Genomic DNA, 144,179 nt, shown 5'->3' on the forward strand with positions numbered 1-144,179 from the left:
ATAACTTTGACATCATTGTAGGAACAAAAATAGAATTTACACTACGTTCTTTTTATCCTTGAAAATATAGTTTAGGTTCAATTTCCATCCCTAAAATATGTATTTCACTATTTTGTACCAAATAAAATATTAATAATAAAACTAGGTGGAAGGATCAATAAAGAGATTTCTATAATTTTCAATGGACCAAAATGGGGATATACCCTTTTCACGCAAAACATGTCGCAAAATGGCCCTATTCTGAAACTATTTAGGAAAATGCCATTGTTTTATACTTTCAATGAAAAACTCGATTTTTAGAAAATCAAGTTATAGGCAATCAAACTTAAAAAAAAAAAAAAAACATGGAACTCGAGTTCCATATAGTTTTTTTTTCAAGTAACTCGATTTTCGCCAATCGAGTTTTTCATTGAAACTTGATTTTCGCCAAATCAAGTTTTTCATTGAAACTTGATTTTCTAAAAATCGAGTTTCAAAACAGGGGCATTTTGCGACTTGTTTTGGGCAAAATAGATAGAAACCCATTTTCTCCATTTTCAATGACAAAATTAGAAATTTTAAAATCGTGGGACAACCACCGCACACCTTTGGTGCGATGATCACTTCACAAGTATAAGTGCTTGTGCGGTGTAGGGCGCAAGGGCCGAGGTTCAAGTCTCCAGTAAAGAGCTTCACACATATATACACTTAGATTAGGTTAGAGTAGAAATTCTATCTTGTATAAAAAAAAAATTGTGGGACAAAAATAAAAGGCCAAAATACAACACTTTTGGACTCTAAAGTTTATTAAGTAAGCGCTTTTAGTTTCTCAAGTTTCAAGTGAACTTTATTAGTCCTTTAAATTTCAAACAATTAGTGTGATTGATCGTTCAGTTAATTGTCAAGTTGTTAGTCTCTATTGAGGGCTCTTTTTTCGTCCCACGTGTCACTACTTCATTGGCAACCCATGCCACATCAAAATATTATTGATTTTTTTGGTAAATCTCTATAAAGCCCAAAATAAGCTTATATCTCATGGACTGGGCCTGCATGGCCCACAAGATCCTCACTTCAAGAAGCAAATTCATGGTTCACATTTCCTTTTCATTAATTGGGATCATAACTCATGACATCATCAACATCAACATATGAATTGGGCTTAAGCAATGAATCAAAATTCACGGCCCATATTACCTCTCTTACACTCATGGCAAGCAGCTTCTTTAACAAGAGCCAATATTTACACAAAATGACAACAAAACCCAAGGCATGTCATCTCATCTTCGACTTATGATCCAAGCTCATGAGTCTCTTTGGGGAAATTTTGGGAGTCATGGTTTGGAGGGCCCAGAGATATGTTCAGTAAAGTTCCAGTGGTTTAAAGTTAATAAAAGAAGCATGTTGCTTGGGGTGTCTTCTCCAACTCCCTGAACTCTGATGAGTGCGTGTGTAGCGGGTAACATATGGTAAGCATCTCTTATCATAGAGCACTTAAAATGATAAAATTCCTAATTGCACTTTTCCTGCATCTTAATATTCATCATGTGACAAATACTCAATATCTCCAGCCATCTAATTGCTGGGAAAATAACTGTTCATTCAATCCCCAGTTGTTGCTATACAAATTTGGAAACTTTATTATATTATTCTACATAAATCTTATTACTACTTTCAGCTAAAATCCAACCCAAACAAATGACCTAATTTGATTGGCTATCTTTAATCTCCAACTATATGCAAAATATTCATGATATCTCTCAATATCCAGCTGCTGTCTACCACAATCAGAACATATATTTCTTTGCCAACTGCTAGAACAAAACATTAGATACTCTTTTTGCTCACTAAGATTATGTCACAACACAATGAGACCTTGATTAAATCTCTAAAACTATTAACGAATCCTTCTATTACTTACTAGAAATGTATTGTAATGGAACCTTGCACCAAAAACACAAACACCCAAAAAAGAAAACATTTCTAGCAGAACCCTAACAGTGTATTCAGCACTTGACACCTAGCTGGAAGTGATATCATTAGCCATTTAATATTAAAATCCCAACTGCTAGCTGCTATACCCAAAATAGCAAGATACCCTTGAAAGAAATCTTACCATTTTCAACCAAATCCATAAAGTAAATGCTGAATGTCCTTTCCAGCAATCTGAAATCACCCAGCTGACCTCATTTGCTTCTGCCCAAAGCAACAGTTAACTTATGAGAGCTGTGACAGCTGTCTTATGACAATTGGGACAGTTTTTCCTAACAACTAGGACAGCTTTTTCAGAACAAATGTAACAGTTGACCCAGTAGCCTGAGCATTACTGATTTTTTCCACATTTGGCTAAAACCAAAACCAACTAAAGTAACTATCCTTTCCTTAACAAAATACCTTCCTTTTCTACTGCTCTTTCCCCAGTAGCTCTTACCCAAAACAACAAGAACACCTTAAAGCTAAACATACCATTTTTTGCCCAAATCTTAAGATGGATTTTCTGAAGATTCATTGCTAGTTGGAACAGATCTTAGTTGAGATTCTTTGCTAAAATACCTCCCTATTCTCAGCTAAATAGGACCCCTTATCAACACCTCAAGGGGGGGACACAAATGGAGAAGAGCAACTCTTTCACAAACCTCTCTATTTTCTCTCCCTTTAATTATCTTCTTAAGCTCTTAAAGAAGTTTTGAGTTTTTAGTTTCAAAATCAGGAACTAAACTCTTCAGCTCTTAGCTCATAAACAACCTTCATAAGCCTTCATACACACACCAGCAGAAAATCCCAGCAGAAATACCTAGTAGCCCTGCTAAACACTTTCTCTCTCACTGCCCATACTACCAAATAACTCACCACTTACTACATAGACTCTCTCTAAGCTACCTATACTCTCTCTAATAGCACACCCCTAGCTCTCAAATACTCTCTTACTCCCCACTTATGAGCTCTTTATAAGCTCTTGTCCATCCCAGTAGCAAATCCCAGCAGTTTTGCTAAACACACTATAACACCGTTACTCTCTTATACTCATTATCTCACTCTCTATATTCAAAAAATACGTTTATCTAACTAATCCTATCCCCAGATACTTATACACATCTTCATACTCTTCTTTTACAAAATTTTTTCTCTTGGAAAACAATCTTTACAACTTCAATGATTATAATATCATATTTTTACTATCTTTAATTACCATATCTCTCATGTTGGGTTCTAAGACCTTTAGGTTTAAATGTATTAGAATACTAATTTGTAACGTTGACAAACCATGATCAAAACGTTTTAATCTTGTTTAGACAGCTCAAAGTATGTGTCTTATATGTAAAGTTGGAATCGAGTTGCTACAGAATTTACTGTGCAATTCTGCCTAGCTCGATCGATCGAGAATTAGACTCGACCGATCGAAAGTCGTGCAGATTATTTTTCTGCAGATTTTTCCAACTCAGCCCAAGCCCATTAAAGATTAGGGTATCAGATCTACTTCTCCCACTATATAAAGGAAACCCTAAGCACGTTTTTAAAGGCTTCTATGAGAGAGAAGAGTGTGCATCTTTTTGTCTCTAGGGTTTGTACCCAAAAGTTCTCTAGAGTCTTTTTGTTTATGCTGTATGTGTGAATCTCTTGTGAGATTTAGAAGTGTTTGCCTTCACATATACTTAGGGTTATCAAGAATCAAGATTATGTCAAGAACTTGATGATCATTCAGTTGCTGCATTAAGAGCTTAAAGATATACAAGCGGGAGTGCTTGTGCTTGCTGGAGAATCTAAGAAAGAAGGAATCCGTGGTCTCGGAGGTTGCACGTGGTCGTGTCAGTAAGTTTTCTATTGGTAGGTAGCAATAAGATGTTAGTTGTCTAAGTCGCTATTGTACAAACTTTGATTCTTTCATAGTGGATTTAGTTTTACCTTAAGGATAGCTAGGATAAATCCTCCTCAGGTTTTTTACTGGTTTGGTTTTCTTGGGTTATTATATCATTGTGTTCTTTATATTTCTGCTGCTTTGTATGATATGATATATTAGTGTTAACCTATGTTTGCATAATTTATCTAAGTTAATAACTTGGCTAAATAACTAGGTTAATTTGTGGTTTTAAGGGGTCTAAAAACTTAACATCTCATACTTCCATATACCATACATATTACAAATACTACATTCCACAAAATACTCATATCTCTAAACATCTTTTTCTCCACTTCTCTTACACAATCCCATATACATTTACTGCACCATTACATATAATACACTACACTCATCTAAACTCCAATTTTATACTCTTTCACTCTGAAGTTCTATTGTTTTGTTGCTCATAAACACATATCAATACTCTTCTTTATCTCTCTTATAAAATTCCTTCTCATAGGAGGCATGAACATTTATTACTAAAGCCCTTCTCCTAGAAGGCATCAAGATCTCATATCAAAGCCCTTCTCATGGAAGGTACAAATTCATCTTACATAAAGCCCTTCTCTTAGAAGGCACAAATACTCCATACAAAAGTCATTCTCATGGAAGACAACACTATTCATAACTTCACAATAACTAAAAGAGCATTCTTAAAGGGAAAACTCATTTAAGTGCATGATAAGAGGGGCAAGCTAAACTAGCCTTTACATACAGTTGGACATACTCTCTCTCCCTCCAGTTGCACCAATTTTCCCTCCTTAATCTTGAAATTATCATGGCAAACTGCCTCTCTACCGCTGGGGTCACTCTGCTGGGATATCATCAATTTACAGAAGCTGTCTAGCTGAGTTACAAACCATACAAAGATAAGTGATTTTGCTTCCTTATCTTTAAATTTACGTTAATGAGTACATGATTACTTCACATTTAAATACATATTACTTTATTCCAACTACTATTACAACTATTAACTAAGGCTTACACTCATTTAAATGCATTATAAGAGGGGCAAGCTTAACTAGCCTCTACCACTGGCATTCTGCTAGAATCCTATCAGCTCACTGATGCTACATAGTTTGGTTACAAACCATACGAAGATAAATGACTTTGCTTCCATATCTTTAAATTTACATCATTGAGTACATGATTACTTTACTTCTAAATAAATAGTACTTTATTTTAACTACTATTACAACTAATAATCAAACCTATTATATCTACCACATATTACATATTTATTCAACCATTATCATGATTCTTAGATTTTAGCTTTGATGGTTTTGTAGGCTTAAAAGTACACAGGTAGCCGTTGAACCACGTGGCCCAATGTTGAGCTCCGGGACGTAACTCCCTAAACAAACTCGGGTCTAGCAAGGTCACCTCTCCAAAGGACCACACGTGGCCGAGCAATCGAAAAAGGCCCCCGAACAGTCTCAATGTCTACTATCTACGTGACTAACAAAGCATTGATGTAACACATTTCAAGTCTCAATTTCTATCATGCTACTTGACTAATGGTGAATGATCTAACATATTTTTAATTGATGTGGTATCTTTTTAAATGATGTGATCATTTTATATTATAAAACAAAAACAAAAAACTCATTTTTACATCCATGATTCGATAGATGACTTCATATAAAATCCCATGTGACAAATATTAGCTCCAAATTAGTGTGGAAGATCTTAGTCCAATCCACTACGTAGTGATTTATAAAACTATATGTGTGTATTATTTAAACAAATTACATAACTCATTAAAATAGTCATGTGACTAAAACTATACATGGATTGTCTTTTCCATTTCCACATAATGGATTATTATTATTATTTTTTTTATAGAAACAAACAAACAAAACAAACACACACACACACAAGGGAGAGGGAAAGGGGTTCTAACACAAAGGCATACCACAACTCCACATAATGGATTAGAGAAAGATAGTTTCAAACCGGTGTAAAGCTATACTTTTTCCATTACAAATCTCTCTCTCTCTCTCTCTCTCTCTCTCTCTCTCTCTCTCTCTCTCATTATAGTGTCTTTTCCAATTTGAGCTCATATATTTGTAGTTTTAAATGTTTAATTTGTTTCATACATTGGCATCTTCAATTTGATGATGTCGGCCCCATCACCCAAATATGTACCTTTTCCAGCAATGTATACCAAGGTTTCTTCTTGTTTTATTCCCAAAGTAAAAACCATTAGAGAGAAACCTTCCCAACAAGCATTTCGCTATAGTAAAAAGAAGTTTAAAATCTAGTACAAAAATTTTGTTCTTAAACTCTATAATCATAATAGATAAACTTACTACAAAAACCTTCTACAACTTTAAAATTTCTGAACTCTTCTACTATATGAACTTTCTATGAATGACGCATCCACGGTATATCATGGCCGAAACCTTTGACCGACATCAAAGAACCTTTTGAAGATTTGTACTCCACATCAACACTACTAGGATGAAAGCTCTGTGGTTTTGACAAATGTCCAACACTCTTTTATCTTGGTGTATGAACAATAAACCTTTCAGGGATATTCAATGGGAGGGGTAGAAAGGCTTTAGGAATGTTTAGTTCTATTCTTTCATAGCTCTATGGCCGTCTCTTCTCTAAGTTAGGGTTAAAACTATGTTTAAATATATGTAAGGTTTGGTGTTAAAGTGGCTGCAAAAGCCCTTGGAAAAGTACAGGTCTATGCTTTCCACAAAGGCTTGATTAACCCAATTGTCTGACAAACTCCTCTAAAAGTCCATCTTAATGAGCTTGGTTGACCCAACTCCTCAGAATCAGCACTTCAAACTTTTAGCTAGATGTTTCTCCAAAAAAAAAAAAAAAACTTTTCGCTAGATATTTTTTTCTTGAAAACCCAAATAACAGAAATACATATAAAACTTGTTGCATTTGCATTTGAAACTTTGACATGAAATTTTCCAGCACTAAATGACCCAACTCCTCAGAATCAGCACTTCAAACTTTTAGCTAGATGTTTCTCCAAAAAAAAAAAAAACTTTTCGCTAGATATTTTTTTCTTGAAAACCCAAATAACAGAAATACATATAAAACTTGTTGCATTTGCATTTGAAACTTTGACATGAAATTTTCCAGCACTAAATGATCCTAACGGATTCTAAGGAACCTGAACGGATGTGGTGTGTGTGAGTGGTAAAAATTAAAAAGTGCAAAGGTTCTTGTGGAGCTTCATATGTTTGGGTCATTTGGGATGTGTAAGTCTTCCCAATGCGATATTAGAAAGTTTCTAATGTAATTGCATTAAGATGCCTCTTCTATTCCTAGGGAGGCCTTATAATTTTAGTGCTTTTAGGGGTTAGGTTAGGGGTCGTACATCCACTGCCTCCAAAGAGATATATTTCCCTTGTTAAATTTTGACATGATGGGTATTAGAGCATTTTCAGCAGATTATCTAAATTTTTGTAGCGTTTGAACAATGAGCAGTGATATTTAACTTTTACTTATCTACTTTTTCAAATACACTTTCCAACAGATTCTCTATCTTTTTTTCCATCTAATTTAAATATTATTTTTTCATTTATTCTTTATTCATTCTTTATTCTTTTTTTAATAACTACACATATTCTAACATTTTTTTATTCAATAGCTGATTATTATAATAGCTAAAAATGTTTGAAGTGTGAACTGGAAACGCTACAATATTCTCTACTTGTAGAGAAGCACTGTAACAATTCTAATTTAAAAAATGGAGATGGAGACGTTGTTGGAGTGAGTTTTTAGGGTGTTTTCTCTCTAAAATTGGCTTTAAAGAAGCCATTGGAGATGCTCTAAAAGGAAAGAAGCCATTGGCTTTATCTATCTGGTTGTTTGTGTTTTGTATACTTATCTACCAAAAAAATAAAGGGAAAGAAATCCTAAGAATCAACGTGTGCTGAATTTGGTTTGGGCCATTTGGCTAGCATGGAGAAAATTCATCAATATGACATCAAATCTGTTGGCACTAAGAGTGTTAAGTGTTAACCAGTGGCCCACGAAACAGAAAAATGGATAAAGTCTATAGAACATAACATCGGCAAGTTTGTTCTGATTATAGCCTAGAATAGAGTGCAAGTATGTCACAAAAAATACCAAAAACTAATGCGCATACAAGTCACATGTTAGGTGCAGTACATTTGGAAGAACTCCTACCACCAAAGTCCTGCCTTTTGGTGTTTTTGTAGGGGGCTGAATTGTCGTGCTAATATATTAGTTAGGAGTCGAGATAAACCATCCTACCTAAACATACATATACATATATAAATCTTAATATTTAGATAATAGAGTAGCTTGGTCATAATACTTTTTTGTAACTAAATATTTAATTTTTTTTAATAACTATACATAAAATAAAAGAGTTTTTTAAAATTTTGGAAGGGTCAGGGCCCCAAGCCTAGTCGTAGCTCTACCCCTAGTCATGTTCTAAGTTATGTTGTAGTGTTTTGGTCATTTGTCTCACTGTCATAGCATTGTCTTGTCTTTGTATCTCTGTTTTCCTTTTCAATAAAATCCATAGTTCACACCCAAAAAAAAAGTAATAAGGAAAACTTTTATTGCACACGCTTACTTGGTACTCAAGTTTTTTGAACTAAAATCATGATTTTGAAGTCAATTTTTGTGCAAAAGTGGTGAGGACATATACTATATGTGTAAGTGAGTGTATGAAGTAGACATTGCTATTAATTTAATTACGTATGCACAATGCAAAATTGTAAATCAGTAGATTCACTAAGTTTGAAATAAAGCTATTATTTTTACACACAAAAAAAAAAAAAAACAAAAAAAGGTGCCAGCTGGCCTTTTTCAGCTTAATAAGTCTAACTAAACAGGGCCTAGATAAGATTTCATTCCTCACGCTTTTGTACACGTTTCCTTTCATATCCTCTAGTTTTCTTCTTTATCTTTTAAATAAAAAATTTAGACTCATTTTTTCTTTCTTTTTTGGTACAACACAGATAGCCAGTTTCCAACAACACCTACCATTCGATCGAGTCCACATACCCAACGGTGGCTAGTTTAGCTGATTGTCGTTGAGTAAATCTGTAGGATTTGAGGTGACACATGGTTTATAATTCATTGTCAAGTTTTAATTGACACCTTCTAACTAGTTTTTCTAAAGAAAACATTCATAGTTTAAATTCTCTCATCTTTAACTATAAAATTATAAATAATAAAAAATATTATCTCCTTAAAAGATGATATATGTAACTGCCATAAAGAGGGAAACAATTATGTTCTTCAAGAGAAGTATTAGAATTGTTATGATTAATTTACCTAATTATTTTTGTCCTTATACTCAAATGTCTATAAATTTTTTACTGAAAGTACTATAGATAAAGACAAAAATTTGATAAAATAATACAGTAAGACTTATAAATAGTATTAAAAAGTACAATGACACTTATGAATAATAGCAAAAATAGGTTAAATAGTAAAATAAACTAGCATTTAATTTTTTCTAAACACACTAAATACTCTTAATTTTACTTAAAATTAAGAGAATTCATTTTACAATTAAGATTAATGTGGCAGTAGATATATTTTTAGATTTGTAATATTTAATCTAAAATATAAAATGAATTTATTCAAAATAGGTAGGATCCTAACATTTTGTCGGTACAAACTGTTTTCTACATTCTTCTGGTACAAAGGCCTATCCTTTCACTTTCAGATGGAGTGAAGCCAGTTCTTAGGGGCTGAGGCTGATGGGAGAACAAATGAATTGTATAAGCCCCTGTACTCTTCCTTAAAGACAAATGGCCATAGGAAGCGATGAACTCATCAGACAGCTGCCAGCTACCTTGCACGTCCTTATTCACTAATGCTAGACTGATGCCAGCTAGCCTTGCACGTCCTTATTCACTAATGCTAGACGTCCTTATTCACTAATGCTAGACTGAAGACCGTCATGCTTTGCTTGATCTCCTGCGCCTGCTAGGACAAGATGGATCTGCTTTACACATACCTGATTACTTCATACCTATCCAGTCGAAGTTACTGCAAGTCCAAAGGCTAAATTATCCTACTATTTCCTACACAATCAATGGAAATATCCAATTTCGAATTCTCTATTGGAAAATAAGGACAAAGTAAGCAAAAGAATAAGACATGGACTATTCAGTACTACTTTTCGTTATCCTATGGGATCGTTGAATATCACTTTTTCATTATGCTATATATGGAATATTCTTGGCGTTTAGAATAGAGTTAAGCCACAAATCTGATCAAATCCTACTGAAATCTGTTTTACAAAAAAAAAAAAAAAAAAAAAAGTTTTGCGATAAATTTGGTTGTAACTTATGAGGTTACATTCCATTTCATGTCTATTTTATTGATAAATTTACTATTGAATTTAATTATATATTTTTCCTATATTTCCTATCTTTTCAAAGTTTCAAAAAATGAAAATTAATAATTATATCATCAATCAAATATTTAAGTTTTAAGTTTTTATAGTTTAAAATTATACATAAAAAATAAGTCTATAAATCAGATAATAAACAAAATTCGATTGACATGAAATTTTACATGTGCATTAAAAATATAAAGAATATACAATTTAAGTTTTAAAATATTAAAATTTTAAAATATGTAATAATATTAGTTTTTTAAGTGAAAGTTGAAACTTTAGACTACAACTAAATTTGTAGTCTTTTAGTCACTGTTATCTAGAACTATACTTCCATACCCCAAAGTTTTGAAGTGTACCAACTTCTTCTTTTAGTCACTGTTATCTAGAACTCTACTCTCAACTCTTTTGGATAGCTCCTCAAAAAAAAAAAAAAAAAAAACCTCTTTTTGTATAGTAGGAAAAGCCAAACAACTGGAGAGAAAAAACCAAGCTTTGTGACCTTGAGTTTATTTGGCAGCTATGGAAGAAATAAGCTTAACAAATCTGGGGGGCTCTCTTCCGGTACCTTGTGTTCAAGAGCTAGCGAAGGAGGCACTAACTACAGTGCCACCAAGATATGTACGGCTGGATCAAGACCCTCCTTTTGTATCTGACACCTCTTCTTTACCCCAAGTTCCAGTCATCGACATGCAAAGGTTAACTTCCAAGGATTTCATGGACAAGGAGCTGGAGAAGTTGCATCATGCTTGCAAACACTGGGGTTTCTTTCAGGTCTCTCTCTCTCTCTCTCTCTCTGTTTGGGTTAATCCTTCTATAATATACCTCAAAAGTGAAACTATGATGGGATTAATCCTTCTATAATATTTTAGGGCTTTACCCGAGAACTAAAATGAGATTTTTTATTTATTTATTCATAATTATGTATTAATTAAATTAATATTTATTCAATATTTTTATATTATCTATATAATAATAATAATAGGTAAAATTGAGAGAAAATTCAATTAGATTTTAAATTGAAATTCAATTAGAGTTTAATTTTGCGCTACATGTCTTATTTAATTTAAATTTTTGTGCTAAGTAAGTTAATTCAATGTAAAAATTAAATTTTAATTAGAGTTTAATTTTACAACATATGTCCCATTTAATCTAAATTTTTAAATTTTTGCACCAAAGGAGTTAATTTAGTGTAAAAAATAAGGAGTTTAATATAAGTAAATCATAAAAAAAAATATAATTTTTGAATGCTTTTATATTAATAAGCTTTTTTTTATAGAACTAAAAACAATTCAAGTTTATAAGTTATCTAGATAAAAAATTAGGAGTTCAATATAAATAAATCATAAAAAACATAATTTTTTAATGCTTTTATATTAATGAACTTTTTTTTATAAAACTAAAAACAATTCAAGTTTATAAGTCATATATATATATATATGTGTGTGTGTGTGTGTGTGTGTCCCATCTAATAAAAAAAATTAATTTTTGTGCCAAATTAGTTAATTTAATGTAGAAAATCAAGAGTCCAATATATATATATATATATATATATATATATATATATATATATATATATATAACATAATCATATATCTAAATAGAGAAAGAGATAGTTTGAATGATTTTATATTTATGAGTTTTTTTTTGTGTAACTAAAAAAATATATATATATATATATATATTAATAGGTAAAGTTTAGCGAAAATCCAATTAGATTATACAATTGAAGTCCAATTTTGCATCATGTGTCTTAAGTTATTTATTTAGAGGGTTTTATTTCTCTTACTTTTTAATATGCAAATTGACTAATTAAATTTTTGTATTCAAGTTCTTCTAACATCTCATTTTCAATCGATAATATAGCTAATTTACTTAATCTTTCTTGAGACATTTTCGATCTTAGATATGATTTTGTTAATCTTAATTTTGAAAAACGTCTTTCGGTAGAAGCAACTGTAGCTGATATTGTTAGTAAAATTCAATAACTAATGCATATATATGGAAATGAATCCAACATTTTTATATAATTTAGTATGTCAACTAGAGTATATTTTTTTATTTGTAAAATTTCTTTTAAACCCTTTAACTTTGGAAATAAATCTAAACCATTAATATCATAATAAACAACATGTTTGAGAAAAGATTCAAGATTAATATTTCTTTTTTTTTCTTTTTTTAATTTTTTCATATGTAGATACATATTTTCTAGTAGACATTTCTAATCAAACAATATATTTATAATGATTGAAATAAAAAATAACTTCAAGTGTAGAGCAATAAACTTGATATATATAAAAAGTACTATTGTAATTTCACCGAATGATAACAAGTATCTAGCAATCTCAACTTGTATAAATAAATACATATTCATTATATTACCTATAACAAAAAAAAAAAAAAAAAAAACATATATAAAAACGCAAGATTAAAATTAAAATTTTTTTTAAAAAAATCCAAAGCCAACTAGAAGTACAAGTGTACAACTCCACCCACAGCCACACAAGTCTTATTAGATAAGACTCACCTCCAAAAAAACAAGATAGATCCTACTACGGGTCTGTTTGAGATCCGTTTATTTTACCGAAACTAAAAACTTTTTTCTGATAATATTGTAGATGAATGTAAAAATTAGCTGAAATAGTACAGTGAGACCCATAAATAGAATCAAAAAGTGCAATAAGACTCATAAATACTATCAAAAAGTACAGTAGAACTCATGAACAGTAGAAAAAAAGTTAAATAGTAAAATAAGCTGACAAATTTTATCATTCCAAACACACTATAACCAAAAAATAAAAAATAAACGCAAGAATTTAAAACTTAAACTTCAAGGCCCAGCGTACAACTCCACCCACAGCCACACAAGTCTTATTAGATAAGACTCACCCACAAAAGAAAGTCACCTAAAACAAGTGGGCTAGATATATAAATGGGTATCATCACATGAAATGCAAACCAACACGGACTTGGCTCACCTCGTCAAAATTAAAGACGTCATAATCATTTCTACTGTACTTAACCAAATATAAATAAAAATTCTAAGATTAAATTTACTAATCATAACTAGCAAACAATTTCCTCCCTCAATTGTTCTGTGCGTGTGCCACTTTTGCATGATAGTAATAAGAATTATTTCCAATATTCATATAGAATAGAAAAACTCTATTTATACAAAATTCATTTTCAATTAAGCCTTAAGAATAAATAAAGTAATAAATTAAATCCCAATTTATTTTTTTTACAAAATAGAATTCTAGCTTAAACTAAGTGTATATGTGTGTGAAATTCTCTCCTGGAGACTTGAACTCTGGCCCTTGCCCCCCCTCACACCCTATAAGTATTTATACTTATAGAGTGACTATCGCACCAAAGGGTGCGTGGTGGTAATCCCAACTCATTTAAATGGTATGACATTGTCTTTGTCATTTAATATAAGCTGATGGTTTAGTTTCTAATTAATCCTGAAACTATAGGTTTAATTTTTTACTTTTTAAAATTATTGATTTTAAACTCTATGAGAACCTTAATTTATTACACCTCCTAAATTATAGAATTTAAAAAAAAAAAAAAAAAGTAATTTTACCAAAGTAAGAAGAGTATTTCAATTTTCAATATCATTTCTTCGTATCTCCTTAATATTCGGCTTTAACTAAAGATTGATTGATTGTAGTTAATAAACCATGGGGTGAACATTTCACTGTTGGAGAATGTGAAGTCAGGCATTCAAGAATTCTTTAATCTTCCGATTGAAGAGAAGAAGATGTTTTCGCAACAAACTGGAGATATAGAGGGTTTTGGGCAAGTCTTTGTTGTGTCTGAGGAGCAGAAGCTCGATTGGGCAGACTTGTTTTACATGATCACACTTCCTGTCCATTTGAGGAAGCCTCATTTGTTTCCCAAGCTCCCTCTTCCATTCAGGTTCTCTCTCTCTCTCAATTACGTATGCAATATATATATATATATATATATATATAAAAGATAGAATTGATAAATTCACACTATTAATAATCAACTTTATTCTAAGACTAGAATATTAACAACCAACTAAATACTAACACAATATGAGATACTTGTACCAAATAACAAATTAACTTTATACCAACATTAGAATATTGTGATATGATCTGTTGTGATTAGTACATAATAATAACAGTGCTAGTGAGGAGTTCATGTTAAATTAAAACAAATCATGGAAGCGGTTGTGAAAGATGTTTGGTTTCTATCATTACCGTTCTTTTATAGTCCTTTTTTAATACAGCAACAACTACGGGCGAGCAATAGTACGGTAATTATAGATACTTTGAGAGTGCAATGAATTTGTACTCCTCCTCAAATATTATTAAGTGCTGCTAATTAAAATCATGACATGACAAACTTTTCATATGAGCAGAGGGAGTTGTACTCTCAGAATATTCCATAAATTTTTGCAGTAGTCTTTGTATACAGCAACTAATTATAGGATCTATCCATAAATCAAATCAATTTGTTGTTACTTTGGAGAGGTACTCCAATTTTGGTTAACCTTCTACTAAGGATTGAGCCATACGTTCTTTGAATATAGAGATACCTTAGAAGCTTACTCTCTTGACTTGAAAGCTCTTGCCATGAAAATCCTTGACCTCATGGCAAAAGCTCTCAAAATGGAAACCGTGGATATGATGGTGTTGTTTGAAGAAGGGCATCAAGCGATGAGGTTGAACTATTATCCTCCATGTCCCCAACCAGAGCTTGCTATTGGCCTCAATTCTCACTCTGATGCCGTTGGTCTAACAATCCTTCTACAAGTCAATGAAATGGAAGGTCTCCAGATTAGACAAAATGGGATGTGGATTCCCGTGAAACCTCCCCACAATGCTTTTGTTGTCAACATCGGAGATATTTTGGAGGTACCTATATGGCATAACATTGTCTTTGTGCAATTGACTTGTCGTAATCAACTTTCATATCTTGTCAAAAACCAAATCAAGGGACGTTACCCCCTTCGAATATCTTGAATTCTTTTTTTGAGTATAAATAATGTTATTAATGCGTACAAAGTATATGCACAAAGGTTATGCACATATAGAGCTAATCCTCACCAATGATTTTAAGGAAAATAAATAAATAAATGTCAGGAGTTTGCATCTAATGCATCGAATAGATATGTTTTCTATTTCATATATCACCGTAAGTCTACATGTTATAAGATAGAGAATACATATCTAATATATAATATATTAAATATAAGGAGGATTCATCAAACACATATATATAAGGAGGACAATAATTCACAGAGCTTCTGTATTTAATCATGGGAGCTCAAACTAGCTAATTGTGGTTTGCCAGATTGTGACGAACGGTATATACCGTAGCATCGAACATCGAGCAACAGTTAATTCAGAACGTGAAAGACTCTCTATAGCTACATTTTACAGCCCAAAGCTGGATGGGGATATGGGACCGGCACCAAGCCTTGTTAAGCCAGAGAGACCTGCATTATTCAAAAGAATAGGGGTTGCAGATTACTTCAAGGGATTTTTTTCCCGTGAACTCCGTGGCAAATCGTACGTGGATGCCATGAGGATCTAACAGGAGGAAGATAAAAGTATTTGAACATATTACACATGTATTAATTTGTATATGATTACCCTTTAAGACATTATAAGGAAATAAATGTTACAGGAGTGACTGGAATAGGGGTTGCAGATTACTTCAAGGGATTTTTTTCCCGTGAACTCCGTGGCAAATCGTACGTGGATGCCATGAGGATCTAACAGGAGGAAGATAAAAGTATTTGAACATATTACACATGTATTAATTTGTATATGATTACCCTTTAAGACATTATAAGGAAATAAATGTTACAGGAGTGACTGGAAAACGTCATTATCTTTATGTGAGTGCAAACTAGTACTAGTGTTAATAATCACTATTATATTCAGGCCAACTTGTGATGAATGAATTGCGATCACTATTTTTTACTGTATATTAGTTGGCAAATTGTGATAAGTACACAATCATTTTAATATCGAATTATTAGTGATATCCCTTTTATTATATATGATGGGTATGATGGGTTAAAAATTTATTGGCTTCAATTAATTAACCAACTACCCAAATTGATTAATTAGATCAAATTATATGCAAATTAAATCAGAACACAAAAAATTACTAATCTAAATTAGAGTGTAGCGGAAATTAAATTTGAAATGGTAAATTGTTTATGAATGAGAAAAACCTTTGTTTGAAAAAGCCCCACTAGGTAAATTTCAAGGCATCATTTCCGAAGAATCTATTAATTAAGAAACAAATAGTTACAAGTATAAGAAATCTTATTCTATTTGCTTATTCCAAAATACCAACTTACAGTTGAACATTTTCTCTAATCTTCGATTAGATTTGTTCATGTAGAGACTTCTCTTTGCATGGATTCGAGTGAATGACTAACAGCATAGTAACTTGATTGTTGCTGTTTGATGCAAAGTTCTTCAATCCATGCTTGTAGATCTTAAAGTAGCTTGGTACAAAACCCTAAGACACAAAAGAAGTCGCAACAACTCTTATGAAGCGTGTATCTCAATATGTGCTTTTCTAGGTCCCCGTATATCTCTGCATGAATGATAACAGTAGTAAAAGATAGCTTTTATATGCTCTAGAAACCTACACCATGAAACCCTAGAAAGACCTTGTCATCATGGGTTGAAAACATATCTCATATTTCAAAATTATTGAATCTTGGTAGATCGAGAAGTATTGAGATAGGTATTGGGATTCATTGAAGCTCGATAGATTGAAGGTGTCAAGTTAAGTATCGAGACTATCGATTTTAGATTTTCTTGTATTGATTCTTGAGTAATCTTCATATCTTCAATAATACCACTTGTTATGATATTTTTAACACCACTTAAACGCTACCCAATTATAAGAAAAATGTGTTTTGTTATAAAATATATTAAATACATAAATATATTACCCTAACAATATATCAGTCACAATCTATCATACTATCACTTCAACCATTGTGAAAAGAACAACTTGTCATATTTATTATGTATCTAGATTTATTGTAAGCCATTACATTTGGGTACAAAGGAAGGAGAACGGAGACAAAATGGTACCCAAATCAGATTCTGTAGCCAATACGAATTCTATCATATATGTTGATTATGGGGCATGCCGCATACAGTAGTTAAATCGCATGTATTAATATACCGTCCGTTTTTACCCTAATCAAGACCATTGTCTTTTTTTTTTTTTTGAATAAACATCTTTATTTCACAAAAGGAAGCCACAAAGGGTACAACAAAGAACTCATGGGCCTTTGCTCATCTCTTTCCAAAGCTAAAACCACTAACAAGGACAGATCAGAGATGGAGACAGGCCCAGAGTTTTACAAAAAGCAGCCTAAAGGGCTAACAAATGGAGCCTAACAAATGAGCTAAGGAATTGCTCTCTCTTTTCACAAAAGAAAAAGAAACATCATCAAACAGCTTACAAAAAGCTAAAATATTCTGCAATATTACATCAATAGTCCATTGAGAGGATGTCTTTTTGTCTTTAAGAGGAGCAATAACATTCCAAGCATCACCTTCTATTATCACTCTTTTGAGCCCAGCTTCAACTGCTTGATTTACCGCTGCATAGGCCGTTTTAGCTTCACCCCACAAGGGGCTTCCTGGGTCCAAAATGTCATTCCAAGCCAAAAATAAAAAAAACTCTGCCATGATTGTCTTTGCCCACCACCGCAATTGATGTTTTGTTCTCTCCTATTGCAGCATCAAAATTTAATTTCACCCAACCAATTGGAGGGGTCCAACTAGACTCATTCAATTTTATTTTTTCCCACAATCTTCTCCCCAAGCTGCTTTTTGTTCGTTGAAAGAGTTCTGGATTTTCCTGGCTAGTTCTACAGCCGAACCAATATCTTCGCCCAATCTCGCCTTATTCCTCAACATCCAAATCCTGTCACACGCAATTGAGGCATATAATTGGAAATGTTGGGATTCCTCTTCCCTTATTCCAAATTTTTCTTTGGGGTCAATGATACATTTTACCCACTCTATAATATCAATATGTGATAAATTAGACATATTTAAAGGCCATAGAGACATAAGCCGTACCTGAGAGGTCCACGGACACTAGAGGAAAATATGTTCAATTGCCTCAACTGCCTCAACTGCATTCTTGTGTAAGAAGCACTCAGTAGATGGATAAGAAATCTTTTTTCCTGCTCTGCACCTACAGGAAGCAGCCTCCAAGCAATCTTCCATAGGAAATTCTTGAATCTGGCATGGACCTTAAGTTTCTATAGACTTTTCCATTCTTTAATACCAAGAGGACTTGGGCCAGCTAACTGGGGTTGGATGATTGACATATAAGCTAACTTGACTTAGAAAGAGCTTGATTTTGATAAACACCAAAAAATCTGGTCATTTTGTTAGGGATAGGGAAGATTGATCTTAAAGATCTTCATCTCTGTCTCCGTACCAAATAAATTGAATAGCTTACCACGATTCCATTGTCTTGAGTCATGGTCAATGAGACTAGCCACATAAACATCACTGCTACTTATGCCACTGGAGCTGGTGGGGAATAAATCTTGGGATTTCAGAAACCCATGGGTCTTCTCATATACGCGTACCCCAACCATTCCCAATCTTATGGCAAAGCCCATTGCTAAGGACATCTCTGCATTTGAATATACTCATAGCTGCCCAAGAAGCAAGTTATGGGCATTGCATCTTCATAAAATTTCTATGCTTCACATATTTCTTCCGAAAGAATTGAACCCATTTTTTCCTAGAAGTACTTGCCATCTCCCAAGATAGTTTAGTTACTAAAGCTTTATTCAAATCATCTGTTTTCCTAATACCGATACTACCAGCCCATTTAGGGAGGCATATTGAGTCTCAACTTCTTAAAAACAACCCGTGTTTCTTTTCATCTATTCCCCACCAGAAATTTCTATTAATACTATCAAGTTTCATACAGATAGCGTTTGGCAAAAGGAAGGAAGACATGTGGTAAGAAGGAATGGATGAAGATATTGACCTGATAAGAGGCCTTCTCGTTGCTTGAGATAACGTTTTCATTTTCCATCCTTGAAGACAGCTATTAACCTTACCAATAACCTCTTGAAGCGCCATCCTTTTCTCCTTGCCCAAGACTAGAGGGAGCCCAAGATATTTTTCCTTCTTGTTTGAGGCATTTATCCCTAACATATTTGCCAGCTGACTTTTAAGAACATGATAACAGACTTTGACAAGTTCATCTTTTGGCCCGACCATGCTGAGAATGAATCAATACACTCCATATGATGCCATCTGCATCAATCTCCCTTGCATGGGCAAATATAAATAGATCATCAGCAAATTTTAAATGAGTATTTGGTTCACTATCTTGAGATAATTTGACCCCCTTGATCCTGTCATTATGACCTACCCTTCCAATCATTCTAGATAAGACCTTGACTGCTAGAACAAATAAGAAAGGGGATAGAGGGTCCCTTTGCCTAAGGCCTCTTTTAGATTTGAAGCACCCATAAGGAACTCCATTGATGAGAATAGAGAAAGAGAGGATTGTAATGCATTGAAGCACCCACCGAATCCAAATTTTTAGGCGCGAGATACATGGATGTCTATGGCAACAAACGATTTTGTCCTGAAAAGTGGTATCTATGGAGAATAAAATAGGTGTCGCCAAATACTAATAATAGGAGATAAAATGCTAATATAGTCGTTCAATATGTAAAAACTTTGGTACCATTGGTGACGAAATATGTTTTTGTCACCCATTTGTGAAATATCAAAGTACGTGGGTTGAAATTGTTAGGCGCGATCAGCAGTAATATATATATATATATATATATATATATATATATATATATATATATATATATATATTATTCATCACCAAAGGAAAACAAATCATCACTATAAAGCCTATAATAGTAAATATTTAAAAAAAAAAAAAAACAAAGTAATCTAAACCCTAATTTTTCACCATTAGATATCACTCTCTCTCTCTCCCCTCACTCCTTATGCCTCTCATGGTCTCTCACCCCTCACGCCTCTTAGATCGGTAAGCTCTCTCTCTCTCTGTCTCTCTCTCTCTCTTCGACAACAAAAAACTTTCTCAATTGAGTTAACTGAAACTTAATAATAGTTTAAACTTTTGAGAAAATCAATATCAAACTATTTTATTATAATATTCAAGTTAGAAGTCCCCAGCTCAAAAGTTGTCTCCATCTTTTTTTGTATTTAAAAAAATTCTCACGTGTTGGCCCCACTTAATAAAGAGAGTTCAAGCCCACATGTAAAGTAGGGAGAATAGCATGGTTGTAATATCAAATATGTAACCATTAGAGCTTAATTTTTTGGTATCATTGGTAATTTATTTGATATTGAAAAATAAAATAAAAAAGTGAAGAGCAATTTTACATAGTAAACTACGGTTTCAAGGTCATGCTTTGATGTTGCTCAAAAGGGTCACGCTTTGTCCTTATATGTGCAGTTAAATATAGTTTGCAGGTTTTTTTTTTCTTTTCTTAGTTTATGTTTAGTTTTCCACAAACATAAAATCTTAATTAAATTAAAGCTTATCTCACAAATATTTTACTTGTGAATCTAAAAGCAAAGCCAAGGTCTAAGGGTGGAGAAATCATGGTGAGTCCCACACTATTGTGAGAGGAGGAGGGACTCCTCCTATATGAGTGAATAATTTCAATCAAGGGTAAGAGGTGTAATTATTATCACCATTAGTGAAAATACAAATTGTTATGGGGAGTCTTTGATCATCATTATAATTACTTTTATTATTATTATTTTCTAGTTGTAACATTCCATAATATTTTAACCTTTTTCTTTTTATAAATCACTTGCTTATTTGTGCGATTTTAGAACCAAGTTTTTGTTATATTTTGTTTATTGCTATCAACACATTTATTCAGAGATCCTTTTTGAAATTCAGTTCATTTATCTTTTTCTTTATATAATTTATATAGTTTTATTAGAAAAAATAAAATAATCATGTCTAGAAAAAAAAAATCACGTCTAAAAAAAAAAAAAGGAATGAGAACAAAGAAAAACTTAACAACGGTACTGAAGCCTAGGAAAGCAAATGAAAAAAAAAAAAAAAACCAAAAACCTATTAAAATTGGAATATTAAAAAAAAAAAAAGTTCTAAAGTAGCCCATGTGTACTTGCACGTGAGCTTTTTTGTCCTTCACCTATTAAATTTCCCCCACCGAGTTTTCTCCTTATTTTTGGAGAGAAAACTTTTTGGTGAGCCCACGTGAGCCTCACCATCACTTTCCTCTCTCTCTCTTTCAACCAAATACCTTTCAAAAAGTTTTCTCTCCTCATTTTTTTCTCCCTTTTTTTTCCATCTTTCCTAAAATTCACTCTATCAAACACACCCTAAAGTTCTTGTGCTAGTAGGGAGAGAGAGAGAGTTTGGTCTATATTTTTAGTGTGCAAAGGAGCTCAGAGATTAGAGTTATATTCACATGCATTGGCCAATTTTTAGGGCTTAATTAATACTCCTAGAAGATTATTATTAGCCCAAAATTTTCTTCTATTATTATTATTTTTTAGAAGTACTTTTCTTGCATTTATAAACTCTTGTCACTGCGCACCCTTGGTGCGATGGTCACTCCACAAGTATAAATGTTTGTGGGGTATGAGGGGCAAGGGTTAGGGTTCAAGTCTCTAGGAGGGAGCTTCACACACATATACACTTAGATCAGGCTAGGGTGAAAATTCTATCTGTTAGGTTTTAAGTACTTAGGAACTAATGTATTAGAACTAATATGTATTGTTGGCAAACTATGAACAAAACAGGTGTCTAGTTGTGTTTTAGACTTGCTTAAAGTATGTGATTTATGTAAAGTTGGAATCGAGTTAACTACAGAAGTTACTGTGTATTTCTGCCTGACTCGATCGATCGAGAATTAGACTCGACCGATCGAAAGTCGTACAGAATGTTTTTCTGCTGATTTTTCCAACTCAGCCCTAAGCCCATATGACGTGTAGGGTTTTATGTTTTTCCCTAGGTATAAAAGACAAACCCTAATCACGTTTTTGAGGTTGCTCATATTGCTGTTTATGTGAATCTCTTGTGGGATCAGAGAGGTGCTTGCCTTCACACAAGCTTGGGATTATCAAAAAGGAGATTTTTTAAGAGCTTGATGATTGTTCAGTTGCTGCCATAAGAGCTTAAAGATACACAAGCGGGTGTGCTTGTACTTGCTGGAAAATCCAAGAAAGAAGGAGTCCGTGGTTTCGGAGTTTGCACGTGGTCGTGTCAGTAAGTTCTACTAGTGGGTAGCAATAGGATGTTAGTGGTCTAAATCGCTATTGTACACATCGATTCTTTCATAGTGGATTCAAGTTTACCTTGAGGATAGATAGGTTAAATCCTCCCTAGGTTTTTTACCGGTTTGGTTTTCTTGGGTAATCATATCATTGTGTTGTTTAGTTTTCCGCTGCTTTGCATAATATGATTATATGATTGTTTTAACCTAGAACTGAATAATAAACCTAAGTTAATCACTTGGTTAATTAATTAGATTAAACAATCTAGTTTTAAAGGGGTCTAAATTTTAACACTATCTTGTATATATATATAAAGTACTATATATATCTATAATATTTTCATAATAAATCCTAATGATAAGTTGTTATTGATTCTAATTTGAACCTATCACTAATTTTTTTTTTTTTTTGCCCATCAATAACAACTATTAACAACTGGTCACTTAAAATTTATTGTGAAAATATTTTAAAAATGACCTAGACATTATACTCATCTTGTTTTCTTAAGGTAATACACGGGATTTCTTCTTAACAAAATGGTAATGACCATTATTATTTGAGAACTTTTTTTAAAGTTTCTATAACTAGGGCCTAAAGCCCTGGCTTAAGTGGCGTAATGGTTGGGCTGACTGAGAATTTGGGGCCTGGCGATTGCCTAACTTTTTTTTTTTCGATAACACCTTTTCAACTCTTAATTTATTTATTTTTTTATAAGAACCTTTTCAACTCTTGGTATAAGTTGAAAGTTCACGTTTCTCCATGTAGGAGCTAAGATATTTTTCTTTTTTCTTTTTACTTTTTATTTATTTTTTTGAGAAGAGGAGATATTTATCTGGTAAGTGGTAACACGTGTAGATTATTTTAAAAATCTATTTATTATCTTGCGCACTCTTGATACAGTGATCACTTCACAAGTATAAATATTTGTAGGGTGTGAGAGGCAAAAGGTCAGGGTTCAAGTCTTCAAGAAGAAATTTCACACATATATACACTTAGATTAAATTAGAGTAAAAATTATATTTATATATATATATATATATATATATATATATATATATATATATATATATATATATATATATATATATATATAGATATATATATCAGTTTGTTATTAGTTATGACTCTCTTCCCTCGGTGGAATTATTACTCAACAATAAATGAAAATAAAAATGTCAAAATAAAATAAAATATTTACACAGCTGATGTTGTGAATGATTATTAATAAGTGACATAAGTGGTTGGGCTCAAATGAAAACTAGTAAGAATTTGTTACCTTAACAATTTGTAAAAGTATTGTAAAATATTTTATAATGGTAGCACTACTCAATTCAAATATGTAGTTAACAGTATCATGTATATAGGACAAAACATAATTTTCAGGCTTGATTGAAATTTCTACAAAACGTGGCGGATTGTTGATTTCTTATACCTTGAAGGTGCTGAGATCATTTATTTCAAACGAAAGGTAATCAATGCAAGTTGATCGAGTTCGTGTGCTGTTCCAGAGTCAAGGGGTAAATTACATGTCGAATAGGGGGTATAACACCTTTCCAGACTTGGGAAGTTCCAGAAGATTTTGCCGGTTGAACGAGTTCGTGTGCTGCTCTGTTGTGTTCCCTTTTTAGATGATAAATTTTCCAGCTATTGAAGGAGATAAGAAGATCCTGAATTTCGCCAAAGATGTGATCGTTGAATAGTTATGCAGTATCGCCGCGTTCAGAATAGAATTAGGCTGCAATCTTATCAACTTCAACTGAAATCAGTCCACTGAATGTACATAATCATTTTCATATAGAGATTACGAGTAAGAGTAAAACATTAATTCCATATGACTTTAAAGGTTTAAAATTTAAAACATATGCCTCAGCAAAAAAAAAAAAAAAAATTAAAAACAAGTGAAGAACAACTATCCACATGTTCAAAATATTGAGTTAAAAAAGAGATTAAATTCTGTAAGAGTGTGTTGTAAAACTCATGTTTTACTCTTCCAATCTCAACATATCATATCATCTTATCACATATTTAAGAATAAGCACAACTACACCTAATCAATTCTAATACTCATATATAAATCTAACAGAATTGAAAGTTGATTGAGATGTTATTAGATATGATAAGATGTATTAAATTTTAAATAAAATGCTAATATGACAATTTGTAATTGGATGGTATAAAACATAGGTTTTACACCCCATCCTTAACAAATTTGGACTCATTAAATAATAGTTTTACAAGATTGTCATAAGAGCAATAATGTTAATTATATGGTTATATGGCATTAAATGTTGAATTAGTGAGAAACAGGTAACTAAATTGAGGATTTTAAAATGGATAAATAAAAATAGAATGAGATATATGAAATGAAAAAAACAAAAAAAAAATGTTTACATTGTCTGATTCTTATGAAAAGATGACAGAGAGTTTACTTGAGATAGTTTTTTCTAAAGGGAGAAAAAAATAAGGAAAATGTTTGGTAACAAACTTGGTTGTAACCTAATGCTACAACTCCATTCAATATCTTCTTATTGGATGTGAATTTTCTTTTTCTATCTTTCATACTTGTAAAATTTTCATAAGATAAAAAATTAATAACAATGTTATCTGATGATGCCAAAAAATTGTTAGTAAGTCACACGGTCCTCACGTACTTGATACTAGACCTGCACAACACAGAAAAAGAAGAAGACCTTACAAAGAGTACCAGTGTGGTACTGGGCAAATACCCTCTGAAGGTTAAGTTAGAGAACTCTTCACAACTCTAGAATGCTAGAACTTGGGGAAATTATGTATACCTTTGTGAGAAAGGGTTTTGGGGGTTATATAGTAGTGTAGATTTTACCTTAATTTCTTGAAGAGGAAGGCATTTCCTTATAGGGAGAACTCTTCATCAAATTTCCGGATTTTTCGGGATGGTCTTCCTTGTAGATGACCCTCAATTATGGTTGGGTGTAGGGTGCAAGGCTTTTTTATATCAAGATTCTTGATGAGCACTTTAGCCACAAAGGAGCCACTTGAGTACTGTGCATCCCCCCTCTATTGGGTTCGTCCACCTAAGGTCCGTCCCCTTTGTTGGGTTCGTCCATATTGAGGTTCGACTAACTGAGGTTCGCATCCTCTGGAGCCATCTACCTAAGGAAATGTGTTCATTAGTCTTATCATGTCGTCAACTTTGTATGTCTAAAAATACCCTTATTAGTTGCCCCATCAGCACATGTGTCCGTCAGTTTCAACCTAAACGAACTCATGGGATGACAAATTCTTGCAGCCATTGTCTCTTTCCTCGAGAGTTACACTTTAATTGATGGGGTAGTTGAGGGTATACGCAGTGCATTTTGAATGGCGCTGAGGTCGTCGAAGAAAATGTACCCGCTGTTTAGCCTTAGGATTTTTACTTTTAAGAAAGTAGTTTCGTATATGCTAAGCTCTTTTGAGAACAATGGCTTTTTGTAAGGATAACGACTGTCGCTTATTGGTTTTTTGAGCTTTCCTTGCTTCCGTCACCCTTATATATTTGTGTTTGACCTCCTTCTTTTGCGTCATGAAAAATTCCTAAGTGCTTTAATCCATCCTTCTTGCAGACTTAGTAATAATTTAGGTACATCTCATTATACATCTTTCTTATGTCCACCTTGCAAATTTGTTAATAACTAGATGTACTACATTGTATATCTTTCACCCGTCCACCCCGTGGACTTAGTCAACGTATCCGTCATGGACATAGATTTGGATGCTTTTTGACACATCTATTCATTTTGTGGACTTAGTTCATATATCCGTCCATCTTGTGGACTTATAACATGAGTTGGCATCTGTCCACTTTGTGTTAATGAGCAAGTAAATAGTCTTAAAGAGAAAGTGGCCCCAATAAGCTGTCTTGACATTGACATGTTAAAATGATGTCATTGCTTTGGCGAGTTTCTATTCTACTTTAGTTATATATCCGTCCATCTTGTGAACTTATAACATGAGTTGGCATCCGTCCACTTTGTGGATTTTATAAATTATTTATACTAGTTTGTAATTGTCCATTTTATGGGCATAGTAAATTTTGGATACTAGTTTGTATCCATCCATTCTATGGACTAAGTAAATTTTGGATACTAATTTGTGTCGGTCTATTCTATGGACTTAGTAAAGTTTGAATAATAGTTTGTATCCGTCCATTCTATGTAAGAGGACTTAAATTTTTACCAAGGCACTTGCGAAGGGCTTAGTTCGTCCGTCCTCCAGTAGGTAGGAAGACTTAGATCTTTTACCAAGGCACTTGTGAGTGGCTTAGTTCATTTGTCCACCCGTAGGTAGGACTATTGACCAAGGTACTTGTGGGTGGCTAGTTTTGTCCATCCACCCTTAGGTAGAAGGACTTAGATTTTCAACCAAGGCACTTGGGAGTGTCTTAGTTCGTTTGTCCACCCGTAGGTAGGACTATTGACCAAGGCACTCGTGGGTGGCTAGTTTTGTCCGGCCACCCCTTAGGTAAAAGGACTTAAATTTTTGACAAGGCACTCAGGAGTGTCTCAGTTCATCCTTCCTCCCATAGATAGGAAGACTTAGACTTTTGACCAAGACACTCGTGAATGGCTTAGTTCATCCTTTCACTAGTAGGTAGGACTTCAATTTTTTTACCAAGACACTTGCAAGTGGCTTGGTTCATTTGTCCTTCCAAAGGTAGAAAGAATTAGCTTTTTTACCAAGGCACTCGTAAGTGGCTTGGTTCGTCTATCCACCCGTGGGTAGGAGACTTATATTTTTACAAAGGTACCCATGGGTGGCTTGGTTCGTCCTTTTGAGGACTTGATGCATTTTAGGAATGAACCCATCCACGTAGTACTTAGTAACTTGTCTGTTGTACTTAATAACCTGTAGGCGTGAACCCGTCCACTTTGGACTTAATTCGTTCTTTTTGAGGATTTAGTATCAGACTCATCCATTTATGGACTAAGTAATGAATTTTTCCACTTTAGGACTTGGTAATGAACTCGTCCATTAGCGGACTTGGTAATGAACTCGTCCATTTGTGGACTTGGTAATGAACTCGTCCACTTGTGGAGTTGGTAATGAATTTGTCCACTTAAGGACTTCGTAATGAACTCATCCACTTGGTAATGAACTCGTCCATTTGTGGACTTGGTAATGAACTCGTCCACTTGTGGACTTGGTAATGAATTCGTCCACTTAAGCACTTCGTAATGAACTCATCCACTTGTGAACTTGGTAATGAATTTGTCCACTTAAGGACTTTGTAATGAACTCGTCCACTTGTGGACTTCGTAATGAACTCATCCACTTAAGGACTTCGTAATGAACTCGTCCACTTGTGGACTTCGTAATGAACTTGTCCACTTGTGGACTTCGTAATGAATTCGTCCGCTTAAGGATTTCGTAATGAACTCGTCCACTTGTGGACTTGGTAATGAATTTGTCCACTTAAGGACTTCGTAATGTATTCGTCCATTTGTAGACTTCATTTTTAAACACCTTTTGGGATGGCCAGTCCATTTGTGGACGTAGTAATGAATCTGTCCACTTGTGTGCGTAATAATGAACTTATCTACTTGTGGACTTAGCGAACTCGTCCACTTTTGGACTTTAATATTTTCTGAGCATCCATTGGGATGATCTGTCCTCTTTTGGATGTAGTAATGAACTCATCCACTTGTGGACTTAGCGAACTCGTCCACTTTAATAATTTCTGAGCATCCCTTGGGATGATCCGTCCACTTGTGGATGTAGTAATGAACTTGTCCACTTGCAGACTTAACGAACTCATCCACTTGTGGACTTAGTAATTCTTAGGCATCCCTTGGAATAAGCTCATCCACTTGTGAACGTAGTTTCGTTGAAACGTACACATACACATGTCGTATATGAAAAACTCTTCTTATCGTGATGAATAAGTGCATAAGTAAAAAATTGTTATTAGAAGAATAAAAAGATGCCCTTTGCTTTTGAATTTCACCATATCAAGGTACGCTCTCTTATTCTTAAATTTTGAAATTTACATAGTACATGTTATCAATTGCGAATGAAGTACCTATGTTTTGTATGAGATACAAACTATGTTTTTCCAACATCTTATCCCTCTAAAACCTCGTCTCCTTCTTGAAGATGCTTTTTACACAGTGGAACAGGTTTCGTCAATTGTCAAAAAGAAAGATATAGACGATTGTGATGAGTTTGCTCCTGCTTCTATCAGAGAGGCTGTGTTTCATGATTTGGCTAAGGTATTATTTCCCATCACCCTTTCTTACTTTGTTAATTTTTTATATATTGTTGACTAACTCTAGCTTTTGCATTTTCTAGGTAATAGTAATGATGAAGACCATGGAGCTGCGTTGTGTCGACAATGAAGACCAGGCTGTCAAGTATAAGAAGCATGCTAAGATCAAGAGAATAATGTTGCTCTTGAGGCTAAGGTCAAGAAGTTGGAAGGCATTAATGCAAATCAGGTTGACCACCTTCTTCAGGTTAAAGGGTCTAATATGCAACTTCTAAGGAGGTGGAAGAATTGAAGGTAAAGTTGATACATTCTAAGGTTGACGCGATTGCTAAGCACATGTCTTCCAACGAATATCTTCAAGAGATGGGAATGAATTATGTCCAAGGATTTGAAAATTTCGAAACTTAAGCTTCAGCTGCTCCCCCTGATCTTGATTTTTCTAAGTTTGCAATTACTATTGAGGAGGATTCTATGGCGACTGTGACCAGTGACAGGGCAGAGCAAGGAGTGGATAGTGCTGTTATGGAAAAGCAAGATGAAGAGATGGACTCCAAGACTTGAGTTCTCTTCTTTCTTATGTATCTTTTATTTTCTCATTCACTATTTAAGTTTAGGACAATGGGTCTTTGGTTTTTGGACGATATAACCTTTTGTTGAATGTATGAACTTTTAATCTGTCTCTTCTCCTTCTGGATTGACTTTGGTAATCGTTGAAGTGACTACTCTTTTTAAATGTTTAGTATTACTTACTCGTCTAAGGTTGGGGTGACATGTTAATGCCTCGTCACCTTTTAGTACTCCCCTTCAAGTCGTGGAGTATGTGGTGACTGAGCATTGGTACTTTGTCACCTTTTCGATCTTCCACTTAAGCTTGTGGAGTATGTGGTGACTAAATTTTTTTGCCTCGTCATTTTTTTTTGGTCGTCCACTTTGGGTCATGGACTTGTTGAGGTGACTAAGTGTTGGTACCTCAACATTTTTTTTTGGTCGTCCACTTTAGGTTGTGGACTGGTTGAGGTGACTAAGTTTTGGTACCTCATCATTTTTTTTTTGGGTCATCCACTTTGGGCCGTGTACTTGTTGAAGTGACTGAGTTTTGGTGCCTTGTCACCTTTTTGGTCGTCTACTTGTAGGCAACTTAGTATGGTGACCGTCCACCCGTAGGCGACTGTGGTCATACGTCCACCGGTAAACGACTTAGTGTAGTGATCATCTACCCATAGGGGACTTTTGGTTATGCGTCCACCCATAGGTGACTTAGTGTAGTGATTGTCCACTCGTAGGTGACTTTGGCCGTGCGTCTACCCGTAGGTAACTTAGCATAGTGACCGTCCACCCATAGGCGACTTTGGTCATACGTCCACCTTGAGAGGTGATATTCAATTTAAGAAGTGAGGGCCACCTTGAGAAGTGGGGTTCACCTTGAAAGGTGATGCTTAGCTTGGGAGGTGATATTTTGAGCCAATGTGTTGTACAAATATTCCTCATCTGTTGCCCCCCCTTCCATGTTTGCCTTCGCTACTTAAGCTGATCATCTATAGACAATATCTCAGATTGTTCGTCACCTTGGCAACTTGGATGATCGGTACTTAAGCTGATCTTTCACCACCTTGGAGACATTGTAGAAAGGTAGGCGGTCTTGGTCGTTCACTTTTTTTTTTATCGCAAGTAGAGAAAATACTTCTATTCAAATGGTAAAGCTCGTAGGAAAAATAAGTCAAGTCTCAAACAAACGAATAACTTTAAACTATATGTTGCATCAAAATGTGAAACTTATAAATAATGTATGAAAATGAAATGTATGCAGAGTAAATGTAAACATAGTTGCAAGAAGTGTACTTCTTCAAGCGTTAGGCATTCTAAGGGTAAGGTAGCTTTTGCCCATCAAGTGTCTCTTGTAGGATGGTTGTTGTCCAAAGAGTCATCTCCCAGTTCCTTAGTTGGTCCAACCATCAATCTTTGGTCTTCAATGTTAATGGTGGGCAACTATTTATCCACGTTGGGCATAGCCATATAGCACTCTCATGTATCAACGTGAGCTCCTCTGGCTTATCCTATACTGTACTCCATAGGGACCTTAACCAAGATGTGGTATGTTGAGGTTGTAGCTCTTAATGCGTGGAGGGTTGGTCTTCCGCCTTGCTAGGTTGCTCCAATTCTCGTGAATGTTGTATCCCAAGTCCATTTCTAACAAATCATTGCAACTTCCCTTGACCTACAAGGATCTCTGTTTGTTGTTTCAGATCATAACACTCCTTTGTGTCATGTCCATGATCATGGTGGTAATGTCAATATTTGTGCTTTGATCTTTTGCTTTGATCCCCTTTTATCCTCCTTGGCCATTCCAACATAGGGTCGTCTTTGATAAGTGCAAGTATATGGTCGATGGGAGCGTTTAGTAGGGTGAAACGAATGGGTCGGCTGGTAGAGTGTCTAGGTCTCTTGCCTTCTCTTTGGCCAATCATTCGTCATCCTATAGTATTGTAGTCATCAGTCCTACTACTTTTCTATTTGCTCTTCCCTTCTGTAATATTTCTAAGGGATGGATAGTGATTATGACCACTTCTACGCTGATCATGCAATAAGACTTGATGTTCTTGCGACTATTTAATTTGCACTTCCAACACTTGGTTTTGTTGCATAAGGGCTATATTTTGTTGAGTAAATCACTCAATCGCAGCCGAGAGTGTCTGCAGTTGCCATTCTACAGCAATGGGGGGATTTCTAGTTTCTTGGTTGATTGATGCCATCGATCCAGTTTGGACCGTACGACCTTTTGTCTGAAGGATAAAGCAATGACTGATTACTCATATTTCCCACAGATAGCACCAACTGATGATGCCAAAAAATTGTCAGTAAGTCGCACGGTCCTCATGTACTCGATACCAGACCTGTACAGTATAGAAAAAGAAGAAGACCTTACAAAGAGTACCGGTGTGGTATCGGTCAAATACCCTCTGAAGGTTAAGTTAGAGAACTCTTCACAACTCTAGAGTGCCAGAGCTGGGGGGAAATTATGCGTACCTTTGTGAGAGAGGGTTTTAGGGGTTATATAGTGGTGTAGATTTGACCTTAATTTCTTGAGGAGGAAGGCCTTTCCTTATGGGGAGAACTCTTCATCAAATTTCTAGATTTTTAGGGATGGTTTTCCTTGTAGATGACCCTCAATTATGGTTGGGCGTAGGGTGCAAGGCTTTTCCATATAAGGATTCTTGATGAGCACTTCCAACCACGTGGGAGCCACATGAGTACCATGCGTTCCCCTCTATTAGGTTCGTCCGCCTGGGGTCTGTCCCCTTTGTTGGGTCTGTCCATATTGAGGTTCGCCTAACTGAGATTCGCTTCCTCTAGATCCATCTGTCCACGGAAATGTGTTCGTCAGTCTTATCATGTCGTTAGCTTTGTCAGTCTAAAAATACCCTTATCATTATCAATCAAATATTTAAATTTGAAATTTTTGTAATTTAAAATTATGCATAAAAAATAATTTTATAGGTCGAATAGCAAAAAATATCAAATTGGTATGAAAAAATAATTAAAATTTTGGCAACAAACTTGATTATAGTCTAAGGCTACAATTCCATTCTATATATTCTTATTGGATGTGAATTTTCTTCTTATATCTTTCATTTTCCAAATTTCCATAAGATAAAAAGTTCATAGTTATGTCATCAATCAAATGTTTTAATTTTAAATTTTTATCATTTAAAATTATATATAAAAAATAAGTTTATAGGTCGAATAGTAAAAAATATTTGATTGATATCAAATTTTACACGTATATTAAGAACATAAAGAACATACAACCCAATGGTTCGATTTCAAAATATGTATTCATGTTAATTTTTTGACTGGAAGTTATAGCCTTATACTATAACCAAGTTTGTAAAAAAATTTGTCCAAAAATAAACAAATAATTAATTGACTAATTAAAAAAAAATGTGATTTGATTTAAGTTGAGAAATTAAAAATTATTAAATAAATGTTGTAGGGTCATTGGGCCCAAGAATATGTGTGGGGTGGCCTAAGAGTATTCTTCGGGCTAAAGGCCTATTCCGAGAACACTGAACGGTTTGAGGGTATGTGAATGTTAACTCATAAAGGCAATACTAAATGAAAAAGAGATAATGTCTGAGTAAGTATGTCCAAGAAGTTGTCCGAGGAAGGTTATGACCTCGGCTATGAGAAGCCGAGGTAGGTGAAGGGTTGGTTAACATCCACAGGCTATGTTCTAGGAATATCTATAGGTAATGGTAGACACGGTAAATGTGGAGGATAAGAAGAAGGGCGGTGGAATATCTAAGATAAAGTTGTTACCATCGCCCCTACATTGAATGCTCTGCAACTGATATTCTAGCCGCATTAATGAGGAAGTGAGACCTGAACATCAAGGTGGAACTTTGCTCCTATCTCCAAAGACTTCAGGGGAGGTGGATGGGACAAGTATCTAAACCAGCAATCTAACTATGACGTGGAGGATGAAAAGGAAAGGAAGTAGGGAGTACAAAAGAAAGAAAGGACCTTAAGCAAAGGGGATGGGAAAAAAGGAGAAAGAATACATTGTAGACCTCACTATCCATACTTGTAATCTATCTTAGGAAGAAGGAATATAAGTCATCCTCGGCTTGTGTTCGAGGAGAAAATTTCTTTCATATTCATATAAACAGTTCCTTATATGTACCATGGTGATCAAAGCCCATCATTTTTTGTTATCTAAATATTATTAGGACCAAGATTTCAAGCTCACTCTCTACAAATTTTATTGTAAAAAGGCCTTTCAGGTCCATCCCTTTCTAACTGTGGGTTCGGGCTCGAATTATTTCCTTACAATTGGCACCATCTATGGGAAATTTTGTGTTTGAAGAGGTTTAATATTATGGTAGGCTCAACCACAACACCGTACGAAGTCTGTGCAGTCTCAGCATGAGGATCATTCCTTGCATCTTGAGCACGAAGAAGACTGGGAGGGTAGTGTACATACTATGCACACTAGTGGAAGTAAGAGTCATTCACGGGGAGGAAGCATAGTTCCTCAGGAGGAAAATGCTAAGGCCATGCAGAAGGAAATTGACCACCTAAAGAAGAAGTTATGTCGCGAGAGGTGAAGGCGAACTCCTTCTTTCTCCAATCCCTCTTTTGAGGGCTCGGGGGATGACAATTACAGGCAGAGGTCAAGAACTCCCCCAAATGAGTCTTTCTCTAACGAGGAAGATAACCTGCATAGGCAAAAGGGTAAAAATTCTTCTTCCAGGGGCTTGGGAAACGATGCTATGGGTAGGGCATTACATCAAATCTCCAAATCACCATTCACACGTAAGTTGGAAGAAGGGAGGCTTCCTCGGCGCTTCACACAACCAGCATTCACCATTTATAATGGCCGAACAAATCTGTGGAGCATGTTAGTCATTTCAGTCAGAGGATGGCAGTTCATTCCAAAAATGAAACTTTGATATGCAAGATCTTCCCCCCAGCCTAGGACCTGTGGCGATGAGGTGGTTTAATGGCTTGAGGGCAGGTTCTATCAATTCTTTCAAGGAGCTTACTAGAGCATTTGGCTCTTGCTTCATCACATGCAATAGGGTTCCTCGGCCCTTGGATTCATTATTGTCCATGGCCATGAGAGAAGGGAAAACCCTAAGAACATACTCAGACAGATACTAGGAGATGTTCAATGAGATTGATGGGAACTTTGATGATGTGGCGATAAGGATCTTTAAGGTCGGCCTATCTACAGAGCCCGACTTGAGGAAATATTTGACCAAAAAACCTGTCAGGAGCGTACGTCGGCTCATGGATTTCATTGATGAATATAGAAGAGTGGAGGAAGATTAGTAACAAGGGAAGGGAAAGGCAAAGGTTATCCCTCAGGAGATGAGGGATTTCAGGTCGGATATATACAACAATAACAGGCTTGGGAGAGATTTTGCTAGGCAAGTTGGTCCTACCGCCCCACAGGTGGTAAATACCATTTTTAAGGAACCAGTGCAACAGCTATTAGAGAAAATTAGGCATGAAGCATACTTCAAGTGGCCCAATAAGATGGCGGGAGACCTCTTGAGGTGCAACCAAAATCTCCATTGCCATTATCACCAGGAGAAGGGTTATACCACTGAGGATTGTTGGACTCTGTGGAACCATTTAGAGTAATTAGTTAAGGAGGGAAGATTAAAGCAATTCTTGTATCGGCCTGCTAAGCAGGGAAACCACTCAGGGGCGGTGAACCAGGATAGCACTTCATCAAGGCCTTTTTTGGGTACGATCAATGTTATTTTTGTTGCACTTGGAAGGACTGGCTCTCATCCTTCTAGGGTGATGTCTGTGGCTCAGACCCTGGCCGAGGATTTTAGGGATCAGCCAAAGAGGATTAAAGCGAATACCCTACCAATTTTAGGTTTCTCAGAAGAGGACAAAATCGGGACTATTCAACCACATGATGATGCTTTGGTGGTTACTCTGAGGATAGGGGGCTACGATGTGAGGAGGGTGATGGTTGATCAAGGTAGTGGTGAAGATATCATATACCCTGACCTGTTCAAAGGGTTAAACTTAAAGTTCGAAGATCTTACCACTTATGATTCACCCTTAATAAGCTTTGAGGGGAAGGCTGTCGTACCAAAGGGGCAAATTAGGTTGCCTGTACAATCAGGCCCAGAGGTGGTAAACATGGATTTCATTGTGGTAGACACCTATTCTCCCTACACGGCCATTGTGGCAAGACCTTGGTTGCATGCTCTAGGTGTCGTGTCCTCAATCTTGCATGTCAAGATCAAATTTCCCCTGGGGATCAAAATGCTTGGAAGTCAATCTGTGGCTAGACAGTGCATGATGGCTGCAATTCTGCATCAGCCTGGACCGAAGTCCTCGGCCTCAGCTGATGGAAAGCTATAGCAATCAATGTCTCTAGCCACAACTAGGGTACCATTAGTAAAAGAACCTGCGTGTGATGAATTGGATAAGGTTCTTATAAACGACGACCCTAAGAAATTCTTTTAGGTAAGAGTTCAATTGCCACCTGAGGAGAAGGCGGAGCTAGTTATGTTTTTAAAGAAGAATGTGGATGTATTTGTATGGAATGCTTACGAAGCCCCTAGGGTTGATCCGAGTTTCATTTGTCATCATTTGAATGTCAATCCAACTGTAGCACCAAGGAGGCGACCACCTCGGTGCTCCTCTAAAGAGCATTCAAAAGCTATTAAGGAGGAGGTGCTCAAAGTCAAGAAGCTAGGTGCTATCAAAGAGGTGTTTTATCCCGAATGGTTGGCTCATACAGTTGTAGTAAAGAAGAAGAATGGGAAGTGGAGAGTATGCGTGGACTTCACGGATTTGAACAAGGCTTGTCCTAAAGATTCTTTCCTGGTGCCTCAGATAAATCAGTTGGTGGATGCTATTGTTGGGCATCCTCGGATGAGTTTTTTGGATGCTTTCCAACGTTATCACCAAATACCTTTGACTTTCGAGGACCAAGAGAGGACTGCATTTGTGACTCCTACGGGAACTTACCATTATAAGGTAATGCCTTTTGGTTTGAAGAATGCTAGAGCTACCTGTCAAAGGATGATGACAAGGATGTTTGAGCCACAGCTGGGAAAGACTATTGAAGTATATGTGGACGACATGGTGGTGAAAAGCAAAGCGATTTCGACGCATAAGGAAGATCTTGACGATACTTTTCAGACGCTAAGAAGGTACAAATTGTGACTTAATGCTTCTAAATGTTCTTATGGTGTCGAAATCCCAAAGAGGTTCAGAGGTTGACAGGGATGATTGTTGCCCTTAACCGGTTTATTTCTCGATCCGCAGACAGGTGTAAACCTTTCTTCCACTTGTTGAACAAGTGGAAGGAATTTAAGTGGATCGAGGAGTGTGCTTCGGCTATCCAACAACTTAAGGATTATTTTTCACAACCGCCCATTATGTCTTGGCCAGAAATTGATGAAGTTCTTTTTGCATATATTGCGGTGGCTAACCATGCTGTTAGCTTGGTTCTTATACGATATGATAATAATGTATAGAGGTCGGTTTATTACATAAGCAAGTCTCTGCATGAGGCTGAGGTGCATTATTTATCGTTGGAGAAAGCAATCCTGGCAGTGGTGCACACTACACGTAGGCTTCCCCATTACTTTAAATCTCATACAGTTGTTGTTCTAACTCAACTCCCTCTTAAGTCTATACTTAGGAGTGCTAACTACACGGGAAGAATTGCCAAATAGGGTACCATCCTGGGGCTTTTGATATCAAATATATGTCTCGCACCTTTATAAAGGGACAAGTCATTGCTGATCTAGTGACAGAGTTTACTGAGCCTTCATTAGAAGAGAATGTTAAGGGATCAGACATGGATGAAAAATCAATTGGCATGATCTCATGCAAAGAACCTTTGTTGTGGAAAGTGTATGTCGACGGAGCAGCAAATCAAAGAGACTTTGGTGTGGGGTTAGTTTTGGTGTCCTCTGAGGGAATTACTTTTGACAAATCCCTAAGATTGAGGTTCTCAGCCACTAATAATGAGGCAGAATATGAAGCTCTACTGGCCGGAATGAACATGGTTCATAAAATGGGAGGAAAAATGGTACAAATGTTCTCGAATTCACAATTGGTAGTAGGCTAAGTGGAAGGGAAGTTAGAGGCAAGAGATCCAAGAATGCAAAGATACCTAACCCAGGTCAGGTATATACAATCCAAATTTGAGTCTTTTTCCTTATTACATGTATCCAGGTATGGGAATACCCATGCTGACTCTTTGGCCACACTCGCAACATCCTTGGCGCGAAGCCTACCACGGGTCATCCTTGTTGAAGACTTGTGGAAACCCACTGGGACGAGTAGTGATGCCATTCGAGTTCATCAAATTAAGGTGGGACTTAGTTGGATGGATCCAATAGTGACATTCCTCAAAGATGATATCTTGCCCAAAGAAAAGTCTGAAGAGATAAAGTACGCAGGAAAGAACCTCGGTTCGGGCTATCCGAGGACCAGAAATTGTATAAGCACTCTATTTCAGGACCATATTTGCTATGTATACACCCAGAAGCAATGAAGTTACTTTTAGAAGAGTTGCATGAAGGAATTTGTGGTAGTCACACAGGAGGGAGGTCTTTAGCTCATAGAGATCTTACCCAGGGGTATTGGTGGTCCAATATAAAGCGAGCGGCACAGGATTATGCAAAAAAATGCGACCAATATTAGAGGTTCGCTGCCAACATCCATCAATAAGGGAGTGTCCTTAATCCTCTGTCTAGTCCATGACCTTTTGCTCAATGGGGCTTGGACATTGTGGGCATTTCCCAAAAGCAGCAGGGAATACGAGGTGGCTGCTCGTTGAAACAGATTATTTCACTAAATGGGTTGAAGTTGAGCCATTGTCGAACATCAGGGATATGGAGGCAAAGAAGTTTGTTTGGAAAAACATCGTCACTAGGTTTGGAATCCCTCATACTCTCATTTCGGATAACGACCTACAATTTGATAGTAAGGCCTTTAAACGATATTGTTGTGATCTAGGCATCACGAATAGATATTCAACTCCAGCTTATCCTCAAAGGAATGGGCAAGCCAAAGTAGTCAATAAAGTGATAGTTAATAGGCTCAAAAAAAGGTTAGATGATACTAAGGGAAGATGGGTGGTAGAATTGCCATATGTCTTGTGGACATATCGAACTACTCCATGAAGGTCCATAGGAGAAACACCCTTCTCTATGACTTATGGAGCCGAGGCTGTAATACCTTTAGAAATTGGGTTCCCAACACTAAGGACAAGCTTTTTCACTCCAGGCAGTAATGACAATCTATTGGAGAAAATCCTAGACTTAGTCGAAGAATGGCGGGAGAATGTCATGGTTCAGCTAGCTTATTATCAACACAAACTCAAGCAGGGGTATGATTCTCATATAAAGCTACAGCCACTAACACCTGGAGACTTGGTACTAAGGAAAGTTTTGGGCACTACAAAGAGCCCAGCATAGGAAAAACTAGGGCCCAACTAGGAAGGACCTTATCGTATTACCTCAGTCGCGGGCATAGGGGCTTATAATCTTAAAGATCTAGATGAGTCCCTGGAATGTAAATAACCTACGAAGGTACTATTATTAAATGAAAGGCACTTCTGCCATTTTTATTTTTATTGACACTGTATTGCGTTGATTATCATCTTTTTCTAAATATCAAACTGAAACTTGGTCTTGCCTGGATTCTCGGACCACATACCTCATCTAAATTGATGTTTTATTAAGTGTTGAACAGAACCTTAGTTATTTCTGGTCCTCAGATCATCTACTTTGGGGAAAACACTTCAGTTCATTTTTCTAAATATCAAATTGAAGCTTGGTCATGCTTGGATCCTCGGACCACATACCTCGTCTAAATTGATGTTTCATTAAGTGTTAAACAGAACCTTAGTTATGTCTGGTCCTCGGATCATCTATTTTGGGGAAATTAACACTTTATTTCATTTTTCTAAATATCAAACTGAAGCTTGGTCATGCTTGGATCCTCAGACCACATACCTCGTCTAAATTGATGTTTCATTAAGTGTTGAACAGAACCTTAGTTATGTCTAATCCTCGGATCATCTACTTTGGAGAAATTAACACTTCGATTCATTTTTCTAAATATCAAACTGAAAATTGGTCATGCCTGGCTCCTCGGACCACATACCTCATCTAAATTGATATTTTATTAAGGAAATTAACACTTCTTGTTATCTGTGTATCTCATGTATGTTGATATTCTATTGGGCGTTGGTTAAAATTTAATTATGATTGATCCTCAGCCTATTTATGTTTAAACTTAAATCCAGGCCTAAGTTTGCGCTTCTGCTCATAAAACTTGAAGACTCCCAGGTATAGTGATAAATGGATAGAAGCCCATGAGTATCACTTAACGAATTTGCAAGTATATTGAACATATTTATTGCCTAAATTCATTCCAGATTGCTTCCTTATAATTGTTAATTAAATTATGAAAGGAAACAGACTATTGTTCTAAGTGTGGTAAACAAGCATCAAGTAATATGAATAAGATAACAAAGCAACATCAAGTAAAAGAAATAAACTTGCTTTTTCATTGATCAAAATTTCTTTGGAGGTACAATTATTTTCAAGTCATCAAAATTACATAAAATACGGGTAAAACGGAAAATAGGGAAGAGGAGAGCAGTCATTGCTTCAACTTTATCTTCAAAGGGCCTTTAGGATCTTTTGGAAGCTAAGGTTGGGCCGAAGAGTCAGAAGCAGTCCCTTTGTCTTTTGGATCTTCCTTAAGGATCATGGGAATGGTTGCTAGGACAAGCTCTAGTGCCTGGTCAAACCCCTTTTCTTTGGAAGATTCTTTAGGAGCTTCAGGAGGCTGGATACCTTCATGTGCCACTCCTACTGGTTCAGTATGTTCTTTGGGGGCTTTAAGTTGCTTAACTTCCTTGGAATGGCCTTTAGTAGAGGCAGGGTCTTCGGCTGTATTACTTTGCTCAACGTCTGGCCTTTGACTAACATTGTCATCATTGGCACTGAGTGGAGCAGAGACTTAGATAGCTAGGGGATAGTAGACGTTCTCTATCTCCCAGAGGGCAAAAGAGGCATCAACCCCAACTCGGCTGAGTGCCTCATTCCGCACTTGGAGGCAGTAGTCTCTACATAATTCCGAGAATTGTGATTTGAGGTCTTCCGTTGTCTCAGCCACACCGACCTCGTATCCGGCTTGCTCAGCCTTATCCACTGCCTCTTCTTTGGCCCTTACAGCTTCTTCTTTTTCTTTGTTGGCCTCCTCCCTAGCCTTATCAGATTCCTTCAGGTTTTTCTTTAAATCCTCTATTTGTTTCTTCGCCACTGCTTTTTCCTCGTCAGCCTGGTAGAGTTGCAAACGTTGGGTCTCGACCTGTTTCTCGGTCATCTTTAATGCAACCTCAGTACTTTTCCAGTCACTTTCTGCCTTGGTCAGTTGAGTGGTGACCTCTTGCAGCTTTTTCTCTGATACCTTAAGGGTTTTCTGAGTGTTGTGCCTTATCTCCTTACTCCTTAAGGCTTTGTAGGAACCAATAGCAATCTCTTTAGCCCTATGAGCAGATTGTAGATATTTTCAACACCTAGTATAAGTTTAAAGCTCAGGGTTCTCTATTCAGGAGCTAAGACTTTAAGCTCTTTCTCTTTGGGTTTTGTTGGAGCTATGGAACGGGAAATAACAAGCCTAAGGAGCTCTACCCTAGTTCCTTGTGTCCAAGAGCTGGCAAAGGAAACATCAAGCACAGTCCCACCACATTATATGCATTTCCCTTATGAGCCTCCCATCAAATCCGACACTTCTTTACCCCAAGTCCCAGTCATCGACATGCAAAGGTTATTTTCCACAAAATTTAGGGACTCAGAGTTGGATGAGTTACACCATGCAAGCAAGGAATGGGGTTACTTCCAGGTCATCCTCTCTTTGATAAGAATATTTAGGAGTGAAAAAATTGTACCTGTTTACATTCTATGTGTAGTAGTTACTTATAGAATATGAAGAATCCCGATTAAAATAATTGGTGGTTAAGGGCATGTGAAAAAATTGTACTTGTTTACATTCTATGTGTAGTAGTTACTTATAGAATCTGAAGAATCCTGATCAAAATAATTGGTGGTTAAGGGAGAGAGAGAGAGAGAGATAATTTGGTGAAGAAACATGACAAAGTTTCCTTCAATCATTTCAATGGCGGAGCCATTAAGAGCACTAGCATTTGGGGATGCAAAAAAAAAAAAAAAAAAAAAAAACCTATCCTGCATCCTCAAACACCACTTTATCTATTTTACCAACTCATTTCACAAGTTACCCTACATCTCTGTTCTTATTTTTACATACAACCTAATAAAATAATATTAAAAAAATTCATTTTTCTCTCTCCTCTCCCATCTCTCTCTCTTTCCTCTCTTCCTCCGTCTCTATCTCTCTAGCAACCACCACATGAGAAAGATGAGCTTAGCCACCTACCACCCCACCATCACACCCCAGCAACCACCAACAAAAAAACAAAAACAAAAACAAAACCGAGCAACCCTACAAACCCACCACCGTTGCACCATTCATGTTGGAAAAAATCTGATTTTGTATCTCATACAAAATACATAGCGGAAGCAACAAATAAGGATCTATTTCATTCATGATTGATAACGTGCACTATGTAAATTTCAGAATTTAAGAACAAGATAACGTATCTTGGTGTGGAGAAATTCAAAACAAAGATTAGAAACACTTGGGAACACTTTTAATCTTCACTCCAATTCCATTTTACGCCCAAGATGTGTGGTCTCTTAATCAGTTTTCAAGGGAGAATGAAAGTGTGTCTCCCTCTCACATACACACTATTTCACAATGATATCTCTCTCTAATTCTTTTTCTTAATCAAAAAATTCTGCATGTTTCTCCTTTTATAACTAACTAATTATCTAATTGGGCTAGCCTATTGGGTCTTTCCAATTGGGCTTTAGTGTGTGGCTTGGAGTGGGACCAAAAGGGACCAATAAGACACTAGCTCCAATGGGCCTTGAGTTTTTCCGTCAACTCTTGACAAGTCCAAAATTACCATTAATTATATTTAATACCACTATATAAATATAATTGCACTCTAGGCCTTATTAATAAATTATATCTCAAGACTTTATTATACACGCAACCCCTTCATAAAATATTCGTAGTAATACAAAGTCATAAATGTAGACTGCCACTTTGTAAATTACTACATCTTATCCTTGAGTACCCAGTTTAATCCTTTAAAGTTATTCATTATATATTTATGAAATCCAATTTCATAAATATATACTTTAGTAATTTCTTACAAAAGTGGTTAAACCTAACACTCTGAATAACCAAACCAATTAAACTTATCTCAATGGAATATTTTATATCTCCGTTAAGAGATTATGAATTCCATATTGAGAATATATGTTCCATCAACACTAAATGTGACTGCTCAACATACTGAGGTTTTGACCATTATTTTAGATCTCACTCCTGATATATCAAAGCAACCTACACGTCATGATCAAGTCCATTATTCTCTCAAGATTAAAAGTTCATGCAAATAGAAATCGTGAGATTTATTATTCATTTGACAGTCATTAGGAGAATAATAAATCTCACAGCGGTTCAATTCAATATGTCTTAACTCTTAAAACATATCAACATATCAACTAGAAGTCTCCACTTCCATGATCAAGACAAATAATCTTAGTTGATACGTTATAGTCTTCGTAGATGAAATGCCCAATTTTATTACCGACTACGAACTATAAATTCTGAGTTTACAAAGAACTTGTGACTTATATCTTCTATGACTAAATCACATAAATCACATACTATGCATCTCATGGACTATATGATAATGTCTCAATATTCATGTTACCATTATTTTAGATAATAATAAAACAACTTTATTAATCACAATATTAAGTCATACACAATGTTATACATAATATCATACATAGCATCATACAATAGGATTTAAAGGCACAAATCCTAACAATTCAGCCATCCACCACCACCTCTAACACACAAAAACCCACAAATTTACCACCACTAAACCCATAAATCCACCATAAACCACCACCAACAACAACCAAAGCAACCCCAAAATCCATTAAACCCACACCATCATCAACACAAGCAAAACCACAAAAATCAACCTACTACCACCAATCACCAAACCAATCTAAAAAAAACCCAACTAGTAACCCCACGAACCCACCACCGTTGCACCATTCAACCACCCACCGCCACCTCCAACACACAAAAACCCACAAATCCACCGCTATTAAACCCATAAATCCACCATAAACCACCACCAACAAGCAAAACAGCCCCAAAACCCATTAATCCCACACCACCATCAACACAGCCAAAACCACCAACATCAACCCACTACCATCAATCACCAAACTCATTTCAAAAATAGAAAAAAAAAAAAAAAAACAAACCCATCAATGAGCAAACCCACCACCACCACTGATCTACACAAACCCGAACTCAATCCATAGACCCAAACCTTGCAACCTAACCATGGACCCAAACCATGCTTAGCACCACTGATCTACACCTGTATGAGTGATAGAGCAAGTTCTGGTCTAAGAGAGGGAGAAAGGGAGAGAATAATGGCTGAAGAGAGAGAGAGAGAGACTGAGGAAAGAGAAATTATTTTTTATTTATTTGGAGAGAGTGTGTGAGAATAAAATATCATTTTTTGTTTTACATCCAAAGCTACAGTAGGTTTTATATTTAAGAACCCATTGTTCACAGTTTGTAAATTTTTTTAGAAATACATACCCAGATGAAGTGGGTGTTTTGGCATGTTTATGGGCAAAATAGCAACTAGGAGGTTTTTACACCTCCCCCCCCCCCCCCCTCCCCCAATGCTAATGCTCTAAGGGGCCAGCTCCCTAAAGCCCATGACTTTTTAAGTATGTATATTAGGTAGCTCTTTCAAAAATAGAATTACACACACACACACACACACACACACACACAAATTGTATCATTAAAATTTCTTTAATAATGGTTTATTACTCATAATCTTATTCCAACTTGTTGAGGGTCTTGTGGTTGAATTAGTACATTCAAATGCACATGTTTGGGAGTTGAAGGGAAAAAGGACTTGAGCTGCAGGGTTATCTTAACTTTCCAACTAGTTAAAATATTAAAAATTGGTCAGTTTTATTTTACACTTCGCTTTTGATCAAAGATAAGTAACAAGTGTAATATTTTTCTAAATGTTTACACATAATTGTTGACACTTTTTGTTATATGTCTATTTGCTTATAAAATACTTCATTTGCATGCTAAAAATGTTTATAATTTTTTTACATTGGTATCTTTATATTATTTTTTTCGAACACGTACAGGTGTCCAAAGATATTTGAGAATCTAACTAATCCCCAAGTATGTGTAGTCCTCCGTCTCATACACATCAGGTAATTACAAATAAGAATCCTTCGAAGTTGAACATGTTGGCTAGGAGTTTTGGACTTAGAACCTCATGGATATTATAAGGTCTTAAGAACCACTTGACCAACCTTATGTGATCATTTACACTACTATATACATTTGGTTCACTCAAAGATAAATTTTTGGCTGTGTCACTGAATCCTTTATACAATTTATAAGATCACACACATGTATTATCATATGATTAAATCATTTAAACAAGTCACATGAGTATAATTAGACCATGTAACTAAAAATACACTAGGATGATTTTTCAAAATTTCCACCTAATAAATTGGAGGAACTTTTGTCAAAACCAATTTGTATGAAAATTCCGCCAGACAAAAGAGTGGTCTATATCGGTCAAGATTAGAAAATAATTTTCTTATAAAGATAAGTTGGCATTCTATAATGTTTTTTCTATCATATAGAAAACTATTTTAAATATACATTATGTTTTTTAAGTTTTTAAAAAAAGGGAAATATGTTGCGTAGTTAATAAATCATGGGGTGGACACTTCATTGATGGAGAAGGTGAAAGTAGGTATGAAAGAATTCTTTAATCTGCCGATGGAAGAGAAGAAGAAATTATGGCAACTACCAGGAAATTTAGAGGGGTTTGGGCAAGCCTTTGTCGTGTCCGATGAGCAGAAACTTGGTTGGGGAGACATGTTCTACATAAGCATGCTTCCAATCCATTTGAGAAACTTGCTCCTCAAGATCCCTCTCCCATTCAGGTCTCTCTCTCTCTCTCTCCCTCTCAATAATTGGTATTTCTTTTTTTTTTTTTTTATTTAATTTTGTTTGGCTAAATAGTATGCACAATATAATGAAATGAAAAGATAAATAAAAAATAAAAAATAAAGGAAATATATGGTGAATTGGTGATGTTTTAAGCTTTTTTCCGTTTTCAAGAATTTATTTTTAAGAAAGAAAAAAAAAACAGTTTTCCTCAGTCAAAACAAAATTTTGGATGGATTGTAACCTAAACCTTCCAAATCTATATGCTATTTAAGATTAGAGATCAGTCCTATCCTGATCCGGTAAGGTTGAGAACTAATCTGAATCATGTACTTATAATTTGGTCACTGAGCGAATAAAAACAAAAGGCCACCAATAAAAGAATATGCTGCCTAGTGGCTAACAAAGAGAAGAAAAAATAATTTAGTTAGACAATGGGGGAATATGATAGTCTTTCAGTTGAAAAATAAACATTCACACTCATGACAAGTAGGCATTTAGTGTTGTCCTCTCAGAAGAACGCAATAGTAAGTAAGAACTCTAAGAATCTTTTTTTTAGGTAACACTAACTCCTATTCTAGATTTGTTTACTCAAAGCTTGTTAAGAGTTTAGACCCCGGTTGATAGAATTAACAAATTTTAAACCCCAGTTATTAATTAGATCTATTATGAATAATCCTTGTTCATACAAACAAGTATTAATATCATCTCAATATCATGCACAACGGAATAGTAAATAAGACAAGATATGATGATCTAAGAAAACCAATTAAACAAACTAGTTTCACAACAAAAAACTTGGGGGAAACATTTATAATATAGAGAAATTTCAGATCTAGTACAAAACTTTTGTCCCTATACTCTACAATCTCAGTAAATAAACTTACAGTAGAAACCTTCTATCACTTTAGAACATCTGCACTCTCCAATATATGAACGCTCCATCCACAATCACAATTGGAACCTCCAACTGACTTCAAGAACATCTTGAAGGTTTTCCTCACAGTAGCACGTCTATAGTGGTTACTATGACTTCAGGTACTTCACCAATAGAATCTTCAAATATACTTTAAAACTTTTTAGTTTGGTGAAATAGAGAAAAGTTAGTTACAAAACCCTAGCTGCATAAACAGAGTATTTCTCTCTCAAAAAAAAAAATTCTAATAGATGGCTTATGATATCCTTTAAATACCAGTTCAAACAGATCTCAATTCGAGCTTCAAACGAATAAGTTATGGGCTTTTTTGCATTGCTGATTTTTGCTGATTTGTGAAGCTTGATAAATCAAGCTGCTATCGAGCTTCTATCGAGAACAAAATCTCAATAAATTGAGCTACTATCAAGTTTCTATCAAGGAGATAGTAAGTTTCTAGCTTCTATCTAGCTGCGATCTGAAATTGTGTTTTTATTGAGCTTTTCTTGAGCAAACTTTGTGTCTTCAACTTGGTCTTCAATTACAACTTTAAGATACATTAAAACTTAATAAAAGACACATAATTTGGCATGGTTGACAATACCAAAACACAAGACCCTAAAAATCTCCCCCTTTGTCAATCTATGACAAAACCTTAAGTACAAAAGTAAGCTCAATACAATAATAACCTAAATATAAAGAATAAGCCCATATTCAAATACACTAGCCTATCTAAAAATAATGAGAAACCATAGCACAAACTAGGATTGACTGTTTTGATTGGCTTCATACCTGTCTTTCCTGACAGCATTTAACAAACATGTTATGCGAACCATGTGGAAAACAATGAGATAATAAATAAGTAAATTGTGTTTTGTCACAAGATATGCCAATTACATAAAAATATGTAGCTAACAATCTCCTCCTTTGGCAATCTGTGACAAAACCACAAAAGTACATTGAATGTCCTAGAATACATTCTACTCAAGATTACAAAATAAGCCTAGTCTAAAATATCTGAACCTTGGAAGTTGCTACAAGAAGACAACTTAGAATCTTGACTTGGCTTTATGTTGTCTTTCCTGAAAAGCACTAAACAAGACTCATCAAGGTACCATGTGAAAAACAATGACAAGTTAAATAAACAAGAAACATGTGTATAAAGTGAGAAAAGAAACAACACATGTGAGATAAAGAGTGAAACACATACATCATCATCATATATAGAAACAACACATGATACATGTAAATGGTTACAAAACCAAAAGATACACAACACAAAATATATCAATATCAAAGTGTATCAAACTAACTCTCCCCCTAAGTTAGTTACATCAAAAAACTTTTTTTCCCTTTAACATGAAGTTCTCCCCCTAAACCTATTACTCGCCCTGAGGAATGACATTCAAGAATCAAATTTCTCCCCCTTTTTGACACAATTGTCAAAGGGTATAGAAAGAGCAAAATAATAATAATAATAATAATAATAATAATAATAAAAAACCTTGATTGACATAGAGGGTACAAGGAAAATAAAGAACCATAGCCCTATAAGAAGAACACAACAACAAGATGCTATGGGCACAGAGGGAATAAAAAAAAAGCAAAACTCAAAACTTCAAGTCTTTTTAAAGCAAAAACTCAAATTTTTGTTTAAAAAAAAAAAAAAAATACTCACACTAGTAAAAGGGTAACTTTAAACGGCCAAATCTCATTGTACCTATACATTGTATCAAGAGTAATAAAGAATTGCGTGTTGTGTATGAAACCTTTGCAAGGAAGCATAAGTTTCTCATCATATGAAAATAATGATATAAGAGAATCAAGAACATTCACACACAATCAAAACCGTTTGATGGGAACCATCACCTTTGAGGTACATCATATAACTCTCACATCTCCTAAAAACACGCTTGCAACCATATGTAAAAGCATTTTGATTCTTTTGTTTTTCATGTTCTTTGCATATTTTTCTTTTAAGTAAAAAATGATATAACATGCATGGGTATATAAGAGAAAAAAGAATTACTCAATTATGTAAGCAAAACATCTTGTTTTTGTCGTGTAAGTACTACACCTTACCAAACACGGTTTTTATAAATTGCACATAGATGCTTTCTGTTAAGATTTTTTAGTCCTTCCCATCAAAAAAAGTGATAAAAATATGAATGATGAAAGATTAACCAAATCATACAAATCACATAAACCAGCCACAAAGCTCACATTGCTTAGTTGTGCATGAAGATGCTCATCTAAGTTACAAGAGATACAAAGTAATGAAACCTTGATTCTTGGCCATCCAAAAGTACCAGTATACTCAAACACATACTGTTTTTATATTTGTTAGGTTCTAAGTACTTAGGAACTAATGTATTAGAACTCTAATGTGTATTGTTGACAAACCATGATCAAAATAGGTGTTTAGTCTTGTTTTAGACTTGCTCAAAGTATGTCATTCATGTAAAGTTGGAATCGAGTTAATTGCAGAAGTTACTGTGCATTTATGCCTGACTCGATCGATCGAGAATTAGACTCGACTGATCGAAAGTCGTGCAGATTATTTTTTCTGTAGAATTTTCAACTCAGCCCTAAGCTCATATGACGTGCAGGGTTTTATGTTTTGCCCTAGGTATAAAAGGCAAACCCTAGCCACGTTTAAGGTTGCTCATTTTGCTATTTGTGTGAATCTCTTGTGAGATCTGAGAGATGCTTGTCTTCACACAAGTTTAGGATTATCAAAAAGGAGATTTCTTCAAGAACTTGATGATCATTCAATTGCTGCCATAAGAGCTTAACGATACACAAGCGGGAGTACTTGTACTTGCTGGAGAATCCAAGAAAGAAGGAGTCCGTGGTCTCGGAGCTTGAATGTGGTTGTGTTAGTAAGTTTCTACTGATGGGTAGCAATAGGATGTTAGTGGTTTAAGTCACTATTGTACAACTTCGATTATTTCATAGTGGATTCAGGTTTACCTTGAGGATAGCTAGGTTATCCTCTGCAGGTTTTTTACCGGTTTGGTTTTCTTGGGTCATCATATCTTTGTGTTTTTATATTCCGCACTTTACATTAATATGATTATATGATTGTGTTAACCTAAATCTGGAATTTGGACTAAGTAATAACTTGGCTTGTTAACTAGGTTAATCCAATTGTGTTTTAAGAGGTCTAAATAACTCTACAAATGGTATCAGAGTGGGTAGCTCTTGTGTGTAGATCCTTTGATCTCTGAGCTGATCTTTGACCCCTGTTGTCATCGAACACGGACACTCTCTTGTTATTCCTCCTCACTTTGATAGAAATAATTATGCTTATTGGAAAGTTAGGATGAAAGCTTTCCTGAAATCCATTGATGAGAGAGTCTGGAACTCCGTTGAATACAGATGGGAGAAGCCCACTACTCTTGTGAGTAAGTGGCAAACTTCTCGGAAAGAAGTAGCAGCCTTCAATAGCAAAGCTATGAATGCTATCTTTAATGTTGTTTCTATGTAGGAATTTAAGAGAATCTCTAATGTTTAGGTTGCTCACACTGCTTGGAATATCCTCCAAGCTGTGCATGAAGGCACAAAGGCAGTTAAGATCAATAAATTGTAACAAGTAACAACTAGATTTGAAAGCATTAGGATGTCTGATGATGAATCTTTTGATGATTTCTATACTAAACTAAATGACATTGTTAATTCTACATACAACTTGGGTAAAATATATGATCAACCTAAAATTTTTAGAAAGATTCTTAGATCTTTAACTGAAGATTTTAGACCCAAAGTGACTGCCATCACTAAGAGCAAGGATGTGGACTCCATCCCTGTTGATGAACTTATAGGATCTCTTCAGTCCTATAAGTTGAACCTACTCAAAACTAGCAAATCCAAATCAATGGCTCTTAAGTCTGTTGATGATGTTGATGCTAGTGGATTTGATGATGAAGTCTCTACTACAAAGATTGCTTACCTTGCCAAGAACTTTAGAAATTTCCTTAGAAATAGCAACAGAAGGGCAAGAGGTAAAAACACTGATGAACTTAGAAATTTTAGGAAGAATGATCCCACTAAGGTTAACAACATTGAAAAACCTAGAGAAAAAGTAGGTCAATCTTCTAATAATTCTATGGGTTCTCAATGTTTTGGATGTCAAGGGTATGGTCACATGAAATCTGAATGTCCAACATTCTTGAGGTCTAAGGGTAAGGCTATGACTGTAACCCTTAGTGATGATGAAGTTTCTGATGATGAGTCTAGTTGTGACGAGGATGGAAACTTCATTGCTTCCACTGCTATTACTGTAGTCAATGAAAGCATGACTGTTGAAGAGAACCCGTCTGATGGGGAACTCTCTGAGGATGTAGATCTTCAAGAAGCCTACAATAAATTTTGCAAAGTTGCTGCAAAGGATGCCATGAGTGTCGAATTAGGCTTAAAGAAAATTGCATCTCTTGAGCTTGATAAGAAGAATTTGCTTGTGAATTTGTTTGATGCTACTGAACTTTTGAATAATGTGAAGAATGAGAATATGCTTTTACTTGATAAAGTTAAATTTTTGGAACATGAACTATTGGTTGCTAGAGAACAAACTAATAGGTCTGCTAGTTCCAAACTTGATCAGATGTTAAGTGTTCAAAAATTTCCTTTCGACAAAACTAGTTTAGGTTTTGTAGAAAGCATCAATGTGTCTACACCTAATTCCACAATCTTTGTTCCTTCATCTTCTTCTGAACTCCCTATGAGTGAGGTTGTGAGTGAGATTGTCAAACCCATAGAAGTTTCACCTCTCAAGAAGATTAGGGTTGATCTAAAAGAATCTAAACCTAAGAAGTCTACCCTTTCTAAGAACAAGTCACATGATAAGCCTGCATGGGTTTGTCATTTTTGTGGAAAGTCTGGGCACATTCCTCTAAACTGTTAAAGCAGCTAAGAGAGCAAACAAACCGAAAGTACCTGTGCCTCAAGCACAAGATCCTATGGTACTTATTGGTGAGTTGGTAAAGGCTCTAAACCTTTATTCCAATTCTAGAGTTGGAAATCATTCTAATATGAAAAAGAACTCTAATGCTCAAGGTGCATCTAAAAGACTTTGGATGCAAAAGGCTCAATCTAAGTGAGTTTTTCTGATATGGTCCTTGTACTTCATTGCTCTACTCTTTGTGACCATTTTTTTTATGTTCTTTTTTTTTTCTAGGATTTGCATTGCATAACATTCATGCATTTCATTCTAGGATTTTAGTTTGTTATTTTTATAAAAAAAATAAAAATAAAAAAAGGAAGCAAAATGTGTTTTGCATTTATTTACTTGGTTTTGAAAACAAGGTTGGTAAATGTATTTTCACATAACATGTTTATGTACCTTGTTTAGCTTGGATGAGCTTATTCTATTGCACTTTACTAGTTTGAGCTTTGTAGTGCATGTTGTGTGGGAAGATGTTTGTAGTTTTTGACTACTTAGTCATGATCTTGAAGTCACATTTCTTTGACTGTCAAACTTAAACCCTTTGAGAAAGGCATAAATAACTATCTCACCACTGTTCATTAGCCAATCATAAACACCTTAGTGCATATCGTAAGATTTTGTGCTCGAGAAAGTGTAGCACATGCACAAAAAAAAACATAAGGTGTAGCCTCGGTTAAATGCTTAATATTGGTGTGTACATTATTGGACTTAATGCTAACTCAAATAAATAAAATTGGTGTGTACATTATCTCGACTTTTTTTTTTAATAAGTTTCTGAAAAGTTTAAAATTTGTGTGTACATTATGAGGCAAAATCAAGAAACTTACATGATTGCAAGCTTATGATCTAAGAGATGTGAGAGTTATATGATGTAACTCTTTAGGTGATAGTCTCTTTCAAATTCTTTCTAATGAATTTTGTAGACTATGTGATGATTTCCACTTACATATCACCTCACATGTATCTCAAGTTTTTGCTAGTTGCACACACTACACAAGTTACTCTTTGCTAAACTTTGTACATGTTATTGTGCGTGTTTTTTGTCTGACCAACCAAGTTTGAAAATGCCTTGAGTTTTATGCAAAATAGATTTGATGCTTGAGAATTCAAAGAAAATTTTTGAAAATCTTAATTTTGGGAAAACAGAGTTCAAACATGTGTTTTTGAAAAGTATTTCATCTCATACTCATGCATTTTATTCATAATATTCAATGCATTGAGGAGTTTTTGCACCAAATTGCTCTATTTTTTCAAAAACTGTGTTTTCTAGAATTTCGACCAATCAAACATATTTTTTGATCGATCGAAATTGCAATTAAATTTTTGGTCAGCCTCTGTCTGTTTCAATCAGTGCTCGATTGGTTTTCGATTAATCAAAGCATTTTTGACCAATCGAATCTGTTTTTTGATCGATCGAAAATCGTGTAGGGACTTTTTTAAAAGGATTTTTTTTTCACGTGTTCTTTTAACTTTTCAAAAGTTTTTCAACTTTTTCTCTCTCTAAACGATCCGATCAAGGCTCCAATCCAAATTTTTGTCATTTTCCTCTGTTCTTTTTACAAGGTTTTTCTCTCCCAAGGCCGGTAAGACCTTTATACCCTTTCTTTTGCATTTTATTTCATGTTTCATGCATATATTCATGCATTTAAGGGAGATTTTCGGACCTAAGCATATTTTGGGGTTTTTGATGATTCAGGCCATATTTTCTAAAATTGATCAATGGGTTTTTCTGCTACAATGTTAGCATCATGATCTATGGTGTTTAATTTGACCAAATTGGTGTTTTGAGAAAAATTGAAAATTCTAGGGCTTGTATTTTATCCGAATTGGGGATTTTGTTCAAATTGAGTTTGATTGATGAAATTGGCTTGTTGGTTTGATGCATTTGATCATTATAAACTATTATCTAACTTGTGTGATGATCAATTGGTCAATTGAGTAAAATTTCTACAAGTGATTTTTCAAAATTTTGGAGTTTATGTTTTAAACTCTATGCTCAAGCCAATTTTGTGATTCTAAACTTAAAAACTGAACTTATTGTCACTGCATTAGAGCATGCATCATGAAATTTATCTGTTCATGCAACAAATAGATTTTTATTTTTATTTTTGTTGTGCTAAGTTACAATCTGCCCTTGTGTTTTGTGTTGTTCTTTCTCTTGTGTCTCTGTCTCTACTCTAGCACCATGCCTAGGAAGACTAGAGCTAATAGGTCATCCACCTCTACTTCTGACCCTTCCTTTGAGAGTGATAGATTCTTGAGTGTGAAGCACCAAGAGACCTTTGAGACCCTTAACCTTAAAAGAAAGATTTGGGCTGAGCGTAGGTTTCTGTTAGATGAGCTTGATCCTGCCATTAGGGCTAACTTTGAGCGTCGAGGCTGGTTGTCTCTTTTGGATTTTGATTCCCCGTCTCCAGCCATCTTGATTAGAGAGTTCTATTCGAACCTCTCTATTCACCCCTATGATTTCGGCACTCTTGTGAGGAGTTGGATTCATGGTGATGAGTACACCATTACCCCTTCTGTAGTGGTTGATGCTCTTGGGGTACCTCTTGTTCAGCATCTTGTTTACCCCTATGATGTGTCTCCTCCCCTAGATGACATCATATCATACATCACTGGTACTTCTATCCGGTGGGGTTCTGATCCTCGAATCACTTCTGTTGAGCTCACTGAGTCTGTCTATCTTATCTTTAGGATAGCGTGTCATTCCTTGTTGCCTATTTCGCATCTGCACACCATTCCTTTAGAGCGATGTGCATTTTTGCAAGCTCTAGTTACGGATGCTCCTATTAGTTTTCCTCATCTGTTTCTTCATTCCTTAAACAAAGTTTATAGGAGTTCCTCTACGGCTCATGCTCTTTTTCATCCTATTTTCATTCATAGGATTTTGTTGTTTTTAGGTTTGTTTGACTTCCCCGCTTCTGAGCCTGTACATGTTATTGCTCCCATAGGTGCAACCTTTCTTAGGCAGAGAGCTGCTCAGATGAGAGAGCGCTCTAAACGTCCTAAAATTGAGCCTTCTGGTACCGCACCTCCTTCTTCTTCTACAGGTATTCCTTCTGGTGAGGAGTCTACTGATCCTATAGGTGATGTTGCTACCACTGTCCCTCCACCATCGACTTTGGATGACTTTGGCATTTGTCGTACTTTAGAGTCTATCATGACCGTTCAGGTGGCTCATGGTCAGATTTTGGTGAACATCCTTAATGAGATTCGTGCTATGCGAGCAAATTTGGTGCTTCTTAGACGTTCGTCTTTGCCACCTCCTTTTGATGATGGTTTCTAATTTGCCTTTTGGCATTCCATCACGAAAGGGGGAGTAGATTAGATTGTCTCTAGTAAGGGGGAGTTTTGGATGATAGTTTTTTTTGTGAGCCTGTGGAGATTAGATTGTATCTAGGTGCTTCACTTTGTATTTTTTTTTTCACTTTGTATTTACTTTTTTGGCTCTTGATGTATTCTTGTTAGGGAGAGATACATTCATTTTTTATATATGTTTCTTGTTTCACTGCTTATTGACTTATGTCTATGAGTTTTTCATTGATATATGTCTTTATTTTGTGTTTTGTGAATTCAAGATTTTATTTTATTTACTTGTATTTTCCACACATACGTTTATGTGTTTTGTTTAATGTTTCAAGAAATATACAGATTGATTCAATTAAGCTACTGTCTACACTTGCAACTGATGGATAGTAGTTAGGATTGGTTTAGTTATAATGGGCATTTTTTTGTAAAGGGCTTTTCTTTGTAAACTTTGAGCTGATAGTTGTGTTTTGTCACAAATTGCCAAAGGGGGAGTTTGTTAGGTTCTAAGTACTTAGGAACTAATGTATTAGAACTCTAATGTGTACTGTTGGCAAACTCTAAAAATAGGTGTTTAGTCTTGTTTTAGACTTGCTCAAAGTATGTCATTCATGTAAAGTTGGAATTGAGTTAACTGCAAAAGTTACTGTGCATTTCTGCCTGACTCAATCGATCAAGAATTAGACTCAACCGATCGAAAGTCGTGCATATTGTTATATTTTTGCAGAATTTCCAACTCAGCCTTAAGCCCATATGACGTGTAGAGTTTTATGCTTTGCCCTAGGTGTAAAAGGCAAACCCTAGCCACATTTTTAAGGTTGCTCATATTGCTATTTGTGTGAATCTCTTGTGAGATCTGAGAGATGCTTGCCTTCAGAAAAGTTTAGGATTATCAAGAATAAGATTTCTTCAAGAACTTAATAATCATTTAGTTGCTGCCATAAGAGCTTAACGATACACAAGCGGGAGTGCTAGTACTTGCTGGAGAATCCAAGAAAGAAGAAGTTCGTGGCCTCGGAGCTTGCATGTGGTTGTGTCAGTAAGTTTCTACTGGTGGGTAGCAATAGGATATTAGTGGTCTAAGTTGTTATTGTACAACTTCGATTCTTTCATAGTGGATTCAGGTTTACCTTGAGGATACCTAGGTTAAATCCTCCGCAGGTTTTTTTACCGGTTTGGTTTTCCTGGTTCATCATATCTTTGTGTTTTTATATTCTGCATTTTACATTAATATGATTATATGATTGTCTTAACCTAGATCTGAAATTTGGACTAAGTAATAACTTGGCTTGTTAACTAGGTTAATCCAATTGTGTTTTAAGGAGTCTAAATAACTCTACAATATTTTTCAAAGATATTCATTTTTTTTATTTTTCTTTTCTTGAAAGAAATAAAATAAATAAATGACATGCATAAAAGCATGATTCCAAAAACAAATAAGAAATCAAGCATAAAAGTCCTACTTTAGATAGAAAGAATTAAAGAGAGGACCAAATTAAGACAATTAAGTCTAAGGATCCCTAAGCCGTGAAGATGAAAAGGCACGCGTCCTAGTATGACTACTGAAGGACATAAAGGAAATAAAATTCTCTTTCAAATGAGTTAAAAAGCTCAAAGCTTTTAATAACTCACTAAGAATAGGTACAGAGCCTTTAGACAAACGATGAGACCTATTAGACACTCCCTTATCAGGGAACAACTTGAAACAATTAGGGTGAGTGTGACTGGAAGCACCACAATGGTTACAAACATGAGTAGTTTTAAAACTACTAGGCTTCCTAGAAGGAGGTCTAACCTTGGAGGTTGACAGAGACTTTAATTTAGGACAACTTGGCCTAATATAACCAATAATATGACAATGATGACAAGTGGAGACAAATTCAAATCTTTTGTTCAACCTTGGAGGAGTTTTTGTCATTGGTTTGAAAACATCAACGTTAACATCAGATTTTTTACCTATCCTAGCAATATTAGCCTTCAACTCTTCATTATTCCTTTTAGTTGGAGGAATATAAAAATCTTTTTCTTTTAAGCTAGGCTCAACAAGTTCAGCACTAATTAATTTTTCAACTTCAGTTTTAGATTCAACTAGTTGCTCTTCCAAACTCTTAATTTTGTCCACCTGAGATGAAAATTGATTTTTTTAATTTCTCATTCCAATTATTCGCTTCATCCAATTTTGTAATCAATTCATCTTTTTCAAGTTTGACCTTTTTAACTTTTGCTTTTAATTTTGTAGAACTTTTAAGAGATTTCAAACAAAATTTATAAAGCTTACAATAGGCATCTTGAATATCATCATCATCATCATTCAACACAAGATCATGCAAATCAAAAAAATCAAGAGTTTCCATGACAACGGGGTCAATGGATCACACAACAGAGATTAAAACCTAATCAAAGTGTGCTCGTTGTGATACCACTTGTTAGGAAATTTAGACCCCGGTTGATAGAATTAACAAATTTTAAATCCAATTTGTTAATTAGATCTATTATGAATAATCCTTGTTCAAACAAAAAAAATCAATATCATGCTCAATGGAATAGTAAATAAGACAAAATATGATGACTTCGGAAAACCAATAAAACAAACTAGTTTCACAGTAAAAAAAACTTGGGAGGAGACCTTCCCAAAAAACAATCAACTATAATAAAGAAAAGTTTCAGATCTAGTACAAAACATTTGTCCCTAGACTCTACAATCCCAGTAGATGAACTTACAGCAAAAATCTTCTACTGCTTCAGAACATCTGAACTCTCCAATATGTAAACGCTCCACCCACAATCACAATTGGAACCTCCAACTGAATTCAAGAACCTCTTGAAGGTTTTCCTCATAGTAGCATGTCTGTGGTGGTTTCTATGACTTCCACTTCTTCACCAATGGAATTTTCAGATCTACTTTGAAACTCTTTGGTTTGGTAAAATAGAGAAAACTTGGTTACAAAATCGTAGCTGCATAAACGAAATATTTCTCTCTCTAAAAAAAAAAAACTTCTAATAGATGGCTTATGATGTCTTTTAAATACTAGTTCAAACAGATCTCAATTCGGGCTTCAAACGAATAAGTTATGAAATTTTTCACGTTGTTGATTTTTGCTGATTCGCGAAGCTCAGTAGATTGAGTTACTATCGAGCTTCTATCAAGGAGACAATAAGTTTCTAGCTTCTATCAAGCTGCTATCGAGGTACATGTTGAAAGTGGGTTTTTCTTGAGCAAACTTTGTGTCTTCAACTTGATCTTCAATTACAACTTTAAGACACCTCAAAACTCAATAAAAGACACATAATTTAACATGGTTGACAATAGCAAAACACATGACCCTAACAAAGCTGATTAATGCTCTAGTGATTAAACCATCTTCCATCACATGCATGCAGAGATAACTTAGATGCTTACTCAATAGAGGTTAGAGACATTGCCAAGAAGATACTTGAACTGATGGCAAAAGCTCTAAGAATGGAACATAATGACATGAGAAACCTGTTCAAAGAAGGATATCAAGGAATGAGGATAAACTACTATCCTCCATGGCCTTAACCTGAGCTTATGATGGGCCTCAATGCTCACTCAAATAGTGTGGCCTTAACAATACTCCTCCAAATTAATGAAATGGAAGGTTTCCAGATAAGGAAAGATGGAAGGTGGATTCCAGTAAAGCCTCTCCCTAATGCTTTTATTGTCAACATTGGTGACATTTTGGAGGTAAATCCCAAATTTTCAAGTAATTAGTCAATACTCTTAGAATAATGCTTTCTCCTTTCATGTAATAATAAGTCCCACTAATTACATATATAGTGGGAGTAGGGGCATTGGTACTTGTTGTCAAGGGGTTCAAATGAACCCCTTGACTTCAAAAGAAATATATATATATATTATTAGTTTAGTTTACCCTTAAATATTTTTGCACACCCTGATCACAAATCAGTTCAGCCCAAAACAAAGCAATAATTAGGCACTTAATGTATTATTTATATTAGTGATTCAAGAAAAAAATAGTTAAGTTAGTAATTGTTTAAACATTGGATTGGTTAAGTAGACACTTAGTGTTATATTTTTGTATGGTATGGATGAGTGTAGGTCAATAAATACTATAGTGTTAGTGGGTTGCATTTTTTTATTTAATTTAGTTTAATATATTTTTATAAAAATAAAGACAACTACATAAAACTAAAAAAATTTATACAAACTTAACAAAATAAAATTGTCACACCTAGTCACTTTTTTTTTTTTTTTTAGGGGAACACACCTAGTCACTTTGACAATAAATAATGACAACTAATAATGAACTATCATTTAACAATTTCAAAATAGAGTACATAACAAATTACAGCCCTAAAGTTTGAGGTTGTTTGGATTTTATACACCAAAGTTTCAAAACTTTGATTTTACACCCTGATGTTTAGTTCTACTAGCAATTCAACCCCTATAGTTAATTTATATTGTTAAGTGACACATGTACATGTTGACATGTTTTATTTTTACCAAATCAACCCCGACCAAGAGTAGACCTGCATTTTAACAAGTTGCCGTTTCATCCAAAATTTAAAACACAAACCCCCTGGCTTTAACATGACTCAAATGCTCTGGTCTTGTCCAGTTGTAGTAGAGGCATGGAGAATGACTAATTAATTTTCATAATTCTCAATCCATGATTTATATTTTTGCCAATTCATCTCTTTTTATGAATAAATGGAATCGAGTAGATAATTTGAGAAACTAATGGAAAAAAAACAAAACAAAACCTTTGGCTATAAATTCCATACTGCTTTCGTGTCAACAAAATTAAAATTCCACCGCAATAAAATCAAGTGGTTGCACTTTTAAAACTAACTTACAATTGCTTAGCTTTTAAAAAAAATTAAAAATTAAAAACCCTTTAGCTCCTAGGAACCAAGATGGCTAGACTCAAGTATCAAAGACACAACGCACGAACCCAGCCCTTTAACTCTTGTGAACCTAGATGGCTAGACATCCCGAACCCAACTCCTTGGCTAGTGTGAACCCTGTCAATGCCTTGCGGTAGTCAACCACCCATTGCGGCGACACTCGCGCATGCTAAAGTGCATACACAGGGAGTGTATGCAGGCTCGAAGCTCAAGTGTTGTAAAAAGAATGCAAATCCTTTGTACCACATTTTGTGTACCACTCTATCTTCCACCAACCACTACTTACCATGTGTATGATTGCTTTCCATTTTAAATTTCAATTATTCTATAAGAAAAGTAAAATGTAAACATAGCAAGTAGTGATTGGGGGAACATAGAGTGGTACACAAAAATTGATACAGAAGATTTGGACTCGTGTGAAAAAGGGTAGAGGGTACCTCTAGTGTGTGTGACGGAATTGAGTCAATTTTAATCGAATTACCAAAGGTAAGTGAAGTCACAACCAATCAGTGGGTTTTTTTCTAAAGTGTGATTGGTCACTTGACTCTATTTGATTTTATTACCAATCCTAGGTTAAGAAAAATGTTTTTTTCCTAATCTAATATGGACGAATAAAAAATCTTGATTCTTGAGTTCGGAAGACTGGTTATATGTGGGGAAGGTTTTAGGCACCCTCATAACGCATGTCTGTAGATAGTCCTTTGTTTTGGTAAAATTTTAATTTTCGGACATTAACAATTTAAAATGAGCTATTGGCACTAGCTTTCAGGGCTTTAGCGAAACTGGGCTTTGAGGTTTAGTGGAAAGGGTATGATCTTGATTGATGCTTCCCTAGTATGTTTGGAATCGTTGCCAAATTTCCACAATGAAAATTCAATAGCATTTAGCCTTATTTTCGTAGCGGAAATCCGGTAGTGCTTCGCCTTAGGTGAATCATAGCACACAATACACTATTCTCACCAAGCGTTCTCTATGAGAATACGACAAAGGAGGTGCCCCATTTTCACAGCGAAAATCTGGTAGAGTTTCGCATTTGATGTGCTATGGCACATAGGCAAGGTTTCGTGCTTGTGTATACGGCGTGTGCCAACATACTCATACTAAGACGAGCCGAAGCCCCTCAAATCACCAAGCATATTGATACGTGTCGCATACACCAATGTCACTCAAGTGACATGATCGAGGCAATCACACCGTGATGATCACGCACACAATAGTGTGAATATGCACCTACAACAAGTGCCTTGAGTGCATACTCACACTACAAGATCAAGAGCACTCATGATTAGAGAGGGTCACTCTTTTAGCCGCAAGAGTCCATCGTACAAAGTGCACGATCACCCACAAGTAAGAATATATAGATATACATAAATCATACACAATGCTATCACATAAAGTAGGAAAGTATAGCAGACATCACCAACGTTTTAAGGGTATGGCCCAACAAGGTACAAGAAATATAAATCAAACATTGCCATACCCAATGAATGTGGCCCAAGCAAAGCGCAGGAAAAATAAAGGTTACAAGGAAAGGAAATCCTAATACATGATTCTAGAGAAAAGGCTAAAAGAAAAAGAGAAAACCACTTAGGGAGGGTAGGCCTCCTAATCTATTGAACATTGCCCTTTCTGGGCTTGCGTCTTCTTGCTTGCATCCTTGTCCTTTTAGCTTGCATTGTGGAAGTTGCGCCCTCGCTCCAAGCATCCTTGCTCTAAGCATGTACATGCAATGACAAAGGGTAAAAGCTAGTAGACAAGCAAAGAAACAACTAGAAAGAAAGCATGCAAAGGAAAAAACTATCAAAGAGAGCCAAATGGGGGCAAACAAGTATGTTATCAAACAAAAGGAGGAGAAGGACAAATGTAGGTTTGGATCAGGTGTCCATGGCTCTATTAAATTGGAGTACAGATGACACATGTGCCATTAAGCAAAGTTCCTAAAAGGGACTCGAGATCTCTTGTATTAAGGATGGGTGTGAACCTACATAAGGTCGTAGGAACTAGGCTTGATGACACAAACACACACAAGGACTCATGCATGAACATGTAGGCAAGCATGTGAAGATGCAAAGAAACAAAGAGAGCCAAAAGGGTGGCATAAAGCAAGCAAGTCTCCACCATCGGGAAGCATGCTAACGTGTTCCGTCCAATTTTTGAGATATCTTAACCGTTTTAACTCTAATTTTTTCCCATTATAATTCATTGGAAAGGGAATTCAATAATCTTTGCAATGACGCTGACCCCAACCCGTTCTGACAGATGGATCAAAATTAGGGTTTTTGGTGTCTTGGGGAGTCAACCTCAGGTCAAACTTGGTCAAAATTGACAAAAATATCCAAATAGCTCGGGTTTGATGTAGAAACATGAAAAATATTATTTTGGGATGATTTTGATCAATTTTGACTTTTGGTCAACTTAGGGTTGACCGGGGCATTTTGGTCAATTTAACCTAAAATGGCACTTCAAGTGCCTCAATGCCCAAACGGGTTGCACCACGCCAATCTAGTTGTTTCCACTGTCCCCTGGTGAAAAGTTAATATTTTTAAATTTTAGGGGTCTGGCACACAAATCTACAAACCTAAATCCTCAACTCACATCATGAACTTAAACCACCAACTTCATCATCAAAGGCAGTAGGCGATGCTGACGGTGAGTTATCTTTCTTTTATCTCCAACTCTCTTTCTCTTTTGCGGCTAAAGAAATTGTGAGGAACAAGATGAAGAATACAACCCTCTGAGGCTTTCAAACATGGGGTTTTGTCTAGGTGAGAGAGATAGACAACAAATTCAAGATGATTTTTAAGTTTTGGATTTTTCTTTCAGCCATGGGTTTTCGCATAAACTCTTTTTTTTTTTTTAATAAGCTTAGACTCTTTGTTGGCGACATAGACTTTCTTTTAAAAACATTTATTTGATATTGGTATACCCAACAACATCAACCATAAGGTCACACTGCACGATGAGGTCCTGCTCTGCAGTTTGGGAGTAGCCAATACAAGTGATTTTTTTTTTTTTTTGAGCAAAAGCTGATACAAGTGATTTGGGATTTTAAAATTTGGCTGAAATATTGTAGTTTATGATTAGAGTTTTGTGATTTAGCTTTGGGCAAAGCAATACTGCTTGGATAGTTGTCTGCGCTTCGTCTTTACTGAAATGAAACTGTTTGGAGCTGATGTGATAAAAATAAAACATGTCAGCATGCACATGTGTCACTTAACAGCATAAATTAACTGTGGGGGTGAATTTCTAATGAAACCAAACTTCAAGGTGTAAAATCAAAGTTCTAAAACTTTGAGCTGTAAAATCTAAACGACCCTAACTTCAAGGGTGTAATTTGCAATTTACCCTTTAAAATAATAAAATTCATAAAAGGAAATTGTAAAATTTCATGTATTTGAGTTTTTTTTTTTGGTATCGATAACTAATATATTCAAGTTAACTTTTTTATTAAATTTTGTTTAATTTAAATTTTTTAGTAAGTAATAATCCCTAAAAACAATTTCTAGAGCCGCCACTAGCTGGGACCTATATTTCATGTGAGAGTAGCATTGATTTCAACTACAAGCTCTCAATGTATGTTTCCTAATGGAAACAAGGCTGGATAAAGAGGGTTTTGAGAAGCTTTATGAGAATTTACCTTATCCCAATTGGATCATAGCAAAAAATCCAGATTCAGGAGGAGGTATTGCATTACTTTGGAAGTGGGAGGTATCATTGGAGGTTATTAATTTTGTAGCAAATCATGTGCTAGCTAAGGTGGTAGAGGATGATGGCTTTGAATGATTTTTAACAGGTTTTTATGGTTGGCCTGAAATAGCTCGACGAGTGAAGTCATGGCAGCTGCTTGCACATTTCAAAACGTATGTGGAGGGACCTTGGCTTTGTATTGGTGACTTTAATGCTTTTCTCCATGCCTCGGAAAAACAAAGCAAGAGACTGGCAAGTTCAGCACAATTGGATGCATTTAGAGAAGCCTTGGAATTATGTCAGCTTGAAGATTTAGGTTATAAAGGCTATCCATTTACTTGGAGTAATAAGAGGCCGAGTGATGCAAATACAAAAATTCGTCTTGATCGAGATGTAGCAACAAAAGAGTGGAGGGAAAAATTTCCGTTGAGCACAGTTACCCATCTTTCTTCCCATGCTTTAGACCATTTACCTATTGTTCTTCAGACTCAGAGTTTTAATAAGCAGAGACAAAGAAGGGATAGAGGATTCAAATTTGAGGAATCATGGCTTTTGTGGGAAGATTGTGAGGAGGTGGTAAGTGAAGCATGGCAGGTGAATGGGAATGGGGAAGTGGGGTTGGCTTCAATTCAAGAGAGAATCTAGTCATGTGGAGCAGATTTGATGGCTTGGGGGACAACAAAAACAGATCCGAATGAGGAAGAAATTAAAATTTTTCAAAAATAGCTTGATGTTCTTAATGAGGCTGAAGCTACTGAGAGGACTAAACCTGAATTTTTGGAGGTAAGTAAACGGTTGGATGATTTGTTGTTGAAACAAGTGGTTTATTGGGCTCAACGGTCTAGAATTCCCTGGTTGAAACATGATGATAAAGATACAAAAAATTTCACTCCAAAGCAAGCCAAAGGACAAGGAGAAACCATATACAGGGGATTCAAAATGGAGAGGGTCAATGGGTGGAGGATATGGAGGATACAGTCAATGTGGCTACTGGATACTTTGATAATTTATTTTGTGCAGGACTAGGTGATCGGATGGAAGAATGTCTAAACGCAGTTGATAGTAAGGTGACCCCTGAAATGCAGCAAATGTTGTCTAGTGATTTTAGTGCTAAGGAAGTAGAAGTGGCGTTGTTCCAAATGGGACCAACAAAAGCTTCTGGACCTGATGGTATTGATGCTCTGTTCTACCAAAAATTTTGGCATGTAGTGGGTGAAACGGTACCTACGGCTGTGTTAGATTTTTAAAATTCTGGAAATATGGTGCTTGACATTAATCATACCAGTATTGTTCTTATTCCTAAAGTTAAGAACCCTGAGAAGAAGTCTGATTTTAGACCTATTAGCTTGTGTAATGTTATATATAAATTATATCTAAGGTTTTGGCTAATAGACTGAAACAAGTTCTTCCCCGGATCATCTCTCTTACTCAGAGTGCCTTTGTGCCTGGCTGCCTCATCACAGATAATGTGTTAGTGGCTTATGAAACTCTTCATACAATGCATTGCAGGAAGAATGGTAAAAAAGGATCTCTAGCATTGAAGCTTGATATTAGTAAGGCCTATGGTCATGTGGAGTGGCCTTTTTTGAAGAATATAATGCATAAGCTAGGGTTCCCTGAGAGGTGGATTGATAGGGTGATGAGTTGTGTCACAACACCCTCTTTTTCAGTTCTCATTAATGGCAAACCACATGACAATATACACCCATCTAGAGGTATCCGTCAAGGAGATCCTCTTTCACCTTATTTATTTTTGTTGTGTGTAGAAGGATTCACTTTTTTATTGGCTAAGGCAGATTTGGAAGGGAGAATTCATAGAGTCTCTATTTGCAAAAGAGCACCTAAACTCACCAACCTTTTGTTTGCTGATGACTCATTGCTATTTTGCCGAGCTACTAGAACTGAAGTGGAGGTGGTTGTTGAGATTCTTAAAATCTATGCTTGAGCTTCGGGTCAATGTATCAACCTAGAGAAGTCGTCAGTATATTTTAGCAGTAATACTCTTAATGGCCAGAAAGAAGAGATTATGCAAATTTGGGTATTAAGGAGGTGGAGCGGTTTGAATCTTATTTGGGGCTACCAACATTGGTTGGACACTCAAAATATAATTCATTTTCTTATTTGAAGGATAGGGTATGGAAGAAATTGCAAGGTTGGAAGGGTATGCTGTTATCAAGGGCGGAGAAAGAGGTACTTATCAAGGCTGTGGCACAATCCATTCCTACTTATACGATGAGTGTTTTCCAACTTCCGATGAAATTGTGTGATAAGTTAGAAGCTTTGTGTGCAAAGTTTTGGTGGGGACAAGTAGGGAATGAACGAAAAATTCACTGGAAAAGGTGGGACAAATTAGCCACTCCAAAAAAATGTGGTATGGGATTCCGTGATTTGAGAGCATTTAACCTTGCTATGCTTGTTAAGCAAGGATGGAGGTTGCTTTCGGATGATGACTCTTTGTTATATAAGTGTTTTAAGGCTAGATATTTCCGAAGGTCTAACTTTCTTGAAGCTGTTGAATCACCTAATTGTTCTTTTGTTTGGAGAAGCATAATGGCGGCACTCCCTATTCTTAAAAATGGATGTTGTTGGAGAGTTGAGAATGGTACTTCTATTAGAGTTCATGAGGATAGGTGGATTCCAAATTATCCAACTAATAAAGTGCTACTCCCGACCAATGAAGAGACTGCAGGATTGTTGGTGGCTGACCTCATTGACCTGGACCTACATTCGTGGAGAAGAGAGTTGCTCATGTCAAATTTCCACTCTAAAGATGATGCAGCAATTTGTAGAATCTCTTTGAGTCGTCAGCATGTACTTGATGTCCTAGTTTGGATGTACAATAAGGATGGTAGATTTTCAGTAAAATCGGCATATAAGGTGGCTGTGCAACTTCAGAGGGGTGATGAATGGAGTGAGAATTCAGGTGGTAGTGTAGGGAAAAATGTATGGGATGCATTGTGGAAATTACATATTCCTAATAAGGTTAAGGTGTTTGGGTGGGGGGCATGTAATGAGATATTGCCAACTCAGTTGAACCTTGCTAAAAGAAGAATTATCACTGATAGTATGTGTTTAAATTGCACCAGGTTCCCTAAATCCACGATACATGCACTATGGGACTGTGAGGTTGCAACGGATGTGTGGGCTGGGAGTTTGATAAAATTGCAGAAATGCTCACATGGCCAAGATGATATGATTGAGCTGATGGAATATTTGCTAAATCGGCTTATTGTGCAAGAGATGGAGCTACTTCTTATTCAGGCATGGATTATCTGGACTCAGAGAAATAGATTGTTGTATGGGGGGAAGATTCAAGATCCAAATTGGTTGTGCAAAAGGGCAGTGGAATATTTGGAACACTACCGAGCTGCTCAGAATTATTTACGAGTTAATGAAGTGGTGCCATCTGTTGGTGACGTGTGGAAACCACCCCCAACTTCAGTCTACAAATTAAACTTTGATGTAGTGATATTTGAAGACAATCAGAGGACTAGATTTGGGGCTGTTATACGAAATGATAAGGGGGAGGTAATGGCAGCAATAACAGCAACCAGGCCAACTGTAAGCAGTAGTGAAAAGGCAGAGTTGTTGGCTTACAGAAAGGCAGTGGAATTCGCCATTGATGCAGGATTTCCAGAGCTTGTAATTGAAGGGGACAACAGCAATGTAATGCGAGCAATATCTTTGTCCATGGCTGACCTTTCTTTGTTTGGCAATGTAGTTGATGATGTTCATCATGTGGCTTTTGGGTTAAACTGGATTAATTTTAGCTGTACAAAGAGAAGGGGGAACAAGGTAGCTCATGCTCTTGCGCAGCATGCTAGGAATATTTCTAAGGATGTGTTTTGGATGGGGGATTCACCTCCACTAGCTATGAATGCCTTGTATCATGATTCTCTTTTAATATAAATGGATGAATGCTTCAATTTCAAAAAAAAAAAAAAAAAAAAAAAACCACTGAATGTTTTTATAAATTTTGCATCTTTCAATTGGATAAAGTTTAGTTACAAAATTTGCTACAACCTTGCTCAATAAAATAAAAATTACTACATATTTTGAAAATCTAACCGTTAAATTGCATGATCTTTACTTTCTTAATACACATGTCAAATTTTGTGTTAATCGGATATTATTTACTATATGATCTATAAGTTGATATTTTATGCATACTTTTAAATTAAAAACTTGCAATTTAAACATAGTTATTGATCGATCTTTAATTTTCTCAAAATTTTGCAAGCATTGAGGATAAAAAAAATAAAAAAATAAAAAAGAAAAAAAAGAAAAAGGAATAATCTAATAGTGGATTTGTCAAAATTCACCTCCAATAAAAAAATATTGAGTAGATTGTAATCTAAGGCTACAACCAATTTTGTAGCTAAATTTTGTCCCTTTCAATCCATTAAACTAAAGAACTGAGGTCCTAATACTAGTAGATAGCTCTAAAACATATTCAAAAACCAAATTACCAACTTTGACTCACCAAAATGTCAATCTTTTAAGAGCTCAAAACTCAAAGCAAGCTAGAAAGAAAAAAAAAATGCAAAAAAAAGTTCTTTCTTTTCGTTTGGATACTCTTATCTAGAAGCAAACATAAGCATGATCTACCAAAGTCCAAAGACTACCATAATTGGTTTTCCACGCATGGTTTTCCAGATTGTGACGAATGCAATTTACCATAGCATCGAGCATAGGGCAACTGTTAACTCAGCAAAGGAGAGGCTGTCCATGGCCACATTTTATAGCCCAAGATGAGAAGCAAATATTGGTCCAGCACCAAGCCTTATTACTCCAGAATCACCAGCATTGTTCAAGACAATCAGCGTGGCAGATTTTTTAAGGGGAAAGCTCTCACATATACTTGAGGGGAAGGCATTCATTGATGGCATGATGAGGATTCAAAAAGAGGAACAAAAAGGAACTTGAGAGTTTAGACATACCTTTGAGTTTAAGGGTCCGTTCAGTTGGAGGAGTGGAAAAGTAGGAGGATGGAAAATATTTAGTTTTCCCTCTTATGTGTTTGGTTGGAGGGGTAGAAAAGTAAGAGAGTGGAAAACTCTTTTGTTCAATTGGAGAGAAAAATGAAAGGATGGAAAATGTAATTTATATCAATTGACTATTATACCCTTGTTACATAATATGTAGAAAATAGATTTATTTATACTTATTACATAATATAAAATTTATCACATCATATATATAAATTTTTATTATTTTTTATTATTATTATAATGTAAAAATTAGATTAGGTCACGTTAAAAAAAAATGTTCAGGTCACGTGAAAAAAAAAAAAAAAAGAAAGAGAGAGATAACAGAACGTTCAGGTAACGTTGAAAAAAAAAAGAGAGAAGAGAACGTTGTTTCAAGTCACAATGAAAAAAAAAAAAAAAACGTTGAAAAAAAATTGGTGGGAAATGGGTATTTTTGTAAAAGTGGGTCCGGAGAGAAAACTTTCTCTCCAATTTTCTCTCGTTCCTATTTTCCTTCCCCAAACGAACAGTAAAAAACAGTATTTCCATCATATTTTCCTTCCTCTATTTTCCATCCTCCCTATTTTCCACCTAAACGGACGGACCCTATGTAAGGAAACAAATGGCATAAAACCTATATTGTGTATGTGTGCTAGTGGCTTGTCTACTAAGCCAGGCTTAATTAAATGCAAGACAAATTCAAATAATTGCAATTAATATTTATTCTAAAATCTTTTGTTTTCCCAAAGATGGATCGAGAGAACTTATAATTCCACAAGATTTACAGCGTGAAGATAGCACAGTCCATGCCATTGATTGACCTACTAACTCTTGGGGATAATCAACTTGCAGAAAATGGAGGAAATCATTCTACAATATAAGAATTGGATACTAGGAAAGCATAAAAAGTTCGAAACTTAAATGTAATGTCAATATACTGAAGCTTCACAAAATTTGTGTGCAAATACTTGAAATCCAACTACAGTGTTAGTGCCAAGAGCTTTGTAACTCAATTAGTTAACACCTATTAGTGCTTCTAACAAAGAAATCTCAGCTTCAAATTCCCCTATCCTCAACAATCGATATATCAATAGAAAAAAAAAAATTAGAGTGTTAGTTCATATTCTTTAGTCTCTACAAGGATTCATTAGTGTTATAGATATGTTAGTCCATTAACATAGGCCTAAACTTAATTTTACTTTGTGTACAAGCCAAGTCTGCTAATTGTACTTGAAGTCTATTAGTCTAGGGTTTAGCTCTTTAGGGTTTTCTCCGTGGATATAAGCCGTTAGGCTGAATCACGTAACCCTCGTGTGTTGTTGTGTTGTATACTTTAAGTTTTTGCTTCCGCATCCATACTACCATATTCAACATGGTATATCAATGCTAATATTTAACATAGTATCAAAGCCACCTTTCTGTGGCCATGGTGTTCTGTCCTTACAGTATATTTAAGAGCAATCTTTGTCTTCTTCGGTGTTTCTTCACTGCGTTCATCTTCTTTAGTTTCCCACTGCTGCCATCAAAACTCTCTGGATAGTCATGCCACCATTAGAAGTCACATTAACACGACAAGACCATTGCCTTCCTCAAACCACCGTCACGGAGCCAAACTTCATTCAAGGGATCTTCTCAACCTTATCAAATATCAAGGTTTTATCAAGCTTCCATCTTGAGTTTGAGAGAGGGTGTTAGAGATATATTAGTCCATTAGCATAGGCCCAAGCCTAATTCTACTTTGTGTGCAAGCCAAGTCTATTAATTGTACTAGAAGTTTATTAGTCTAAAGTTTAGTCTACTATATATATATATATATATATATATATATATATATATATATATATATATATATATATACATGTTATAGTTTATTGTAACACAGGATTTGAAATACACTCTAATATATTACTAATGTAACCCTTTAGGGTTTCCTCCACTGTGGATGTAAACTGTTAGACTAAACCACGTAACTCTTGTGTGTTATTGTATTGTATACTTTATACTTTCACTTCTGCATACATACTAGTATATTTAACATGGTGTATCAATGCTAATATTTAACAACTAGTATACGCAATTAATTGTTTAGACAGCAATCTTGAAGGAACCAATATATGTTTGATTAAATATTAAAAGCAAGCCATGCTATATGGCCGAATAAGCATTGCAACCACTAACAATCTCATTGCCAAGATTCTTAGTCCAGATCAATCTCAGGCTCTCAGCTAATGATATCTCAGATCAACAAAATGAAGAGGCTATAACTATGGTTAAATAAAGCTTTCTCTATTAACCATAGATTCTTAGGAGAATGACAACCTGAAAGATATTCCTCGATCTGCCAGGAGAATGGTTCAAATGGACACAGCAACAAAAACAAAACGAGTTTAAATATATTTTAGTTTGAATGGAGTCTATTCCTCTTGTGCAGTTAATTAATCATGGGGTGAGCACTTCATTGGTGGAGAAGGTGAATGTAGGCATCCAAGAACTCTTTAATCTACCAAGGGAAGAGAAGAAGAAGTTATGGCAATTACCAAGAGATATCGAGGGGTTTGGACAGGCCTTTTTTTTGTCTGAGGAACAAAAGCTTGATTGGGGGGACATGTTCTACATCCTCACACGTCCAATCCATTTGAGAAAAGCCACACTTGTTCCCTAAGATCCCGCACCCATTCAGGTATCTCTCTCTCTCTCTCTCTCTCTTCACAATAATTGGTACTTCTTTTATTACTCCTTATCAAATTATGTGGAGTTTCATGGTTTCAAATATAATATAAAAACTAATCGCGGATCCCGCACGTTACTTGTGATAATATATTTAAGGTGGTCTAATTTAATTAATTTTTGCAATTTGAACTAATTTAATAAATATTAATATATTCCATAATCATATTTTCGTAAATGTAATATATAATTTATGTCATACCAAAATTAAAACAATAAAAATTTTCTCAAGAATTCAAAAGGTTGAAAAAATATTAATTTTTTAATAAAAATTATTTATAACATTTTGTGTATCATTAAAAAGTAACTAAAATTTGGAAATTATATTTTAGTTTTTTTTTTTAAATCCAAACCCAATTTTTTCTACCGTACAATCAAAAACACCGAGAAATGTATAAAAAAATTTATAATATTCAACAAAACTACAATTCTAATAAAAAAGAAAGGGAAAAATAAAACTCACATCCAAGTCAAACTCATTCTCCCGAATATGTAAAACATTTGAAATGTGATGTGATCAAGCCAAATATTCAATGCATAATCAAATTCATAAATTTTAACCTATGATACATAATGATTGTAATCAAGACAAATATTGTGTTTACACTGTCATAATCTAATCTAACATCTAATCCAACATGCAAAAAATGAATAGATAAATAATTAATTTTAAACTCGAAATTGAATTTGTTTTCTTAAAAATCTCATAAAATACACTAATGGGATAGGGAAGATGAGCAATACAAAATATTTGTAAATGCTTAAAAACAATTACTCACACATCTAAAAACATCATATAATAAAGATATAACAATTTGGTGCTAATTTTTTAAACAATATATTTACTAATAATGAAAGGAAGCTGCACAAAAACCATCTTCTTCAATTGCACTTATTCATCATATTGTCCAAACTATCCTGTTGTTTTCTAAATAAATTGAAACCTGACAATAACACAAAATATGGACATATTATAATGTAATTTTTCCCCAAATCTAGTCAACAACATTAAAAGTATTTAGTGTTACAAATAAAATGATAAAAAAAAATACTTGCATCAAGGAACACATAAGAGTTATTCAATTAATAACAAGACAATGGGTGTACAGATTAACTTCATAAAAAAAAATCCAACAAAAAAATGGAAAAAAAATGAATGAGAGAGAGAGAGAGAGAGAGAGATGACCTTTTTGTGTGAGAAAATAAAATATGCATAAAATGGGAGAGAGTGACAAACTTATAATAATAAGAGGATGAGAATAAGAAGAGACAAAATAAAGGAAGATAAATGGGAAAAATTATATATAAAGTTAAACTTGTCTAAAATGAATATGTATAGACAATACTTAGTTATAACATTAAAATTAAAGTAGATAAATATGTAAAGTTAAAATCGTCTAAGATGAATTTGTAAAGGTAATGTATTTATATATTTAATAATGTCAAAGAAATTTAAAATAAAAAATAAATGTGAAAAAAAAATTATGATGTGGCAATGACGTGAAGGATGAAGTGGCTTAACAGGAGCGTAGCAATAATAAATACTACGCTTCAGCTTTTAGATATAATATAAATATAGATTAATCTAGGTCTGATTTTTGCCGGCAATCAAACTAAGAAAAATTTCATGGTTCTAAATATAATATAAAAATAATCTAATCACATGGTTAGATTTTAATCAAATTTAGTCAACTTTGTAAAAATCGTCAAAAATCAATAATAATAAAAAAATGAGGTTTGGCTATTAAAACTATGAGATCCTTTAATTGAGGACTCAAACTTCTATTAAAATTTAGAGCCTAACAAAATATGGTATCAACACAGCATAGAGCATGTCCTTGATGCTTTCCGACTCTATGGGCATGTATGATAAACGGCTCTAGCCAACTCTGATGTAAAATACGAATGCATCCTTCTTTAACCAACCAAAAAAAAAAAAAAAATCTAATAGTGATTCACTCAAAACTAGTTTCAAAATAAAATAAAATAAATAATATAAGGCAAGCATGGAAAGTTACACTAATGTTGGAGGAGGTATACCATGCATTTAGGGAGTGGGCCCAAGGGGGCCCGGGCCCCCTAGCCCAAAAAAATTATTAGATAAATTTTGACACTTTTAGGATTGGGCCTCTCTTTTCAAAAAATTAAGCCTCCTCTGGCCTCCCCCAGCCCAACCGACCAGCCCAAACCAAAAAGTTTAAAATCCCAATTAAGTGATTAACCCACGCCACAGTTACAACCTAAACCAGGCCAAAATAGCAAATTAGCCATAAGTTTCAAACAATATAATTAGCAGTTACTAATTACAAACTATATTTTTTACTAGCATCTCGAGTCTAAAAGACTCGATTTTGGGCCTATAAATCGAGTCTTTGATGATCGATTTTTATGGTTTAATTCTGTCTGATGTGGCATTTTTTCCACGTGGCGACTACCTGGAAATCGAGTCTCTAATACTCGATTTACATCCTAAACCTTCCTTATTTTCCTCCTTATTTTTTCTAAGTTTCACATCTCTCTTCTTCCTCACTACTTTTTCATATGTTCCTTTCTTCCTCCTCCATGCTAATCTGTAGAAGCAGCCACCACAGACCCATTTCCGTCGACCCAGGCTGACCCAAGCCGCCGCACCCAGGTCGCGAGACCCAGGCCGCGTCGCGCCCAAGCCTCGCGCGACCTGGGAGCGCGACGGCTTGGGTCGCATGACTTGGGCTCGCCGCGGCCTGGGCGCGCCCGGCGGCGGCCGGGGTCGCGCGACCTGGGCTCGCCACGGCCTGGGCGCGACACGACCTGGGCGCGCCACGGCCTGGGCGCAACGCGATCTGGGCGCGCACGGCCTGGGCGCTACGTGACCTGGATCTGGGCTGATCTGGATTTTTTTTTTTTTTTTTTGTGGTGAGTTTTGCTCAGTAATGATCTTCCTATGGTGGTGGACGAATTTTGACTGTGTATTTCTATGAAGGGAGGTTAAGAGACGTAGACTAATTTTTTTTGCCTTGTAAATCGAGTCTTAGATACTCGATTTCCAGGTAGGCTCCACGTGAAAAAAATGTCACATCAAACGTAAAAATCGACCCTAAAAGAGTTGATTTTTAAGCCCAAAACTCGAAATGCTAGTAAAAAATATAGTTTGTAAACTGTAACTACTAATTATATTGTTTGAAAATTATGGCTAATTTACTATTTTCTCCCCTAAACCAAATTCAGGAAAAAAAATATAGAGGAAGTCGAGAGACAGAGACCGGAGAATCTATAAAAGAGAGTTCGCCACGCCGTTGCCATCGCAGCCGTCGCCGGTCTGCCATCCTACCAATGACCCAGGCTCGCCACTGACCCAACAAACCAGCCGATCTACCTAGTGACTGACCCAGAGTTCACGCACGCCTCTGACGCTGGCCGCTGCTGCCTCTAGCTTCAATCCCGAATCTGATCTACTCCAAGTTTTTTTTTTTTTCTCTCTTCAAGTTCAAAACCTAACATTTGTTTTGATATGATTCTTCTCTCTCCAATAAATACGTATTATAATGCTTGTGATTTCTGAATCTGTTATGTGATTGTGGTTTTTTTTTTTTTATCTAGGATTATTGAAAATGATTGTGTTTAGGAGTCTATATTATTTTTTTTTGCAGTGTCTGAGACAGTGAGAACTAAGTTGAGTTGTGATTTTTGAATAAAATTAAGTTATAGATAGAGAGTCTATAGACATATAATCCTGTTCGATATTTGGGACTTCAACTATCTGCAAAAAAAAGTAAAGGTAAGAAAAGTAGTGCATTATAAATTGGGGGTAGTGGCTGAGTGACAAGGATAAAAGAGTCAAAAACAAATACATAATATAATAAAAATGTCACAATAATGTAACAAAATAGAATTGCAACATTGCTCGAATTGCTAAATTCATAATGCTATTAGTTATATTTTGAAATTATATAAAATTTTAATTGAAAACTAGTAAATTTATCAATTGAGAAATATTAAATTTATAATTAATGCATAATGCATATCACCCGGATTATAGCCTTTACCTTTTCTCAGTATCAAGAATTAGTGTTGTTGTGAGATAATATATGTAATTCTTATTTGATTTGTAGATTATGGGAAAATCAACCACTTAGTAACTAATATATATATATTATGCTTATGCTCTGGCACCCCCTAGCTTGAAATCTTGGGTCAGTCCCTGCATGCATCCAATGCACACTATATTTTCTCTTAGTGTTGACATGCCTTGTAGATATTTTCAACACCTGGTAGTATAAGTTTAAAGTTCAAGGTTCTCTGTTCAGGAGCTAATACTTTAAGCTGTTTCTCTTTGGGTTTTGTTGGAGTTATGGTGGAGCCACTAAGAGCATGACAATGTTTCCTTCAATTAATTCAATGGTGGAGCCACTAAGAGCACCGGCATCCAGGGATGCCCAAAAAAAAAAAATTTATATTTTGCATCCTCAAATACCACGTTATCTAATTTATCAGCCCATTTCACAACTCACCCTACCTCCAGTTCTTATTTTTACATATAACCCAATAAAATAATATAAACTACTTAAATAAATAGTATATTAAAAAAATACTCATTTTTCGCTCTTCTCCCATCTTTCTCTTTCCTCTCTTCCTCTGTCTCTATCTCTCCAACAACCACCACGTGAAAGAGATGAGCTCAGCTATCCGCCGCCCCACCACCACACACCCTAGCAACCACCAAAAAAAAAAAAAAACAAACAAACAAACAAAAAACCCAACAACCCCACAGACCCACCACCACCTCCAACACACAAAAATCCACAAATTCACCACCACTAAACCCATAAACCACCACCAACAACAACTAAAACAACCCCAAAACCCATTAAACGCTTTGCAAAAAAACAAAATCCACAGATGAGCAAACCCACCACCACCACCGAACTATACGGACCCAAACCTTGCCACCAAACCACAGCACCGCCAATCTACATGGACCCAAACTTCACCACCTCCACGAACCCAAACCATGCTCAGCACCACCAATCTACACCTGTTTGAGTGAGAGAGCAAGGTTTGAGAAAGAGAGCAAGGTTTGAGAGAGGGAGAAAGAGAGAGTAAGGCCTGGTTTGAGAGAGGGAGAAAGGGAGAGAACGGTGGCTTTTGATCAAAGATAAGTAAAAATTGTAATATTTTTCTAAATGTTGACACATATCTATTGACACTTTTGGTTATACGTCTATTTGTTTATAAAATACTTCATTTGCATGCTAAAAATGTTTATAATTTTTTTACATTAGCATTTTTTTTTCCTAACATGGGTGTACAAAGATTTTTGAGAATCGAACTATCCCCCAAGTATGTGTAGTCTTCCAGCTCACACACATCAAGTAATTACATTAGAATCCTTCGAACCTCAACATGTGGCTAGGAGTTTTAAACTTAGAATCTCGTGGATCTGAACAGGTCTTAAGAACCACTAGATGTGATCTTTTACACTACTCTATAAAATTTGGTTCCCTCAAAGATATATTTTTGACTTTGTCATTGAATCCATTACGCAATTTATAAGACTGCACACATGTATTATCATATGATTAAATCATTTCAACAAGTCACATAAGTATAAGTAGATCATGTAACTAAAAATACACTATTTTTCAAATTGCCAGCTAATAAATGGAGGGACTTTTCTCAAAGCCAATTTGTATGAAAATTTTGCCAGACAAAAGAGTGGTCTATATTCGGTTTAGATTAAAAAATAATTTTCTTATAAAGCTAAGTTGGCATGCTATAATTTTTTTTTTCCATATAGAAAACTATTTTAAATACACATTATGTTTTTTAGGTTTTAAAAAAATGGAAATTGTTGTGTAGTTAATAAATCATATGGGTGAGCACTTCATAGATGGAGAAGGTGAAATTAGGCATGCAAGAATTCTTTAATCTGCAGAGGGAAGTAAAGAAGAAGTTATGGCAACTACCAGGAAGTATTGAGGGGTTTGGGCTAGCCTTCGTCGTGTCCAATGAGCAGAAACTTGATTGAGAAGACATGTTCTACACGTACACACTTCCAATCCATTTGAGGAACTTTTTCCTCAAGATCCCTCTCCCATAGGGTCTCATCTCATCTCTCTCTCTCTCTCTCTCCAATTAATTCCAGAAAATGGGCTAAGAAACTAAATTGTTTTTTTTTTTTTCTTTTTAACTAATATTTGTTCGGCTAAAGAGGATACACAATATAATGAAATGAAAAGATCACAGCCAAACATAGGACAATGATGGAAAAAATTAGGAAATGTATGGTGAATCTTTTTTTTTTTTTTTTTTGGTAACACCAACTCCTTTTCTAGATTTGCTTACTCAAAGCTGATTCCTGTTCTAGTGATTAAACTATCTTTCATCACATGCATGTAGAGATAACCTAGATGCTTACTCGATAGAGGTTAGAGACATTGCCAAGAAGATACTTGAACTGATGGCAAAAGCTCTAAGAATGGAACGAAATGACATGAGAAACCTTTTCGAAGAAGGATCTCAGAGAATGAGGATGAACTACTATCCTCCATGCCCTCAACCTGAGCTTGTGATGGGCCTCAATGCTCACTCAGATGCCGTGGCCTTAACAATCCTCCTCCAAACTAATGAAATGGAAGGTCTCCAGATAAGGAAAGATGGAAGGTGGATTCCTGTAAAGCCTCTCCCTAATGCTTTTATTGTCAACGTTGGTGACATTTTGAGGTAAATCCCAAATTTTCGAGTAATTAGTCAATACTCCTAAGATAATGCTTTCTCCACTCACATAATAATAAGTCCTACTAATTACATATATGGTGGGACCAGGGGCATGACACTTGTTGTCAAGGGATTCAAATGAACCCCTTGAATTCATATATATATATATATATATATATATATATATATATATATATATATATATATATATATATATATATATATATATATATATTGTTTATTTTACCCTTAAATATTTTTGCATACCCTGATTACGAATCAATCCAGCCCAAAACAAAACAATAATTAGGTACTTAATGTATTATTTATATTAGTGATTCAAGAAAAAATAATAATAAAGTTAATAATTGTTTGAACATTGGATTGGTTAAGTAGACACTTAGTGTAATATTTTTGTATGGTATGGATGAATGTAGGTCAATAAATAATATAGTGTTAGTGGGTTGCATTTTGATCTTTTAAATTTAGTTTAATATATTTTTATAAAAACAAAGTAAACTGCATAAAACTAAAAAATGTTATACAAACTTAACAAAATAAAATGGTCACACCTAGTGACTTTGACAATAGATAATAACAACTGATAACAAATTATCATATAACAATTTTAAAATATTAAAACTCATAAAAAAAATGGTAAAATTTCATGTATTTGAGTTTTCTTTTTCTTTTTCTTTTTTTTTTCTCTTGTATTGATAACTTAATATATTCAGGTTAACTTTTTATTACATTTTTGTTTAATTTAAGTTTTTTAATCAATAATGACCCCTAAAAACATTTCTAGAGCCGCCACTAGGTGGGACCTATATTTCATGTGAGAATAGCATTGATTTCGACTACTGAATGATCACTACAAAAAAAGAGTCTACTAGCGAGGATAGAATACCCTCGCAAAAATTTAAATATCGTCGCAAAAGGTTATTAGTGAGGACATATGGCCCTCGAAGGCCGTCGTATTTGCTCTTGTTACTAAAAGAGATTTTGCGACCATACCTTCGTAAATAAATAATTTACGAGGGCAATCCATTGTCGCTACTGAACAAATTTTTCCTCACAAATATATTACCAAACGACGAGAAAAGTCGACGACTTATTTTTAATGAGAGGAAACAGTCATCGTTAACAACTATTTGTAAGAACCTTTATACCCTCGCAATTAGTTATTTACGAATTTTAAATTGACGACATACTTTTTAGTGACAAATAATAGCATCGCTAAAATTTATTTGTGAAGGCTGTTAACCCCTTGTAACTTATTTTTAGTAAGGAAAAATAGTCGTCGTTAATAACTATTTGTGAGGACCTTAATACCCTTGCAATAGTGACAAATAATGGCATCGCTAAAATTTATTTGTGAGAATTTTTAACCCCTCGTAACTTATTTTTAACAAGGAAAAACAGTCGTCGTTAATAAATATTTGTGAGGACTTTTATACCCTTACAATTAATTATTTACAAATTTCAAATTAATGATGAGACAAATAATGACATCACTAAAATTTACTTGCAAAGGATTTTAACCCCCTCGCAATTAGTTAAGAATAATTACGAGGGACTTTGTCATCACTATAAAGTTAATTATGACCAAATTTTTATGTCATCAATGGTAATATTTTATATAATTTTTGAAATATTTTATTTTTAATTTATTTTATATCATTTTTGTTTAACTATCATGTTGCAGTAGTATAATAATGACTAAAAATTGATACATTAGTCCAATAATTATTGAAAATTGATCCATCAAAAGATAAAAATTCATATAAGTTCAAACTTTAAAATATAAAACATACACAAAAATCCTGAATTTAAACCTTGTTTTAAACTTAAACAACTAGAATTATGACAAGATCTATATTAGTCTTTCTTTGAGTCACCCTCCAAGTTGCTTTCAACCTCTATGTTTTTGTTTGAGTTGTCTTCTACATCTCTGCTAGTACCATCCTAAAATTATATATTTATAAACATTAGCAACCAGTCAGACTTAAGAATACAGGAAGCAATTATTACAATTTTAGTTGGAATACCATCTAAAAGATACTCTGGGGCTACATAACCGAAGTTCCTGAACCTTAATGATGTTTCTGTTTTGGGCCCCATTGGACACTGCAAGACCAAAATTCGAAAGCTAATTCCAGACTATGTGAGAAAGAGAGAGAGGAGTTAAATGGAAGATAATTAAAATGTTCAATAGCACTATATATAAGACAAATTCAAGAATTTTATTGAGGAAATCATAGACTACAATGTTTTTTTAAATAAATTTTACCTTAGCATTGAAGTTGGAACCCAAAAGTATAATTGGTCCTTGTCGCAAAAGACTAATCCCTGTAGCCTAGGCGTCTACTCTACTTTCCAAAGAAAATAATAGATGGACACTAAGGGTGCGTTTGTTTTGACAGTAAACCAATTCCGGAAAATATTTTCAGGAAATGAGAATATTTTCGGGAAAGGAAAATATTTTTAGGTGTTTGGTGGCATTTTAAAAAAAATTTTGGAAAATATTTTCAAGTGTTTGGTAACATTATGAAAATGCAAATTTTTTACTGATTTTTCACATTTTCTCAACCATTTTCTCACATTCCAAACAAATTTTATAATAAAACATTAAAATCCATGAACTTCTAAACAAACAAAAATCAAATCACCGGCCAAATCAAATTGAGAGAGGGAGGTGAGACAGGGAGGAGGAAGAGTGAGATCGGTGGGGAGGGTTTCTCGCCGGCGCGATCACGCGCGTCGATCTCGCCCGGCGCGAGCTCGACGGCACGATCTCGCGCCGTCGAGCTCGCGCAGGGCGTGATCGACGCGCGATCTGGGCGAGATCGACGGCGCGATCTCGCGCCGTCGATCTCGCGCATCGCGCCTCGATCTCGCCCGCCGCGAGCTCGACGGCGCGAGATCGCGCCTCGATCTCGCCCGGCGCGAGCTCGACCGCGCAAGATCGCGCCTCGATCTCGCCCAGCGGGAGCTCGCCGGCGAGCCTTTGGGTTGAGGACGGCGTGATCTTGGCTTCCCGGCGATCTCCCTCTAGCTCTCTCTCTCTTTTCTGGTGTGGTTGTTGCTCTCTCCCTCTCCTTCTCTTTCTCTGTGTTTTCCAACGGAAAACTCAATTTGAAGGTAAAATACACATGGAAATTATTTTCCGGGTGGGGAGGGTCTGTTTTACGGTCAACGCTTCCTCTTTTCCGTTTGACCAAAATTTCCGGTGTTGCCAAACACTCGCAAATGCTGAAAACATTTTCCGGAATTGGTTTACTGTCAAAACAAACGCACCCTAAGAACTAAGAAGGCATCATCAGAAACCTCTAACCTATGCTTGTTAGATTTAAATCAAACTACATATATCCCAAGTTTGATCAAGCAAACCAGAATGTTCTTTATAAAATTAGAGAGCATTTATACAAAAAAAAAAATTATATAGACAATTCAAAGAACTATTTAAAAACTTGAGACCAAGAATAAAATGGCTTTCATCTCACGCTATACATAAAATGGGTTGACAGAAAATTGCAAATCAATTTTCATATTGGTTATCTCTAAAAGAGGGAACATGAATTGGCAGGTGTACTACTTGTTAGACATTGAGCTTGAGTCCAAGCAAATGAGTGTCTATATAATCAACTAAAGGGGGAAAGACCTTAGCTTTTCTAACTTGCCCACACTTGCTCCTACTTTTTAACATAAAAGTACATTACATAAAAATAAGATAAAAAATAAGTTGATACAAAATTGAAAAAAGGAAGAAAACCCGGAGCTAAATTGTTGGGTGTCCGTAAGAGGCAAAGTTCGAACAGCAAGGGTCACTGTTTTAGCATGACTCCACGATCTCCTTCCAACCTCCTTAAATTTAAATGAAGATAAGAGTCTATTACAAAAAGAAAAGGGGGGGGGGGGTGGGACTTCATCTCTCAATTTGCTTGCCACTAAAACAGTAAATGAACTTTGGTGGTGAGGAAATAAGTGAAATTCACCCACACTTTCCATTATACTCAATAACCCACCAAAGTTCGGCAGGTCACAAAGAGAGGCAATTGGCAAAAGCTGCGACCCAGATCCAATTCCATCACACTAGCAGAACCTATCACTAGATTCATCACCTAAAATACTCAATCATTGTCCAAGTAATGGATTTTCCATAATCTGACAGATCAAAATAAGATTTAAAAATAAAAAAGAGACGCTGAAACATATAGGCGGATAAACATTGAAATAGAGCTCACAATAAGGTTAAGTTGATAATCATTCTTCTAAGCTGGTAGCAGTGGCACCAAATTAAACATGATAGTTGTGTGTGAGTGTGTGTGTGTGTGTGTGTGTGTGTGTGTGTGTGTGTGTGTGTGTGTTTTTAAAGCAAGAGAAGAATACAAGGCTGATTTCCTCTAGATAATGTATGGATTCCAAACATATCATAAACCATCTGAATGCAGGTATAAGGAAATATTGGTCCAAATATGTTGTCAATTGCTTGGCTATTGGCATTTAAATAAAAAGTTATATTTGTTTGGAGTGCAAAAAAAAGGAAACATGGCATGGTGAATGCATAAAACAGGTCCAACGAGCATTACCTATGGACAATTGCTGTATCACCATGGCTAGTGCGAATTATAAGCATGGTATTAGCGGGTAACATGGCATAGAGGCTGTGGATTTTAGCATCCAAATTCAGGTCCTAATTCCAAAAGAAAAGAATATAAGACCAAGTACAAATGTAAACTATAACCTCTAAAGGGGTTACCAAAGAAAATTAAATATATTGTAATAGATAAATATTCTCCCTATGTTTCATAATAAGTTACTCAGAACACGAGTTGTTATAGACAAGATATGAGTATTATATAGCCACAATGACAATGACATCTACATTTATATCTCCACTAGTATCCTCCATGACACTGGACACAGTGGCTCCATTCCTTGCCTCATTTCATAGGGAACCTCATTTAGTTGGAAATTTGGCTCTTCACAAGGACCACGTTTGGTGTAATGAGCCTAATTTTTTTTTAAAGTAGCAAAAAACTTGCAAAGATGATAATTAATATCTTCCACCTGCTTTTCTTAATGAATATATATATTTAAGCTATTTTTTTTCTTAAAGATCTTCCAAGTTGGAACTATCAAATAATCAAACTATTAATTCTCCAAATCTCCACTATTGCTCGAATTTCCATTTGCTAATGGGAAAATGGAAAAGAAGTACTTGCCATATCGAATCTTTAAAAGTGCTAGTTCCATAGTAGCTTTTGCATCCGTCTTTAATATTGTCATGACCATTGAGAAAGAAATTTCCTGGCAAGAACTCTTAGAGCAGTTTCGTAAGATGCACCACGGGGGTGCTTGTACAATACTGCAGTATCTATCACCAAACCATGAGAAATCTTTAATGCTAACAAGTCATTCTCCAAGGAATGCCCAACAAGGATGGTCACTTTGTAAATTAGCTTTAGAAAATCTTCCTGAACATGGAAGCAACTGTAAATAAATAATAATAATAAATAAAAAGTAGTCTTAACATGCAATCAATCAGTGAAGCAACAGCATACAATCATGTTAATCAAGTAAGCATACACCCAAGTAACAAACCTGAATTTCCTTAAGGCTTGTAGTCACCCCATTTAGCAACTCACATGTGATTCCACTAAACCTGAATATCCACAATGAATTATTATCAATGGAAAATAGTCAAGTCAAATCACTTTTGACACACTGATAACATATATGCTTTTTTTAATGATGATGAACAATCTGGACATGAAAACTGATAACATACATAGAGAGAGAGAGAGAGAGAGAGAGAGAGGACATCCAATTGGCACAGTCATGGTGTGTAGGACTCAACTTTTATTATATAGTATATGATATATAAAATTAGAAAACAGTCATAGTTAAAATAAATAAATAAATAAAAAGACAGTATTGATGATACATACTGGGAACATTAATATGTATCATAGGAAGTTGCTAAAACTCCAACAAAGTTTCTTAGCATTATAGGTTGCTTTAATGATGAAAACACAAGATATCCAAAACCCAAATATTTCTGTTAAGTTCATTTCTTAAAAATCAGCTAAAAAATATCCAAATAAGTGTCTACCAAAAGCTCAAACAAAAGTGTATAAATGTCCACTAGAAGCTCAAATGAAAGTGTACCTGATGTTGTAGTCAGTGATAGTGTTTGATGGTTTAACCAATTTATATAGCACGACTTGGAAAAATTCAGTCCTGGCGAATTAGTCATCCAAGAAAAATAACGTTGATTACCAAATCTTGTATATACTGTAGGAAGAAATAAACACGTCCACGTAATAGACCTACAAAATGGAAATTTTACAAAGTTAGATTCTACAAAAAGAAGAAAACATTTAGGAATTCTATCAAACAATTTCCCTGCATGTAATAAAAAGTTTGTTAGTTAAGTCCACCCCAGCAACAGCAAATTTTTTTGAGAAAAGGGGGTGATTGGCAGAGAGAGAAACAAATTAAATTTATTGTAGGTGAGAAAGTAATTTTAGATTTTCAGTAATAGATTTAAATTAGAACTAAAAACAATGTGACCTAAACATGCTCCGATTGAGTCTGGGAAAGTAGCTATGAGAAGGAGATAAAATGCTCCAAGCAGAATGGCATCGAAGGAGTAAAATGCTTGAGTGTGATATATAATTGGCTGAAAGGATAAGGGAAAGTGGCTGGATTGAAGGCCAAAAGACCAAATACTGAAACCAAGTCGCACCTAACGGTGAGATTGGAGGTCGATGACGGTAGAGGTGGTGGCTAGCATCGGTGGCAAAGGGTGGCTGTGCAGTGGATGGCGGTGGCAAATGGGTGGCGGTGGCAGATGGGTCCGATGGAGGGGAAAAAGAGAGGAGTGAGGGAAGAAAGAGAGATTACCGTGAGAGAGAGTGAGAATGAGAAGGAGAGAGCTCATGAAATCCCTAAGTGTAAGTCTAAGAGGGAAAAAATTTTGGGGAAATTTTGTGAGAGGGAAAAATTTGTTTATTGTAGGTGAGAAAGTAATTTTAGATTTTCAGTAATAGATTTAAATTAGAACTAAAAACAATTTACCGCTTAAAATTTGTTACGAAAAATATTGTAAACAAAAAATTTCTTCTGTGATAATGAATAGATATTAAACCCATCGATTTAATAAATTAGAGCCAACATGATCTAACCCAGCACAACACTTTAAATTTATTTTCATGAGTTGATAGATTCTCTTAAAAATGCACAAATTGGAGTTGACAAAACTTTCAATCTAACCATACCACGTTATTAATACTCCTAAAAAAATATGTATATTTGAAATCATTTAGTTTAATTTATTTAGAATTTAAATAAATAATAAATCACATAAAAAATAAAAAAATTAATTTCTAATTTTTTTTAAAATAAAATAAGATAATTAAATCAATTTTTTATTCCTTTCATTATTATTAATTTTTTGGAAGAACATGTTTATGTTCTTTGTGTTCTTTCCAAGATATAACTCATATTCTTAAATCAATAAAAATTAATCAAAATAACATTTTATTAAGCATTTTCTCACTCAATCACACACTCAAAAGAAAACTTTAGCCCTAAAACCTCATTCTCAAACCGGTTTTCCAACTCTTCTAAGACATTCTCAATCCTTCCTCTCTTTAACTTTTCCAAAAATATTAGATCTCTCTCTAACTCCATGACCGAGTACCACCACCTTCGCTCATCATATCGCCACCACCAAATCTCTCTTTAACTCCATGACCGAGCACTACCATCTTTTCTCTTCACTCATCGCTCATCGATCCACTCTCTCTATCTCTCAATTTTACTCAAAATCAGACCCAAATGTCTCAAAATTCTCCTCTCTCAAATCAGTTTCTCTCTCTCTCTTTCTCTTAAACTGGTGGGTCTCTCTCTCGCTCAAATCAATGTCTCTCTCTCAAAGATCAATGCTTCACTCTCTCTTTCGCTTAAATAAATTTCTCTCTCTTAGTGGGGCTCTCTCTTGATGGATCTCTCTCTTTTTGCCTCGTCCCTCCATGGTGGTGGTGGTTGATGGTTGTGGAAGTGGTGGTCAGTTGGGCCCGATGGTGCCCGATGGAGTGGCTTTGTTGATTGTTTGGTTTTGGTCTCAATGGGTTTTGGTGTTTTTGATTTGAGATGTTTTGGTGTTTTGGAGTTTGCTGGGTTTTGTTCTCAATGGGTTTTAGTGCTTGGTTGCTAAGAAAATGCAAGAAAAGAAACAAAAAATCAAACTCAAATGTCTCAAACTTCTCATTTCTCAGATCGGTTTCTCTCTCTCTCTCTCTCTCTCAAACCGATGGGTCTCTCTCTTGCTTAAATCGATGTCTCTCTCTCAAAGATTGGTGCTTCACTCTTTCTTTTACTCAAATATTTGTCTCTCTTTTACTGGGTCTCTCTCTCGATGGATCTCTCTCTTTTTGCCTCATCCTTCCATGGTGGTGGTGGTTGGTGGTTGTGGAAGTGGTGGTCAGTTGGGTCCGGTGGTGAGTCGTGTGGTGGGTTTGTTGATTGCTTAATTTTGGTCTCAATGGGTTTTGGTCTTTTGGATTTGAGATGTTTTGGTGTTTGTTGGGTTTTGTTCTCAATGGATTTTGTTGTTTGGTTGCTAAGAAAATGCATGAAAAGAAACAAATAATTTACTAATCCAATTTTATATCTGTGGTATTAAGGATGCGTACTAGTGAGGATGCATGTTGGTGGTGGTGGTGGTGGTGTTTGGTTCCGATGATTCTTTTTGGAATTTTATGTGTATCTTTATCATTTTAATTGTTTTACTGAGATTTCAATCTTTTTGAACTTTTCAATGTATTTTGCATGTTTTGGGGAGTATGTTGGAAATTTTTGAGATTTTGAGGATATTTTGATCATATGAGGCATATCAAAGGTATTTGAATCATTTTAGTCATTCGTGTAGTGTTGTGGTTGTACGTGCCCGAATCCCCTTAGTGGACCAGATTCAGAATTAGGCTGACAATTAATTTATAATGTGGGCCATGGATTTCCTACTATAGGTAATTCCTAGCCAAGCCTAGATTATGTGTTGCTTTTCCTTAGTAGAGCTCTCTTCTTCCTTTAAGATACTCTCCCTTTACTAGTGTTCTCTCTCTTTCTCTTTTTCTTTCTTTCGCTCAGAATGACCAACCCCTTCTCTCTATTCCTTTTTTTTCTATTTATAGCTTGAGGTTGGTGGGGTGCTTATGATTACCTTTTGGTCTCACTCGTGTGGGTGGGGCCCGATTTAATTATTCCTGACAAGGAATATGCTTCATTGGAAACAGTGGTAATGGCGTTGGAACTGGTTCCAGCCTCCAAAAGGTTGCTTGGCAACGATATTCCCTAAGGCAATACCGAACTGCCGAGGTCGCGGGCTACCCCTAGTAAGTACAGCCCTCGACCAATCCATACATGATCAGCATGAGCCTATCTAACTTGCGATCAATGGAACAGTTTGGACTTAAGAAAGTATTAGGGGTGTGTTTGGGGCAAGGCCCAATGGGCCTGAGTCGTATGTCGTACAGTGGTTATTTTGAAGAGTTAGTGTTATTGAGTAAAGTTAGTTATTTAAAAGTTATTGAATGGTAAACCATTTAACGCCCACTTCAAATGGGTAATAAAATAGTGAATATCATTAAACCAATTTATCAAAAGATAAAACTTAGGTACAATACATTAGGTGCGTTATATTAGGATCTCCAATTGAATTCAAATGTTTGGTTGCATTGAATTTAATTGTCATTGGAAAAGACAAGACTATTTTATTTTTATTTCTTTTGTTAATGCCCAAAGGTTTTTGAATTCAATTAGAAAAAAAAAAAAACCCTAATGTATTACACCTAAAAGACTGTACCTAAAATTTACCCTTTATTACATGGGCAAATTATTACCAGGCATAAATTTATCTTGAATCTTTTGTAGAAAAATATTTTCAACTAGTCTATTATATTTATTAGAAAAAACATATTACTAGAAACATAGTAATCATTTAGTTCTATTTCGGTTTAATTTAACAAAATATTTCATTCTAGTCACTAAACCAATACACTTTACCCCCTTTGTTCCACTTTGACTCAAATTCCAATCGATTTTGGTTGTCTTAGCCATTTTTAATCAATTCGGTAAGTATGTATTTGAAATATTATTTTTGTTTAAGTTATAGCTTCACATCTAATAATTTTACTTAATAATTTTTAAAAAACAAGATAAAATAAAAACTACAATGAATAAAAGTTTGGTGAATGTGTTATGAGAAGCATTAATTTATAATTTGATATTCTAATGATTAATTTGAAAGGCTAATCTTGGTCATTAAAATGATTTATTATTAGCGGGTGTATATTTTTAACCATCACAAATAATACATTTTTTGTGAGGAAATTCTATTGTCCCTAGAAAAAAGTACGGAGGGAAAAATTTCCATCCAAAAGTTTTGATATTTTAATGATTATTTGCAAAAGTCAATCTTAGTCCTCACAAATAATTATTATTAGTAAGGGCATTTTATTAACCCTCACAAATAATATCCTTTTCACGAGGGATTTTCATTGCCCCTTGCAAATAATCTGACGAAAACATTTATCTCCAAAAACAGTTTATATTTTAATGATTATTTGCGAAGGCCAATCTTGGTCCTTGCAAATAATATAGTGTTAGTGAGGGCGTATTTTTAACCCACAAAAAAAAAAAACTTTCTACAAGAGATTTTTATTGTCCCTCGGAAATAATTTGGGGGAAACATTATCTCCAAAAATTTTGACATTTTAATGATTATTTGTGAAGGTCAGCCTTGACCCTCGCAAATAATTTAGTATTAGTGACGCTTTATTTTTAACCGTCACAAATAATACACTTTTTGCGAGAGAATTTTAATTGTCCCTCGCAAATAATATAGAGGGAAAATTTCCCTCCAAAATATTAGCATTTGTGACGGTTGCAACACATAATTGCGACAGCTTTTTTTATTGGTCACAAATGTTTCACATTTTACCAAGTATTTACGAGAGCTTTATTTTGCCATCAGAAATAGGATTTTTTGAGAGGTCTTTTTGGGTCCGTCAAAAATTCTTCGTCGCTAAAAGGCATTTTTTTTTTTGTAGTGGATTTTTATAAATTTTTTATCTTTCAACCGGATACAGTTTAGCTAACAAAATTGGTTACAACTTTATTCAATAAAACAAACAAACATTACTACATATTTTGAAAATTTAATCATTGAATTACATGTTATTTACACTCTTAATACATATGTCAAATTTTGTGTCAATCGGATATTATTATATACTATATGATCTATAATTTTATATTTTATGTATAATTTTAAATTACAAAAATTTGCAATTTAACTAATTTATTGATGACATAGTTATTGATCTTTAATTTTCTCGAAATTTTGTATGCATGGAAAATATAAGAAGAAGATGTAATTCAATATAGTAGATTTATCAAAATTCACCTCCAATAAAAAGATATTGAGTAAGATTTAGGCTACAACCAATTTTGTAGCTAAACTTTATCCCTTTCAATCCATTAAACTGAAGAACTGAGGTCCTAATACTAATAATTAGCTCTAAAACATAATCAAAAACCAAATCACAGACTTCGACTCACCAAAATGCTCAATCTTTTAGGAGCTCAAAAGTCAAAGCAAGCTAGAAAGAACAGAAATGCAAAAAATAAATAAATAAATTGTTCTTTCTTTTCACATGGATACACTTATATATAGAAGCAAACATAAGCATGATCTACCAAAGTCCAAAGACTACCATAATTGGTTTTCCATGCATTGTTTTCCAAATTGTAACGAATGGAATTTACTGTAGCATCGAGCATAGGGCAACTGTTAACTCAGCAAAGGAGAGGCTTTCCATGGCCACATTTTACAACCCAATACTAGAAGTAGATATTGGTCTAGCACCAAGCCTTATCACTCCAGAATCACTAGCATTGTTCAAGACAATTAGTGTGACAGATTTTCGCAGGGGAAGTCTCTTACATAAACTCGATGGGAAGGCATACATTGATGAGGATCCAGAATGAGGAACAGAAAGGCACTTGAGAGTTGAGACATACCTTTGAGTTTAAGTAAGGAAATACATGGCATAAAACCTAAATTATATATGTGTGCTAGTGGCTTGTCTACAAAGTTTGGTTTAATTAAATGCAAGACAGATTCAAATAATTGCAATATTCATTCTAAAATCGTTTGTTTTGCCAAAGCTGGACCAAGAGAACTTATAATTCCACAGTAGTAAATAATAGACCATTACATTTACAGCATGCAGATAGCACAGCACATGCAATTGATTGACCTACTAACTCTTGGGGATAATTAACTTGCATAAATTGGAGGAAATCATTCTGTAATCTGAGAATTGGATATTAGGAAACTAATATGTAATGTAAATATACCTATATATCAATAATGCTTCACAAAAATTGTGTACAAACATTTGAAAACCAATTACGTTAGTGCCAAACTCAATTGACTAGCACCTACTAGTGTTTCTGACAAAAACATCCCAACTTCAAATTTTCCCACCCTAGACTATCGATATATCAACAACAACAACAACAAAAAAACCTAGTGTTAGTTCATATTCTCTAGTCTCTACAATGATTCATTAGTATAGTCAATTAATTTTTAAGAGAGCAATCTTGAAGGAACCAATATACATTCAATTCAATACTAAAAGCAGGCCTCGGTATATGGCAGAATAAGCATTGCAACCACTAAGAATCTGATTGCTAAGATTCTTAGTCCAGATCAATCTCAGCTAATGATATCTCAAGTTAGCAAAATGAAGAGGCTATAACTGTGATTAAATAAAGCTTTCTCTATTAACCATAGATTCTTAGGAGAATGACTTGTAAGATATTCCTTTGCCAGGAGAATGTTTCTAACTTTGCAAAAATGGTTGAAACACAATTTTCAAAACGTATCAAAATTTTTCTATCTAATAATGCTCTTGAACACATTCAATATACTTTCCAAGCTGTTTTACATTCCTATGGCACCATTCATCAACTCACTTGTCCAGGTACTTCTCAGTAAAATGGTAGAGCTGAACGAAAACTTCGTCATATTCTTGACACTATTCATGCTCTCCTTCTCTCTACTAAAGTTTGTGCTCCTTTTTGGGGCAAAGCTGCTCTTCATGCTATTAATCACATTCCCAGTCCTGTCATCCAAAATCAAACTCTATATAAGCACCTTTTTGGGTCACCTCCAGACTATCACCACTTTTGCTCCTTCGATTCTGCTTGTTTCGTTCTTCTCCAGCCACATGAACAAAACAAACTTGAGCCTCGGTCTAGACTTTGTTGTTTTCCTGGCTATGGAAAAACTCAAAAGGGGTATCGGTGTTATAATCATGTCTCTTATCGCCTTCGTATCTCCCGCAATGTTGTCTTTTGGGAACATAGCTCCTTTGTTAAGCTCTCTCATATCCGCGCCTACCTATCTACCCCCTCTGTCTTAGATTTTTTTTCTAGATAAGCCACATATTCCTTCTACAGTTACTTTTGATCATCCTATAGACTTCTCTGTCCAACCATAAGATATTTTTGATACCTCTCCTAGATCACCATCTAATGAACAGGTGGAAGATGAATAGGTCGAAGATAAGCCACCCAACCCCGAGCTTGGGTCCCTTGCTCCTGCTCCTACTTCGCTTGAAGATCTTGTGATAGGTCAAGAATGTATTGATCCTTTGTAATGAATTAACCAATTAATTATCCAAGTGAATTAATTAGGTTCAATTACCTGCAATGAGCGTGGCAGCACAAACAAATCACCAATTAACTAAATATGCAACGGAAATTAAATGACACAGTGATTTGTTTATGAATAGGGAAAACCAACACAGCAAAAACCCTACCGGATGATTTTAAGGTCACTACTCCCGAGAATCTACTATTATCAAATCAAGCAGTTACAAATAAAAGAATCTCAGTACCTTATACCAACCTACCTTACCCTAATACCCAATTGGACTTGTTCTACAGTGACAATCTCTCCTTGTATTGCATGGTTCCTAGTACATGACTAACTAATTGATGCGCAGATCCTAGTACGCTACTTGAGAAGAATGTTGGCTACAAAGTTCTTCTTCTCTTCAACACATGAAGATCACAAAATTGCTTGGTCACAAAACCCTACGGTGTACAAACACAACAGCTTTTTCAAGAACTAAGGCAAACTAAGTTTCCGGTCACACTTGTGGAATTATGCTCTTGTGCAATTATGCTCTTGACTGTGCAACCTCGTATGACCCTTAAAATAATCCTTATATATGTTTAGTGTTATGAGAAAAGAAAGCTCAAACACATAATCACGGATTGAATGAAAATCAAAACTAAAAATCTAAATTTCATAAACCTCAACAGATACCTTAGCTATTGAGCCTCGAGCTTAAACAACTCTTTTAAACCTCAATAGATGCTAGCTGTCAAGCTTTAATGAACAACACTTCTTCACTTGTTTCTTGGACAGACTTGCATGACTTTAACACTTGAACTTGTTTAATGAAGCATTAAACACATACTAGATCTACCCAATTACAAGTAAAGTGCGTTTTGTCAAAGGATTAGCCAATACATAAAATGTTGACATATGTTCTTAACATCCAATCACATATGTCCTAACAATCTCCTCCTTTGACAATCCGCGACAAAACCAAAACAAGCAAATGAACATATGAGAGGAGTCATAAATCACTCAACTCATACTCACTTGTTAAGTACAATAAAATCTATCCTAACACAAATTCTTGAAAAACTTTGCAAGAAGAGAGTTTATGGCAAGAAGACTTTGACAACCTGTATTTCTGAAACACTTAAACAAAACTCATCAAGACATCTTTGTGTGAAACAGAAATAAAATATTGCATACAAATAATAAGAAACATGTGTATAAAGAGAAAAGAAACAACACATAGAGAGATAGGTGAAATAACATACATCAACATATATATAAATCAAATATAAGTACAATGTATGTCAAATGATCACAAGATCTAAGGTATTGGAACAATGTATCTAAAATAGAAAGAAAAGAAAAAGATACATCAAAATCCTTACTACATCCCTCAAAAACATTAACACTCCCCCTAATAGAAACCTCCTATACTAACCCTCCCCCTATGAGTATGACTACTCTCATCCCAAAACTACTCTCCCTTTTTGTCACGAGTGACAAAGGGTAAGAGTATCAAGTAGAAGCCTCTAAAGTAGAGGGAGAAGAAGCAATGAAGCCACCCATGACAGCCTGTCGTTGTGCAATATGACCAACACAGGTGTTCACTAGAAACAATTCATCACTGAGAGTCTCGAGGCAAACATCCATGCACACAAGCTAGGCCATGATGTCCTCGAGTGTCACACCGCCCGTAAAAGAAAAGGGAGCGAATGTGGATGGAGCTGTAGAAGCTAAAGGAACAGCCAATCCAAACCACCTCGATCGTAGCTGCGCCTTGCTCCGTTTAAAGGTAGCGGCGTCTATGGCACAAATAGCATGGAAGTGGTTAGAAACGAGAAAAGGAAAAGAAAAATGGCGTAAAATCCTCGTGATAGCAGAAAGGAAGATGAGCTTATCATGGGTCACTGTATCCGTATACACATCTACGATGGAAAGAATGAATTGAGAGAGAAAGTCAATGGTAAGATACTCTATAAGGAATAACAAAAAACCAAGCACGGGGCTTTGTAATAGAGTTATAGTAAGAAATATGATGCAAAACAAAGGTCATAACCATTTTAAAGAGCCTAGGACCTTTAGCAAATGTCGAACAAGAAGTGAACTAACGATCACCTCAATTTGAAGGTTGCTCACAAAGAGTAGAAATAAGCTCATCTTTAGACACAGTCTTAAGACGCTCACAACCAAGGTAGTCAGGATGCACTACCCTAGGAACATGGAGCACCTCGGATACAATATCTGGAGTGACCACGATGCGCATACCTTGAACGCGAGTGACAAAAAGAGGTACTGAATAATCAAATCCATGCATGTTGGAGTAAAACTCATGGATCAGCACGAATGGACAAGTGACCGAGACATCACACAACGACTCCCAACCCCTACTGTGAATGACAGTGGGTAGGTCAGTGTCAAAGAAATTTGACAAAATGACTTGGCGTTCCGAATGAATGCCTCATCTAGAAAAGTTCTTCGAAAAGTCCTTGTGCGCAGGCTTCATCATCACGGAACCGAATATGAGAAAGGGTAGGATCAGAAGAGGTAGATACTCCGAAATGAAGAGGGTTCCTGGATGGAGTAGACTTACGTTTAGGTGCCATGATGCAACTAACATAAACAAGAGAGAGAGAGACAATCAGAAAAGCATCAACAAGATACAATATAACAAATATAGAAACTTGAAGGTACGAATGCATGAGCATGTGATATGCAATGGTAAATACATCATAGGCTCAGCCCAATTTAAACCTACCAGCACACAATTAGTTCCACAATGAAAACACACATCTAAAATGTATGAAACATCGTTATAATACACATATGCTGGAATGCATGATGTTTTAAGATGAAAAATACAAAACTCATCCCAAAAGTTCCATAATAACTTCATCAATTTTGAAAAAACCCCAAAATATTCAATAAATCCCAAAAAGTTAGGTCAAATGCATGAAATGCATGAAAAAGAAGGATTAGGACCCTTACCAAGTGAAGAAAAACTTGATCTAGGCCGAAAAATCCTTGAGGATAAAGTTTGGAGTAAGAAAGAGAGGTTTTGGGAGGTGAAAAGGCAATAGGAATTTAAAGAGATCAAAAGAAATGAGATCTGAATCGCCATGACCCTATATGAGTAAATCAATTTAACTCACATACGATCATAACTGTTTGATGTGGACTATCACTTTCAAGGTACATCCTATAACTCCTACATTTCCTAGAATACATGCTTGAAATCATGTTTTGAAGCATTTTGATCTTTTTGCTTTTATTTTTCTTTGCATATTTTTCTTTTATTAAGCATATCATGCATGGGCATATAAGAGAGAAAAAAGAAATACCAAATTATGTTAAGCTTTTTGACATTGCACTTTTGCTATGCCAAAGTATGATTGGTAGGTAACAGTGGTAAGATGGTTATTTATGCCTTTCTCTTAAGATTTTCTAGTCCTTCCCGTCAAAAAGAGTGATACGAGTGTTAAGTACAAGAGATCACCTTAAACATCACAAACACAAGTCACAAAAATCACTTGCTTAGTTGTGCATAGAGATGTTCATCTAAGCTACAAAAGATACAAAGTTTAGAAAACTTTGTTTCATTGGTCATTCAAGGTACACAAGTACCAATGTACATAAACACACATTGTTTTTTTATTTTTTCTGATTTTTCAATTTTTTTTAATTTTTAAAACTAAACAAAATAAAAACTAAACAATCAAACAAAAACAGGTAAACAACCATGAAAGCATGAAAGAAATATGCTGATGCATGAAAGCATGGTTCCAAAAGCAAATAAGAAATTAAGCAATAAAGTCCTACTTTAGATAGAAAGAATAAAAAAAGAGGACAACAAAAAGACAATTAAGTCTTAGACTCCTTTCTCACCCACACAGTACGAGTCTTTGGCCGTGAAGATGAAAAGACATGTATCTTAGGCTTTTAATAACTCTCCTAAAATTGAGTTAAAAAGCTCAAGACTTTTAATAACTCTCCAAACAAAGGTATAGTTCCTTGATAGGAAATCTGTGACCATTTAGACACTTGCTTTTGAGAATACAACTTAAAGCAATTAGAACAAGTGTGTCTAAAAACACCACAATGGTGACAAACATGAGCAATTTTGGAGCTACTTGGCTTTCTAGAAGGAGGTCTAATCTTAGAGGTAGACAAAGACCTCAACTTAGGACAATTTGGCCTAATATGACCAACAATATGACAATGATGACAAGTGGGGACAAATTAGAATTTTTATTCAACCTAGGAGGAACTATAGATATAGGTTTAGAAACTTCAGTGTTAACATTATATTGTTTACCTTTGTCTATCCTAGCAATATTAGCCTTCAAATCTTCATTATTCCTTTTAAATGGAGGAATACAAAAATCTTTTTCTTTTAAGTTAGGCTCAACAACAAGTTTAGCACAAGTTAATTTTTCAACTTCAGTTTTAAATTCAACTAATTGCTCTTCCAAACTCTTAATTTTGTCCACTTGAGATGAAATTTGATTTTTAAAATTCTCATTCAAATTATTAGCTTCATCCAATTTTGCAATAAAATCATCTCTTTCAAATTTAACCTTTTTAAAATTAGTTTTTAATTTTGTAGAACATTCAAGAGATTTTATATAAAAATTATAAAGTTTGCAATAAACATCTTGAATATCATCATCATCATTCAACATAAGATCATGCAAATCAAAACAATCAAGAGTTTCTATGACAACAGGGGTCAATGGATCACACAACAAAGATTAAAACCTAATCAGAGTATTCCCGCTCTGATACCACTTGATAGGCTAAGAATATATTGACCCATTGTGATGAATTAACCAATTAATTAGCCAAGTGAATTAATTAAGTTCAATTACATGCAATTAGCGTGGCAGCACAAACAAATCACCAATTAACTAAATATGCAGCAAAATTAAATGACATGGTGATTTGTTTACGAATGGGGAAAACCTACACGGCAAAAACCCCACTGGATGATTTTGAGGTCACCACTCCCGAGAATCCACTATTATCAAAACAAGTGGTTACAAGTAAAGGAATCTCAGTACCTTATACCAACCCATAGTTAAACCCTTACCCCAATACCAATTGGACTTGTTTTGTAGTGACAATCTCTCCTTGTATTGCACCGCTCCTAGTACATGACTAACCAATCGATGCGCGAATCCTAGTACGCGACTTGATTACCAACTTGAAAAGCATGTTGGCTGCAAATTTCTTCTGTTCTTCAATATAAAGATCACAAAGTTGCTTGGTCACAAAACTCTACTATGTACAAACACAGCAGATTCGTCAAGAATTAGGACAAACTAGGTTTCCAGTCACACTTGTATGCTCTTGTGCAACTGTGCTCTTGGCTGTGTAATCTCATATGACCCTTAAAATAATCCTTATGTATGCTTAGGGTTGTGAGAAAAGAAATCCCAAACACATAATCACGGATTGAATGAAAATCAAAATTGAAAATCTGAATTTCATAAACCTCGACAGATACCCTAGCTGTTGAGCAGTTATCGAGCATCAAGCTTAAACAACTCTTTAAAATCTTGATAGATGCTAGCTGTCAAGCTAACTGTTAAGTTTTAATGAACATCACTTCTTTACTTGTTTCTTGGACAAACTTGCAAGACTTTAACACTTGAATTTGAAACCTTGTTTCTTGAAACATTAAACACATCCTAGATCTACCCAATTATAAATAAAGTGTGTTTTGTCAAAGGATTAGTCAATACATAAAATGTTAATATATGTTCCTAACATCCAATCACATATGTCCTAACATCTTGCACAAGAGATTCCACCTTGTCACTCAATTTGGGTATGATCCATTCTTGCACATTTACTTAACTATCATTGTTATACTTCCCTTGCTACACTGCACAAGCCTTACACCTATCGTGAGGCCTCCACCGACCCTTTATGACAGATTGCAATGAAAGAGGAACTTGATACATCATCTAAAAATCATACTTGGGATTGGGTGACTCTCCCCCCTAGGAACTCTATGGTTGGTTGTAAGTGGATCTACAAGATCAAGACTCACTCTGATGGATCTATTGAGTGATATAAAGCTCGTCTTGTTGCAAAAGATTTTACACAAGAGTATGGGATTGATTATGAAGAGACATTTGCTCCAGTTGCTTAAATCTCATATGTTCGTGCCCTCTTAACTATTGTCACTACCAATAAATGGGATTTTTTTCAGATGGATGTCAAAAATGCCTTCCTTAATGAATATTTAAGTGAAGAAGTTTATATGCAACCTCCTCTTAGTCTCTCTCTTGAACCGAACAAGGATTGTCACTTTCGACGTGCACTTTATGGCCTTAAACAAGCTCCACGAGTTTAGTTTGCCAAGTTCGGCTCTATCATCTCTTATTTGGGTTACATTGCTAGTCATTATGATTCTACCTTATTTCTTCGTCGCACCAACAAAGGCACCATTTTGCTTCTTATATATGTGGATAATATGATCATAACTGGTGATAATCTCAGTAGCATTCAAGAACTCAAGAATTTTCTCAGTCAGCAATTTGAGATGAAAGATCTTGGAAATCTCAGCTACTTCTTAGGTCTTAAAATCACTCACTCCACAGATGGTCTTTATATTACTCAAGCCAACTATGCTTCTAAACTTTTGTCTTGAGCTAGACTCACTGATAGCAAGACTGTTGACACTCCAGATGAATTTAATGCTTATCAAGCTCCCTCGAGGGGGGTAACCGTTTTCTAATCCCTCTCTTTGCAGATGATTGGTTGGCAGCCTAGTTTATCTCACTATCACTCGTCCAGACATTTCTTATACTGTTCACCAGGTAAACTAGTATTTGTCTGCTCCACGATCGACTTACTATACTGTTGTTCTACGCATTCCTCAATACCTAAAGGGCACTCTCTTCCATGGCCTTTTCTACTCTACTCAGTCTCCTCTTGTTCTCCGTACATTCTCTAATCCTAATTGGGCAGGAGATTCCACTAATCACAGGTCCACCACTAGTTATTGCTTTTTTCTTAGTTCTTCTCTAATTTCCTAGCGAAGTAAGAAACAAACCTTTGTGACCCACTCCAGTACTGAAACAGAATATCGTGCCATTGCTGATACCACATCTAAGCTCCTTTGGCTACGATGCCTTCTTAAGGACTTAGGTGTGTCAACATCCTTTGCTACTCCTCTTTATTATGACAACCAGAGTGTCATTCCCATTGCTCACAATAATGTCTTCCATGAACGGATTAAACACATCGAGATCAATTGTCATTTTATCCGTTATCATCTTATCCATGGTGCTCTCAAACTGTTCTCGGTCTCCTCAAAAAATCAACTTGCAAATATCTTCACCAAGTCACATCTTAAGGGACGCCTTTATGCTTTAGTTGACAACCTCAAGTTGGTCTCACACCCACCTTGAGTCATGAACGAACTAAACACATCCAAATTAATTGTCATTTTATCTGTTATCATCTTGTCCATAGTGCTCTCAAGCAATTCTCGATCTCCTCAAAAAATCAACTTGCAAATATCTTCACCAAGTCACATCCTAAAGGACGCTTTTGTGCTTTAGTTGACAACCTCAAGTTGGTCTCACAACCACCTTGAGTTTGAGAATGCTGTTAACGTGTAATAGGTTATGGGCTTTAGGCATGAGTTCCTATTCTTCAACACTTTAAGACTCAAGAGTGATTATTTATTCTTTCCACATTATATATTTTCAAAATATATTTATCATTTTCTTCCTTTTTTGATACAGTATTCTTTTCACATTATTGACTACTCTATACCTAACACATTTGTTTTGTTCACACCTTTATCAACCATTACGCATGCAAAACAACAAACAAGATTTGAGTGAGATAGTATCATGTTTGGTGGGGAACCTTTTTTACACATTCTTTCACAATTTTTTTACTTCGTACATCAGTATGTTGTACAAACACTGGTAATCAATTAATTTCTAGTATCTTAGTTTCAAAATTAAAAAGCAAGAACCACAACTGAATTATTAAAGAGCAGAGGATTTTCTCACAACCACAAGAACACGTCGTAGACAGAGAGGAGAGAGAGGCACCGAGCTCTCTACTGAGAGAGAGAAATTGGCTAAAATCTCTTGCTGTCTTGTGATTTGTTTTTGCAATGATTTGTATTTATTCAGTCTATAGAGTAAAAGGTAAATGTATGACTATTATTCAATTCGGAAGCAGGCCGAGAGTTGAAATCTAAGATGCTAAAGAGATAGATGAGTCAAAACAATTCAAACCATAGACTAAACAACTAGTCCTAACGACTAGACGACCTGAAGATGAGTTGAAACAGCAACCTGAAAGGTTTACGTACGAAACCTTTGATAAAAAGAAAACTCTTGAATTGCATGATGTGTGGAATTTTGAGCAAGAATAGGAGAGCCAAGAAGGTATTGAAACTGCTATTGAAGAAATAGATATAGACAAATTAGCTACTATTATGCCTATTTCTATGCCGAATACAACTCACTTAGCTACACATATTAAGCTACAACATGCCGAAATCAAAACAAAAGAAGATAGTATCATGAGAGTAGAGAACACAGAGCAAGAGGGTAGGATTGTCATCCATGTTGTCCGAAGGGAACTTGGAAATTGGAATGTGAGTCAAAAAAAGATTGGCATGAATGGGAACATCATCACATTCAATTTCTAACTCTTTTTTTTTTGCTTGAGTTATACATAATTACACAAGGAACAATACCAAATCTGATAGTTCATTCTTGATAAATTTGACGCCATGGTAGAAAACAGAAAAGGAACTACCAATCTTATCATTGCTACCTCCAACAAAGAAGGTGAAGTATCAAATTCATTCTTGTAATGTCACTCTAAGGATGCTGTTTAATAAACTGAGGACATTAGTACTTCAAAATTTCAAAACTCAAGCTTGAGTTTGCACCAACTAAGGGAGACGGATGCAACCGTCATAGTTCTAGGAAAAACAAAATTAAATACATTGAAATTCAAGAGTTGTGATCTAGGTTCAATGTGGGGTCATCTAGGCACCTTTAATAGACTGCATTCTAGTTTCTTTGTGATGTTTGTTGTTCAAATCGCACCTCCTTTTCTCCTACTATCTACTTATCAAAAAAAAAGAAAGTTCTAAGTTTGTTTAAGCTAGAAAGTTACTAGTACAATTTTAATTAAGAATGTGTTTGGATTCAAGGCTGCGTTTTGCGTTTTGCGTTTCAAGCTTTTTTTTTTTTTTTTTTTTTCCAAGCCGCAGATGTTGACCAGTCTTCCGTGAACAGTGCATTCGTGCACTGTTCACGGACCCACAAATTTCACTTTTCAGCCACTTTTTCATTAAAAATGGGTCCCGCTGTACTATTTACACATTTTAAAATTATTTTGCTACAGTGTTTTCAGTTTTCAGTTTTCAGCAATAAGTTCTATCCAAACGGACCCTAAGTCTTACTATAACAAAGGTATTCCTGTAATTTCTAGATTTTATGGAGCGGAGCGTATGAAATGTCTATGACTTTAAATTTATATTTATTTTGAGACATTTTTCTGTTTGGTAAGTGCTTAATTTTCTTTGTTCTCAAAAGTCTTAGTTGGTGTGAGCACCAGAATTTTTTGTTGATCTGATTGATCATACATAACACCGATTGATGTTATTGGATGTTGATACTTTTTAGAATTAAAATTTTATCTGCTCTAATGCTTGAACTTAACTAATTGATTGTGAATTATTTCCATTGCTTACTTGGGTATAAAGTTATTTCCTTTTCTTCTAATATCTAATTGGGAGCCCTATTTAAAGCTTCCATAATTCACTATTATAGGCAGCTGATCATGGATTAATGAAATCTAGTTTGAATTTTTTTTTCCCAAGCTTGGCTAACTCTAAGAAACTCAAGTGGTTTTAGGACTACAAACTATTTTACAATTGTTTTGTCATTTTTTTTAGAGAGTTTCAACATATGACGTCTGCTCCTGTGATCCTCTTTATCATCAAACCAAAACACCAATTAGTTTTTAGTGTAAGCGGGAATTGAACCTCAAATCTCTTATTCAAGCATCAAAAATTTTATCAATTGACCTAACTGGAACCTACTGTAATTTACTATTATAAGTAGCTGATCATGGATTAATGAAATCTAGTTTGAAATTTTTTTTTCAAGCTTGGCTAACTCTATGCCCTTGTTTTGGGAAGAGTGAATGGAATGGAATGAAAAGAATAATTTTATAATTTTCTTCTCTTCTCTAGTTTGGGAGTTTTAATGGAGAAAATGGAAAGTCCATTCTCCATTTTTTGGGAATTTTAGTGGGAGTGAATGGAATAGATAGGAAGGAACACCCATTCTTCTCTATTCTCTTAAAATCTCAAATTTTCATTTCCCCCAAAATTGGGAGGAATGGGAGGAAATGGAATTAGATTTAATAAATTTTTTACTAAAACTCCCAAAATATCCATATATATTCAACCATTTATTTTAAAATAGGAGTCTAATAGTAATGTTGTCATAAAATGATTTCATTACATTCTCTCTATGTCACTCCCAAACAAGATTACTTACATTCCATTCATTTTCATTCATTTCTAATCATTTATTTCAAAACATCTAATCATGGTTACTTAATTTTATTTCATTCCATTCATTTCTCTTACTTAAATACATTCCATTCATTTCCATTCCCCTATGATTATTCCATTCCATTCTCTTATAAACTTTCAAATGAAGCCTAAGAAACTTGAGTGGTTCTAAGACTACAAACTATTTTACAACTGTTTTGTCATAACTTCAACCTGACAAACTGTAAATGGCTGTGTATGACTTATACATGAACTACCGTTTCTTTTCGACTAGTCACACTCTTCTACATTACAGTTGTAAAAAATAAGATATGAAATAAATTGTGGTCTTTGATTTATTTATTTTTTTTCCCCCAATCTCTCTTTCTTTGCTTGGTGCTAATTTCTAGATTATGACATTTTGTCCTTCTTTCAACTACAGCGTGATAATTTCAAACAATCATATCTTTGATCAATTTATTTTATCCCTCTTTCCATTATTTGATATAAGCCCAGATGTCGATTAATAAGTTTATATATTTTCATCTTTTATCTTTTTTTACCTACACACATGTTACCCTTGAGAACGCTTTTGTAATCTTTCTAGGAAAAGGTTTTTTGTGAGCCCCCGTGTTTCTAGGAAAAGGATTGGCAACAGCCTATAAGGCTTCCTCATGGTCAACAAATAGAGATATTAAATTTTATAAAATTCCAAAACCAGATTTTAAGCTCTTGCGGTGTGATTGCTTAGGAAGTGGGAGTAGCTGGGATTTATCTTTCTTTATTTCACATTCAAATAATTCAATGTTACGACACCAAAAAGCCATCTACTCCCTAAATATCTATATTCAAAATCCAGTATCTTCATTTCCTAAATCCTAAAATATCAAACGAAACTCATGACATGGTCAAAATTCCTGGTTTGTGCAGAAAATCTAAGGACCCTACATGGCTAGTAAAGTTTTTGTCTTGTGTCAAGACCAACCAATTCATAGGTTGATCAGCAACAAAGTGAACGGGTAAAAGAAAATTTGGTGGGAAAAAACCTTTGTAATGTTAAGCTGTTTTCATTGCATACTTCACATCTATTCTACTTCTTTAGCTTTATCAAATGATTGAACTTAAAGAAAGTGTTTTAACTTTTGAAATAGAAAACGTTAGAAAGATTTCCATGCTCACATTCTTAAAGAAACGTGACCAAAATGACAAATCAAAGCCAAAATTGTCAAGTTACATGACCAATGGCCTCTTAACTTATATGCGAACCTCTTTCCCTTGTAATAGCAAGGAGGGTTGAAATAGTTGATTCAAACCCACTATACTTAAACAATAAAAAATTAAAACCTTTAAAAGGTTTTAAAACGTTCAGATACATGCTCCAAGAACCCAAAAAATAAATTTACAGATACTCCGCTACAAATTCAAACACGTTGTTAAATGTCAGGTACTTACAGATACGTACTCCATTTTTTTCTGCAAACCATGTAGGACTGTTTATTTCTTATACCTTGCGTAATTTGTTTAAAACGAAAAGGACATTGGAACTTGGCAGTTGGCAGAGCTTGTACCTACCTATATAGAAAACTGGGAAAGGCAAGTAGGTTTCTTAAGAAAATTGTTATGTTAACGGGTCTTGTAGCGGCGGCTTCAGAATTATTTTTCTAGGGGGTCAATAGTGTTGGAGCAGTTTAGAGAAAAAGTTTATTTATTTATTTTGTTTAACGAATAGCAACTTTTACAGTAATACTACTAATGCAACACTTTTATAATAAAATTTAGGTGATAAGTTGTTAAAAGTAAATAAAAAAGTTATGTCAATTATGAGTCTAAAAAAAACCAATTACAATATACCATTTAATTTTTTTTGTAAAATTATTGTGAAAATAGTACTAAGGTAATTATATTTAAGCTTATTTCAACCGGTTTCAAACAAAATTTAGGTTGAGAGTGTTAAAATTTTTTTATTTAGGGGTAAAAAAAATTATATATAGTGTTTTTTTTTTTTTTGGCCAGATCAGGGGTTCAATGAACCCCTTGGCTGGCTGTAGCGCCGCCCATGTTGTAGTCCTTTTCAACTCTTGGTGTAAATTTAAAGTTCACGGTTCTCTGTTCAGAAGCTAAGACTTTAAGCTCTTTCTCTTTGGGTTTTCTTGGAGCTATGGAACCAGAAATAACGACGCTTGGGAGCTCTATCCCAGTTCCTTGTGTTCAAGAGCTAGCAAAGGAGACGACAAGCACAGTCCCACCACGTTATGTGCGTTTTCCTAATGAGCCTCCCATCATACCTGACACCACCTCTTTACCCCAAGTCCCAGTCATCGACTTGCAAAGGTTATTTGCTGCAGAATTTATGGACACAGAGTTGGAGAAGTTACACTATGCAAGCAAGGAATGGGGTTTCTTCCAGGTTATCCTCTCTCTCTCTCTCTGAAAAGAATGTTTAGGAGTGGAAATACTGTACCTGTCTTACTGAATCTGAACAAACATGATCAAACTAATTGGTGTTTAAGTGGAAAAAAAAAAGGAATTAGAGAAAGAGATAAGATATGATTTGATGTAAAACATGACAAAGTGAGAAGAAAACTCTTCCTAACAAAATAGAGTCGACTTTACTGTCTTATAGTATGAGACTTTTCGACTGTTCAAGGATAGTAGATTATACAACTTTCGAAGTTACAAACTTGGTCAGGCCATAAAGAAGAGTTGGCATTCTATATTGTTCGGAAATTTCTGAGTTTATAATTATCTTTTTTTTGTTTCTATAATATAAAAAACTAGTTTAAATATATTATTATATTTTGATTGGAGTCTATCCCTCTTGCGCAGTTAATTAATCATGGGGTGAGCATTTCATTGATGGAAAAGGTGAAAGTAGGCGTTCAAGAACTCTTTAATCTGCCAATGGAAGAGAAGAAGAAGTTATGGCAACTACCAGGAGATCTTGAGGGGTTTGGACAGGCCTTTGTTATGTCTGAGGAACAAAAACTTGATTGGGGAGACATGTTCTACGTGGTCACACGTCCAATCCATTTGAGGAAGCCTCACTTGTTCCCCAAGATCCCATTCCCATTCAAGTATCTCTCTCTCTCTCTCTCTCTCTCTCTCTCTCTCTTCACAATAATTGGTACTCCTTTTTCTTTTCTTTTTTTCTTGACTCAATAATTTGTACTTTTTTATTAATTGTTTTCAAAAACTTATTTTAAAAAAACAAAACACTTTATATGGTATTTAAGATGGCAATCTTAGTTCTTTTCAAGCAAGGTTGTGAGCCAGTTTAAATTATAGTTTGGCATGTGAAGGAATCAAAATAAAGGCCAAACTATAGAGAAATGCTACTAGTGAGCGATAAACAGAAGACAAAATAATTAAGATAGATGGTGGTGAAATATGTCAAGTATTTCAGTTGAAAAATGAACATTCACTTGTCACATTCATGACAAATAGGTGTGCAGCATTGTCCACTCATAAAAACGCTATATCAACTTCTATGATCCAATTAAAGAGTCTTGCACATCAACTCAATTTGCAATTTATGGTATTTTTAATTTTAATAGAGATGTTAAAAGTTTAAATCTCCTCTTCTCCCTCCCAAAAAAACAAAAAATCCATGTCCCAAATACCACTTCCAAACAACATATTAGCTAGCTCTTGACAATAATAATAAATAATTAAGAACACTATCTTATATATATATATATATAGAGAGAGAGAGAGAGAGAGAGAGGCATAACTTTTTTTTTCTAGTTGGATTTACTCAAAGTCTAATTACTGTTTTGGTGATTTACAATCTTCCTTCACATGTAGAGATAACTTAGATGCTTACTCAGCAGAGCTTAAAGGCCTTGCCATGAAAATACTTGAATTGATGGAAAAAGCTCTAAGTATGGAACATAATGACATGAGGAGCCTGTTTGAAGAAGGGCTTCAGGCAATGAGGATGAACTATTATCCTCCATGCCCACAACCTAAGCTTGCGATTGGCCTCAATGCGCACTCAGATGTTGTGGGCTTAACAATCCTCCTCCAAGTCAATGAAACGGAAGGCCTCCAGATAAGGAAAGATGGGAGGTGGATTTCAATCAAACCTCTCCCTAATGCCTTTATTGTCAACATTGGCGACATTTTGGAGGTAATTACCAATTTTTTGTGTAATTATTCAATAATCCCTAAATAATATGTTTTCTTCTCTCACATAAATACAAGTATCACTAATTAATTAAATGATAAGGCCTATATGCATGCTAGCAAAATTGCTTCCAAACTATTGAGTGATTTTTCTAAAGTTTCCATCTTCCTATCCATTTAACTAAAGAACTAAGGTTCATTCCTTAAAGTGGGTTCCAGTTAACTCAACTAGTAAAATCTCTGATAATTGTGTAAGAGATCTGGGGTTCAATCCCCGCCTACACCAAAAATTGATTGGTATCTTGATCTAATAATAAAGAGCTGTCATCAGGAGCGGATGTCATAGATTGAAACACTCTAAAAAAAAAGGTTCATTCCTTAAAACATAATTAAAGACCAAATCACATACATAGACCCACCAAATCCTTTTGCAATATACTCAATTTTAAGGCGCTCAAAGTCAAAGCATGACCAGATAGTAAAGAATTTCTATGATATATATATATATATATATATATATATATATAAAGAAGAGTTAGTCCAAAATTAAACCACAATCTTTACCGTACCATTTCCCATAACTATCTTATATGGCAAATTATAACTAGCAATCTGTTATTTTCACATGATCCCACTCTTTTTCATCTACTACTCACAATTGACCACATAAGATCATTGTGGCAAAAAGTATGTAAGAGTTTGTGATCCAAGAATATTTTGAAAATTATTTCTAAGGACTTGGATTGGATCCCATGTCTAATTGCACTAAACTCATTAAAATAATGATATATATCCAACAGTAGATAATTAGGATCATTTGAATGGGTCCAGTACAACTGGACACTAGACCCAATTCTTACCTTATATTTATTGGTTCTTTCTTTTTCATTTGGACACCTTATCTAGAATCAAACAAAATCATGAGCTACCAAAACTACCATTATTGGTTTTCCATGAATTATTTGGCAGATTGTGACGAATGGAATTTACCGTAGCATCGAGCATCGGGCAACTGTTAACTCAGCAAAGGAAAGGCTCTCTGTGGCCACATTTTATAGCCCAAGCCTAGAAGCAGATATGGGTCCAGCACCAAGCCTTATTACTCCAGAATCTCCAGCATTGTTTAAAAGAATGGGCGTTGCTGATTATTTTAGGGGATATCTCTCACGTGAACTCAATGGGAAGACATACATTGATGGCATGAGGATCCAGAATGAGGAACAGAAAGGCACTTGAGAGTTGAGACATACCTTTATAAATGGCATAAAAACTATATTGTATGTGTGCTAGTGGCTTGTCTACTAAGTCTAGTTTAATTAAATGCAAGCCAGATTCAAATAATTGCAATATTCATTTTAAAATCATTTGTTTTGCCAAAGCCGGACCAAGAGAACTTCTAATTCTACAGTAGTAAATAATAGACCACTACATTTACAACATGCAAATAGCACAACACATGCAATTGATTGACCTCCTAACTCTTGGGGATAATTAACTTGCATAAATTGGAGGAAATCATTCTGCAATCTGAGAATTGGTTATTAGGAAAGCATAAAAAGTTCGAAACTAATATGTAATGTAAATATACCTATATATCAATAATGCTTCACAAAAATTGTGTGCAAACATTTGAAAACCAATTACGTTAGTGCTAAACTCAATTGACTAGCACCTCCTAGTGTTTCTGACAAAAAATCCTAAATTCAAATTTCCCCACCTTAGACTATTGATATATCAACAAAAAAAAAAAAACCTCTATAGTTTTTGTTCATATTCTCGTCTCTACAATGATTCATTAGTATAGGCAATCAATTTTTTAGGGAGCAATCTTGAAGGAACCAATATACATGGGATTAAATATTAAAAGCTAGCCTCGCTATATGGCAAAATAAGCTTTGCAACCACTAAGAATCTCATTGCCATGATTCTTAGTCCAGATCAATCTCAACTAATGATATCTCATGTCAGCAAAATGAAGAGGCTATAACTGTGATTAAATAAAGCTTTCTCTATTAACCATAGATTCTTAGGGACAACTTGTAAGATATTCCTCTGCCAGGAGAATGTTTCAAATGGTCAACCCAGCAACAAATAATTCGTAGAAACTGAAGAAAAAAAAATCCAGAACTTATCATAAAGCTTAGAAGAAAATAATCTTAGCCATTAAATTATTGTACATTGAACATTATTTATGTCCTTCGTCAGAGAAAACGCCGCAAGCGTAGCTAGACTGCCCGAGCTTAGCATTTCTCCACAAATCAACTCAACTGATTTTAAAACAAAATTTTTGCATATTCTGCCATAGCAACCCAGTATCAAATATGTCAACTAAAAAGGACATCTACTATTTTCAAAATGAAAAAATTTAGTTACAAAATTGGATATAGCTTAAAACTACACCTTATTTAATATCTTTTTGTTGGAGGTGAATTTTGACAAATTCATCATTAGATTATATTTTCTTTTTAAATCCACCTTGTTTATAAAATTTCTAGAAAATTAAAGATTAATAACTATGTTATCAATAAATTGTTTAAATTGCAAATTTTTGTAGTTTAAAATTATGTATAAAATATAATCTTATAGATTATATAGCAAATAATATTTGATTTGTACAAAATTTGATATATGTATTAAGGGCATAAAGAAAATACAATCCAATGGTTAGATTTTTGAAATATGTAGCAATATTAATGATATTGAATAAGGTTGTAACCTTAGATTACAACTAATTTTGTTACTAAATTTTGTCCTTTTCAAAATAGAAAATAATGTATTGCAGGGGTGGAGCCAGAGGGGGGCCATGGGGGGCACCTGCCCTCCTTGACTCCTAAAATTTCCTTGCATATGTAGTACCCGTTTGGATACTAGTGATTTCTAGTGCATTTGCGTTTTGGCTTTTTTTTTTTTTTTTTGAGAAACGCATTTCAGCTTTCCAGTGGATCTCATGCATTGTTCACGGAACCCACAAACCTTTTTTTTTAGCAAAACTTTCATTAAAAATTGGTCTCACTGCACTATTCACACATTTAAAAATTATTTTGCTATAATGTGTTCAGTTTTTAGCAAAATAAGTAGTATCCAAACACACCCGTAGTCTACTCTAAAGTAGTTACTCACTGACACAGAGAAAAAAAAAATGAAAAAAAGGACTCCCACTTGAAAGTGACTCTGACATAGGAAAAATAAAAGAAAAATAAGTTATTCTCAAAAGACTAAACCAGATAACCTTTTGTCTGTCCCACGTTTTGCACCTATTTTAGTTTTTTTTTTTCTTTTTTATTTAATATCATTATTTTCACCATTTTCACTACGATACATTTCACAACATTTTATTGTTGAGTGATGCTAGAAATACTGCAAATTTTATTACTTATATCTTATAAATTGACATGTCACCAGCCACAAAAAATAATTTCAAACATATATTCATTATATTGTTTAAATAACACTAATCATATTTTTACCACATCAATGTGTAAAATTTGTAGTAGTTATGACTATAAATTGGTTATTTTTGTTTATTTATTTTAATAAATGAAATATATTTATATTTTCTTACAATTTTATTTATTTATTTTGTTATTATTGTTGATTAATATTTTTTAAATTAATTTCATTTTTAATATTGTTTTTTTAATTTTGCCCCCTTAAACTAAAATCTTGGCTCCGCCACTAATGTAGAAATTGTTAATATGTTACATATATCGCTATGCTATGAGGACCAATGGCTTCATTACTTATTCATGACCTGAAGTATATTAATGCCTAAATTTCAAGTTTTCAGCAGTACCTTTACATGATAAATTTGTCATGTATTCTGATGGAACAGAGCAAAACCCTTATAGCAAGCATTAGTGTAATCTTTGAACCTAACATTGACACAGCAAAAAGAAACATCAGGAAAGGCCTTAAAATAAGCGGCATATTAAGATTTTTTAAGAAAGAAAGAGAATGACAAAAGAAGGAATGAACCTCTACACTATTTACACCACCAAAAAAATAAAATTAGTTACTGTCATGCAATGCTCGAGGTTGAAGCTGCTTTTTTTCTCTGCAGTGGTCATAAATGGAACAAGTTTCATGTGATGACATGCACATGAAAGTAAGTATGCAAGTTTCCATGGTCACATCCTATTTATCAGAGGAAAAGTAAAACATGGTGTTCAATGGATCGTGATCCTTTGTAACAAAGCGCTTTTCACTGCAAGTACCTTAAAAACACACTAAAGCATCTCAAATAAGTGGGTTGACCAAACAAAATGGCCCTTAATAGTTTAACATCACTCATCCCTCAATCTAACAAGAAGTTATAATTTAGACAATATTAATAATGTTAACGTGTAATAGGTTGTGGGCTTTAGGCTCACCTTGTTTATTTGTACTATATATATATTTGTACTACATACTACACACTTTGCCTCTTATATATTTTATTACTTGAGAAATATAATACATTCATTCAGTATTTCTAACATGGTATCAAAGCCACTACTCTAATTTTCTTATTTTTTGCAGTCTTGTCTTTATTGGTATTTTTTGTTGCCTTAACTTCTCCGGTCAGTAAACAGGGACGGCGCCACATTAAAAAATTATATATAATAATTTAAAATTTTTTAATTGTCTACCCTTCAAAAAAAATTTGGGAACACCTTCAGTTTTTTTTATGCCAATAAAATTAAATTTTACTCCATAATTTCTTCTACTTTCAAGCAAAAAGAAAAAGCCCAAAAAAAATTTTGAATTAAAATCTCAAAAAAAAAAAAAAACCCAAATGCCCAATAGACCCCAAGAAAAAAAAGCCCAAGATGAATCCTAAATAGACCCAAACAGATTTTTAAATCAAAATAATTAATTTTTTATTAACTAAATACCCAATACAACCAATACGTGTACTCCGATTGATCAAATGGTAAAGCAAAATGGAAATCCTAACCTAAAGGAAAAAGAACCTCATCAACGACATCAAGCACATCGGCGCCTCCACCTCAAACTTAGCAGTAGAGCACATCGGGCCATCGACGACGGCAAGATCGGATTGGAGATAAGAGAAAGTGATTGCGTTGTGCCGTTGGCCTTGAGCAACAGCAACAGACCCCCCCCCCCCCACCCCTGGTCCCAGAGAACATCGACATCAGCGACGGGGAGATCGGATCAAAGATTGCCTTGGCTTAGCCTCGAGTCCTCGACGTGCTGCCGTGTTGCCACCCCTCAAGGTATTTTAGTTCTCTACTTCTCTCCCTTTTTCTCTATCTTATCTTACATCTTTGTTGTGCTCTGAGAGTGAAAGCAGAGCTCTCTCTATTTCTCTTTGAACTAAAAAATGTTGTTGTTCTCTCTTTGGAATTGAATAACTTTATCTTATGTCTAATTGCCTTTATTTGACATTTTGACTTTATTGGTTTGTGAGTTTGTCGTTTTGTGTATAGTGAATTTTGTGTGTTGTGAATGTTTTATATCTTTAATATTTTGTGTGATGTTGATTGGCTCTTGTGACTCTTGTCTGTTGAGTGGGGGGTGGATAAGGGTCATGGGGCTATGAGGTTGGATATTTGAGTTGGAGAAATGGACAAGTAGAGGCAGTAAAGGCATAAGAGTAACTGACCAATACATTATCAAAGACAAAAAATAAATAAATTATGTTAGGCAATGAGACTATTATACAACGATTTTAGAATATGAAAACTCATAAAAGCAAATTGTAAATTTTATGTATTTGCGTGTTTTTTTTATTATAGTTATTGTCAATATATAAATTTCTCTTTTTATTAGATTGTGTAATTTATGCTTTTTAAGGAACACCATAAGAAAAATTCCTAGAGCCACCACTATCAGTAAACCTTGTTCTTGGTGCCCTCACTTGACTGCTCCGCCACCGTCAGAGGTCCACAAGGTTGAATCTTCGCCGCAAGAAGCTCGCTCTCTGCCACAAAGATCATTGCCCTATTCAAATCTTCACTTCGGGCCTTCGATCAGAACACAACACATATCATCGTGTAGATCGTCGCCCAATCTACTCAGCCTCGGCAGCCCACATCAAACACACCACGCACTCCCACATGCCGGTTGAAAATTGGGGAGATCCATCCACACACTCCACGTGCCCCCACGCACTAGAAAAAGCTCAGCACATCCAGATCAAGCGCTACACACGCCACTGGGAATCTCGCTAACGTCATCCGTTACGTCATCACCTGACACGTCAGCCCTTGCTGACTCATCTGCTGACGTCAACTGTTTACATTAGCCCTAGCTGTTTGCTGTCGTCATCCTACCTACGTCATTGTTGACTTTCGCAACAGTTGATTGTTGACCATTTGACTATTGACTTTAGGGCTTGACCGTTGACTTTTTTGTCAGGTTTGACTTTTTGTAGTCCAAGTGCTCCTTGTCCTATTTTTCGTGTAGATTTCATTTTTGCAGTCCATTTTTATATATTTTTCTTCCAAATGAAGATTAAGGATAGGTCTTCTTCTTATTGCAACAATCATCACCGAGAATCCAAAAAACATTTTTGCAATTTTTGAAAACGTTTTGGCCATAATATTGAGATTTGCTATCAACACAACAAATCAACTGTTTCCATTTTTTCTGCTACTGTTTCTAGCACTATGAGTATCCAACCAATGGTTGATAGTGCTCCTATTCCTTTTCTCTCTCAGTTTCATCTAGTATGTCCCCTTCCTTTTGGCTTATGGATTCCATTTGTTGCAACCGGATGACAACTCATTTATCCTTATTTTCTCAACTTAAACTTGTATCACACCCTCTTAATATTCGCACAACTATTGGTTCCACAATATTTGGTCATAATATAGGTCTATCTCGACCTCCAACCTCTCGGTTCCTGGGGTCTTTGATGTTCCTAACCTTTCTTACAATTTATTTTATGTTGGAAAATTAGTTAAATTGGGTTATCGCACTACCTTTGATGATTCTAGGTGTATTGTGCAGGATTCAATGACAGGCCAAGAGCTTGGGACCGGTCCCAGAGTTGGGCATATGTTTCCCATGGACAACCTTCGTCTTTCACCTGTTGGTCCTATTTCTGTTACTGCTGCAATTTCTTCTATTCCTTCCCTTGCATTTTGGCATGCTCGAATTGGTCACGCATCTTGCTCTCAAATACAACACTTGGCTTCAAGAGGTTGGTTAGGTTCAATGTCCACAAAAAATTTTATTTGTGTTTCATGTTAGTTAGGTTAACAATCAGCTTTGCCTTTCAATACTAGTGAATCAATGTCCACTAATATCTTTGACCTAATTCATTCTAATGTCTAGGGGCCTTCCACTGTCTCTAGTATTGGTGGATCTCGATATTTTGTTTTCTTTGTTGATGATTATTACCGCTATAGTTGGATTTTTCATATGAAATATCATTTTGAATTATTGCAACTATATTCTAACTTTGCAAAAATGATTGAAACACAATTTTCAAAAAGTATCAAAATTTTTTGATCTGATAATACTCTTGAATACACTCAATATGCTTTCCATATTGTTTTACATTCCTATGGTACTGTTCATCAATTAACTTGTCCAGGTACCTCTCTGCAAGATGGTAGAGCCAAACAAAAATTTCGTCATATTCTTGATACTCTTCGTGCTCTCCTTCTCTCTGCCAAAGTTCCTGCTCCTTTTTGGGGCAAAGCTGCTCTTCATGTTTTTCATGCTATTATCGCATTCCCAGTGCTATCATCCAAAATAAAACTCCATTTTAGTGCCTTTTTGGGTCACCTCTAGACTATCACCACCTTCACTCCTTCGATTCTACCTGTTTCGTTGTTCTTTAGCCACATGAGCAAAACAAACTTAAACCTTGGTCTAGACTCTTTTTTTTTCTTGGCTATGGAAAAACTCAAAAGGTGTATCGGTGTTATGATCCTGTCTCTCATCGCCTTCGTATCTCCCGCAATGTTGTCTTTTGGGAACATAGCTCCTTTGTCGAGCTCTCTCATATCCACACCTCTCTATCTACCCTTTTTGTCTTAGATCTTTTTCCAGATAAGCCACATATTCCTTCTACAGTTACTCTTGATCCTCCAATAGACTTCTCTGTCCAACCACCAGATATTTTTGATACTTCTCCTAGATCACCCTCTAATGAACAGGTGGAAGATGAATAGGTCGAAGATAAGCCACCCAACCCTAAGCTTGGGTCCCTTGCTCCTACTCCTGCCTGCTAGAAGATCTTGCATAAGACATTCCACCTCGTCACTCAACTTGGGTATGATCCATTCCTGCACATTTACTTAACTATCATTGTTATACTGCCTTTGCTACATTGCACAAGCCTTACACCTATCGTAAGGCCTCCATAAACCCTTTATGGTAGATTGCAATGAAAGAGAAACTTGATGCATTATCTAAGAACCATTCTTGGGATTTGGTGACTCTCCCCCCTGGGAACTCTATGGTTGGTTGTAAGTGGATCTACAAGATCAAGACTCACTCTAATGGATCCATTGAGCGATATAAATCTCGTCTTGTGGAAAAAGGTTTTACACAGGATTATGAGATTGATTATGAAGATACCTTTGCTCTGGCTGCTCGAATCTCATCTGTTCGTGCCTTCTTAGCTGTTACCGTTACTAGTAAATAGGACCTTTTACCGATAAATGTCAAAAATGTCTTCCTTAATGAAAATTTAAGTGAAGAAGTTTATATGCAACCTCCTCTTAGTCTCTCTATTGAACTGAACAAGGTTTGTCACTTTCGACGTGCACTTTATAGCCTTAAACAAGCTCCACGAGATTGGTTTTCCAAATTCAGCTCTACCATCTCTTGTTTGAGTTACATTGCTAGTCATTATGATTCTGTCTTATTTCTTCGTCGCACCAACAAAGGCACCATTTTGCTTCTCATATATGTGGATGATATGATCATTGTTAGGGACATATTTTTATGTAATTGGCATATCCTTTGACAAAACGCACTTTACTTGTATTTTGGTAAATCTAAGTAGATTCAAAATGATCATTACAAGTGGTTAAATTGAAGACATGAAGATTACTCAAGAACTACTCAAGAAAAGTGCAAATTTCAGGTCTTGATACCTCCTTGACAGAAGCTCGATCTGTCGAGATTTATTAAAGCTCGACAGATGTCCCGATCGATCGAGCTTACGGGATTCAGTTTACAGCCAGCAACGTTTTTACTCTAAAAATGCTATTTTTTTTATAAGTTTGTATAATTCTTATTAGACTAGGAAAGCCCAAGGTTTGTGTAAATTTATTTGGAATAGGAGAGCTCATTAAAACTCCTATTTAAAGGAGGTGGAAAAAGAAAAACCTAACCCTATAGAGTTTCATAAGGTTTTCTTTTTGAAACCCTAGCCTCCTCCTGCAGAAGAAAGAGTTCTTGCTGCGTTTCTTGTACGCCTTTAGGTTTTGTAACCAAGCAAAGTCTCTTGCACCAACATTGAAGATCTTATTGGTGTTTTTATATGAAGCTACTGCAAATCAACTACAACAATCAAAGGGTTGTTGTAGAGTTAGTCACGTACTGGGATTCATGCAAATGAGTAAGCCGCGTACTGGGATCCGCGCGTCAAATTGGTTAGTCACGTACTTGGGAACCATGCATTGAAAGGAGAAATTGTCACTACAGAACAAGTCCAATTAGGTATTGAGGTAAGGGTTCAACTGTAGGTTGATAAGGTACTTGGGATTTCTTTACTTGTAACCGCTTGTTATGATAATAGTGGAATTTCGGGAGTGGTGACCTTAAAATCACCCGATGGGATTTTTGCCATGTAGGTTTTCCCCATTCGTAAACAAATCACCGTGTCATTTAATTTTCGCTATATACTTAGTTTAATTGGTGATTTGTTTGTGCTACCACGCGCTTTGCATGTTAATTTGATTCATTAATAACTTGGCTGATTAATCAACTTAATTCATTTCAAGGGGTCAAAACGTTTTTGGCCTATCAATCATAACTAGTGATGATCTCAATGGCATTCAAGAACTCAAGGATTTTCTCAGTCAACAATTTGAGATGGAAGATCTTGAACATCTAGACTACTTCTTGGGTCTTGAATTCACTCATTTCACAAATGGTCTTTATATTACTCAGGTCAACTATGCTTCTGAACTTTTGTCTTGAGCTGGACTCACTGATAACAAAACTGTTGACACTCCAGTTGAATTTAATACTCATCTAACTCCCTCAAGAGGGGGGGGGAGCCATTTTCTAATCCCTCTTTTTACAAATGATTGGCTGGCAGCCTAGTTTATCTCACTGTCACTCGTCCAGACATTTCTTATGTTGTTCACTAGGTAAACTAGTATCTGTCTGCTCCACGATCGACTCACGATACTGATGCTCTACGCATTCTTCAATACCTGAAGGGCAGTCTCTTCCGTGGTCTTTTCTACTCTATTCAGTCTCTTATTGTTCTCTGTGCATTCTCTGATACTGATTGGGTAGGAGATCCCACTAATCACAAGTCCACCACTAGTTATTGCTTTTTTCTTGGTTCTTCTCTAATTTCCTAGCAAAGTAAGAAACAAACCCTTGTGGCCCGCTCTAGTACTGAAACAGAATATCGTGCCATTACTGATACCACATCTAAGCTCTTTTGGCTACGATGGCTTCTTAAGAACTTAGGCGTGTCCACATCCTTTGCTACTCCTCTTTACTATGACAACCAAAGTGTCATTCACATTACTCACAATGATATCTTCCATGAACAAACTAAACACATCGAGATCAATTGTCATTTTACCCATTATCATCTTGTCTATTATGCTCTCAAGCTGTTCTCGGTCTCCTCAAAAGATTAACTTGCAAATATCTTCACTAGGTCACATCTTAAGGGACGCCTTTATGCTTTAGTTGACAACCTCAAGTTGGTCTCACACCCACCTTGAGTCATGAATGGACTAAACACATCCAAATCGATTGTCATGTTATCCGTTATCATCTTATCCATAGTGCTTTCAAGCAATTCTCGATCTCCTCAAAAAATCAACTTGCAAATATCTTCACCAAGTCACATCCTAAGAGTACGGTTAACGTGTGATAGGTTGTGGGCTTTAGGCATGAGTTCCTATTCTTCAACACTTTAAGACTCAAGAGTGATTTTTATTCTTTCCACATTATATATTTTCAAAATATATTTATCATTTTCTTCCTTTTTGGATACAGTATTCTTTTCACATTATTGATTGCTCTATACCTAACACATTTGTTTTGTTCACACCTTTATTAACCATTACGCATGCAAAACAACAAACAAGATTTGAGTGAGATAGTATCATGTTTGGTGGGGAACCATTTTTGCACATTCTTTCACAATTTTTTTACTTCATACATCAGTAGGTTGTACAAACACTGCTAATCAATTAATTTCTAGTATCTTAGTTTCGAAATTAAAAAGCAAGAACCACAACTGAATTATTAAAGAGCAGAGGATTTTCTCACAACCACAAGAACACGTCGTAGATAGAGAGGAGAGACATCAGAGGAGAGAGAGGCACCGAGCTCTCTACTGTGAGAGAGAAATTGGGTAAAATCTCTTGCTGTCTTTTGATTTGTTTTTGCTATGATTTGTATTTATTCTATAGTAGTAAAAGGTAAATGTATGACTATTATTCAATTCGGAAGCAGGCCGAGAGTTGAAATCTAAGATGCTAAAGAAATAGATGAGTCAAAATAATTCAAACCATAAACTAAACAACTAGTCCTAACGACTAGACGACCTGAAGATGAGTTGAAACAGCAACCTGAAAGGTTTACAGACGAAACCTTTGATAAAAAGAAAACTCTTGAATTGCATGATGTGTGGAATTTAGAGCAAGAATAGGAGAGCCAAGAAGGTATTGAAACTGCTATTGAAGAAATACATATAGACAAATTCGCTACTATTATGTCTATTTCTATGCCGATTACAACTTACTTAGCTACACATATTAAGCTACAACATGCCGAAATCAAAACAAAAGAAGATAGTATCATGAGAGTAGAGATCACAGAGCAGGAGGGTAGGATTGTCATACATGTTGTCCGAAGGGAACTTGGAAATTGGAATGCGAGTCAAAAAAAGATTGGCATGAATGGGAACGTCATCACATTCAATTTCTAACTTTTTTTTTTTTGCTTGAGTTATACATAATTACACAAGGAACAATACCAAATCTGATTTTTCATTCTTGATAAATTTGATGCCATAGTTGAAAACAGAAAAGGAACTACCAATCTTATCATTGCTACCTCCAACAAAGAAGGTGAAGTATCAAAGTCATTCTTGTAATGTCACTCTAAGGATGCTGTTTAATAAACTGAGGACATTAGTACTTCAACATTTCAAAGCTCAAGCTCCAGTTTGCACCAACTAAGGAAGACGGATGCAACCGTCATAGTTCTAGGAAAAACAAAATTAAATACATTGAAATTCAAGAATTGTGATCTAGTTTCAATGTGGGGTCATCTAGTTACCTTTAATAGACTACGTTCTAGTTTCTTTGTGATGTTTGTTGTCCAAATCGCACCTCCTTTTCTCCTACTATCTACTTATCAAAAAAAAAGTTCTAAGTTTGTTTAAGCTAGAAAGTTACTAGTACAATTTTAATTAGGTTTTACTATAACAAAGGTATTCCTGTAATTTCTAGATTTTATGGAGCGGAGCCTATCAAATGTCTATGATTCTTATTTTATATTTATTTTGAGACATTTTTCTGTTTGGTAGGTGCTTAATTTTCTTTGTTCTCAAAAGTCCTAGTTGGTGTGAGCACCAAAATTTTTTGTTGATCTGATTGATCATACTTAACACAGATTGATGTTATTGGACGTTGATAGTTTTTAGAATTAAAATTTTATCTTCTCTAATGCTTGTATTTAACGTAATTAATTGTGAATTATTTCCATTGCTTACTTGGGTATAAAGTTATTTCCTTTTCTTCTAATATCTAATTGGGAGCACTATTTAAAGCTTCCATAATTCACTATTATAGGCAGCTGATCATGGATTAATGATATCTAGTTTGAAATTTTTTTTTTCCAAGCTTGGCTAACTCTAAGAAACTCCAGTGGTTTTAGGACTACAACCTATTTTACAACTGTTTTGTCATTTTTTTTTTTATAGAGAATTTCAACATATGACGTCTGCTCCTGTGATACTCTTTATTATCAAACCAAAACACCAATAATTTTTTTTGTAAGCGGGGATTAAACCTCAGATCTCTTATTCAATTATCATAAATTTTACCAATTGAGCTAACTGAAACCTGCTGTAATTTACTATTATAGGTAGCTGATCATGGATTAATGAAATCTAGTTTGAAATTTTTTTTTTTTCAAGCTTGGCTAACTCTAAGCCCTCGTTTGAGAGGTGTGAATGGAATGGAATGAAAAGAATAATTTTAGAATATTCTTCTCTTCCCTAGTTTGGGAGTTTTAATGGAGGAAATGGAAAGTCAATTCCCTTTTTTTGGAGTTTAAGTGGAAGGGAATGAAATAGATAGGAGGGAATACCCATTCTTTTCTATTCTCTTATAACCTCAAATTTTCATTTCTTCCAAAATTAGGAGAAATGAGAGGAAATGGAATTAGATTTAATAAATTTTTTACTAAAACTCCCAATATATTCAACCATTTATTTTAAAATAAGGGTCTACTAGTAATGTTATCATAAAATGATTTCATTCCATTCCCTCTATATTACTCCTAAACAAGATTACTTACATTCCATTCATTTCCATTTCTTTATTTCAAAATATTTAATGATGGTTACTTAATTCTATTCCATTCCATTCATTTCCATTCTCCTATGATCATTCCATTCCATTCTCTTATAAACTCTTAAACGAAGTCTAAGAAACTCAAGTAATTCTAAGACTACAAACTATTTTACAACTGTTTTGTCATAACTTCAACATGATAAACTGTAAATGGTTGTCTATGACTTATACATGAACCACCGTTTCTTTTCGACTAGTCACACTCATCTACATCACAATTGCAGAAAAGAAGTTATGAAATAAATTGTGGTCCTACATTTTTTTTTCCCCCAATCTCTCTTTCTTTGCTTGGTGCTAATTTCTAGATTTTGACATTTTGTCCTTCTTTCGACTACTGTGTGATAATTTCAAACAACCATATCTTTGATCACTTTATTTTATCCCTCTTTCCATTATTTGATATAAGCCCAGATGTCAATTAATAAGTTTATCTTCTTCTCTCTCTTTTTTTTTTTTTTTTGTCTTTTTTTACCAACACACATTTTATCCTTGAGAACTCTTTTGTAATCTTCCTAGGAAAAGCTTTTTTGTGAGCCCAGTGTTTCTAGGAAAAGGATTGGCAATAGGATGTGATTGCTTAGGAAAGTGGGAGTAGCTGGGATTGATCTTTCTTTATTTCACATTCAAATAATTCAATGTTACGACACCAAAAAGCCATCTACTCCTTAAATCAAGGGAGTCAATATCGTACTGGAGACTGTACCGGTTTGACTAGCGATACGATATATTTTGGATACCGGTCAATACCAGTGTACCGTTTCGGGTTTACCGCTATATATATATATATATATATATATATATAGTATTTAAAGCCCATATATATAAATTCATAGATTAAACTAATTTGTAATCTTAAACCCAACACAAGCACAAGCCCAAGCCCAAGCCCAAGCCCAAGCCCAAGTTTATACATCTATATCTATAAAAAGAATTAAAAATTAAGTTAAATTTAAAATAATAAGCTTACCTTTCACGCCTTCTCAACAAAAAAAAAAAAAAAAAAAAAAAGAGAAAGCTTACCTTTCACGTGAACTAGCTAAGGGCTTAAACAAAAAAATAAAACAACTGACATTTGAGAGACATTTGAGAGGACTTTTACAGGTTTTAGGGGCTGGAAAATAATAAAAAAAATTAAAAAAATATGACATAAAAAAGTTACTTTTGACTTTATTAATAAACTTTGCAAGCTATCATTGGCTATTTAAAGAAGCTGAAAGCAAATCAAGGCTAGCTTCAGCTGGACGCACCAAGAAAGAGGAAAGAGAAAGCTAATCAGAGAGAAAGATAACGTTGAAGGAAAGAGAGAAAGAGAACGCCGGAGAAAAAAGAAAGTAAATCTAATAGAGAGAAAGAGAACGCCAGTTTTGCAAGTCAAGAAGATCATTTGAGTGACACCAGTGAGTGGAGAGATGAGAGAGTGAGAATGTTTTTTTTTTCTTCTTCTTCTTCTATTTCTTGTTTCGGTCAGGTATGCATTTACCGGCCGAAATGCGGTATTTTTTCCAGTATGGCCGGAACGATCCGGTATGGCTGGTATTTAAACCGGAACGAAACAACTATCTTTCTGTACCGGCGGAGCTATTGGAACGGTAAATAGCGGCAGTACCGGCCGGTACGGTACGGAATCAACTTCCTTGCCTTAAATATCTATATTCAAAATCCAATATTTTCATTTCCTAAATCCTAAAATATCAAACGAAACTCATGACATGGTCAAAATTCCTGGTTTATGCAGAATTTCTAAAGACCCTACATGGCCAGTAAAGTTTTTCTCTTGTGTCAAGACCAATTCAAAGGTTGATCAGCAACAAAGTGAAGGGGTAAAAGAAAATTTGGTGGTAAAAACCTTTGTAATGTTAAGCTATTTTCATTGCATACTTCACATCCATTCTACTTCTTTAGCTTTATCAAATGTTTGAACTTAAAGAAAGTGTTTTAACTTTTAAAATAGAAAATGTTAGAAAGACTTCCATGCTCACATTCTTAAAGAAACGTGACCAAAATGACAAATCAAAGCCAAAATTGTCAAGTTACAAGACCAATGACCTCTTAACTTATATGCGAACCTCTTTCCCTTGTAAGAGCAAGGAGGGTTGAAATTGTTGATTCAAACAAACTATACTCAAACAATAAAAAATTAAAACCTTTAAAAAGTTCAGATATGTTAAGAATATAAAGTGAGAGAGAAAGACTGAATAATCTGTATATTCTATGTAAACAATAATGTACAATAGAGAGCCTTATATAGGCTAGGTATGTGTGCAGTACAAGTAATATGAGTAAACTACAAGTACAGTATACTAGGCCAAGCCCAATGGGCTAATCTAGTCTAAGCTATACACTAACATCCCCCTTCAAACTCGAGATGACAAGGAGGAAGCCAACTGGAGTTTGGATATAAGATCTCGAAGATGACCAGGCGGGTGAGTCTTAGTGAAAATATCAGCAGGCTAGTCAGCAGAGGAGATGGAGAACAACTTGAGATTGCCTTTCTTGAGATGCTGGTGAGTGATGTGGCAGTCAATCTCAATGTTCTTAGTGCGTTCATGGAAGACATCATTATGAGCAATGTAGATGGCACTACAATTGTCACAATAAAGAGGAGTGGCAATGGGCTGTGGAGCATCCATGTTAGCCAAGAGCCAGCGAAGCCAGACAAGCTCGCAGGTGGTGTCGGCAAGGGCACGATACTCAGCCTCAATACTGGAATGGAAAACCACATCCTACTTTTTACTACGCCATGAGACAAGAGAAGTACCCAATAGGAAACATAAACTTGTAATAGAGCATCGATCAGTCGGATCCCCTGCCCAGTCTGCATCTAAATAAGCATAAAGCTTAAGAGAAGACCGAGAGGAGTAGTAAAGACCATGATAAAGTATGCCCTTGACATATCAGAGAATCCGAAGAACTGCAGCATAGTGGACCAAACGAGGGGCATCCATGAACTTACTAACCATACCCACGGCATGTGAGATATCCAGACGAGTAACAGTGAGATAGATCAGACTACTCACCAACTAACGATAGCGAGTAGCATCAGATATAGGTTCACCATCCAAGGGTGTGAGCTTTGCATTGTATTCCAAGGGAGCGGAAACAGTCTTGTTGTCGGTGATACTGGCTTTGGAGAGAAGATCAGAAGCATATTTAGCTTGGGAGAGATAGTATCCATCAGAGGATGAGGTAACCTCAAGCCCAAGAAAATAGCTACGAGTGCCCAGATTTTTCATCTCAAAATGCTGACTAAGGAAGTGCTGAAGAGAGCGAATACCTGCAGAATCATCTCCAGTAATAATCATATCATCAACATAAAGAAGAATAAGAATGATACCAGCAGAGGATCTTCAGACAAAAAGAGCAGTGTCATGAGGACTAGAAGTGAAACTCTGCTGAGCAACAACTGAGCTAAACTTTTCAAACCAAGCTCGAGGAGCCTGCTTGAGGCCATAAAGAGCACGACAAAGGCAACAAACTTGACTGCCTGAGTGTGGATAGCCAGGGGGTGGTTGCATGTACACTTCTTCTTGGAGGTCTCCATTGAGGAAAGCATTCTTTACATCCATTTGATAAAGAGGTCAACGGCAAACAGCAGCCACAGCAATGAGACATCTGACAGATGTAAGGCGAGCAACAGGAGCAAATGTTTCCTCATAGTCAATGCCATATTCCTAAGTAAAGCCCTTGGCAACGAGGTGAGCCTTGTATTGTTCAACAAATCCATCAGTCTTGGTCTTGATCTTGTAAACCCACCTACAACCTACTACAAACTGACCAGGAGGCAAATCAACCATATCCCAAGTATGATTCTTATGAAGGGCATCTAGTTCTTCGTTCATAGCTTACTGCCAAAGAGGGTCAGTTTGGGGCTCACGATAGGTGTGAGGTTCATAGAGGGTGGCAAAAGCAAAAGAGCAGTGATAATCAATAAGATAAGGGGGAGGAATGCGTACCCGGGTGGAGCGACGAAGTTCAGGACCAACAGGTAACTCAGGAGAGGGTGGTGCCACAGGATCCAAGATAAGCGGGTCATATACCAGGGACGGAACCAGAGATGAGTCATCTGGAGCGGCAGCTAATGTTGAAGAATCCTCCACAAGTTCAGGATAGAGAGGGAGGAAAAGATCGATAAAAATGGGAGACTCTGAGGAAAATGATGCAGGAAACTGTTGAAGACTTGTGAAAGGACGATGTTCCCAAAACTCAACATGACGAGAAACACGAAGCCGATGAGAAATGGGATCATAGCAGTGAAACCCCTTTTGAGAGACACCATAACCAAGGAAACAACAGACATGAGCACGAAACTGAAGCTTTGTTCGTTCATGAGGAGGAAGAGAGACAAAGCAAGCACAACCAAAAACCCGAAGAGAGGAGTAGTCGGGGTTTGACCATAGAGAAGCTCGAATGGTGATTTGTTATGCGTAGTTAGTGAAGAAATACGATTAATGGTGTACACAACAGTGAGTGCTGCCTCACCCCAAAAGCGCTCAGGAAGAAAAGCAGAAATGAGAAGGGTGAGGATAACATCAAGAATGTGACAATGTTTTGGTTCTACACGACCATTTTGTTGAGAGGTGTAAGGACAAGACCGCTGAGGAAGGGTACCATGACTGTCTAAAAAGGATAGGAAAGATTTATCATTATATTCTTGGGCATTATCTGATCGAAAGAATTTGACTATGCGATTAAACTGTGTTTCAATCATTTTATGAAATGTTTGGTAAATAGACACAAGTTTAAACCTATGGTGAAGCAGATAAATCCAAGTATATCGAGAAAAATCATCCACAAATATGACAAAATATCTAGATCCCCCCTCAGTGGGAACCGGTGTAGGACACCAAATATCATAATGTATAAGATCAAAAGGTGCAGAAGAAAAAGAGTCACTATTATTAAAGGGCAATTTTGCTTGTTTGCCAAAATGATGGGAAGTACAATCAAATTTTTGAAACTGAACTGAACCTAAATGACCTTGAGAAGCTAACAACTGAAGACGAGATAAGGATGGATGACCAAGACGAGCATGCCATAGATCAGGTGAGGGGGTGGCAGTGGTAGCAGCTGCAGAAACAACTTGTGAAGTCTTCAAGTCATGAACCTCAAACATGCGACCAACCTTACGCCATGTCCCAAGCACTTGACCCGTCCGGGGATCCTGCACATCCACACCATGATTAATAAATAGAAGATCTACGCCTAATTCACAAAGTTGACCAACAGAAAGCAAATTGAGGGATAACTTTGGGATATGAAAGGTGTCACTAAGGGATAAACCAGGAGAAGAGATTGTTCCTTTATGACTAACAGGCATAAGAGTTCTATCAATAATGTAAATAGTGATAGGGTGTGCTAAGGGTGCCTTATCAGAAAATTGGGATTCATCAGGAGTCATATGGTTACGACATGCAGTATCAAAAAACCAAAATTGTTTACCTGAGGTGATAGAAAGCACAGTGGAAGTTCGGGATAAAAGGTAAGAAACAGGTGAGTTGAAATCTAATATGCTAAAGAAACAGCTATTGAGTTTGAGTTATTGTAAACTTTAAGGAGAAATTTCCATTTTTAAGCCTAAACATAATTTTGAATTGCCAAGACTGTATAGCAAGACCTAGACCAGCCGGCAAAATCTCCTAGACAAAGAGCAAAATTGCTTCAGAGGAAAGCTAAGAGGCCAAAACAGGATGCTGATTAATCAAAACGACTAGCTAGAAAGGTAGGAGCAAGTAATAGACGCTAAACAACAATTCAAGAGTCAAAACAATATGAAAAAAATTCCAAACCATAGACTAATAAACAACTAGTCCTAACGACTAGACGACCTGAAGATGAGTTGAAACAGCAACCTGAAAGGTTTATGGACGAAACCTTTGATAAAAAGAAAACTCTTGAATTGCATGATGTGTAGAAGTTTGAGCAAGAATAGGAGAGCCATGAAGGTATTGAAACTGCTATTGAAGAAATAGAAATAGACAAATTAGCCACTATTATGCTGATTTCTATGCCGATTACAACTTAGTTAGCTACACATATTAAGCTACAACATGCTGAAATCAAAACAAAAGAAGATAGTATCATGAGAGTAGAGATCACAGAGCAGGAGGGTAGGATTGTCATCCATGTTGTCCGAAGGGAACTTGGATTTTGGAATGTGAGTCAAAAAAAGATTGGCATGAATGGGAACGTCATCACGTTCAATTTCTAACCTTTTTTTTTTTTTGCTTGAGTTATACATAATTACACAAGGAACAATACCAAATCCGATTTTTCATTCTTGACAAATTTGACGCCATGGTTGAAAACAGAAAAGGAACTACAATCTTATCATTACTACCTCCAACAAAGAAGGTGAAGTATCAAATTCATTCTTGTAATGTCACTCTAAGGATGCTGTTTAATAAACTGAGGACATTAGTACTTCAACATTTCAAAACTCAAGCTCCAGTTTGCACCAACTAAGGGAGACTGATGCAACCGTCATAGTTCTAGGAAAAACAAAATTAAATACTTTGAAATTCAAGAATTGTGATCTAGTTTCAATGTGGGGTCATCTAGGCACCTTTAATAGACTACGTTCTAGTTTCTTTCTGATGTTTGTTGTTCAAATCGCACCTCCTTTTCTCCTACTATCTACTTATAAAAAAATAAAAAAAAAGTTATAAGTTTGTTTAAGCTAGAAAGTTACTAGTACAATTTTAATTAAGTTTTACTATAATAAAGGTATTCTTGTAATTTCTAGATGTTGTGTCAATTTAGTCCCTGCAGTTATCTATTAGATGGAAAAGTCTGACGTGTCAAACGGTTCAAATATAAAAAAAAATTGCTGCATCATCTGCCACCTAGACTAGCATGTCAACAATTTTAATTTAATTTAATTTTATAAAATGTTAGCATTATTTTAAATTAGAAAAAAAGAAAAACAATAGATAATTGAATCCTAACTCACGTCTATCAACCAAAAAAAAAAATCCCTTTTCTCAAAAAATAACTAAAATCCCTAAGTCAAAGTCACAATTTCTTCACGTGTCTTTAAGTTCCCAGCGGTTATGATTGCACTATCTTCTTTAACAATGAGATAGAAACCTGCAGAATTACTTTGCTGCAGTGACGAAAAGAGGATCCCAAACCCCAGATTCATCAAGGGGTAACCTAGAAACTACTGGTTCTCCAATAACCCTCTGCCCAGCAATTTAAAGACGAGTTATTTATCTTATCTTCCTTAAACAATAAATCATATAGAAAAAAGAAATCCGGAGATCAACATACATGAGTTCTAGAACTGAAGGCCGACAACTTGAAGATGGACACTTAAACCAAATCAATCAGCTAGGATAGGGCAAAATAAAAGTCTTGGGATCTTAATCACCCACACACATATATATTGGGTGTTTGAGTGTGTGTATATATCAATGTCTGTGTGTCTAGTTTATAACCTTTAGAACCATATGAAAATCATTGTTAAACTTACGGTCACAACCTATGAAAATCATTTTTCATGCCTTAGATTAATATTTTGTTAAGGAAGAGTGCAAAGAATGTTCCCCCAAAATAGTGAAAGCCCAATTTCAAGTGTAAAGATGCAACTTTTACTTTTAAATAAAATGATTTTCCTTAATTGTAGATTAATGCTGCCATCAAATAAACTTTTTCAAATTAAACAGAAATTTATAAGATTATAGAATTAAAGACCATTTCTCCGAGCTATAGCTATTTCTTCCATAGCATCAATGCTCATTACATTACATGAACTGTAGTCAAATCATCAAGGAGAATTTCTCCAATGATATTCATGGAATAAATTTTAAGAAAACAACTATGATAAATAGAACAGATCAACTGCTTTATTCATTAGTCTGACCACAGCATATGAAGGAATCACAGACAAGGGAAAAAATCCAATGTGTCCATGTGCATGGGTCTGTGACTGTCCCTGTTTAATGAAAGGAAGGAGATGGGATTTTGGATTTTAGGGAGTGTTTTGCATGGGTTTGTGACTGTCCCTGTTTAATGAAATAAGCAAAATTCTGAATCAAACTAAAAAGATTTGATTTGGGTTTTCTAAAAAAAACTTACGTGTTCTCTTTGAAAAAAAAAACTAATATGTTAGTCCCGGGTGGTAGTTGATGTGGCAAAATTTTTATTTTTATTTAGATTGTTTGACATGTCAGACTTTTCCATCCAAAAGATAATGACAAGGACTAAATTAACACGACATTGAAAAGTTAGAGACCAAATTGACACAATTGAAAGGTTAGAGACTAAATTGAAATATAATGTAAATAATAGGGACCAAATATGTAATTTACCCTTAAAATTTTATCTGCTCTAATGCTTGTATTTAATGTAATTGATTGTGAATTATTTCCATTGCTTACTTGGGTATAAAGTTATTTCCTTTTCTTCTAATATCTAATTGGGAACCCTATTTAAAGCTTCCATAATTCACTATTATAGCCAACTGATCATGGATTAATGAAATCTAGTTTGAAATTTTTTTTCCAACCTTGGCTAACTCTAAGAAACTCGAGTGTTTTTTGGACTACAAACTATTTTGCAACTGTTTTGTTATATTCTTGTTTATAGAGAGTTTCAACATATGGCATCTGCTCATGTGATACTCTTTATCATCTGAACAAAACAATAATTAGTTTTTGGTGTAAGCGATGATTAAACCTCAAATCTCTTATTCAATCATTAAAAATTTTACCAATTGAGCTAACTGAAACCTACTTTAATTTACTATTATAGGTAGCTGATCATGGATTAATGAAATCTAGTTTGAAATTTTTTTTCAAGCTTGGCTAACTCTAAGCCCTCATTTGGGAGTGAATGGAATAGAATGAAAATAATAATTTTAGAATATTCTTCTATTCCCTAGTTTGGGAGTTTTAATGGAGGAAATGAAAAATTTATTCCCTTATTTGGGAATTTAAGTGAGAGAGAATGGAATAAGTAGGAGAGAACACTCATTCCTCTCTATTCTCTTAAAACTTCAAATTTTCATTCCTCTTGAAATTGGGAGGAATGAGAGCAAATGCAATTATATTTAATGAATTTTTTACTAAAACTTCCAAAATATCCATATATATTCAACCATTTATTTTAAAATAGGGGTCTAATAGTAATATTGTCATAAAATGATTCCATCGTATTCTCTCTGTGTTACTTCCAAACAAGATTACTTACATTTTATTCATTTTCATTTCTATCCCTTTATTTCAAAACATCTAATCAAGGTTACTTAATTTTATTCCATTCCATTCATTTCCCTTGCTTAAATACATTCAATTCCATTCATTTACATTCCCTTATTATCATTCCATTCCATTCTCTTATAAACTCCCAAACAAAGCCTAAGAAACTCGAGTAGTTCTAAAATTACAAACTATTTTGCAACTGTTTTGTCATAACTTCAACGTGACAAACTGTAAATAGCTGTATATGACTTATACGTGAACCACCGTTTCTTTTCGACTAGTCACACTCTTCTACATCACAGTTGTAGAAAAGAAGATATGAGAAAAGAAGATACGAAAAAAAAGAAAGATATATAAATCCCAGCTACTCCCACTTTCCTAAGCAATCACACCCCAAGAGCTTAAAATCTGGTTTTGGAATTTTATAAAATTTAATTTCTATATTTGTTGACCATGAGGAAGCCTTATAGGCTATGGCCAATCCTTTTCCTAGAAACACTAGGCTCACAAAAAACCTTTTCCTAGAAAGATTACAAAAGCGTTCTCAAGTTTAACATGTGTGTAGGTAAAAAAAATAAAAAGATAAACTTATTAATCGACATCTAGGCTTATATCAAATAATGGAAAGAGGGATAAAATAAATTGATCAAAGATATGGTTGTTTCACATCCAAAAAAAAATATATATGGTTGTTTGAAATTATCACGCAATAGTTGAAAGAAGGACAAAATGTCAAAATCTAGAAATTAGCACCAAGCAAAGAAAGAGAGATTGGGGGAAAAATATCTGGGACCACAATTTATTTTCACATTCAAATAATCCTATGTTACGACACCAAAAAGCCATCAACTCCCTAAATATCTATATTCAAAATCCAATATTTTTATTTTCTAAATCCTAAAATACCAAACGAAACTCATGACATGGTCAAAATTCCTGGTTTGTGCAGAATTTCTAAAGACCCTACATGGCCAGTAAAGTTTTTGTCTTGTGTCAAGACCAATTCAAAGGTTGATCAGCAACAAAAGTGAAGGAGTAAAAGAAAATTTGGTGGGAAAAAACCTTGTAATGTTAAGCTGTTTTCATTGCATACTTCACATCCATTCTACTTCTTTAGCTTTATCAAATGTTTGAACTTAAGAAAGTGTATTAACTTCTGAAATAGAAAACGTTAGAAAGACTTCCATGCTCACATTCTTAAAAAAACATGACCAAAATGACAAATCAAAGCCAAAATTGTCAAGTTACATGACCAATGACCTCTTAACTTATATGCGAACCTCTTTCCCTTGTAAGAGCAAGGAGGGTTGAAATTGTTGATGCAAACCTACTATACTCGAACAATAAAAAATTTTAAAAAGTTCAGATACATGCTCCAAGAACCCAAAAAAAAAAAAAAAGGTTACAGATACTCCGCTACAAATTCAAATACGTTGTTAAATGTCAGGTACTTACAGACACGTACTCCTTTTTTCTGCAAACTATTTTGGACTGTTGATTTCTTATACCACGTGTAATTTATTTAAAACGAAAAGGAAGTTGGAACTTGGCAGCTGGCAGAGCATGTACCTACCTGTATGGAAAAATGGGAAAGGCAAGTAGGTTTCTTAAGAAAATTCTGATGTTAACAGGGCGGCTTCAGAATTTTTTTCAGGGGTCAATCGTGTTGGAGTTAGGAATGCTTTGGAGAGAAAATTTATTTATTTATTTTATTTAATAAAGAAGAAATTTTAACAGTAATACTATTTTAATAAAATTTAAGTAATAAGTAGTTAAAAATATATAAAAAAGTAATATCAATTGTAAGTTTAAAAAAAACCGATTACAATATATCATTTAATTTTTTTTTTGTAAAATTCTTATAAAAATAGCACTAAAATAATTGTATTTAAGCTTATTTCATCTGGTTTCAAACAAAATTTAAGTTTAAAGTGTTGAAATTTTTTATTTAGGGGTAAAAATAATTATATATAGTGTTTTTTTTTTTTATTGGGTCAGGTCAGGGGCTCAATGAACCCCTTGGCTGGCTGTAGCGCCGCCCATGCTGTAGTCCTTTTAAACTCTTGGTGTAAATTTAAAGTTTACGGTTCTCTGTTCAGAAGTTCAGACTTTAAGCTCTTTCTCTTTGGGTTTTCTTGGAGCTATGGAACCAGAAATAACGACGCTTGGGAACTCTATACCAGTTGCTTGTGTTCAAGAGCTAGCAAAGGAGACGACAAGCACAGTCCCACCACGTTATGTGCGTTTTCCTAATGAGCCTCCCATCATACCTGACACCACCTCTTTACCCCAAGTCCCAGTCATCGACATGCAAAGGTTATTTGCTGCAGAATTTATGGACACAGAGTTGGAGAAGTTACACTATGCAAGCAAGGAATGGGGTTTCTTCCAGGTTATCCTCTCTGTCTGTCTGTCTGTCTCTCTCTCTCTCTCTCTCTCTCTCTCTCTCTCTCTCTCTCTCTCTCCCTGTGAAAAGAATGTTTAGGAGTGGAAAAACTGTACCTGTCTTGCTGAATCTGAACAAACATGATCAAAATAATTGGTAGTTAAGTGGGAAAAAAAGGAATTAGAGAAAGAGAAAAAATATGATATGATGTAAAACATGACAAAGTGAGTTTGTATTTTAGTTTGAATGGAGCCTTTTCCTCTTGCGCAGTTAATTAATCATGGGGTGAGCATTTCATTGGTAGAGAAAGTGAAGGTAGGCATTCAAGAACTCTTTAATCTGCCAATGGAAGAGAAGAAGAAGTTATGGCAATTACCAGGAGATCTTGAGGGGTTTGGACAGGCCTTTGTTGTGTCTGAGGAACAAAAGCTTGATTGGGGAGACATGTTCTACGTGGTCACGCGTCCAATCCATTTGAGAAAGCCTCACTTGATCCCCAAGATTCCTCTCCCATTCAAGTATCTCTCTCTCTCTCTCTTTCTCTCTCTCTCTCTCTCTTCACAATAATTGGTACTTCTTTTATAATTTTTCTTGACTCAATAATTTTTTTTTTTTAATTATTTTCAAGAACTCATTTTTAAAAACAAAACAATTTATATCTCTCGTACTTCTTTTATTTTTTCTTGACTCAATAATTTGTACTTTCTTTATTAATTGTTTTCAAGAACTTATTTTTAAAAACAAAAAAATTTATCTCTCACACAATAATTGGTACTCCTTATATTTTTTCTTGACTCAATAATTTGTACTTTTTTATTAATTGTTTTCAAGAACTTATTTTTAAAAAGAAAACAATTTATATGGTATTTAAAATAACAATCTTAGTTCTTTTCAAACAAGGTTGTGTGCAAGTTTAAATTATAATTATGTATATTATAATTTGGCATGTGAAGGAATCAAAACAGAAGGCCAAACTATAGAGAAATGCCACTAGTGAGCGATAAAGAGAAGATAAAATAATTAAGATAGATAGTGGTGGAATATGTCAAGTCTTTCAGTTGAAAAATGAACGTTCACTTGTCATATTCATGACAAATAGGCATGCAGTATTGTCCACTCATGAAAACGCTATATCAACTACTATGATCCAATTAAAGAGTCTTGCACATCAGCTCAATTTGCATTTTACTGTATTTTTAATAGTAATGTTCAAAGTTTAATTTCCTCTCTTTCTCATGGTTTTGAAACCTGAACTGGACCGGCCAGTCGGACCGCAGTAACCGGGACCGTCTATCATTCCGGTTTTTTAAACTACCAAAACCGAAAATTTTAAATTTTCAATCAACCTCTCGAACCGTGGTCAAACTGCCCAGTTTTCAAAACCGGACATGGATCTAACGGTTCCTAAAAAATCACAAAACATTGCTCAAAATAATCTCCAACATCAGATCTTCCCAGAAAAAGAAAAAAAGAAAACAAGTAAAAAAAAAAAAAAAAGAATAGAAGACTATGGAAGAAAGGCTAAAAATCTGCTTCTGGCTTCTGCTTCTGCTTCTGTTTCTGCTTTATTTGTTGAAAAATTGTGGGAGGAGACTACTGTTTGTTTGAAAACTGTGAAAGAAATAACGGAGGGAGAGAGAGGCGGTGGCTGTAGAGGCAACAGGAAAGCTAAAAGAATAGAAGACAAAAGTCATAGGGTTTGAAGTTTGATCATGAGGTGTGGCTTGAGGAAACGTGTAAAGTTTGATAATGATGCTTTGGGAAATGAATGAGTGGGGTTGGGTTTCTCATGAGATCTCATGAGTCATAAGTTTTTTTTTCTTTTTCTTTTTTTTTAGCACATGCTACAGCCAACTTATTAAGGTTTAAGTTTATTATTTTTTAGTTATATTTTTAAAAACTTTTTTTGTTATATTTATTTATAATTTTTATTATATAATATTTTAAAATCTTTTAAATAACAAGAGAAAATCTAACAAATATCATATTTATCGTAAATTAAGATATATTTGAATCTCTATAAGTACTAATTTAGTCAATATTACATAATTTTATGCATTTATTTTAATTATTTTTTATTAAATATTATTAATTTAATTAAGAGAAAATAGTACTTACAAATGACCCAACTTTTTCCTATAAATTTTTATGTAATTTTTAAATTTTTACAAATTTAATATATTTATTTGTATTTTAAATAATTATTAAATTAATTATAACGTCATCACGATTCAACCTCGGTCCAACCTCAAAAATCTTAAACTTCTCCCTTTTACGGTTCATTGAACGGTCCGGGTTTCAAAACCATGCTCGTCCCTCCCAAAAAACAAAAATCCAAATCCCAAATACCACTTCCAAACAACATATTAGCTAGCTCTTGACAATAATAATAAATAATTAAGAACACTATCTTATATATATATATATATATATAGAGAGAGAGAGAGAGAGATATATATATATATAGAGAGAGAGAGAGAGAGAGAGAGACAACATTAACTTTTTTTTCTAGTTCGGTTTACTCAAAGTCTAATTACTATTCTGGTGATTTACAATCTTCCTTCACGTGTAGAGATAATTTAGACGCTTACTCAACAGAGCTTAAAGACCTTGCCATGAAAATACTTGAACTGATGGCAAAAACTCTAAGAATGGAACATAATGACATGAGGAGCCTGTTTGAAGAAGGGTTTCAAGCAATAAGGATGAACTACTATCCTCCGTGCCCACAACCTGAGCTTGCGATTGGCCTCAATGCTCACTCAGATGCTGTGGGCTTAACAATCCTCCTCCAAGTCAATGAAATGGAAGGCCTCCAGATAAGGAAAGATGGGAGGTGGATTTCAGTCAAACCTCTCCCTAATGCCTTTATTGTCAACATTGGCGACATTTTGGAGGTAAAGACCAATTTTTTGAGTAATTATTCAATACCCCCTAAATAATATGCTCTCTCTTCTCACATGATTACAAGTATCACTAATTAATTATATGATAAGGCCTATATTCATGCTACCAAAATTGCTTCCAAACTATTGAGTGATTTTTATTAAGTTTCCATCTTCCTATCCATTTAGCTTAAGAACTAAGGTTCATTTCCTTAAAACATAATTAAAGACCAAATCACATACATAGACCCACCAAATCCTTTTGCAATATGCTCAATATTTAAGGGGCTCAAAAGTCAAAGCAAGACCAAATAGAAAAGAAATTCTTTAAAAAAAAATTATTTCAAAATTAAACTGCAATCTTTACCATACCATTTTCGATAACTATCTTATATGACAAATTATAACTAGCAATCAGTTACTTTCACATGATCCCACTACTTTTTCTCTACCACTCACAATTAACCACATAAAATAATTGTGGCAAAAGGTATTTGAAAGTTTGTAATCCTAGAATTTTTTAAAACTTATATCTAAGAATTTAGATTGGTTTCCGTGTCCAGACTCATCAAGATGATGATACATATCCAATAGTAGATGATACATATCCAATAGTAGACAAATAGGATCATTTGGATGGACCCAATGCAATTAAAAACTAGACCCAATCCTTATCCTATATTTAATAGTTCTTTCTTTTCATTTGGACACCTTATCTAGAATCATACAAAATCAAGAGCTACCAAAGTCCAAAACTACCATTTTTGGTTTTCCATGACTGATTTGGCAGATTGTGACGAACGGAATTTACCGTAGCGTTGAGCATCGGGCAACTGTTAACTCAGCAAAGGAGAGGCTCTCTATGGCCACATTTTACAACCCAAGCCTAGAAGCGGATATGGGTCCAGCACCAAGCCTTATTACTCCAGAATCTCCAGCATTGTTCAAAAGAATAGGCGTTACTGAATATTTCAGGGAACTTTTCTCTCGCAAACTCGATGGAAAGGCATTCATTGATTCCATGAGGATCCAGCATGAGGAACTGAAAGACACTTAAGGCTGAGAGATACTCTCGAGTTTAAAACCTATATATTGCATGTGTATGCTAGTGGCTTGCATACTAAGCCTGGTTTGATTAAATGCATCCAGATTTGAATAAACGCAATATTCATAATAAAATTGTTTGTTTTGCCAAGTGAACTTATAATTCCGTAGTTGTAAATATTAGACCACTAGATTTACAGCCTAATTTTGATGGGGATGTCGATTGAACATATAATTGAACGACCTGCAAACTCTTGGGTCAGATTACTAGAAGGGATAATCAATAACTTGCGAAAATCTGAGAAAATCATTCAAAAATCTGAGAATTGGACATTAGGAAAGCATGAAAGTTCGGAACTTATACGTGATGTCAATATACCTATATATCAATACTGCTTCACAAAAGCGTGCGCAAATACTTGAAAACCCAACTACAGTGCTAGTTCACATTCAGTATAGGCAATTTATTTTTTAGACAGTAACGAAAGAAACAAAATACATTCAATTAAATATTGAAATCAAGCCACTATACGGCAGAAAAGCATGGGGGCATAAGGACACATTCACACATAAAAACAACCACTAGGCACAAAAACATACATTTGAAAGAAACAAATACTAGATTTTAACATAGGACGATGCCCCCCATTCTCATTGATTATTTCTTTCTCATAAAACTCCTTATGGGGGTATAAGGATTAAGGAGGCTACATCTCTTAATCTCATTGCCAAGATTCTTAAATTTCTCACCACATCACTATATCACCATTACTACTATGGTTTCCTCCGACAGACCATTTCAAACCCACTTTAGTCCAGATCGCTCACAGCTATAATAATATATCAAGTCAATAAAATGAAGCATAACTGTGATTAAATAGAACTTTCTCAATTAACCATAGATTCTTAGGATAATGAAACTTGAGAGATGTTCCTCTGCCAGGAGGATTGGTTCAAATGGCCAGCTAATAAAAAAATGCACCCAGCAACAATACAAAATTCATAAAAACTAAAGAAAAAAGAAAAAAATCCGGAACATATGATAAAGCAACAAAGGAAACTTAGCCAATAAATTATTGTACATAGAATATTCATTATGTCATTTGTCACAGAAAACACCACAAGCAAAGAATCTAACTAAACTGCCATAGCTTAGCATTTCTCCCCAAATCAACTCAACCAATTTCAAAACAAAAATTTGGCATATTCTGCCATAGTTTCCTAGTAACCCCATTATCAACTTTGTCAACTGAAAACTCTTCACCTGCTCAAGCATAATATAACTCACACACCAAGAGAGAGAGAGAGAGAGAGAGAGAGAGAGATCAACATATCACAAAGTAATTTACTTAAAAACAAACAGATTAAAAATAAAAGTTGCAACATAACATCTACTATTTTTAAAATATAAAAATAATGTACAGAAATTGTTAAATATGTTACATATATCGCTATGCTATGCGGACCAATGGCTTCATTCCCTATTCATGACCTGAAGTATATTAATCCCTAAATTCCAACAATACCTTTAAGTGATAAATTTTTCATATAATATGTTGGAACAGAGAAAAACCCTTACAGCAGGCATCAGTGTAATCTCTGAACCTAAAATTCACACAACAAGAATAACTGTCAGGAAAAGCCTTAAAATAAGTGGCATATTAAAGGTAACTACATCAAGATTTACAGTATGTCATTAATGGAAAGAACGAGACTGACAAAAGAAGAATTGAACCTCTACACTATTTACACCACCAAAAAATAAAATTAGTTAATATCAGATGAAATGCTTTGAGGTTGAAGTTGCATTTTTTCTACTGCAGTGGTCATACATGGAACAAGTCTCGTGATGACATGCACATGAAAGTATGCACACAATATTGGACTACTTTCTGGTTTATTGTGATACAAGTACGCAATATTGGACCACTTGCTGGTTTAAGGTGATATGCTGTAACTGCTATATCAGTTTTCATACCATTATCCTATTTATCAGAGGAAAGATAAAACATGGTGTTCAACAGATTGTGATCCTTCATAATAAAAAGCTTCACTCCATGCACCTTAAAAACACAATAAAACATCTCAAAAAAGTGGGTTGACCAAACTAAATTGCCCTTAATAATTTAATAATACTCTCCCTCAATCTAACAACAGGCTATAATTTGGCAAATCTTTTTTTATAAGAGGTTATAATTTAGCAAAGTTTAAAGCTAAATGGAGATGTTCAACATGTTTAGGATACTAGACTACATATTAACAAGGTGATTCAAGAGTTGGTGCTAGCATCAAGTGCAAGAGTTCCCATCCTTAAACACTTTTAAGACTCAAGGCCAAGTTGTCTCCAACCAAGGGAGAATGATCCAAGGAGTGCGAAGACAATTTTATTTTAGTTTAGTTTATTTAATTTTTAGAAGCAAGTGTATCTTTTCCTATTGGCCTATTGGATTTTATTTTAAGTCTTCTAAGCTATTTTGGTTATTTGTATCTTATTTTATTCAATAATTAGGCTTTGGCTCCAGTCAAATAGGGTTAGGATTTAGTCCTAATGGTCTTTATAAGTGTACGACTGTACTCCTAACACAAGTTTACTATGAATAAATTTCTATTGGAATTTTTTCAATGACTTGGTGTTGATTCCTAGGCGTCAATTCCTAAGTTCTTTTTATTTTTTTGTTCTTATTAATTCTCAATTCCCTTGGTGAATTTGTGCTACATCAATTACATCATAAATCCAGTTTCTGCCATAATGATTTCACATCTTGGGAGATGCTAATTGACTTGGGAAGAGGGTAAGACACTTCTTATAGAAATTCTTCTAAGAAATCTTCAAGATGATTTTCTCAAGCAACTATACACTCTTAAACAAGGTGATTTGTGCATAAATGATTATGCAAGAAAATATGACGAACTATTCATTGTCTGTAGTAGAAAGTAAATGCATGACTATTATTCGAGTCAAAAGTAGGCTGAGAGTTGAAACCAAAGACGCTAAAGAAACAGCTATTCGGTTTGAATTTTGTAAATTTTAAGGAGAAATTTACCATTTTTAAGCCTAAACATGATTTGAATTGCCACAAGACAACTGTACAGCAAGACAGCAAAATCTCCTACACAGATTTAAAATGCTACAAAGGGAAGGTAAGAGGCAAAAACAGGATGCTGATGAATCAAAACAACTTGCTAGAAAGGTAGAACAGCTGAAGGAGAAAGTAGCAGACTGTAAACAACAATTCAAAAGTCAAAACTATATGCAACAAATTCCAACCAGTTGGAAAAACAGGGCAAAGTTAAAGTACAGATCCTCTAGTGAGTTTTGGAGTTCTGGGGAGGTTCAGTGCTCATACGGTGTAGTGTTATGGAAGTTTATTAGAAGAGTATGGGATCATTTTGTGAAATTTGTTAGATATGATGTCGAGGATGGATCAAAAGTAGGTCTTGTGGCAGTGGGAGTCTACTCTTAAGGAGATATTTCCAGATTTGTATCTATTAGCCCAAGATAAAGATGCCACAGTGGCAAATTATGTAGAGTTATTGGCATCCTGTGTTCCTCCAGCAGTGCAAGATTGGAAAGCAGTGGTACAGAGGTTGTGACTCTGTTGTGGGATCATCTCTACAGTACTAAGATACTGATTGAAGAGGTTAAGAGCATTCTTATCAAGCATTTTAAAAAATTTAGCATTTACCCTATCAAAACCTATATTTATAACGTATAACATACCACTTTACAATACAACCTATATCAAAACTTCTATTTTTTTTTACAATTTCATTTAAATATTGTTTCTTTATTTTTTTCAATAATTTTTTATTTTTCCTCTGTCTCTCTCTTTCTCACAGCACCACCGGCACCACACTACCAACCACCCACCACAACCACCACTAACAAAAAAAGAAAAAGAAAATCACAGAAAAAAGAAACCTCCACATCCACATCCACCCACAACCACTCACCACCACCAATCACAGCAGAAAAAAAAAAAAAAAAAAAAAAAAAAAAAAAAAAAAAAAAAAAAAAACCTCCACTGATGAGGGAGAATCGGAACCCACAACCTGCAAATCGGAACATGAGGGAGAAATCATAAAAATATATCTGAACCGGTGAGGGCGAATCGGAGGCACTGGCGACCTGCCGGCCAAAGAGTAGAGATCGAGTGACTGAGAGTAGAGAGATCGAGTGACTGAGAGTAGAGAGATCGGCGACGTTGCAAACGAAGAGTAGAGAGATCGAGTGACTGAGAGCAGAGAGTTCAAGTGACTGAGAGCAGAGAGACCAACGACGAGCAGAGACAGGCAACAAGCAGAGACCGGTGAAGTGCAGAGACCGGCGACGAGCACTACAGACCATAAACCACGGAGAGAGAAGAGAGATTAGAGAAGAGAGAGCAAAGAAATGGTGAAACAGGAAGAAACGGAATGAGAAGAAATGGTGAAGACAAAGAAGAAAAGATAGTGGGCTCCACTGAATAAAAAAATAATTAAAGTTTTATAATTTGTGAATAGTGCGGTCCCAAATATGAGATGGCACTGTCCATCAATTGCAAAAATTATACAATTTGAGAGGTTTGATGGAGCAAGCTTTTGGGTTAAAAATGCTAAAAAAATAAGATTTTTAGCATTTACAAGGTTTGATAAGAATGCTCTAATAAATTGGTGTGGATTCCTTTTTTTTTCCTGATGAAGAGGTACTCAGAGCCTCGAAAGGAAAGGGGGGAGAGAGGGGGTTGGGGGGGAATTCCTTGTTTAAGTATTTGAAAGATAGCAACCCACCAAGGGTGGCTTTCTTCTCTTGGTTCTTAGCGCTTAACTTTCGGGAGGGCTTTGACAACGGATAACTTGAGGAAGAGGGGTATCATTTAGACAGAATGGTGTTTCACGAGGATATGAATCATTTATTTCTTCACTGCGTAGTGGCATCAAGACTAGTGTGCTATGGTTTACTCCCTGTTTGGTGTTTCTAGGGCTATGCCCGTGTCAGTTTCGAAGATGATCAGGGTTGGAAATGGTGCTTTTGGGAGGCATGGTAATGGGACTGTTTGGCGAGTAGTTTGCTTGTGTCTTATGTGGCGCATTTGTTGTCAACGTAATGCTCAGTGCTTTGAGGATCAAGAACTTCACATGGTTAAACTAAAGTACACATTCCTAAAGTCCTCACTTGAGTGGACATCATCACCTCCTCAATTTTAGTGAAGGGGTTCCTAGATTATTGCCTCCTTGAGCTTTTCCTAGATGTTTTTTATTGATATTTTCTATATTCTTCTGTTGCTAGTGTCCCACTGTATACAGCTAGTGCACTTTGGCAGCACTTTTTCTGATTTTAATGAAATTATTTACTTAAAATAATAATATTAAAAAAAAAAAATCTAGTTGTAAGTCATAAGTATCTAGGTGTTATGAGTCGTAACACCTAGATGAACTGAAGACGAGCCAAAACAGCAACCTAAAAGGTTAATGGGGGAAACATTTGATAAGAAGAAAATTCTTGAATTGCATGATGAGGAGAATTTTGCGCAAAAAAAGGAGAGCAAATAAAAAGGGAATTGAATCTGCTATTGTAGAAAAATAAATCGACAAATTAGCTACTATCCGGCCTATTGTTGTGCCAATTACATCTTAATTAGCTAGACATATTATTTTACAACACGCTGAAATTGGAAAAATAAAAAATAAAAAATAAAAAGAAAGATAGTATCATAAGACTAGAGATTGATGCAACCGGCAAAAGAGTCCTAGGAAATTGCCTACCTTACCAAACTGCCTCCAGTATCCAGGAACTCAGTCAAACTCATATATTTTAGAGAAAATTACAGAAGCAATCAAACTTCGGCAGATAACATGGTTAACAGTATGTCAATCCATAGTTTCCTACCTGGTTCCTGGGAACCAATTTATACAAAGTACTCCAAGTTTTCCAATTTCAAATGAATGACTCAATTATAACACCCATCAAACTGTGCACAGAAAATACAGAAGGCGCCTTATACCACTGAAAATTCATCTATATCCAAACTATTTTGAGTAGTATGTTGATTATGTTATGTAGATGGAAAAATTCAAACGTTTTTCAAAACATCTACTTAAACACACACCAGGAAAAGTAGAGAAGATAATTTATATCCCTGTTGAACATATAATTCCTATACTTTGACAAGACAGGAAGATAGGAGATGACAACTGTAACCATCCCGATAACAGTTCCAATATAGCATGTGCATGAATTCAGGTACAAATTTTTATCTTCAATGACAAACACAGGCTACTTTGGACCAAGCACATGCCTGAAATATATTGGATTTAAATTAATGCTCTTCCTTTCCCGTAAAACCTCTGTACCCAATATTACATTCTATACAGTTTCTCTTCTATTTTACAACTGATCACAAGTGCACCTATACATTATGCAGTCCATATTGGGGCATGCAACACCAACCCCCCAACTCCCCCAATCACCACATAACATATGAACAATTGTGTGATTTTCTCTCTTCATCTTTTCCCATCCTCTCCAAGAGTAATGAAATTTTCTCATTCCCTTCCCTTATGTTTGATATTTCTATGACAAGTGTTATTGTTCTTCCCTCTTCCAGCCTAGTAATCTACTTGTTTTTACTCGAAAATTCTCACTTTAATATAATAAGTACATTAATGTTCTTTGGGATTACAGGGGTTAAGGTTCGAAAAAAACATTCTTTTTGATAAAGAAAAAAAAAATCCAAATCATAACTCATGTCAAAAACCCAACTTCAAAAAGATCTCATAGCATCCCATACACAACAATGCAAAGTCAAAATCAGAACCCTTTATAACCAGCATAGAAATAAAAACTAAACCCAAAAATATAAAAACAAGTTAGAAGGAAAAATCATACCTTTTTAGCACAAACCACCTCTCAGGGAATGGAATGAACAAGTGACGAAAGCCATGGCCAAGTTGGGTTTGGGATTGAATTGCTGGACACATCTAAAACCCTAAACCCACCCACAAGCACAACAGCACAGAACAAGAGAAAGAGGATCTGAGTATATGTATGGAGAAAGTGAGAGTATTTGGGTTTTGTGTAGCTACTGTGAGAGTGGGCTATAAAGGTGGCACCAATCACGAGGCAAACAGGCTTTGTGTTTTTTTTTGTTTTTTGTTTTTTTGTTACGTATCCGAGGTAAAAAGTTTGTTTGGTTTGAAAATGAAACCCCGCCCATTGAGTTCTGTCTTCAAAAACAGAAATCACACGCACACACACCGCAACACAAGTACTCACACAAACAACAAAGACACAAATCTCTGTCTCTCTGTCCCTTCGTTGTCTTCTAGCTCCATCTTTAAGTTCACGAATTTTGATTGCATTCCAGGCGCGTAATATCCACCTCCCAATCAGAACTCAGAAGGGACAAGCTATTTATTTTGTCACGTCAGCTCCAAAAATTCAATATTAAACTTTACCGCCTTAAATTATTTCGAGGGCATATTTTACCTTAAATTATGATCATTATTAGAGCATCTACAGCAGTGGAGTTAAAAAATTAGCTTTTTAACTTCATCAAAGGCTACTTTATCTATTTTACCTATACATATCTACACATATGCTGCAGTAGTGAATCTATTTTAGCTTTCAACACAATAAAATAATATAAACATCACAATAAAATAATATATCTCCTACAATAAAATAATATATCCCACAACTCAAAAAACATTCATACAACCAACCACAACCACCTTTACCATCAGCCACAGTCACAACCACCACCACCACCACCACCAGTCCACAGCAGCCAAAAAAAAAAAAACCAACCGAAATCTCCAATCTTTTTCCTCAACTCAAACCAAACAAAATCACCAATTATAAACAAAATAAAAATCATCAATCATAGAGCTGGGCTTCGGTGAGGAGGACAATGTCGGCGTGGGTCTGATCGGCGGAAGAGAAGTGGATTGAGGCGGAGGTCTGATCGGCGTTGGGTGAGCATTGAGAGTGAAGCTGATCGGCGGTGAGCTTGCGTGAAGCTGAATCGGCATAGGTCTGATCGGCGGTGAGCTTGCGTGGAGCTGAATCGGCGTGGGTCTGATCAGCGGTGAGCTTGCGTGGGTCTCAGCTGATCGGCGTCGGCGTGGGTCTCAGCTGATGTTGAAGGCGGCGTCGGCGGCGGTGAGCTTCAGAGTGTGATTGTGAAATGGAAATGGAGAGGAGAGAGTGAAATGGAAATGGAGAGGAGAGGAGAAAGTGAAATGGAAATGGAGAGAGTAGCTTCAGTGCCCGAATAAAAAATTATTTTTTTTTATAACTTTCAGCTACAGTGCTCATGTATTGATACATGAGCACTGTAGCGCAAAGCTAAAATTTTTTAGCTTTGCCTCCACTGCTGCAGGTGGGTTTTTGGGGTTTGAGTGGAGCTAAAATAGCAATATAGCTATTTAGCTCCACTGCTGTGAATGCTCTTACACTTTACATTTTGACATTAAGTTTGTTATTAACTTAGATGGAAAAAATATAGCATAATGTGAAAAGTCTTAATTGTTTATCTTCTTAATCCCTTACAAACAAATGAGAAATTAGATTTTACCACCCTAACCTATGTTTCTAATTATACTTTACACCGTAAATTTTAAATTTCCATCCAAGTTAACGGCAAACTTAATGTTAAGGTGCAAAGTGTAACAATGTTCATAATTTAGAATGAAAAACGTGCATTCAAAAAGTTTATGATGCAAAGTATAATATGAAGTATAGTTTAGAATAGTAAAGTATAATTTTCTCATCTTTTAAGAGTCCAATTAATGTGTGTGGTCATATATTAATTATTAAAAACTTTTTATGAAAAATTAAAAAGATTGTCAAAAAAAATTAGTCACTTTCTCTTTTTCTTTTTTTCATTAAAAAGTTTCCTAAAATTGTTTGTTAATATACCAAACAAAAACTCATTTTTTAATATAAAAAGCTACTTTTTTTTCTATTATATAAAGCCACT

The 144,179-nt window shown here is 35.1% G+C and overlaps 3 protein-coding genes, 2 long non-coding RNA genes and 2 pseudogenes across 7 annotated transcripts; 5 read left to right on the plus strand and 2 right to left on the minus strand.

Moving 5' to 3' along the window:
• Positions 1-10,576: 10,576 nt before the first annotated feature.
• Positions 10,577-16,202, plus strand: LOC142633417 (protein SRG1-like). The gene is made up of 4 exons (XM_075807661.1): positions 10,577-11,006; positions 13,906-14,153; positions 14,797-15,121; positions 15,561-16,202. The coding sequence occupies exons 1-4, from the start codon at positions 10,755-10,757 to the stop codon at positions 15,801-15,803; spliced, it is 1,068 nt and encodes a 355-aa protein (XP_075663776.1). The 5' UTR covers positions 10,577-10,754; the 3' UTR covers positions 15,804-16,202.
• A 24,624-nt stretch (positions 16,203-40,826) lies between these two features.
• On the plus strand, positions 40,827-68,104 carry LOC142633487 (oxoglutarate-dependent flavonoid 7-O-demethylase 1-like; annotated as a pseudogene).
• Positions 68,105-70,555: 2,451 nt separating this feature from the next.
• Positions 70,556-89,647, plus strand: LOC142635390 (protein SRG1-like; annotated as a pseudogene).
• LOC142634127 (uncharacterized) lies at positions 79,288-83,905 on the minus strand. 3 transcript variants are annotated; one of them, XR_012844046.1, is made up of 6 exons: positions 83,854-83,905; positions 83,176-83,236; positions 82,797-83,048; positions 82,161-82,264; positions 79,620-79,720; positions 79,288-79,536 (listed from the first exon to the last, which is right to left on the minus strand). It is a non-coding gene; the product is annotated as an uncharacterized LOC142634127 (long non-coding RNA). The 3 variants fall into 3 exon arrangements; XR_012844047.1 differs by having other exon boundaries at positions 82,797-83,064; XR_012844048.1 differs by having other exon boundaries at positions 79,334-79,536; positions 79,620-79,698.
• A 14,215-nt stretch (positions 89,648-103,862) lies between the features above and the next one.
• LOC142634093 (oxoglutarate-dependent flavonoid 7-O-demethylase 1-like) lies at positions 103,863-107,323 on the plus strand. Its single transcript, XM_075808371.1, has 4 exons — positions 103,863-104,241; positions 104,661-104,908; positions 105,639-105,963; positions 106,929-107,323. The coding sequence occupies exons 1-4, from the start codon at positions 103,993-103,995 to the stop codon at positions 107,193-107,195; spliced, it is 1,089 nt and encodes a 362-aa protein (XP_075664486.1). The 5' UTR covers positions 103,863-103,992; the 3' UTR covers positions 107,196-107,323.
• Positions 107,324-130,915: 23,592 nt separating this feature from the next.
• Positions 130,916-135,367, plus strand: LOC142633277 (oxoglutarate-dependent flavonoid 7-O-demethylase 1-like). The gene is made up of 4 exons (XM_075807492.1): positions 130,916-131,293; positions 131,558-131,805; positions 133,860-134,184; positions 134,963-135,367. The coding sequence occupies exons 1-4, from the start codon at positions 131,045-131,047 to the stop codon at positions 135,227-135,229; spliced, it is 1,089 nt and encodes a 362-aa protein (XP_075663607.1). The 5' UTR covers positions 130,916-131,044; the 3' UTR covers positions 135,230-135,367.
• A 1,180-nt stretch (positions 135,368-136,547) lies between these two features.
• LOC142633690 (uncharacterized) lies at positions 136,548-142,306 on the minus strand. The gene is made up of 2 exons (XR_012843951.1): positions 142,085-142,306; positions 136,548-136,821 (listed from the first exon to the last, which is right to left on the minus strand). It is a non-coding gene; the product is annotated as an uncharacterized LOC142633690 (long non-coding RNA).
• Positions 142,307-144,179: the final 1,873 nt, after the last annotated feature.

The sequence above is a fragment of the Castanea sativa genome, chromosome 5 (assembly GCF_040712315.1).
Source record: "Castanea sativa cultivar Marrone di Chiusa Pesio chromosome 5, ASM4071231v1".
NCBI lineage: Eukaryota > Viridiplantae > Streptophyta > Magnoliopsida > Fagales > Fagaceae > Castanea > Castanea sativa.

What these genes read in the sequence shown, in the direction of transcription:
- LOC142633417 (XM_075807661.1), top strand. Translation starts at nt 10,755, where the DNA reads ATGGAAGAAATAAGCTTAACAAATCTGGGGGGCTCTCTTCCGGTACCT. An exon ending in AACACTGGGGTTTCTTTCAG is followed by an intron (nt 11,007 to 13,905) that starts GTCTCTCTCTCT and finishes GATTGATTGTAG; the next exon opens with TTAATAAACCATGGGGTGAA. An exon ending in ACATCGGAGATATTTTGGAG is followed by an intron (nt 15,122 to 15,560) that starts GTACCTATATGG and finishes GTGGTTTGCCAG; the next exon opens with ATTGTGACGAACGGTATATA.
- LOC142634093 (XM_075808371.1), top strand. Translation starts at nt 103,993, where the DNA reads ATGGAACCAGAAATAACGACGCTTGGGAGCTCTATCCCAGTTCCTTGT. An exon ending in AAGATCCCATTCCCATTCAA is followed by an intron (nt 104,909 to 105,638) that starts GTATCTCTCTCT and finishes CTTCACATGTAG; the next exon opens with AGATAACTTAGATGCTTACT. An exon ending in ACATTGGCGACATTTTGGAG is followed by an intron (nt 105,964 to 106,928) that starts GTAATTACCAAT and finishes ATTATTTGGCAG; the next exon opens with ATTGTGACGAATGGAATTTA.
- LOC142633277 (XM_075807492.1), top strand. Translation starts at nt 131,045, where the DNA reads ATGGAACCAGAAATAACGACGCTTGGGAACTCTATACCAGTTGCTTGT. An exon ending in AGGAATGGGGTTTCTTCCAG is followed by an intron (nt 131,294 to 131,557) that starts GTTATCCTCTCT and finishes CCTCTTGCGCAG; the next exon opens with TTAATTAATCATGGGGTGAG. An exon ending in AAGATTCCTCTCCCATTCAA is followed by an intron (nt 131,806 to 133,859) that starts GTATCTCTCTCT and finishes CTTCACGTGTAG; the next exon opens with AGATAATTTAGACGCTTACT.